The sequence below is a fragment of the Miniopterus natalensis genome, chromosome 7, assembly GCF_054644295.1.
Source record: "Miniopterus natalensis isolate mMinNat1 chromosome 7, mMinNat1.hap1, whole genome shotgun sequence".
Lineage (NCBI taxonomy): Eukaryota > Metazoa > Chordata > Mammalia > Chiroptera > Miniopteridae > Miniopterus > Miniopterus natalensis.
Window position 1 is genome coordinate 18,094,012 of NC_142087.1, and position 138,660 is coordinate 18,232,671.

The window sequence follows — 138,660 nt, forward strand, 5'->3', positions numbered from 1 at the left end:
ATAGCAGACTATACTTTGTAACTTGCTTTTTTCACTTTACGACATAACATCAGCATTCCTACAGCTGGGAAGATGCAGGTCTACCTTCTAATATTTTATGCACCAAGATATAATTTATCATAAACAAGATCTGACACACAAGATTTCTTTTTAGTGCATTCTTGTTTCCATATTTTCTGTTTGCTTGCTTCTCACTTTCACTTACCTTTCTCTCTGCCCATCCTCCTGCACTGTTCTACTAACCCATGTTAGCTACCTGCTCTGTCATTCATGCATTTCTCTGTACTCCTATAACCATGTAGATACCTATCACCCGTCATCTCTCTGAGCATTCCAAGGAGCTCTCTGAAGGTCATTCTTCCTACTCAAACTCCTTCCCACAATTTCCCCAAGGCCACAACAGATCACTTACTGCCCCAAACAAATCAATGGTACATGGGTGCATGTGTAAAAACACACACACACACACACGGCCCTCTGACATCTTCGAGTCTCCAAATACAGTTGCTTCGTAGGTGATATGGATTGGGATTTTGAGGCTCACCGTCTCCACAGTTTGGAAGATTGGGGCTCTAAGAAGAGTTGTCCCCTTTGCCCAGGCATATGTCTGGATGGCTGCCTTGGCATGCCTGTGTGGGAGGCGGGGGGTGGTGCAGGGGTGGTCACTATAGACTTCTGGGCACAGCTCAGGAGCAGGTGCCCAAATCTCTCCACCTGAGAGTCACTCCCTACTGTGTTCCCCCAGCCCCCAAGCCCAGGATAGAATGTTTTGGAAAATTTCACCCACTAAGCTATGTCATTTATTAGGCAAAACCTTCCTATACAGGACAAAAGGCAGCAAACCCATGTGTGGTAGTTTTAGCACTTTCATAGTCTTGCTGAGATATATTTGGCTACAACTGTTATTTTAAGGTCAAGCATAATTTGAGGAAGTACAATGCTTTATTTTAGTATTAAAGAAGACCAGGGGCTTTCTTATTTCTTAAACTGTACTACTATGGAAAATTTCTGATACAATTTTCAGCTTTGAAAAAACATTTATGTAAGTAATTTGTATTTAAAGTAGTTAGAAAATACAGAAAAGTAAAAAGATAGAAAAAAATAAATGTAATCTATAACCCCACTCCCCAAAGGTAATAATCAAAGGTTGTGGAGGACATTTCCATTACTTCCTTTTAAGCACACATTCATATAACTACAAAGGCATTTGTAATACAATTGAATTGTCAGAAGAATATCTCTGATGAGTTATTGCTGAATAAACGAGAGTCCGGTAAATGGATGCAGACGGAACCAAACTGAGGAGAGTCCAAGAAGAGGCCAACTCAAAGGCCTACAGGATTTTCTTCAACTCGTGAGCTTTGCGGGGAAAGTGCTCACTCAAATCCACAGGAAATCCTATTAGTGAACCAACACAGACCTTCTTTAGTATAAGCAGTTTTAAAAAATCACCAAATATGCGAAAAGATTCAATAGTCCAAAAGAAGGGTTTATTCTGAGGAACTGGAAAAAACACTCCCCCATGAAACAAAAATATGAAATGGGAGAAAACTTTTAATCAACGTCCCTGAGATATATTTTCAGCGGGACTTGAGAGGTATTGCATCTTTGAAAAGATCTCATTGTGGGAGATTACGATTTGAAACACAGTTACCAAGACAAATTTTACAAAGCAATGTCCCCAATAAACTACTAGATCTGGGAATTCAGCATCCCTGGCTGTAAGCAGCCCAGCAGAGCGCGTGAGCATGTGCTATGTGCTGCCTGACAGAGGGACACGCAGCCGCAGCCACTTACAGGAGTGCTTCCCCACCCCGGATTCGGGCAAAGATACGGCGTCTCCGAATACTGTCGAAATTTTAAGATATGATAATTTTTTTTTACAGATATATTTTAGTGGTAACTATTGAAATATTTATAGATGAAGCAAGATGCCAGGGATTTGATCAAAAACAATGGGGGAGGGAAAGTTGAGGGGTGAAGATAAAACAAGATTGGCCAGGAGTCGATACCTGTGAGGCTGGGTGATGGGCACCTGGGGGGCTATCACACTATTCTACTTTTGTGTGTGTTTGAAAATGACCAAAATAAATTTTTTAAAATTGCACTAGATGACATGAGCAAGAGGTTGGATATTCTAGAAAACCAGTCGGTGAGTTAAGATTATTGCTCAAGGAATTCTCCCAGACCTTAGAGGAAGTGGGAAAAGACAGTATGAGTGAAACTGTATGAGACTTAGACTAAGACAGGAGACGCAGCGTGAGCGTAAAATCAGAATTCCAGGAGGCGTGAGCAAAGCAACAGGATAAGCAAAAGTCCCCCCTAAAGAACATTTCCATTCTGGTTTCTTTTCTTCAACTGAGTCGTTCAGCAATAGTTTATACATCCGAATATGCCGAGATTTTTTAATTTTTTATTATTAACTTCCAACTTAATTGTGTATAGCTAGGGAACATGTTCCGTATGGTACCAATTTTCGAAAACTTTTGAGGCTTGCTCTACGGCTTACACCAGGAACAGCTTTTAGGAGCTTTCCAAGGCTTGTGAAGGATGTGTCCTAATTGCTGGATGCAGAATTCCGAACGTGCCCTCGCTCCCTTCTAAACCTTGCTTAGTTTCTGCCTGCCTGACACCAAAAGGGGGGTGTCAGAACCTCCCACTGGCAGGGGTTCTATCCATTTATACGGTATGAATTTCGAGGCCGTCTAATGGGGTACATGGATTTAAAAACTGACTCCTCTTTGAAAATTGAACCTTTCTAGCACTACATCATGAACCTCCTGATCCCTAACAATGCCTTTTGTCTTAGGATATATTTTGTCTGAAAATGTGATAGAATTTGCCCCATGTGATTTCCCCCCACCCTTTTCACTTTGTTTGACCTATCCTTACGTGAGCAGCGCTTCTAAACACACCTGTGGTGAAGGGTGAATTGTTTTTGCTTTTTCCAATCCATTATAGGCTCTAAGACTTCTATAAAATATTTTTTTAAATAATAAAATTATGGAATTTTATTTTGCTAAAATTAAAGTACAAGCCAGATAGTTTAGTATTTAGATTCAATATATATAATTGTCAAATTGCTTAGAAAATTTCATAAACTTTTATAACATTTCTAAGACACGATCACCAACTTCATAGGTGTTACAGCTTTCAACAATCACAGCCACACTTTTGAACACCAGTGTTGTAAACACCACATACCAGGATTTTGTTCTGCCACCTGCTCTAACAATCTATCTTTCACTTGGCACACTTGGTCCTGCTCTCATCTCTGTAAATCTCCTCTCCTTCCCCATCACCAAGGTGATATGGCCTCGGATTGTAATTTGAGATTATGGATTTTTAAAAAATCTTTTATTGTTGAAAATATTACAGATGTCCCCTTTTTTTCCCCATTGGCCCCTCCCATCCCGCACCCACTCCCCGTGGACTTTCTTCTTTCCTTTGGCCCTCCCTTCTTTATGACCAGGTGCTACTGACCGTCCCCCAGGATTCATATGTTGAAACCTAATTGCTAATGTGATGGAATCTGCACGTAGAGACTTTGGGAGGTGACTCTGTCATAAGGTCAGAGCCCTCATTAATGGGTCTAGTCCTCATGAGAGGCCGCAAAGAGATGGGCCCTTGACCCCTTCCACCATGTGAAGACACTTCAAGATGGCCATCTATGAGCCAGGAAGCAGGTCCTCACCAGACACCGAATCTGCCGGTGCCTGGGCTTCCAGCCTCAGGAACTGAGAAATGTTTGTTGATTCTAAGCCACCCAGTCTATGGTTTTCTGTGATTGCAACAGAACAGACCAAGAACCAGGGTTACCGAGGTATTTCTTGCTCACCTTTCCCTCAGTATCTCCTACAACACTTCCCAGGTTTGTTTCTCCTATTTAAGTACTTCATCCAAAGTATGTAAATAGGGGCTTTTGAGTGGCTGGACATAAAATTCTAATTCAGAGTTCTGTCCCTTCAGTCCTCAAACATGTAGCTCCACAGACAGGGCTGCTGCTGGAAACCCTGCTGTCCATTGCGTCCTCTCTCCGGGAGCTTTCGGAGTGATCTTCATCTTTGTTAACCTCAAATTTCACTACCCAGCAGTGAAGCTGGATGAACTACATCTAGGTGTGTAGCAACATGAACCTCACAAGTGAGTGGAACGTGACCACACATACACTGTATCGTGCCTTTTCCATAACGTTCAAAAACATGCAAAACCAAAATGAAACAGTAAATTGTTTAGGGATATGTATATGGCACAACTGTGAAGCGAGGAAAAGATGGACCAAAATCCAGGTAGTGGCTCTTTGTGCGGGATGGGATGCAACAGGAGAGGCCCATGGGATGGGATGGGGGGTGTCTGAGGTATTGGTGATGTGCCGTTGTCCCAGGTGGAGGTGGGAACATGGGTCTTCTTATTCTAAAAATACTTTAAAATAAACATTTCACCTTGTGATTGGTTGTCTAGCAATGGCTCACAGGTAGGGATATTGGGAACACGGGAGTATCTGTGGTGGTCACTCATGGCCCAAACTGCCAGAGACGAATCAGGGATGGAGATGGGAATGGGGAGCTCGAAGTCTCCTCTAAATTAAGGACACCGAAGCTCCTCTGGACTCACCTCCATACCCCACCCATACCTCACACCGGCTGCTCTTAGGCTCAGCTCTCGGCATTTCCCACCCACCTAAACACTCAGTGCGCCTGGTGTGGCCCAGGCTGCTCTCAGAGCCTTTGATTCCACTGTGCGGACAGATAGCCTTTCTGATCACCAGTCCCTGAAAGATCCCCAATCTCCAGATGTTGCTGCCTTAATGAGAGATTCGTAAGTCCAGCATCCTCTGCGGTCTCAGTGTCCCTCAGGCATCCTCCCAAGGAGCCTGCTGTGGTTTTCTCCAAGCATCTCCCAGGCACCCAACAACACCGTCTGTGAACCTGATAAACTGCATTTTTTATCAGTCGATTTCCCTCCCCTAGGTGATGACCTGTTTTAAAGACAAGTTTCTTAAAGAACAGCCAAAGAAGGAGGCGAGTGAACAGCAGAGCTGCGTCCAGGAGAGCTTTTATTTGTACGGAACAGTTTTAAAAATACAGAATAAAATAGCTTTATCTCTACTATTATTCACAACATCTGGTCCAAATATTACATATTTTTAAAATACTTAAACGTTTAATGAGGCCATGTTAGAAAAACAATATGAAAATTCTTTTTAAAAACTCCGTAAAAGAATTACACATCTCAAAAACAACCCCACCCTAAATACCCTCGGTATGCAAAATAAAAAAACAAACAAAATCCCGAAAAGGTACATAGCCAAAGTCAGTCACAAAAACTCAAGGAAAATATAGGCATCCCCACCGTGTTAAGAACAGTCAGAAATTTATTAACGAGTCAACAAAGGTTGTTACAAACAAAGGAAAAAGGGTAAGATTGGACTGTCAGTAAGATGGCCACGCCGGTGAGGGTGTCCTAAATGCCAGAAAACACGCACGGCAATTCTAAGGACGCTGGGAGTTACTTATGCAGAGTGATGACGAGGCCCGGTCAGGAATAACCTGGGAGGCCAGGAATGTGTGAGGCTGCTGAAAGGAATCCCCAGCCCGAATGTGCTTTCTGGGTCCATGGGCGGAACCTGAACGCTGGCAAAACTAGGCAGTCTTCTTGCACTGCTCGGGTTGTGGCCGCAGGTAGGGTAGAGGGGGGAGGTGTCCTGTTCTGTGTCCAGGTCATAGGGGGACAGAGCACAACACATGCAGTAGGTGAAAATCCAGGCTCTTCTCCAAAGCCAAGGGGTGGCTCCCTGGAGAAATGGGCCTGCCAATGCTCAGGCACATTTGCACAGCCACAGTGTCCAGGAGGCGTGGCTGGGTGCACATACCGGGCAGCCAGTGACAGCCATGCCAGGCCTGGTGTCTGCAGCCCGGTGCACACCCCAAGCACAGCGGCCTGCAGGATGCTGCCTCTCCTCGGGCCAGACAGGTTCTGGAATGAGGTTTCCACCACAGCTCCTTTCTCACCTTCTGTCTGTCCTGGCCGTTCTTGGTGGCATCAATATTAAGGAAGATTACAGTCGCCAACTTCAAGTCTAAATTGCTAGTACCAGTATTTCAGCAGGGACATGAATTAAAGTAATAACAACTTAGCTCGTGGTCATAAAATATACGCATGGGTAAATAAAGTATACACACATACTAGAGATTCATCAATGGAGAAATTCTATCATCACATGACATTGTCATGAAAAGTATATCATTCCCTCCCTGGAAAACTGAGACTATTATCCTGGGCAGAAATGTTATTTTACTATATGGAAATACTGCAATATTCATGCATAAACCAAGTTCTCATCATGAAAGTCAGTATTCTACAGTATAAAGCAAATCCTGTGTGTGAATTTGTTACCATGAAAATGGGAAACCATCAGGACCCATGATGCTTCATTCCAGCTGACCTGATTAAGCCACTTCTCTTGCTTTGATAAATCACAACAAACTCACTGAAAGTTAACATTTGACACCCTCCTAAGAAAGATTTGATACCAATGAGTTGGAGTTTAATTCCCAAATGAGAATGAAAATTGCTTACAAAGACTAAAGCTACTTCTCATTATTCTGTGTTAGATACTTTACCAGACCAGTGGTAGGGTCCCCGTTACCCACCCCCACTGGGATACGGCAGCATCTACTGTCCTTATAAATACTTTCTACTTACTTTCCACATCAGAATGGCTCACGTACATGTGAAGATGGTGGGTAGGTGTTCACTATGGAAATTGGAGACTGAATGCCCTGCCCAAGGACACTTACATATAAAATATTTTAAAACATTCTATTGGCCAAACAAAGCCTGGTGGGTGTGCACCCCAGCAATGCAAGCCAACAGTGTAAGTGGGAAATTCACAGGGACAGTCATGCATGGCCACTGCACGCCCCCCAAACTTTCCCTGCAGTTGATGCTCAAACCCAAGCAGCAGATGAATACATTTTTTTCAATTAGACTCATTCTGTCACACATCTGCTAGCAGGATCACTTCCTAAAATGGTTGGTGTGCACTGCATGTGCAAAATTAGTCATCCTAAGGTTCCAATCACTCAGGCAAAGGTGAATTTCACAGGCTGTGCAGACTCACTGGGGCCTCTGGTCAGGCTGACCTCCTTCCTCCCCACCTGCTGTCCCTACTCTCCACTCCCTCCCTTGGACAGAGACTCCAAGTTGGCCCCAGTGGAACAAGAAGGGTAAAACCCCTCTTTCCAACAGGTGGTGTGTGGGTATAGGGCTTCCCTCCACATATGAATGCTTGCAGATTTGAAACCTCCCAGTAAAAGCTGACCCAAAGAGGGGTTTCATAAGGGAGTGAGTGGGTTTCTGGACATGCCTGGTCAAGATAAGTTAAAGGGAACTTTTTGTTTCTGAATTACTGATGGTTCAGATGCTTTTATTTGGGTATTTGGTCCTGCTTACCTACAGAGCTAGAATACTGCAAATCTTTGGGAGGTGTAATGGTTTTGCCCATTTTTCAAAGCTAAGAAATTTAGATGTTGAGCTAAAATACAACTAGAAGGAACTGAGAGTGACTCAGTGTCAGAGGGCTGCCAGCCTCGAGAGCTTACCAAGTCAAAGGGATGGAAATGGCTAACGGGGGTGCTTCAAAAGAAACTAAGCATCAAATACACGTCAAAAGAAAGGAACATACAAAATTAAACGTAATTTACAATCTAAGTTCTTTACTTAATCTGCAATAAGGTCTTGGCAAAACAATGAAGTGGCTCTGAAGAGTTCTTGCCAGAACAAGCCTTGAAACCCCCCACCTTCCCAGTAGTCAAGGAGGCTGTCATGACACAATAATGCCAAAGACAACCCAGTTTGGTTTTCTTGGGGGCAGGAAATGCACCCTGTGGACACAAGGCTGCTGGGGACCAGACCACGTCCTGCTGTTGCAGACAGCAGCACCCACTGCCATCTTGAGTCTCAACCAGGTCAATGAACACTTAGGAAGAGAAGCATCACCTCATGAAGTGAGCTCACTACTTTGTCTCAGACTTTTCTGGCTGAAAAATTTCAAACCAAATTCAACAGAAGTCTCCCCCTCCCTCTCCCCCTCCCCAAAAGAACTTAGTGTTATTTATTTAGAACTCAACAGGGGGGACCTGCCAGCTGCCTTTCTCACCATCACCTTCTGCAGTAACTTAAGAACGGCAGCATCTGGCCAGGGGATCTTATCTTCTTCTTTGCCAAACCAACACCCAGTGGACAGGCAACATGGCAACCCACAGAAAGTCCCCTCAAGCCTTAACTGCCAGAAAGACTTGCAACAGGACCCTGCAATACGGCAGCTGTTCATCACCTGCCCTGGCTTCCCTTCTTCACAAAACAAATTCACGTACAACATAACCATGGTTTCTGAGCTCTGATCCAGTAGTTTTGATAAATAGATTAGGTATTACAGTATTTACACTTTCATGGTATCAAGCAATACAAAACACAACCACAATAATGGTTACTGGCCTTGACAAGCCATGCCAACAGCTTTCCCTGATGGTGTCCACAGCTTTACAAATGCTGGTTCTTTCTTTAATGGGAGGGGGTGGGTGAGGCACAATAAGGATGCAAGGTAAGGGGGTCACGTGGAAAAACATTGATTTCAAGAATCTGCTATAGTCAATAACATTAAATAGAAATAAAATCTTGTATTTATAGACACGTGACAATAACTGACATCCACATGACAGCAGAGCCAAGACTCCCATAAACATCTGGTTGGTGCCCCTTTGTGGCACTCTCTAACTGTCATGCCACCAGGAGTGAGAAACGTCAGAGAGTGTGTCTTGGCTACTAGTGCAGAGAGGCCAGTGTGAAATGCGCTGGCCCAGCCTGGGCCCGGGTGGCACCGAGAGAGCCACTAAAAATCAGATACTGACTTCACGGTACTTTCCTTTCCCCTCATTTCCATCCTAATACTATGTGTGCAGACCTTACCTGAGCACAGATCAGGGCGTAGGGTAACCATGTCACTGTTTTCAACCAGGTCACCAGCCTCCTCCTACAGGAGTATCAGGGAACACAGAATCACAATTGACCAGTTGTGACAATGCGAGGATACTGGTGCCCCTTGACCACAGGGGGTCTCCTGTGGTTCAGGCCGAGGTCAAAAAAACAAAACAAAACAAAACCCAAACCAAGCAGGTCCAGGGGCTCCCAGGACAGAAAGCCCCTGCACCCCGAGGCGGCCTGTAAGAAAGCTAGCATGGGGTGGAGGGAGGGGGACTGAACACCAGGAGTCGCGTGGATTTCAAACATCTCCCACAGGAGGGCAGGAACTTCAAGTTCAGCGACCACAGCCAGCAGTGGACGTTCTCAAGGGCAAGGGGTCGGGACTTAAATAAGGAGAAAGGCAAGACACCATATTAGACACGATCACCACTCACAACAAGAAACACTACTTGCAATCTGTCTTAGCTCTGGGGTGCAGCATGTAAATGCAGATATACAAACATGTATGTTACTGCTTGGTACTCAGCAAGAAACTACAGGTCATGCCTCACTGCGGCTGGGCCACAGGGCAAGCTACAGCTATACTGTGGCCTGCGAGTCCGCATCCGAGCTCCGGCTGTTCGAGCTCTTCCCGAGGCCTTTCCACGTGTAGCCCACGAAGGTCGGGCTGATGGGTAAGTAGCTGAAGCATCGGTACTTTTTAATAACGTTCATGCCAAATGGCAAGTCATAGGATTCCATGCCATCAAGCGACTTGCTCCCTTTGCCTATGCCCTTCTTCCACTTCCGGATTCCTCTTTCCTCTGGGGTACCTACGGGGCACACACATCGAGACAAAGCAACGGAGTGTTTAGTTTAACAGCTCTGCCAACAACTGAGAGTCCAACCTGCTGTCCCATGGCTCGAACCTGCTGGATGACAGCAAAGCACACTTGATGGCACTCAGCTACCCAGGTGCCCGAACCGGAAGTCTAAGAGTCGCTAATCCATCCATGTTCCTCTAGCTCTACCTTCAAATGACCTCCCAATGCCTTTGCCTCCCACACCCCGTCCTTCCATGTGATGCATATGCTTACTGCAATTTTTACTGCTGAGGTCTGGCTTGGGCCATGCCATTGCTTTCCAGGGTCATTTTATCCAGTCTTCCATCTCACCACCCTCTCCCCCAAATCTGTTCTCAAACACTGTGCAAAAAGCAACAAAACCTCTCTCTAAAATGCCAATCTGATCTTGCAAAATGGGACCCAGAGTTATTTGCTATGCCACATACAACGTCTTCATCAACAGGTTGTGTCAACCCCCCAAATCATACATGCCGAGTTTTATACCGCTCTACTCTATTTTAGTGTGTATGTGTGTGCGCACGCACGCACACATGCGCACTGCACTCTTCTACTCCCCACTTGTACTCCTGCGAGGATGAATTTGCACTGGTTAACACTCTGGGCCACTCTGTACCCTGACAGGTGACCAAGGGAAGAAAGATCTCTCAGCAAGTCCTGCACTTTTTTCACAGATGTTTCCAGCGCCTGCCCACAGCTACAATAGGATATATAACAATATACCCTGTGCCCAAGCCTGGGTGATAAGCTCGCGTTTATGGTGCAGTATTTAGGACCCTCATTTTCTTACACTAAGCTACGGCTCCATCCCTTTGGTGTTTCAGTAACAAAGCTGACTTTAACTTCCATCTCTCTGACTCCTATGCCTCTCCCTCAATTAGTTCTGACTTAGGAGAGAAAGAGCGTGTTATTGAACCTCATAAATGTAACACCCTCCAACTATTCATATATGTGATTCCTCCTGCCAGAGTGTTCATCCCCATTTCCCCAGCAAGCGCTTTGTTGAGGCTTTTAAGAGGAGAAAAGCTCAGTCAGACCCTTAAGCTCAAGATTAAGCATCACCCATCCTGGATGGCAGGTGAACCTACCGGTGTGTCTGTGGCATTCTGCGACAGTACACAGCAGCCCGCTGTAGGAAGGTGAGAAGGCCATAAGGCGAGGCCCACGTCACATTCTAGTCCATCACCCAACACTTGGCATCAACCAGCTGATATACATGGCTTATGCGTGTTGAAGGAATGCTGCCTCCCTACCTGTGCCATCGCTGATCCTGGCAGCAGCCTGTGCCCACTGTACTTGCTGACATTTGGTCTTAGTTGGCTGGCGCCTGCCTTAGGAAGGACTCATTTAAAGGACAGGCTCCCTAAGCAGGAGAAGTGCCAGAGGCTGTTACCAGCTGGCTCCAAGGGGGTGTGAACAAGTCAATGAAACCAAACTGCAGGGCGCTGGGCGAGGCTGCACAGGGAGGGCAGGCAGGCTGGAGTGTGCCCAAGGCAGCCCACTGCCATTTCACCACATGAACGGAATTTACCCACTTTCTCTGAAAAGTAGCTCAGCAAGTAGGAAAACAACACAATATTAAGTGTATTAGCAAAAAACTGATTCATAAAAGAAGGCTAGAAGTGTCATTTTAATCACTTTAGAAAAGAGTTTTGACCAGTGATGGCTTTGAACTGACTCACTCCTCCTGCTTCCTGTATTTATTTGGCAAAAAAGCAATTCACATAAGTAATAAGCACGTTTGATATATACCACATACCTGGGATGGTGTTATCCAAAATAAAAGCCACACAGCCGCCTACAAACATAGCAGTTGTGAGAAGAACGTTCAGCACTTGATCAACTCCTGCTATCCCTAGAAACAGAGCACAGCGATGGGGTCAGTGCGGCTGGGACACGCCCGCGCTTGCCTCGGAAAGGAGCACTGGTGGGCACTAGCGGCCAGTGAGCGCGGTGCACGGAAGTGGGCACGCCTGTTGTTCATGTGTGACAATGTTCCAAACTACTCTGAATACCTTCAACAATAATCAAAGGGAAATTCTTAGCATCTAATAGTGTAATGTCACCCTATAATGAAATACGAAGCCATTGGAGATGCTGCTTGCAGATTTAAAAAAAAAAAAAATCGATATAAAAGAGGCTGTGTAATGCTGGAAAATTACAGTGAATAAAAAAGGCAATGGAACTATTTGTGGTTTTCACAATTCTGAGTCACTAATCTGTGCTTAGCTTTTAAATAGAAACAACTGGATTTATAAAAATGTCCTCATGTAGCTGTGATATATAAAAATGTCAAAAGCAGCAACACTTTCCTTGAGATGAGAAGTTCACATACTTTCCCCATTTAAAACATATGAACTCATGTGTGTATACCCAAATAATTGAAAACAGTTACTCAAACCAACACAGTAAATCCTCATTACTGCCAAGTTCTGTATCTGTAAATTTGCCTACAGACTAAGATTTATACCTGTGATGCACTCAGTCATCACAGACACACACAGGGCAGTGAAAACCCCCCATTGCCCAACACGCATGTTCTGGGCTGAGGTCAAACAAGGTGGCACTCTGCCTTCTGCTTCAGCTCATGCTATAAGCACATGTCCTGTTAGAAGTCTATGCAGTACCACTTTTCTCACGTTTCTGTGTTTTTGTTGGTGATTTTGCTGGTTAAAATGGCCCCCGAGCGTTGTGCTGAAGTGCTGCCTAGCATTCCTAACTGCAAGGAGGCCGTGATGTGTCTCATGGAGAAAGTACATGTCAGATGTACTCTATTCAGACACCATTTATGGTGCTGTTGGTGTCCTTCCCCTAGGAACAATGGGTCAGGATTTGCTAAGTCCGTGCTCAGGGAACATAACCACCAAGAATGAGAACTGACTGTATGGAACATAAACTGTAATTGAAAAATAAAATAAAGACTATACTGCATACCAACTTTCATAATAGCACTAGTCACAACAGTCAAAAGGTGGAAACAGCCCATATGTCCTTCATTGAATAAATGGATAAACAAATTATGGTATAAACATACAATGGGGTTATTATTTAGCCATAAGAAGGAATGAAATACTTATACATGCTATAACATAATCAATCTCGAAAACATTATGCTGAGCGAGAACAGACAGACACAAGAAGTCACACATCACATGATTCCATTTATACAAAATATACAGAATAGGAAAATCACAGAAACAGAAAGCAGGTTGCTGGCTGCGGGGGCTGGAAGAAGAGAGGCAACAGGGATAACTTCTTAATGGTCAAGGACTTTTATTTTTGGGTGATGAGATTGTTTTAAAAACTTGATGTGAAGTGGTGGCTATATAACATAGTGAACGTACTAAAATGAAAGTAAACTGTTCACACTAAAATGGTCGATTTTATGTTACATGAATTTCACTTCAAAAAACACATATATATATACATACATATAAAATAGTCCCCAATTCTATAAAATGCTGGCAGCAATAGCTTTTTAAGATGGCTCCCCTTTACTCCTCTTCATGACATTGAGGAATTAAATTGAAAAGAAAGGGCCTAAAAGGGTAATCTTGAATTCAAAGTAGCTATAATCCCTGTAGAAAAACAAGTATTTCAAAGTCTGTAGAGTTCAAGAAATTATACACTTTAATAGAGCCTTAGTCTGAGAAATCAAAAGGTTTTACATAGAGGCATTCTCCCAAAGGAGTGGGTCCTGGTGGGAAAAGGGAGTGGGGAAGGGGGACATACATGTTAGTTACATGCACAGCCAGCTCCTGTGGGAAGTGCAAGGGCTTCCAGATAAACTGCAGCAAAGTGCGATTCAAATGAAACACACAGATGAGCATTCACCAAGACAATCCTGAAGTTCCAAAGTCCTCTCTGACTGGTGGTGAGCTGTTTGTAAACCGGAGGCTCTGGTTCCCACTCCCCCCCGAGATTCAAGGCCCATTTTCCCTACCTGTGACCAGAGGGTTCTGTCTGAGGTAACTTGGAAGAACGAGCCCAAAGAAGATTGAAAATCCAAGCACAAAGAGGTTCCGGGAAGAGTTTAAATCGATGAACTGCAGGTTAGAGAGTCCAACGGCTGTGATCATTCCTGGAGAGAAAACATCAGACAGCAAGCTCCAGTAACTCACATGGATGACAGATGACTCACAGCTGTCGCGGGGGGGGGGGCGGAGCTCAGATTGTGACCACCTGGTTGCTGGGCTTATTCAGGGGCGTAAGTATCACAGTTGTAAGGCCGTAGGCTGTAAGGCTTTCTTTAGACCAAGAAGAAAACTAAGGACATTGGTTTCCCCTTGAAACCTTTATGCAAACATTCCTATTAAATTGAGAAGTCCACCCAAATATCTGGTTCTTGATTACAACAACTAATTGGCACAGACACCAAACAGAGATCCATTATAAAAATGGTCTGTTTTAAACAGCCCATTCAGAGGGTAAGAGAGGTTGAGTTAAATCACCAATTAAACAAAAATTAAAGAGATTATGTCATCTTATGTTTCCTGGACCAAATATGCTACCTCTGGTTGTACCTTCAACATAAATTCAACTCAAAGAGTGATGTAGGTTTTTATGTTTTAAGGGTCTCTCCTTTTGTATTATAAAATAGAAATTTATTGTTACCTCCAATCTTACTGAGGAGATTTAACATAATTCCTATGAAACCATAATTCCTATGAAAAGGTAGCAAATAGGAAGAAAGGAAAGGCGCATGAGAGGGGAAGCCCGCCTCGAGGAAATGGAATTTTACCGAAGAGAGTACAGAAGAGGGCGCCAAGCACAGGGTCTGGAAGGGAGGCGAAGAGGGCGCTGAACTTCCCGATCATGCCCAAGGCGAGCATGAGGGCGGCCCCGTATTGTATCACCCGGCGACTGCCGACCTGCAGGACACAGAGGCAGAGACAGGTGTTCAGTTCAATGTGAATTCCCTGGGCCCCTTGGAGTAAATATGACAAAGCTCTCATTCAAAATCTAGATTACTTTTTAAATATTTAGTTAAGAGAAATGAGTCTCATTTCATAATAACTGATCTCAGTGTACAATCACTATAAATTACTATAAACCACCTAGAGTAAAAAGATTCCCAACACCTTCCCTCATTCCCATTGGACCCCTTCTCCTTCCCTTGCCTGGGGGGGAAGAGGGGCAAGCACTTAGTTTTTGCTTCTCTGGCCCTGGATGCTGTCCCCTTAGCGTGGACCTGCTCCTGCACTCAGGTCCTGGGGGTCTAATGCCTGCCGTCACTGGCTGAGACGAGCTCTGTGTCTCAAACGCAAAATGTAAGAGCTACCTTTTGCTTCTGCTGCTCTTTTGGGTTCTTCACTCGCCAAGCTAACCCACCCCAAAGCACTTCAGCCTCAACAACCCTATCCTCCCTGTACCCTGAGTCAGACAAAACCCCCAAGTGTTTCTGGAACCTCCTCCCCTCACGGTGTCTTTCCCATTAGAGGTGGCACAGCCTAAAGGGCAAAGTGCAGAATTCTCGAGCCCGCTGCCTGGCTGTCACGCGACTCCACCTGCAGCCATGCGACCCGGGCAAGCTACTTCACCTCTCTGGGTGGCAGAATCCTCATCTCTCTAAACCTGTGGTCTTGCTTTAAGGATTAAATGAGATAACATGTAAAATAGTTTGAATAGCACCTGGCATGCATCAGGCTATTTGACAGCCTCCCACCTGGGCCTGCTGCCTCTGGCCTTTCCTCCGTCCTCTGTCCGGAGGTAGAGGGATCTTTCTAACACACTGATTTGGGAGGTCAGTCCTCTGCGTAAGTCCTCTAGTGTTCATGAATTAAAACACACTTCTCAGGCTCTTCCCAAGGGAGTCAAGCCCACCAGCAAGCTCCCTGTCCTGTCCCTCCAGCCAGGTCCAGGCCCCAGTCATGCTGGGGGCTTACTGCCTGCCCCTCAGTGTACCAGGCAGACCCAGGCCTGTTTCTCTGGAACACCCTTCCCCACATCCCCCTGCTGGCTAGTTCCCAGACACATCCTTTAAAACACTACCGGAGTGTGACCTCTTCTGTAAAGCCTTCCTTGATTCCAAGGCTTGGATCCCCCCTCCCCCTGCCACACTCTGGGCTTCTGCAGCACCACTTCTTATCATTTCAATGTGGTCTCACCTTTATCTGTTAAATCTGATCTCTGCCTTCTAAAAGCTTCCATCTAGCCCACTGCACCCAGGTAGCAGAGGTGGAGCTGGCACTGGGTCCAAGAATCCTGCGTTCTGGCTCCTATCCTGTGCTGCCTCTCCCAAGAAAACACCCTGACACATAAGAGGTTCCAGAATATCTGGGGGAATGTTCATTGGCTTTAAGTATGACTTACAGTGAGGAGAAGATGGCTATTTACACTTAAGTTAATTAAAGTGAAATGAAACTTAAGATCCAGTCCCTCAGTTGCACTCATCACATTTCAAGTGCTCCGCAGGCACCTGTGACTGGTGGCCCCACCTGGGACCGCACAGGTGCAGAACACTGGCCCCACTGCTGGACAGTACTGGGCTAGAGCATCCAACAGCTTCTCCAGGGACCCAAGGATCAATTGATTAAGAGTCAGAGTCGAATCTCACTATGCAGATTGCTGTCCAGCTAGGATCAGTCACGGCTGAGACTAGAGCCCAGCCTCCACTGTTTCAATCTATGGCTCCTCCCACACAGCACCAAGGGCAGGGGAGCAGAGAAAAAGGCCAAGAAACTGGTGAATCCAGTAAAAATGACCTATGCTTAGCTGTACTACATGATAAAGAACCCTTTCATTTATAAATGGCTCATTTTTCAGCAAACATTTTAAGGGCCTACTATGTGACTAGCACTTGTTAGACCGGGGGGTGGGGGACAGATACAAAGATGAGTAAGTCACAGGCTTATGATGAAAGTCTTATACTGCTGCGACTGTTACTCTGTGTGGGAGCCCAGTGGAAAGAAAAATGGAAGAGTTGGAAAAGGGTCTCTGGAGATGGTCTTGAGGGATGAGTAAGAGTTCACTGGAGGAAGAGCATTCAGGCAGAAGAAACCACCTGTGCAAAGACCACCTCCCAGCAGGATCAGGCAGCCCTGCAGGTGTGCAGGGGAAGGGCCAGGCTGGCCCCAGGGATGCCTGAAACAATAAATCCTACATGAAAACCATGCATGGAAGGCTGATCTGCCTTAGATGCTGACAAAAAAAAAAATCAAACAAGAACAAAAAACAAAGAGGCAATGGAGCCATTCTTTTGTTCAGTGCATATTAACTGAGTGCCTATTGTATACTAATGTTCCAAACACACCTCTAAAATCCCTGCCTGGCCCTGGCTGGTGTGACTCAGTTGGTTGGGTGTCATGCCCTACACGGAAAGGGTGCAGGTTGCTGGTTGATTCCTGGTCAGGGTTGTGGGCTCAATCCCCAGTAGGAGGCAGCCAATCGATGCTTCGCTTTCACATCAATGTTTCTCTCCCTCTCTCCCTCTCTCTCTAAAATTCAATTAAAAAAATCTTAAAATAAAATAAAATCCCTGCTTCCCAATGCTGACACAGAGCCTTTTTTCCCTCCTGACCTCCTTCCTGAACTTCAGCTCTGCCTATGGGGCCACTATTTCTGACTTTTCAAAGGCTTTCCACAGTGTGGAATGCAGCAAAGGAGACATGACCTTCCTCTGGACACCACCAAGAATACTGTAGCTGGGGACATGGGGGGTTACTCTGTTTCCAGAAATAAACTTTAAGCTAAATACTGAGGAACAGAATGAAGAAATAATACACAGTCGCTACAGCTGAGCTACCAAATTACTAATATCAAGTTGGTTGAGGCATTGAGGAAATGAGTCTATTCTTATTCTAATTAGCCTGGGAGCTTAAACTTTTGAACTTTCCAGTCTTGCATCAATGCCTGGATGTGCATCTGGACATATACCAGACCTCCAGATATCCCTCTGATGACCCCCTGAAGGACTCTTGTATCCAGACCACCTGACATCCATTATCCTGACCATCAGGTGTAACCATACCTCCTGGGATCATTCTGGACCAATCCTAGAGCTAAGAGTGCAGGACTGATAATTCTCAAGAATACAGTTTTTACTGTAAGAACTCTTAACTGTTCTTTCTTTTTCAGAACACTTCTGGGTTTCTGCTTAGCTGCGTCCCCTATCTACAAACTCTGAGACCCTTGAATAAATCCTTACCATTTATTTCTAGCCAAAGCCTCCAGCTCTTTTTGAGTTCACTTGACAATATCATATAAAGGCGAGATCTATAGCTTACTGTGTACCCACCACATGCGGGACTCAGTGCTTCACATCAAGTTATTAATTCTGGTGCCTTGCATGCTATCTTGGTGACACGGGCATGGAGACTCAGAGAGATGATGTAACATTGGGAGAAAGTGATGGAGCCAGGGCTGGAACCCAAAGCAGCCACCTCCTGCCATGTCTGCCCCTCTCTGTGGGACAGACATTGGCACAGAGTCAGCAGAGGAGTGTGCATTCTGACCCCTCAGGACTTCAGAACACAACGGGGGAAGCAGCCTCAACTCCTGATCAAGCAGGTTAGTGTCCATGGACATGGAATTCCATAACTGGATAAATAGCTACTATAAGAGTTGCCAGGAAATGGAGGCAGACTCTTTGGAAGAGCCATGGATCACCCTCTTTCTGTATGGAATTCTGATACAGGGGCCCAGACCAGAGCCATTAGACAGAACTTTCTGCACTGATGGGAATATTCAGTATCTATGCTTTCCTATGGCAGCCACTATGCACAAATGACCACTGAGCCCCTGAAATGTGGCTAGTGTGGCCAAGGAACTAAATTTTAACTAATTTAAACTTAAAATAGCCACACGTGGCTACTGACTACTACACTGGAGAGTACAGATCTGGCTCTAGAATTGTTGGGTTTCAGACCTCAGTTCTACTCAAGAAAATGACCGTCCCAAGTTCTTCAGCTGGACAAGAGTCAGAACACAGCCCAGAACTTGGGCCTCCTTTCTTCTGGACAGGATCTCCCATCAGCTGCATGGCTCAGGCCACAGAGAAATTTCTGCTGCAAGTCCCACTTCCCCACTTCCCCAGCTGTGCAGATGGCTGGACTGTACCATCTACACAAGGCAATGCAAACCGACTCCAGGGCTGACGATGCCCTTGGATGGGTGTAGCCTTTGCCTGAGGAAAGTGGTTCAAAGGGATTCAGGAGGATAATAAACTTAGGTCACTGAAAAGAGCCGGCAGGTCGCCTTTCAGAATAAGCTGGCTCCATTCAAACTGTAATAAAGATAATTACTCTACAGACCACCTCAGTCCTGTTTTAGGAGGGGACTTCAGTGAGCGGCACCACTTACTCCCTACAGTGACCCTGCTCCTGGGGTCTTTCAGAGGGGTTCAGAAAGGGAGCTCGCTTACTATGCTGTCTTCCCCTAAGAGTCCCTCCATCTACAACAATTTTGCATTGATGTTATTTCAGATTAGTTCTATGTCTACAGGTTCATGCAGCATACTAGCTAAAGGGCGAGTGGTTTATGCCCATTCTGTGTCCATGTGAGACATTCTGTGTGCGTAGTATCCAGTTCTCACCCCTGGCAGCAGCAGGACTCAGGGGTGGCACTGGAGGAAGTTCCCATCAGGCAGCCCTCACATGCCCTGCACCAGGAGCACCAGGCAGCAGGTGGAGCCATCTGCACACATGAGACTGAGTTCTGTGATGGATCTGTCAACTTACAGGAAAACCAACTAATGTGTTGGGCATACACTGTGAATCCCCTGCTCCCTCTCACCTGAATTTACAGTCAAGATTAACCAAACTCAGTATCTGGCTTCCTTTTATTTGGCTATAGAATCTTGGAGAGCTGGGGGGGAAGATTTCTAATTTCACAGAGGTAAAAAAGTTCTACAAGGCCCCAGCCTTTTTTTTTTATGGTCAAATTGGCAAAAATATATATTTTTGGTGTGACACAGAATTTTAGTAACTAGTTATGTGTGCCATGAGATGAAAAGGTTGAAAATCGCTGCCCTAGACAATTGGGTATAAAGTTCATTTGCTAGTAATAAATTTGAAAGGCCTAGGAGCAAGCGCCTTCTTACAGAAGCTGGACTGTGAGTGGGGCAGCCCCAGGGACACATGACTATGTTTGAAGTTGGGTGGGGAGGAGAGGCGAGTGGGGAGGGGTCAAGACCCTGTTCAACCTGAGTGACCTGTGTGGCTTGTCTCATCCACTCACTCCACAACCAATTTCATCTAAAAGAGGAGGGTTCTGCTGCTATGGTTTGAAACCATGTTAATTCTTTACTGGAAGATCAATTTTTTTCTGTAATGAGTGGTATCATCTCTCATCTAGAACTCATGCCATCTCCTAACTGGTCTCCCGTTTTCACCTCCTCCCCCCGCCTTCTATGGTCTAGTCTCATCAGAGCAGCCAAAATGATCCTTAAAAACCAAAACCAAAACCAGATCGAATGAATGGTCTCTTCCTTGGGCGCCCCGTCCACTGGGTCTCTGGCAGCCGACAGAGCTGGTCACCTGGCCCTCAGTTACCTAGAGGACTTTATCTGCTCTCATCTGCCTCTGTCCCCTCCTGCCCTCCTGCCTGAATGTCTACCCCCCAGGGACCTGCACAGCTCCCTCTCTCCCTTGCCTACCTTAGGCCTTGGCTCTAGGCCATCTTCTCAGTGAGGCTTAGCCCCCTTTAACCACCCCCTTTAACACTCACCCTCACTGCTCATCCCCTCCCCCTGCCCCATGTTTCTGTCATACTTAGTATGCCTACTGCTTATTATTTGCTCTCCCCTGCTAGAATGTAAACTCCACAACGAGGGGATGCGTTTCTTTTTTATTCACTGATGTAGCCCAAGTGCCTGAAACAGCAGCCTGGCACAGGGTCTGGGTGCTTAATAAAAATTTGTAGAATGCATGAAGGAATGATAGCACCTGAGTGCCTGCCGACCGAGGCCAGCCAAGGGAGGAGAGACCTCCACCAGCATTCCAAAAACCCATCAACAACAACAAAAGGAAACGTGGGGAGAAGATCTCAGAATTGGAGGTCTTCCTTGTGTAACTCAGGTGGTCAGACCAATCAATGAAATGGATCAACGCTTAGCGGCCCAACCATTTAATTAGAAAAATGTTTGTACCTTAGTAATTCCCAAAACTCCAATGTTGGGACTGGATGAAGTAGAGCCATTCCCAGTACCAAACATGCCATCGAGAACACAGGAGAGACCCTCCACGAAAATCCCCCTAAAATGTAAAGGAATGGGGCAAAAAGAAACATTCATTCAATGGGGGAACACTCTAAATGGCTGTGACCCAAAGGCCCAGTCCACAGACATGCAGCCTCCATACACCCTGGGAGGCATGAACAAGACAGAGTCTCAGGCCCCACTCCAGATCTCCATGCTCATTCCACCTTGAGAAGCACCTCTGTGAACCATATATTAGACATAGGTGTTTAAACAGTATTCCAAATTAAAAGATTTTAGCCAGAAAACAGCCGTTTGTTGGGATCTAAGACAAACATGGGCCATCCATTGATTTGACTGCTTTGCTATTAATATATAGTTTCATCAGGAAGGACACGCTTTATAATTCTGTAAACATTAACACTTTTTAAAAGAATCAACATACAAGTAATTTAACCATATGCAACAAACAGCTCAACGGGAGAAAGGCATAAAACCAGGACTTTAACCCCTCACAGAACCAACGCAAGAAATGCTAAGACACCAGCCCATTGGATCTCATCATATGCAATCCCTCTTGGAGGGCAGCAGGTGGGTGGGAATCGGGTGGTGGGGTGATCTGGGCAATTTTATCTTCTCTGCAGCCTCCATAGGGTCCAATTCACTCCTGGCATCCAGAAACTAAAGACCAGGTGTGCTGAGAACCTAAACCCCACAGTTCATAAACCTCTAGATTCTGCAGACTTCATTTATTCCTGCTCCTATCTATCTACACAAATTGTAAATATGAACAGATGACACAGCATCTACCCCTTAGAAAAGCTGGGGAAACAAGAATAAGGGGCACATACACCCATGACCCCAAACCCAGCAAAACAATGGTGGTGGCTGGCCCGTTTGGTGAATTTAAGGTCTTGAGTGGCCTTAGAGAATGTCTTATGCAATTGTCACTGTGAGGAAGAAAGGGTGACAATTCTGCTTGGTATCACAAATGAGGAAAATGAGGGGAAAATGAGGGCAGTGACTTATCCAAAGATAAACAGCCAACGGAGAGGCCTGATCTTGCTGCCTCCACACTGAAACTCCTGGGTTCTTCTCCAAGATTGTCCACACCAAAGTAAAGAGACGAGGTGGTGGGCCCAATGAACTACTCCTTTTCTCAGGAACGTACCTGTTTATTGCATGGATGGGAGGTGGTGGGGCACAGGACAGCCTTGCGCAGGCGTAGTAGTCCCCGATAGACTCAATAATACTGGCGACAACAGCACTGAGCATGCCAATGACACCAGCCGCAGAGATGGTGGGCAGTCCCCACTGAACTGTGGAGGGAAGACAAATGCAAAATCCTCACTTTCTTAGAGGGGTGGGCAAAAGTTATCACACCGAGTCATTCAGAATGTCCAAGGACCAGATCCGCTCAGATTCTCGAGGAAACTTTTTTAACTGACATTACCAGTGGCTAGATGTCTGGGAAGTTCCTGAGTCAGACAAAGATGACTAACAAAATTGGTCTGCTCTACGTCCGTATGAAAAGTCACTGTTTGGCAGAAAGAGGTAGATGCTTCTCTTCCTGATTGAAAGCCAGTTTCTAAATTACAATTTAAACAGCCTGCTGTGTTGGGATAAAAATTTCTGTGAGGGTTTTTTTTAAATATATTTTTATTGATTTCAGAGAGTGGAAAAGAGAGAAAAACATCAACGATGAGAGAGTCATTGATCAGCTGCCTCCTGCACACCCCTGACTGGGGATCGAGCCCGCAACCCGGGCATGTGCCCTGACCAGGAATCAAACCTCCATCTCCTGGATCCTAGGTCGATGCTCAACCGCTAACCCAAGCCTCGCCAGGCTGTATGAGGATTTTTAACCCTGCTGTGCAAACTGTGGTACAAACTAATGGTACTCTTGCTCTGGGGATGGCATCAAATGAATGAAAATCAGCAAAAAGTCACCAGCTAAATTTAAATCCCAACAACAAAGGATGACACAGATACAGATAACCCTTCTCTAGCGTTATAGCAACATTTTTATATTTTTTATTTAGTAAACCATGTTATGGAAAATTAAATAGTTTCCTTTAGGAGAAGTCCCCAGGTAGCTTCAATTTGAGTATCTGGATTTAATTAATTCTTCATTAGATGTACCTTAAAAGGAAAATAAATCTCTTCAGACTTTCAAAGCCATAGATCTCATTTAATAAAAATAGCATGAGGACCTTTCACCGGTAGAGTGAACAGGTTTCTTTGAAAAAGTACCTAGGCCTTCTTCCCTTGAACTATTAGTTATAATACAATCAGCAAGAAAACAGCAATGAGAAGAGATGGACAGATAAAATGGTCTCCTGGGCAGGGACCACCAAGGTAGTTTGGGGAACAGACACTACATGATCTAGATACAATGGGTAGATATCAAAAGAAGGCAACCCAAACTGGGTCACAACGAGTGGAAGTTAGGAAGTCAGGAAGGGGACAGTCCCTGTCCAGGGAGGGTCTGGAGAGCAAGAGATGAGTGGAGAGGGGTTCTAGGCAGGCAGGGGCCTGAGCGTCAGCAGGTGGGCAAAGCAGGCGCACAGGAACGGGCTGGTGCTCAGCAGAGGGCGCCTGTGGCATGGGACAGGCAGGTTTAGGAAGGGCTCCACACGCCACCTAGAGGCGCTTGGCCTCTGTCTCATAGGTAATGGGGAGCAACCTGGGGTTTGGGAAGAAAAAAATGACACATGAAGTAAGATGTGCAGGATATGCCTGGAGTGTGGACGAGGGCAGAACTGCTCCCACCTGGGCTACTTTAATCCATGGGAGCAGACAGAGGACGCAGAGGCCCATGGTCAGGGTGTCAAGATGCGCGCCCACCGGCAACCGCTCAGCATGTTCTATGTCCACCCGCAACGGGCTTGGTCAACATCTCCGGGAGGGTTTGGAATAAAATTTTATCATGCAGATAATTTCTTTATCAAGCAACATTCTGTATTTTTAAAATAATCTTTTATATGGTTACCTTGTTGCTGATGTCATGTTGTGGTTTCATTTTAGTGTCTTGATTTAGGGGAGAAATTTTTACTTCATTTTGCCATTTACTATTTTTTCAGAAATTGCCTTTTACTTTCTTAGACTCTACTCTTACTGTTTTCTAATTTTTCCCGCCATGTGCTTGAAGTCCTTCATTTTGATTTATAAAATCCTTATTCCATCTACTTCAACATTTTAAATTTGTTAGCTTCTAAATTTTAGACCCCTTTTTTTTCAGATTATATATGTTTAAAACCTTGTTGGCTTCCAGCCTTCTATATTTACTGTTATTTTATCTCGCCTTTTAACTAGAATCTTTAATTTATGTTGTTACTTTACAGCAGAGTTTCTCAGCCTCAGCACTTGATATTTTGGGCCCCAAATCTGTATTTTTTTTAAAAAAAAACATATCTTTATTGATTTCAGAGAGAGGAAAGGAGAGGGAAAGAGAGAGATAGAAACATCAATGATGAGAGAGTCATTGATCGGCTGCCTCCTGCATGCCCCCGACTGAGGATCGAGCCCGCAACCTGGGCATGTGCCCTGACCGGGAATCGAACCCCAATCATCTGGATCCTAGGTCGATGCTCAACCGCTGGGCCATGCCCGGCCGGGCCCAAGTCTATATTTTAATAGCCAGTTTAGGTAATTCTTAGCATGCTAAGACAGAAAACATAAAGACAGACATATTTGAAAACCAGACTCCAAATTAAGCAAAATCATCAGAGAGTACTTAAGACTACATGCTTCTGGCTTTCTGGGGTAGCTTTTCCCAGAAGAACTTTGGCAGCAGAGCAGCTCCAGCAATCAGGGGATGGCGTGACCAGGAGCCAGACAGCTGTCTCTCAGCACATGCATAGCCGCTTCTCCGGAGGAGCCCACCTGCACCTGTTCGTGTTCATCTCAGGAGCCGCCTGCACAGGCGGGGACCACCCAGCATGTGCTGTGGGGGCCTCCTCCCACCTGCCCTCCCAGGCCTCCTCCTGACTGCCTCAACAACTGGCTTTTAATCTCACTTTATCTCAGGTTATATGTTTATGAACTCTGTTTAAAAAAAGAGAGAGATATACATACATACTTAGACCATATGAGCTGAGTGCTATTTTAGAAAGACTACACTTTTTCAAGTGTGTGTAAATGTGTCAAGAACAGAAAGGACAACTGCCAATGTCGCCATCATTTAACATGCTTACAACAGTTGTCTCTGACCCAATCCTAATATTCTTGGCCTTTCCTGCTTTCTCTCCTTGTCATTATAAAATATGAAAATGTGACTGCTATGAACAGGGGAATAAATTAGCACAACCTGACTAAGCTCAGGCTTCTCTAATTAAACCCCAAATGTAAGAACGCAGTCTTCACGACAGAACAAACCAGCATTAATAACTACTGGGAGGGGTCTTTCTGGTACACCTGAATCCAAATGATACCTCATCTGGGGACTGCCCTCCCCCACACCTTGCCAAGAGTTACCCAACTTAAATCTTAACTTGAGATCCATCTTCCACCCATTTGTGATTATCAGTTTACCTCTGAACAGCTGTGCCCAAATTTAAAACTATTACGGCTCCCCATTAAAAGATTATACAAATTCCATCATGCTTGAGCAGTTTGCTTGCTGATCTTCAGGCCCTCCCACTCAAGTCTGCTCCCTTCAGATGCTTGGGTCCTATGTGCGTAGCTCTATACTTGTGTTTCTAAGAGCTGCTCTTAAATCCTAGCCACCAGACCTCAGACCTGGCAAGAGACCTCTGGTCTAGGATTTCACCCTCGTGGAACCAAAAGAACCAACTGTTTAACCTGAGAAGGGAGCTGGTTAGTCTCTGTGTATTAATATGGCCCTCAAGGGAAAGGGCCTCCTTTCTTTTGGGATTGAATCCTCTAGTGACCAGAATGGTAAGACTTTCAGGACAAGAAGGCTTTCCCCACTGCAGAGCCTTCTGCCAACTTCCAATGCCTCTAAGTTGCCTTCATGAGCTCCTGACGCCCCTGACCACCAGAATACTTACATGGGTATGGGACCTTAAACCACGGGGCTACGAGAAGAACCCCCTGCCTGGCATCCGTTCGAGCATAGAAGCCATACTTAGTACTGTCAGGAGGGAAGACATCTGTCACTGTGAAGATGAAGCAGAGCAGCCAGGACACAAGGATGGCCAGGATGATCTGAGAGGGTCAAAAAAAAAAAGGCTCTGTCAGGCCATGGAGGTGGTGGCTGCTGGCAAAACACATGCCTTCCTACAGTCTAAGTGTCACACCCCAGAACCCACCATTGTCAGTATTCCCCTCAAAAACCCATAACAGACCTGCTGAAAGCCTATTCCTTGAATGGAATCACATTTAGAGAGAACAGTTTTAAGCAGGACAAGTTACTTTAACCCAGAGTCTGGCTAATAAAATAAGGGTGACGGACAATGTCCCTGCAGAGGCAATGCGGAACCAGACCTCCCTCAGCCCCAGGAAGAGCCAATGTCCTCCTAAGGGATTTCAGAATCGGAAGCTTCTACCACTTTCAAACCTGAAATCCATGACAATTTGGATGGTCATCAGTACCCCAATGTCACCACACAGACACAGTGCCCCCAAGCAGACCTGCTTAAAACCCTCCTTTCACATACACATTTTACATAATGAACCAAGGGTGACACTGTCAAGAGGGGGAAGAAAGGTAATTACTTACAGGGAACATTTTGAAAAGCTGTAACTTGTACGCAGTCCATCCTTTCTTGGATTTGTAAATTGGGAGAGGAAATTTAACATTTCTGGCATATTGAGAGAACAGTAATACTAGGAAAATTGTCCTGAGGAGAGAAAAAAATAAACTAGTTTAAAAGCTGTATGTCTGTGTTTTAAAATATTATTCAAAGCTTCAACGGCAATGTGATCGCATGTTCAACTCATTTCTCTAGAAAACGGCTAGTCCTCTTACCTGTTACTTGGGAAATCATATCTTTTGTAAATGCCAGTTTTGAACAGATGTAAGAACTCTTTTTGTTAGCATTTCTTGATGCAGAATGAAAGTTATCATGTAAATGCTTTGGCTAAATTTCCCTTAACAGAATAAGAAAGCCCAAAGAATGTACACACTAATGGAAATGCTTATGCCGTGTAAGAGAAAAAGACAGGTTGACAGATACGACATAGAGCAAAGTGTAAATACAACCACAAATTAACTAACAAATAAGCAACTACCGCATGAGCGTGCATGTACACACACGCGCGCACATACATGCAAACAGTGAAGATGGGGTCCAAAATGCTCATAGGAATTGGCTTCAGGTGGCAATATGATATGCAACTTTTTTCTACTTTTCTGTATTTTCTGACTTACTTATAAAGAGCATAATTTACTTTTAAAAAGCAAAAAGCTTCAATATTTAAGAAAGCTATATACAGTAGATTGCAACAGTAGTAATAATATTCCTGAGAGGTCTGTATCAGACATTATGAGAAGGTCTTCCCACGTGTCATCTCAGCCTTCTGCAGTGACTTCTGTGATGCTCCACTTTAGAGAGACAAAGCCAAAAGCCTGAGATCATGTCGCTAGAGTTTTCAGGGTGGGTGGGGGCCAGGAGTCTAGCTCTACAGCCTGGACTCTGAACCACTTCGCAACATGAATCATATGGGCTGCCTGGGCTGGCTCAGAAGTCCCTTTGCCCTGAGCCCCAAGCTCCTGACCCAGCTGTACTGAGGCCTACAGGAGGCAACGGTGTCAGGTGACTTTTGCAACAGGGCCCGACACATCCTCATCAGTCCAGTGCCCGAGCGTGGCAGGTGTGGGATGGATTCCCATCACTGAAACAATAAAGGCTCACGATGATGTGTTTCATCACCCATCGGGACTCGCTCTTTCACTTATAATCTGAGGTAGAGTTGGCAGAACAGTGGGAACAAAGCTGCTTAAATGTTCCCGGGCACAGTTCCAATCGTTGGAATTATCAGCTCCATTGACAGCTAGTCAAGTGCAGTTTCACTGTAACAGTCCTAATGAAGTGTGGACTGCAGCCGGCTGGAGCACAGGCCTGTGCTGCTCCACTGTCTCCCTGCCTACACTGGTGCCTCCCTGGCTCAGTGATGGGGGTCTCTGCCCTAACACAGGTCACCAGGCCAGTACAAGTTTAAGGCTAAAAACATGCATAGTGCTCAAGTTATTCCAGTTTCTCTGGGGTGGTGAAGTTTAACAACAACAAAAACAGTATAGCAATGACACTAAAACTGGTTTATTTTAAACTCAGATCAATATGAAATTTTCAAGTTTTAAAAAATGCTACTGATTTATTTCACAGTGAACACTCTGAGATCCAAAAAGGTCCCACATCTGCTATTATTATCACTATTGCAGGTGACAACCCACCCGACAATTACACCTGCACTGTGATGTTCACTTTTCAAAGCACATTTTAAAAAGGGTGAGGAACATACAGAATTCAGGGAAGGACACCCAGATCTCAGCCAAAACCTGGCAGCGCAAAGTGAGTGGACTGGCAGGTGTGTGCTCGCTCCATTTTCTTCCCACCCTAAAACCCAGCTGCTTCTAACTTATGTTCATCCTCAAATACACCCATGGGGCAGGTGGGGCAGGCGGTCCCTCAGCAGAGGCAGGAGGTGCGGGATGTGCCCATGTTCACACACCTTGGCTGAGCAGAAAAGAGACAAGGATCTGAGCCCCAGGTCCTCAGGCCAGGGTTCTGTCCACAACAGCCAGCTCTTTGCACTTCACTTTTACACTCAGTTTGCTTGCTCACTTTTCTTTTACCTTATAAATATCATTCAAGAAATGCACACTAAAATGCAGGGAAATTATACAAGGCAGATAAGCAAAAAGGAAGACAAAATCTTTAAGATCATGCCACCACTGATGACAACCACGTAGCATTCTGTTCTATTAACTGTGAATGGCTTCCATTTCCAGGGTATTTATGGGTAATCCTGGGGTTAGAGAGGGAGATAGGGCTGCCTGTAGTCATCCTCACCCTCGAAGCACAAACAGGTCATCATCTGACCCAAAGTGGAATCACCCTTTACATGCCACTTCCCAACCAGTTTGTAGCCCTATTAATGCCATGGCCTCGACAGAGATCTGCACCAGCACCTTAGTGGCTGCTCAGCATCCCATCTCACAGATGCAGCACATCTCGTATAACAGTTGCCATACAATGTGACAATGGGAGCAATAGAAACTGTGACAGATTGCCTGTCCCTGGCACCTGCCTGAGTACCTCCTAATGACAAGTTCCTAGGGCTAGAATGGATCTTCCCAATAGTAAATAACTTATTTAAAAGCTTCTGATACAAACTGCTGAACATGTACAGAAAGGATGGGTGGATATAGAGTGCCACCCAGGGACCAAGAACATGCATTTGCTACTCTTTGCAACACAGGGTCTTATCATACTTTAAAATCTCTACCAATTTCATCAATTTAAAAAAACTTATCAGCATTCATTTTAACATTCATTCTTTATATATGAATTATTTAGTTCAGCATTGTTTGCAACAGCAAATACGTTACACAACATTCATGAGTATCAACTGGGGAATGGGTTAATAAATTACAGGCTCTTTCATACTATTTAACACTGTGCAGTTCTACAAAGAATGAAATAGATCTAAACAGTCTTAGAAAGGTGGGTCCAACAAAAAATGCTGGGGTGAAAATCAAATTATAAAATGATATAATGGCAAACTGTGTAAGTACATATGCTTGTGTTTATGCATAAACAACAAAAATATGAAAGGATAAATATTAACTTTTTACTAGTTAATCATGAACAAATTTTTTTGAGGATGGGAATTACCTTGCCTTAGGTTTCCTTGTTTAATTACTGTTAAATTTCAAATGGCTAGAATTTAAATGTTTGGGGGGACACAGATGAGACTTCTCTTGAGTATTTGGTGATGGTACAGGAGGGCTTGTTACACTATTCTCTACTTTTTAATAGGTTTGAAATTATCCCTAACAAAAGTAAACAAAAAGTTTTCTCAAGAACAAAACAGTTGCCATCAAGGACCTACGCATGGAGTTAGAAATGTCACGATATTTATCCTCCCCTATGAAATGTGTGTCTAAATGCTACTTCTATTGCAGTGACTAAGGGATCCACATTGTACAACCTGATCCACCACAACTACCCCCACTGCCTACGGAATCCCTGTGAATAGGCACTTTGATAAGAGCGTAGGGAGGGCAACCCTTTTAAAACACTAATGAGCTATTTGTATTTCCTCTTATTGTTAAATGGCTGCTCATACATCTTTCATCCATTGCTCCACTGGGGCTCTAATTAGTGAAATACTATGAATTGGAGACATTAGCCTTTCTTGTATAATTTGTTGTAAATCTTTTCCCAGATTCATTTATAATTCAATTTCAATGGTGGTTTGATATGAGTTTTAAATGCATCAGAAGTAAAACCCATCAATCGTTCTCTTTTCAATATCTGCTTAAAGATCTTCCCTATCTTTCCTGATTAAATGTTTATGTAGGTTTTCTCCTAGTACTTTTATAGTTTTATTTTCTCTACTTAAGTCTTAATTTAGCTGGAATATGATTTGATATAAACTAAGAATCTAATTTTCTTCCAAATAATTATCTAACTTTTCTATACAATTCTTCCATTTCCCACTGGTTTAAAATATGACTGTATCATATACTATATGTGAATTTTTTCTTGGTTCTATTTCTATGCCCCCCGTTCTGCTCTACCAGCGTTACAGGTGTTTGCTGACGCCATGGACCAGATGATCTAGGGGGAAAGCACCTGGAGAGGAGGCGGCCCAGGACCAAGTCTGAGGAGCCCCAACGGTTAGGAGGAGTCAATTTTGGTTATGGATGCTTCTCTGGAAAACCACCCATTTCACTTTAATAGGGGCAGGAAGCATAGATTGAACTCATCCCCCGGATCTGCGGTCTTACCCCTTTATCTGTGTGCACATGGCCTTCTCATTCGATTAGTCTTGCCAGGGGGTCGGTCTCTATACTCTCCAGAGAGCACCTTTTAGATTTATCACTTCTATTTCCCTCATATTCCTTGTATCCTATTAATTCTTTCCCCCTGCCTCCACTGGCTCGTTTTTTTATCCTGTTTTTCTAGTTTCCAGAGATAGCTCTTCATGTACTTGGCCTTTAAGGTTATGCATTTTCTCAAGAACAACTCTGACTACTCTGCCAAGTGTGATCAGTGCTGTTCCCATTGGCATTTTCTAAATTATAAGCAATTCTGGAGTTTCAATAAATAAGTTATAAATAACTGACTAGAAGTTATTGAAAACTCTCGTTTTCTGTTTTTTGGATTCTGAGCCAGTTGGGGGTTTTGTTCACCCTTCTGTTACTGATTTCTAAATTAACTGTATGATGGTAAATACAATTTCTTCTTTTGGGAACTTACTGTACTTCACTGGATGAACATTCTTACATGCCTTCTACACACCACACCTGGTGTGTGCATTGCCCAACCTTCAGCCAAATTAGAAAATTAAGAACAATCCTGGATATTTTCACATAACTTAATTTTGTAATGATATATGGGTTATGATTATGCCAGGATCCACTTCATTGGTACATCATGTTCAACACAAAGAGGCAGGATTAAGTTCTCCTCAGGCTATTTGGGTTTTGAAAACCATCCCAGCCACTTATGAGCTGTGTGGTCCTGGGCAGCTAACTTTGCATCTTTGTGCCTCGGCTTCATTAGTGGGGACAACACTGATACCTACCTTGATTTATAATATGTGCAAGTGTTATGTATGGCACTGATGCATAGGCTCAATAAGTGCTGCCTGTTATAAAATAATTACAGAATATTTCACAAAGCAACACAAAAACAATTGGAAATCCTCTTGTGTTATTAATTTTGTTAGAAATTTTACTGGTTGGTAAAATTCCAGTCTAGGAATCATTTCCCTATTATATGATCAACTCTTATATATGCTCTACAGACACACAAGAGAAAGTGAGTTCTATTTGAGGTACAATTTGGTGGTTCTAATTAATAATCAATCTTACACTATTATCAAAGTCTTGGATGTCTTTACTGACATTATTTAAAGGGGTAAGTGACATCTTTAATGGGCTTGAAGCTCTGTGCAAAAGCACCGGCAATTGACTAGCAGGACTCTGGCCTCCCTACTGGTGTGCAGACCTCTGCTTGGCCTGGGAGCCATGTCTCCTTCAATGCCAACAGACCTTCCTGCTCCATCTGTCTCCTGCTACTCTGGACATATTTTTGAGTCTCATCTAAAGGATTCAGCTTCTGGGTATTTCAATTCATTCACAGGAGACTTGGCATGACTTCAAAAGTCAAAAGCTAATGGCACCATCCGAAGTTTGAAGTCTTACAACCCCTCCTCTACACATCACTGCCAACTCTGTCTTTGGTGTACCTTGACACAAGGCACTTCCCAACCCAGCTCTAAACACCCATCAGTAATTCCCTGGCACAAAGTGAATGAAGTTTAAACTGTCAGAATATTCTGACTTAAAACAAAACAGAACTTATGTCCTAAAGTCAGAATGTTCCAAGAGGCTGGCCCTTGGTGGTAGGAAGAGCGGAGATTTTTACCGGGGGCCACTGAGTGATCTCAGAACACTTACAGCATGGCGATGCCCCAGTGCTTCCCCGCTCTCTCTCCTGCCGCCTGGAAACCGGAGAGGCCAATGAGGGCCACCGTGGGAGTAATGGTCAGGGGCCCGATGTATTTCAGCAGAGCACCGGGCAGGCCTAGGAAGCCAATGACCACTTCTATCAGTGAGGACATGATGATGGCCCCCTGGATCTGAAATAAGAGAGGGCACAGATAAAAGAGTAAGCTGCTTATACACCACATACTCCAATGCCACAACCACAAGCAATAATTCTGCGCGACATCATTATTATATAACTGGCATAACATGGCTGGAAAATTCCTGGGTATGACTAGGGCCTAGCAAATGCAAGTATGACCTGATGTAAGAATAGTATTATAGGAACAGGCACCTGATGAAAAGAGGAACTGCCTTTTCCACTGACAAATGAAACAGATGTAATTTATAATTCCCAAGGAATAGTGCAGTATAAAGCTTCTTGACTTTAAAGAGGTGAGTCCCTGCAGGACACTTAAAAGTCAGTGTTATTGACAAAAGTTCTAAAGGAATGTTTCTATTGTACAGAATGGTTGGGCTGATTCTGAACTAATGGTGAATGATCTTATGGGTTTTAAAAGATCTGGATAAACTGTCAGCCATTCTTCATGTCTAAGGATTCCCACGACCTGTTCTGTTCAAGTGCACTGTATAGACAATTATCTTTAATTCTTTCCACAAATACAGGCAAACACTGAGGCTGGAATGAATAGCTCTGCTGCCTGCTGACAAGCTTCTGTAGCACCTTCCAAAGGAGCCACATCCCTCAGCTGGTTCTGCTGGGGGTGCAAGTGGGCAGGTTTGTGGGTGCACCAGAGGAGAGGAGGAGGGAAATGAAGGGTGATAAACAATATCATCTGGTTGCACAAAGCATTTCTGCATGCTTTATTTTATGGTGATGTCATCTAAATTTAATGGCATATTTAAGGACAGAAATAACCATGTCAGTAGCTGAAAAGGGGGGCGTAGTGCAAGCAACTGTAATTTCTTGGGCTCAACCAACACTGAAGCTGAGGAGAAACACAAAGCAGCCATAAGCAAACAACGCCCCTCTTACCTCGCGGATGCGGGGATACCAGATGTGCTCTGTGTGTAGCAGTTCTGTTGTTCCGTTGGCAATTGAAACATCTTAAAAACAAAAACAAAGACAAAATTTTTCTTGGAGTGACACTGATGTTTCACAGGACATTCATTTCACTCTTTTTAAGAATTTCTTCCCTGTTTTTAAGTACATGTGTATAAATACCCATCCCTAAAATTCAATAGTACGGCTTACCATACTGAAAGGTGGATTCCCCAGCACTAACTTAACCAAATTTAATCACTGATTGAGAGCTCCCAGCCTGTCAGAAGCTGACTGCACATGGCTAGTGCCAGCCTCACACGAAGACCAGCCCTTGCAGCAGCTAACTGAAATGCCCAATAGCAAGGTTGCCTAAGGTTTTAAAAACCTAGATAAAACAGAGGGCTTTCTCCAGTTCCCAAATAAAATCAGTGGTCACAAAGTAACTCCTAGGAGCAAGGAAGGAAATGAAAGCTGGAAAACTTTGCTCCTAGAACCTAAAAATGGAACAGTATTTTGAGAGTACCACAGGTCTGGTTTTCTCAAATCCCCTATCTTATCTTTTCCTGACTTTATCGGGTTACTTAAGGATCTTTGCAATCACTAAGGGGAGCAGGGGGGATGAAAGTCATTTGCAGAAAACCAAAGCAGCCAGATCCTTAAAAGCAGAGATGTTTCAGAGAAGGGATGCTGATGCAGCAAAGACAGTGATTACTGGTGGTTCATAAAATCCACTGAAAGAAAGAGGCAGAAAAATAGCACAAATACATTTCTCTTCATTCCCAAACTTATCGATTTCATTAGCATAGAGAAGTGAGGTCCCTTCTGGTCCTCACTTGCTCTGGGGTTAGGGATGAATGAGTGGATAGAGAGAGAGACAGAAACACGATCCATAGATTGGAGCATTCTAAGCTGTTTGTTGGTTTGTGTGTTCTGTGCCTGATTCCAGAAAGGATTTAATGCTGCCAAGGGCAGCATGTCCAGGCCTCCCTTTATCACCTGCATTAAAGGACCCCAATGACATATGTGGAAATAACTGCAATTACCTGTGGTGTTACATTTCCATTTATCTAAAGACAGGATGGCTCGAGCAGGGGCCAGAAATGCAAAAGCACTGGCCTGAAACAGGGGTAACCTAAAAGAAACGAGACCAAAACCATGATCACGGCATCAGGAACTACCGAGGTAGTTCACTATTTGACAGCTTAACAGTCTTTTCCATACACAAACAGCACATGAGTAAATGCAGGCACACCTGGAAGAAAGAACCCCGGTCTGCAAAGATCGCCTCTGCCATGCAGCCAGGGCCACTGGCTTCTCCTTCGCTGCCCTTCCCTCAGACAGCCTCAAGATGGGCCCCGGGGAGCCCTGTACCCCAACATGGGCCTGCCATTGCCACCTATCCCCTTGGGGGTGGGGACGTTGCACATTTGGGTGTCTCCCTTTCCTGCTGAGCTTGTGAGGTCCTCATTAAACATGAGTACATGTCTTCTGTTTCACCACTCTCTTCCTCCCCTTCAAGTTCTTATCGGGCATCATAGAAAAAAAAATTATCTTCCTCTGCTGTTCCACTTTATAAGTCAAATCTGCCCTAAATCATAAAGGATAAACATTAAAATCATGTTGGTGATTTAGATCTACTGAGGAAAAGCAAAGCTGTTACAAATCAACAGTAGGTATAATATTCTGCTCAATCATAAAGACTCAAATATTCTAAACCTTATTTTTAAAGGACCCAGAAAATTTGCAGACTCTCTGTAAAATCTCCTGCCCATATCCTAAATGCAGAGATACTCAGATGTCATCATTCAGTTATATTTTAGATTCTTCACATTAACCTTATGAACACTTGAGCTACTCAAATTCAAAAGATGTTGCCATGTTTTACTGGAAATCTATAGTATTTCAGCTACAGTTCGACTAAGGTGGCTTTACGGGCTAACATGAAGCCTTGATCACTACTTTTAACATACTTTCAGGATAAAATACACAACTGGCTCCTGTTCGCAGAGCAGGGAACTCCAACATGCCCAGATCCTTTTTAAATACCTCGAAGCAGCCTTGTATGAGTGTCCTGGCCAGCGGGACGGGAACCCAGCATGCCCTCCCTGAGCCGACAGCATGTCCTGCCATGACTGAAACAGGAACTGGACTGAGAAACAGAGTGGCTCTGGCTGGAGGACAAGCAGTTGCCTTACAAGGGCAGAGTCGGCACACACCATTCTGAGCCAGATAAGGGTCAAGATTCTCTAGTTTTCCTGGCAGTTTCAATCATGCAATGAAGTCAATTGGGATCAGGCAGGCTGATGGCTTTAAGACACAGTGGCAGGCTGCACCGCACAGTATAGACCAGATGCGCTGCTGGCAGCCAGTCACACGGGCATGCCCTCCACCAACCATCTGTTTGTAATTACCTGTCCGGAGAGGCCCAGAGTATAGTACCATCAAAAGTGGAAGTGGCCCTGGTGGGTGTGGCTAGGTTGGGCATCGTACCATGCACTGAAAGGCTGTGGGTTCGATTCCCAGTCAGGGCACATGCCTGGGTTGTGGGCTCGATCCCCAGTGAGTGTCATGCAGGAGGCAGCTGGTGAATGTTTCTCTCTCAAGTCAATGTTTTTCTCTCTCCCTCTCTCCCTCTCTCTCTCTCCCCCTTCTCTCTAAATAAAAATCAATAAAACATCTTAAAAAAAAAGTGAAAGTGAAGGTCACCTGATGTGGGAACATAGTATATCAAAGGGGAAAACACTGTTTGATTTAGACAAATTCCTTAAGCACAATTTTTCAGAAATGTAAAGAAAGGATAAGGGAGGTCAGCATCTAGTTGGAAATGGATGCAATCTCAAATGGTCCTAACAGCATGTGTTTTGCTGTGGTTTCAGATTTCAAGCAATGAATCCTAGGACAATGTAATGTGGGTTGCACTTAGAAAGCTCATCCTTAGGAACACTGCAATCGACACTGCTTGGGTGACAATAGTAATGTGGGACAGTTAAGACTGGGTGTGGGTTCCACTCCTAGGGACATGAACTATACCTCAGTCTGCACTTGACCACTGATTGGGTACCTTTCAGGGGAAGCATCTTATGGTTTCACCCCAACCAGAGGCCCTGAGAACTCACCCACTTTCAAACAACCAGGATGCTGGATCCCTTTGAAAGTGGGTAATAGAAAATTTCCACCTGTGCCGCCCCAGACAAAGCCTCCTGTGGTGATGTGGAAAAGGCTGCACACGCCGGCTTATGCACAGAAAAGACGTGCTTCCTGTTCTGCCACACACACTGCCTGGCACCAACAGGACTGTCTCAAAGACAAGTGGCCGCTTTACAGGAAGCAGCATTCGGTACCCCAGCAGTGGCCTCCATAACTGGCAGCATAACTCAGTGGCTTGACTGAATTATTCTTAGGGAAAGTTGCAATAGGGGCATGTGACTCCATTAAACAAGAGCTTCCCTAAATCACAAGCAATAAAGCCAATTTTCCAACAGAAAGACTGAACGTGCTCAAGCACTTGCTGGTTTCATCTGCAGCGTAATGCTGGTCAACCCTAGGGGCTCTCCTCTCTGCACCTCACTCACACAAGCATCCAAAACTCCCCAGGTAGCCAAGACTGCCTGCTCTTTTATTTTGCACTGATGACTGGAAAGGAAACAAATTAAACCATGCCCTTCTTTACACCCAGGGCTGGCAAACGGGCCCAAGAGCCAAATCTGGCAAATTACCTGTTTTTATGAGTCAAGTTTTACTGGGACACAGCCACCCTCATCTATTTCCGAGGTGTTGACAGCTGCTTTAGAGCTTCAATGAGAGAGTCAGGCAGTCACAACAGAGACCGTAAGGGCCTAAAATATTTACTGCTTGTCTCTTTACAGAAAAAACTGGCCTACTCTGTCTACAGGAAAGTATATCTTAAATATGTGAAGTGGTGGATTTTTGCAGACGGAAGTTTTAAAGTTAACAGTGTCACTAGATGTTAGTAGGAAAAATTCTGAGCAGACAGGCACCTTTGTCTGTCGTGATACATCCCCATAGCGGGCTCTAGCCCCAGGACAGCAAAGGAACCTAGCCAGCCAGACAATCCTTACTTTGTTCAAAACCCTGCTGGAGGTCCCCCATTTCCTCCTCAGTACCCAGGTGACCCCAGCATGTCCCCTGGCCTCGCCTCTCACCAGCCCCTTCACACACCTGCACTCCAGGCAAACTGGCCCAGGTTCTTGCCTCTGAGCTTTTGCTCATCCCTTCTCTTTGTCATAACTCATTTGTAATGTTCCATTTCTACTCATCATTCAAGGCACAGGTTCCAGGATCTCCTTCTTGGGATTTGTGATGTCCTTGGGACTCTCGGGCCAGGATTTCTACAAGTCACCCCTCACCCCCAAGTCACCATGAAGCTGCTTCCTGATTCCCTGGGGATCACTGGTTAAAAATGGATATTTCTGATCTTACCATTTGCAACAACACAGATGCACCTAGAGGGTATTATGCTAAGTGAAAGAAGCCGGACAAAGACAAATACCATATGAGTTCACTTATATGTGGAATCTAAAATACAAAACAAACAAAACAGAAACAAGCTCATAGAGCTAACTGTTGGCTGACAGATGGAAGGGGGTTGGGGGAATGGGGGAAAAAGGTGAAGGGATTAACAAGTACACATTGGTAGTTACAAAATAGTGACGGGGATGTAAAGTGCAGCACAGGGAACAGATTCAATAATATTTTAATAACTATGTGTGGTGCTAGGTGGATACTAGACTTATTGGGACATCATAAGTTATATAAATGTCGTCACTATGCTGTATACACAAAACTAATATAATACTGTCAACTGCAATTTTTAAATTTTTAAAATGGAGATTTCTGAATTCCACTTAGTCCCAGTTAACAGGAGTCACAGGAGGGTCCTCACATCTGGATTTTGAACAATGACTTCTGGGTGAGGCTGAGGCACTGAAAGAGAGACAATCCCTATGTCAAATGAATGGATTTATTCTGGTCACTTGAGAACCATTTCTTGGGTGTCTGCTTAACACAGGCATACTTATAAGCAGGCACAATGATAGAAAACACTACCCTTGGGCCCTTAAGGAGAGGAGTTTCTGTAGTGTGGAGGAGATACTAATTGTGGCCACACGTGAAGGGCAGTGATGTGGTGAGGCATGGTGTGTGGGAGTCTGTGGAAGAATCACTGAGGCATAAGGACAAGAAGGAGGTCATCACACGTGCAGGGGGTTATGAGCAGTCCAGGCAGAGAGGGGCAGGTACAAAACAAAAGGCACACACAGACCCTGAATCCTGGAGAACTGCAGAGGCCTTACTATGGGTGGGAGCGCAGGGATTGGTGTGGTGATGGTCAGAGGGGACCAGGTGGCAAAAGCCCTGCTTTCCTCTTGTGGGCCAGGGGGAAACTACTGAAGGCCCCTGCTCTGAAAGGTCCACTTTGGGAGAACTGGGAAAGCTAATCTTTCACCCCAACACTGCTCTCAGAAGGCATTCCAACAGGCTGTGGCTGGCACTATTTGTGATCTTTGTTTTGCAGACTCATCCTATGATGTCGTCTCAGATGACCTGCCAGCCCCCAGCCCAGGACAGGTCTCTACATGCACCTTGGCCTCTATCCGCTCCCTTCACAACACTAAAGCAATCTGCTTTGACAAGCTCCCTGTGTGCTACTGCCCAGCTCCCTGTGGGCTGGAATCACAGGAACTGGGACTGTTTCAGCCATCGCTATATCCCCAGCACCAACTATCGCTTAATAAATAATAAATTGAAGGTGTTATTTACAAATATTATTGTTTGAAAGGAATTTTATTAGACTAAAAACAAGAGGCTAAATCTTTCTGCATGTTGATTTTAACTGCAAATTTGGGAGAGAACTTTTAGATTAAAAGCACTAAGCAGAGAGAGAGTAAAATGAGCATAAATTTTCAAGAGAAAAGCAGGTAACTACCCCAGTCCTCTGAAGACTGCAATTGTAAAACAATCTCTAATAAACATAAAGAGGTTTGGCTCTGAGGAGCTGTAGTTTCATTTGTTAATCTGCCATCAGGAGTGTGTCCTAAGTGCCTTTAAAGAAAAGCAAAACACAACTTGTCAAAGAACACTCTTCTCTTGATTGACAACATTTTCCTATCATTTACTGTAAGTATATACCAATCTGTCAGCAGAACTGTTGGAAAGTAGCTTGCAGACATGGTGCACTTCACCCAAATCCTTTAGCTGGCATCCCCTAAGAATAGGTGTGTTCTCCTACATCACTGCCTCCCTCCCATCACCCCCCAAAAATGTGAAACTAATTTAATAATGAAATCTAATATCCAGACCATCAATTTTTCTGATTGTTTATAGAAATACTTATATCTGCCCCACTCCCTCAATCTAATCAGAGTCCCTATACTGTGTTTGGTGTCAAGTGTCATGTTTAGAGCCAGGCTAAGCAATTTTGGCAAGGAGGCTGCTGGAGTGCTGTGCACGCCTCATAGCCTCACGTCAGGAGGCCTGTCACATCAGGTTGTTTCCACCAAGTGGAATGCTTGGTTAGGGTAGTCACTGCTAGAACTCTCCATTTTAAAAGTACGTTTTCCATTTTGCAATTAATAATCTGCAGAGTCATTCTTAGTCTGTGAAATTATTATATCCCCACTAGTTTATTAACACTCTTACATAGTGGGCCTAAAAATTATGAGTTTCCAATTTTATCATTTCATACATATTTATTAGTGTCCTTTTGAAAAAACAGCTTTTCTTTTTGTCCAATTTTATCGCCTTTTTTTTTTTATCATTGTAGATAAATGGATTCCTTTTTTATATTCAGTTCTATAACTCACTTCCATGACTATTCTTTTCCATAATTAAATTGTTCTGAACCTGCCCAAAGCAGCCTATTCAAGCAAGTTCCCATTCTTTTTGACATAACACCCCCCATACTCCTCACTTTTTGAGCAGTTCCTTGCTTTCAGGCAAGGATGTTCCAGGTTCAGCTTGTACTTTTCTCAGCCCTGGCGTCAAGCACCTCTCCAAGGAGCCCAGGTTAATTTTAGTGGAAAATGCTATTTCGAAACCAAGATCTGATCACTAGATGGCTCACTGTTATTAGGTATCATTTAGTGAACAGAGATACATATTTTTTAAATCATGGAGTAAAAATGATACCTCCACTTCAATACAGTTGAAAGATTACCTTCTTTTCATATATATCTCTCCTTCTACACTGAGCATCCTGATTGCCAACACGATCAATGTACTTATTCATTTGTTCCATCCTATAACATCATATAGCACAGTTTCAGAACTATACCAACATCACTAGTAACAAGACTACTAAGTATAAAATTTCCCCTTTTTTGTCCTTAGAAAATATCCCATTCAGGGTGTGTAAAGTACTGTTCTAAAGTCTGTGAGTTAAGTCTTTTCTCCTGTGTGGTTAGCAATATGACATATAGTTAAGTTCACTTGTTTCTGTTCAATTCAATTTCAGAGTTTGCTTTTCTTCATCCTTCTAGATTTCTTTTTTTGAATATGTTGAACATTTATACAGTTTAAAAATCAAACCACATAAAGAGATATACCAGGAAACACTCTCTCCCATCCCTAGCCCCTCCAAACCATTCTTACGACAATTAAGCATTTTTGTCTATTCCTCACTTATCATTGCTATTTCTTCTTTCTTACCAAATATATAAATACAAACACATTTTTGCAACTTGCTTTTTCAACATACCCTGAAACAGTTCGGAGATATTTTCTCATTTTTCTTAGGGCTGCACAGGACTCCACTGTGTGCTATACCATAGCAGCCAGTCTCTTGCAGATGAATATTTAGGCTGTTAAATATTTTGCCATTACAAATTACACAGCAATAAATAACTTTTTGTATATTTTGCATATGTGGGCATGTATTTTCAGAGTAAATTTCTAGAAGTGGGGTTATTAGATCAAATGGTAAATGCATATGCAGTCTAGAGACTGTAAAATTCCTCTCCATTGGGGCTGAACTATTTTCGCTCCTGACAGCAATGTGTAAGAAAGCCTACTGCCCCACAGCCTTGGCGAAAGAGCAGCTTGTCATGGTTTTTATTTTTTGCCTATCTGACAAAGGTGAGAAATGGTGTCTTACGTTAGCTTTCACCTGTGTTTCTCTTATCAGTCAATTTGGTGAGGATCCTGTCATAGGGTGAAGAAGGGCCACTGCGTAATGGTTTTTGTGAACTGTCCATGTCTTTTTGCTCTTCTTTCTATATGACTTTTGGTATTTTTAAACACTGATTTTTAAAAGTTCTTTCTATAGTAAAGAGACCTTATCTGTGATATGATACAAATACTTTCTCCAGTTTATCTTTTTTTTTTTATGGTGTATTTTACAATGCAAAATTTTAAGAAATGTTTTTATATATAATGGCATAAAATTTACCATCCTTTTATTGTTCCTGGAGTTTGAATCCTAGTTTAAAAGTTTAAAACCATGTCCTGGCCGGTGTGTCTCAGTGGTTAGAGAGTCAGCCTGAGCACCAAAGGGTCTCGGGTTGCAGGTTCGTTCGCGCCCCAATTGGGGCCAATCAATATGTCTCTCTCACATCGATGTGTCTCTCTCTCTCTCTCTCTCTCCCCGCATCCCTCCCTTCCACGCTATCTAAAAGCAATGGGAAAATATCCTCAGGTGCGGATTAACAACAACAAAAAGTTTAAAACTTCACTTCTAGATTAAAAAGGGAATTCACTCTGATTTCATTCTAGTACTTACATAGTTTTCATGATTCTTGCATCTGATCTCTAATTCATTTTGAGCTGATTCAAAGAAAACAACTAAAAGCAAGTAAAACCATTATCTTCAAGTTCATGTTATTCTGGTTTTACAGGTAAGTACTACACTATTCTGGTGAGCACTGTCAATTAGAAAGGCTCCTAAAGAGCCTCGGTGGGAAGGAAGCTGCTGACCAGCGCCTGTCCCCCTGGAGCCACAGCTCACAGCAGCGGGCTCTGTTCAGATGGTGCATGGGAACTCTGGAGGGCTAGCTGGGTATGATTCTGATAACCTCCTTTTCAAACATGATAGTATCACCTAGTTCAGGTCAAGGACTGGCAGGCTAAAATACTTTTATTACTTAAAGATCTAATCAGTCACAGAGAGGCACGAGAGAATTCCTTGGGGTGTGGCAATGTTCTGCTGGTTGTGGTTTATGACTGTACACGTGAGTAAAACCTCATATAACTGTACATGTAAAAAAAGGTTAAATGTTACTGTATGTCAATTACCCCTCAATAGATATGATTTAAATGATGTCTATAAAGTAAGTGTCTTTCTGGGGATGGGAATGGGAGGAAGATGACAACACAGTCCTTAAATGCTAGAGTTATGCTAAATAGTTAACAAAAAAACGCGGTATTTTAAGAAGACATGAGCTTCTCCCTGATGCTTGCTGAGAAGCTCTGTCCTCTAGGCCTATGTAGTGCTGCTCTATCCCTGCACAGCTTTTGCCATGACAGTCACCTGGCTGAAAGGAAGGCTAAGGGGGGAGGGGGCAGTGGGCCATGAGGGGAAGGAGCCACTCAGAGCATGTGGGAATGTGCAGGGCGACAGTGGGATGTGACAGTCAAGGGGGAAAAAAAAGGCTGTGGGGAACTAAATATACTCACCCCACATACACTCAGGGGACCCAGTCAGTCTCCCAGTCCCCAGGACCATTAGAAATATTAACAGAGAAAGAGTGTGTTAGGAAAAGCGGGAAGACCACCCGAGAAAGCTTGAGTTGAAGGAGCAAAGCCGATGGTGTGTGGCCATGGAGCTCACCCAACTGCCCTGTACGCTCATCAAAGACATGCTGCTACCAAGGGTCCAGGTCCCAGCCCACAGCTACCCCTCTGCCCCACCCGTGCCTCTCTGCTTCCTCCCCTTGCATAAGGCCCACTAAAATAATGAGTGCCCACAGGCGATGTGGACAGGTGCCCAGGATCAACCAAAAGGAGGCTTTGAGACCAGGCTGCTTGCCCAGGGTCACATGAAAATGGTGGAACAAGAGCGATGCCACCTCTAATGTTAACTCCCGCCCCCACCTCCGCCACAGCAGGTTAGGGGGGTGAGGGAAAGCTCCCTCCTCCAAGGTCATTACCTCCAGGTTGACAGGCCTCCATTTCTTTAATATACAGGGTGAGGCAAAAGTAGATTTAAGTTGTTCATATGGAAAATATAGTAATTAATAAATAATATAAGAATAAACTGTTTCATGTACTCACAACTATAAACTTGCTTTTGCCCCACACTGTCCTAGCTAAAAACTTTAGTTAAATGGATATAACAGTAATTTTTTTAATTTGGTGGGGAAAACCCAATGTGAAGTCACCTATGGAGGAATTTTTGCAAAATTTTCACCCTTAATCAACCATGCCTCTAGCCCCATCTCCCATTTGGAACAAATAAGGGGTATTGTGGAACAAATCAAATACTACCACGAGGACACAATCAGACAAATTCAGACCAGAGAACACTTCACAGACAACAGGCCTGAACTCTTTAAAAGGGGGTGATACGGAGGGAAAAGGTGGGGACTGTTTATTATTGAGACCAGAGAGATACAACAAACAAATGCACCATATGAACTTGACTGTACCCTGGTTCAAGGAGGTAGAGGGACTAGCCATAAAAGATATTTTAGGGAAAACTTCGGGAATTAAATATGACTAAATATTAGGTGATATGGCAAAATGACTGTTACACAGGAGACCCTGTGAGTGGTTTACCTAGGAGACCCTCATCCCTAGGAGATACTGAGGGTGAACTGGAATGCTGTCTGCAAGTTTACTTTCAAGTAGTTAAAAAAAATGCACATGCACCCCACACAGTCTCCCTACCTCAATCTAAGCACTGTACCCCTCGATTCTTCTAAGTTCTATCAACAGTTAAGGGTTCAAAGCCCTGGACTTGAGACCTTGAAGTATCCTGGAGTCATCCTTATACTCGGTGAGCACACAACATACACCGGCCCCCAGACTCAAGGAGATGGAAGAGAGGGAGGCTGCCTCCTCAGAGCAGACAACAGCACTGGGTACAAGGACAAGGAGAGGCTCCTCTGGGAGGGGCCACCCCACCTACCGTCTTTACTTTTGCTGGAGAGCTCAGAGTGATGCCTCCAAGAGGTGCCTGAGGCAAAAGGCTGCAAGTGAGTCCCAAACACAGAGCCTGCCACACCTCAGGGAAGGCTAGGGAAGATCAGTGTGGCAGGCAACGGGGCAGGGTGATGAAAGAGCCCTCTTTCACCCTCAGCTCTGCACTGACACGTAGGATGGGGGGGGGGGGGGGTGATGCAGCAAGACTGCTGCAAGCTGGCTCACAGCCCTGCCCTGATCTCTTGGGATTTTAAAGGCTTTGTACTAATTCCTGGAACAAGTGCAAGGGGTGGCTGGGATTGACATCACAAATTAAACAAAACCAGAATGTTGAAACCTCACTCAAGGAAACTCAATGAAGACCTAGTTGAAAGCAAAGTGCAGGAGATCAAGGTCAAAGGGGAGGGGAAGGAGGAAAACGTGGGAACAGAAGGTAAAAGAAGCAGGCATGGCACAGACAGTCCAGTCCCCACAGGCAGAAGCTCTGGGAAGCACTAAAGTCACAGAAGTCACACACCTGGGCTGGGACCCATGCCAGGGGAGATATGCAGTGAAGGAAGGAAGGTCTGCGGCCCACGCTGTACCACACACACTGTGTGACCTCAGCCCAGCCCATGGGAAACACGCATCCTAAGGAGTGATTGTGGCATGGTGACATCTTCCAGCTGCAGTCTGAGCTCAGGCTCAGGTTTGCAGAGGCATACATCTGTGTCCCTTCACCACTTCCCTGTCAATTTTGAGTATTTTTATGGAATGAAACAGATGTCTGGGAACAGGGTGTCCCCTCTTCACCAGGGTGCCCGTGTGAAATGAGGAGGGGATGGCCTGGCCACCGCCCACAGGTTGGGATGCTCACACTTTCTTCCTCTGAGCGAGACCTGCAATAGTCTTAGCTTCCTCAAAATAAAGGGCCCCAACCTCACAAGCACAGACCATGGTCTTTAGGTCCTAGGCACTGGCTGCATCCAGGACAACAGAGTATCCAGTACTCAGCAGGTGGTCAGCAAATAGGCAAAGAAGTGTACAGAACTCACACACAATACTATAGACCACCCTGAGTCGGGATAGTCTGAAAATCCATCTTAGAAATCATGAGAGCTGAACATGAAAAACTTTTTCTTCTGCTCTAAGCCTAAGTGCTGAACTGCCCCTTCCCCCCACAAAATAACCCCATAAAACAAACAAATGTACAGGCCACCTGCAATCCTATGGCTGGATACTGGGAACAAACCCCACTCCTGGCTACGTCAGCACTTCCCTCCTGCACTGTCCCACCCTAACAATCCCTCCACCCCAACTGCTTTATCTGTTTATTTGATCCTGTTGTAACCAGGAAGTAAATACATAAGTCTGTTAAAATGATCGATCATTCATAGCCTATGATAAGTGTCTATGTTAGTTTAGCATTTAGCAAAACTAAAAGACTTTTTATATTATTCATGCACCATAACTTCCCGAACATATTTTAGGAAGTTTATAATAATCCATGAATGCACAATGGATCCATTAAAATAATGGCAAAATGTCATCCACAGGATACCTAAGGAAGAGCCTCCTCTCGTTTTCACACAAGGAAACAGAGCTGGAGAAGTCGCCTGTCCAGGTCTCTCTAACTTCTCAGGCTTGCGTGTTCCACTCCCCCGGTGCGAAGGAGAAGAAACCATCATTTGCCACATTTTGTAAGCTATCGCTTTACACTGGGAACTGTAGGCTCTGGCTGCCCATGGGATTACAGTTTAGCACTAAAATACCCAACAATGTGACCTAACCAGCACTGGCAATGTGGCTGGCTACGCTGACCTTGGCATGCGACCAGGGCACAGTTGTACACAGTGCATATTATACCGCAATAAAGATCTTCATTCCCTCTTCATATCAACCAATAATTCTCAACTACAGGCACTGCCTGAATGTACAGAGAGTTTGTGCTACAAGTTCCTTGATGAGTCAGTGAGTTGTTTAGGAAAAACACTTCCCTGGAGAACCAGTGCCCTATGTGCAAGGTAAGGCTCCTGAGTCAGCCAACAAAAGCTTTTTAGTCCATTCTGGACTTGAAATATGGAAACATAAACGCTGTATCAAAAGAATGAAAGATGCTTCCAGCCAAACTTACCTACCTACCTGGAGCTAAGGAAACGGATCAAGTCCTCCCTGGAATGCCCAGAACACATCTCCTTCCCTGCAAGTCAATGGCACCCCTGGCCCTACCCTCAGGGGTTCTGTAAGGAGACCCTCCCTTCTGAGGTAAGGGATCTGCTCAGCTTGGTGGCCACAGGCAGTCCTGCAGGGGACTCCAAGAGTTGGCCAGCCCCACAGCCTTCAGTCCACATGGCTTCCTTCCATCAGCAGCTCTGCCAAGGGAGCCGCCATTTCCCTTCCCAGGGCACTGCCTGTGCCGCCAACCAGGATGCCCTAACACTGTTCCTGGATCTCCCCACACTCTCCTACAAGGGCAGTCCCCTCGAGGCCCGAGGCTCCTGCCTCATTGGTATACAGTCCCTTCCTCCCCAGCTGCCTCTGTACGATCTCCCTCTCCTTCCCCCAGCAGGCAAGGCAAAGCCCTTCCACTGGGCATCTCATGGAGCAGGACAGAACTAGGACTCTTAAGCTTACTCCGTGCCTTTCCCCTGAGGACAGCCCAGTCCCTTCAGGCTCCACCGCGTGAGCAGAGCCGCAGAGCAGAGGAAGAGGCTGCAGTGTGAAGAGCGCGGAAGTGGGGACAGGAGAAAACTAAGCAAGCCTGCAGGAGGGAGCAGGAAGAGGGGCGCCCCTCCCTCCTCTGCCAGCTCCTCACCAGTTGAAGCCGGGAACAGGGATGCAAAGGCGAACAAGTCAGAGCCCTGGCGTCAAGGAGGGGAGCACAATCCAGTGGGAAAAGGCAAAAACAAAAAAGGACACCGTGGAATAAGCCACATTAGAAGAACATACACAAGATGCATATGTGGGAATTCAGAGAGAACAAAGGAGGCGTAAAGGAGTCAGGGATGCTTCAGCGAGGAGGGACCAGCCAGACCAGAAGGATGAGCAGGGTGGACGGGGTTGCGGGGAGCACACGCACAGCAGGGAGAAACAGCAGGGCAGCTCGGGGAGGAGCTCACCCCAGGGTGAGCGCAGAGAAGGGGACAGCAGGCTTCGGAGGCATGGCTGGAAGGGCGGTGGGACAGAAAGCAAGGGAGAAGCCTAAAAAGTGGGCACATCCTGGTTTTACAGAGGGAGCGGGGCTGCAGCCCGGCAGCTCCAAGGAAGATGCCAATGTTGGAAAGACAGCACAGGGGGCAGGTGCACAGAGTGGGGCAAGGAGAGTGGCTCTGGAGGCAAGGAAACCAAGCAGGAACCTAGTAGAACAGTCCAGGTCTGAACTAAAGGAATATGGGTAGGAGGGGTACCGGAGAGAGAGCCTGCCCTGCAACGGGTGGAATGGAAGGAGCTGCGTGAGTCAGACTGTCCAACTTGTACATCTGAGTGGGAGGTGTTGCCATCCACCAAGAGAAGACACATGGTGGGGGCTGGGGGAGGGGGGAAGGCTCACTAGAACAACCCGTCCCCCCACCCCAGTCAGTTCTTTTAAGCCATCCTAGGTAGACAGTATTGTTCGATGCCTTCCTTAGAGGGGCTTCAGGATCCCAATTTAGTATCCCAATCTCACCTGCATCCAAACGTTGTCTGCAGCAGAGTTGTGATTCCCACACAGAAGAAAATGGTCCCGATGAGCTGGCTGGTGGCCCACTGGTCGTACCCCACACACATGGCATCGGCCAGCAGAAAGGGCACTGCGATAGTGCCGCTGAAGCAAGTCAGGTAGTGCTGTGGGTGATGGGAGACAGGGAAAAGAGTAAACCTTTCCTCGTTTTCATCCTAACTCACCCCTCCAATGTTTTTTAAAAATAGCCCCCATGAAAAACTGGGGTGTTTTTTTTTTGAGTACACACATATATCATATACCAAATCATACTTCTTTTTCAGCATGTCTCCTTTCCATTACATTTCCTTGTCTTACTGCTCACTTGTATCATTACGGATTATTCACATGAATCCAGGCCAGTATAAAGGAAGTGCTTAAGATAATCACTGGTGATGCTTTACTTCTACAATTCCTACTGAGGTTGTCTGCTTTTTTCAAATGCTTTTCAGTGTCGCTTGCTAGATTTATAGGTCTTTCTCCTCTGATAGGTTCACATGAATTATTTTGTACTGAACCATCCTTGAAACAAACTCCAGTTAGTTTTGCTGTATCTTTCTTCTGCGAGTTAAGTGTTGGCCAATATTCTATGTAGAATTTTACGTCTATACTCTTGAAATAGTCAACTTTTAAAAAAATTCTCTGGGGGTTAAAGTTACACAAGCTTCACTGCACAGGACTTTCTATCTTTTTCTATGGTGTGGCACTGTTTGACAACAGTCATACAGGAGCTGTGGGAATGCTCCACAAAGACCCCAGCCCACTCTTCCTTTGGGGGCCCTACCTCAACTCCTAGTAGGATAGGATATTCCCAGAAGCTACTGCTCACTTCCCTTCCTCCCAGAGGCCTGCTTGTTTTCAGTGCCTACTTATATAGTAAACCAATTTTCTTCCCAATAGTTCCCCATCTCTGCTCCTACTTACCAAAATATGTTGCCTGCAGCCCATAAAGCCTAACTTTTATAACTCTAATAGGTATGTTTCATGCAAGAAACAGAACATTACCATCCAGGACTTGTCAGCTGCTCACAAGCTTAAGAACATTGTGCACCATCAAGAAGGGCATGATGCATGCAGGGTTCCCCAATCCCATTTGACCAGGAAAGACTTCTTCTAGAAACATCTATAATATAAACATTTCAAAAGCAAGTCTCCTGAATCTGTTTTGGGATGCTCAACCCAAGGAAAATTATTAACATGAGTACTCAGGTCCTTTGGTCATGACTTCTTTATTAGACACCTTTCAGCCCCAGTTACTAAGTCCTGTGATACCTAAAGGAGGGGGCTGGTGAGGGGGGCCTGGAAACCTGAGTGAAAGCATCAGCTGCTGGAGCGGTTACAGACCCACCTCCAAGTGAATAAACCTGGCTGGGCAATGAGACTGACTTTCTCAGCATCTGAAATATCCCCGATTGAACTGATCATTCAGACTTAAGAAATAATAGAAAGTCAGACCTGAGAACAGAGTCTGGGCTAAAACAACCAAGGCAAAGACAGGCCAAGGGTGGGAGTCCTGGAAAAGAGTTTCCTGTCTCATCTCCTTCCTCTGAAGCCCCACTACAATTTGAAAGTGGGAAAAGGGTGCTGAGAGATGGGAAAAAGTACCAAAGATATAGGAGCCCTGCAGAAGCTTGTCACCTTGTGTCACTTCCTGCCCTGTCCCCCAGCCCAGCCCCACCCTCCGCCCCTGGCAGCTTCCCTGCTCTGCTCCCACTGGAAGCTGCAGCAAACAAAGTAGCTGCTACTATGGCCACATGTGCCTTCCTTTAAAAACAGGACTGAAACCTGCCATTTACGTCCTGGCCAACATGACATTTCTCAGTGTCACCCGTGTTTATGAGAGTTGACCATGGCTGTGGGTTGGTTAACTGAGCCAGGAATGAGAGATGAAAACTGGTCCTTCCTCTCTCCTCTTCTACTTTTCCCATCCCTCTGTTCCTCCTCCTTCCTATAGCTCTATGATCTTCTGTCCTTCCTTCCACGCCAATTCTGTTGCTCATTCCCTGAACGCTTTCCTTCCTTCATTCCCTGTCTAACCTACTCCTCCTGTTCTTTTCCTTTCAGTACCATGAAACTGATGCTGACAATTTCCATTCTTCACTCTTAAAAGAGTAACTTATAACAAAGTCATCAATAAATAAAAATTAAAATTGAATTTAAAAAACATCCAGATAGAGAACTTGAGCATTTGCTGGTGGTTACATCCTAAACGAGCCATCTTACCTGCAGCCCCAGAAATATGCACAGGTACCAGGGAGGAACGTCTTCTATGGTGTAAATCATGTCCGATCTCTGGGGGTCTAGACTGCCAGTGCTATCCAACGTCTCAGCCAGAGAGCTCTGTGAGCGACAGGAACAAAGGAGAAGTTTAATAAAAACAAGGACTCAAGTCAGCTCAGCTCAGTACAGGCCCATTACTGAAAAGCAGCTTTGTAAAGTGGCTGCCTCTCTCCAGTAAAATTAAGCCTTGGCTACCTTTGACGCAATACTCAAGCACACTGGCTCATTGGGACACCTAGTCTTCAGAGTTTGGGGGTTCAGTATCCGTTGCCACTGACTCATCCCCAAGAGCACCCACTTTGCTCAGAACTTCTCCCCAAGCCTGGGGACCACCTGTGTGGAGATGATGCTCCCAGGATGAGACCACAAAGTAATACCTTGAGACATGAGCAGTCCTTGGGTGGTGCCCAGAATGAAGAAACAATATAAAATGCTAACCACTTCCAGAGAGCACTAATCTGCCATTCCTATCCCACCCCATCCCTGCAAAGGAGAAAGATCTTTGTGCCTAAAAATAAAGTCCTACACCCTTGTACCTAAACACTGCTGCTCAGACACAACACTGAATGAAAAAAGCAAAACTGAAAAGTATGACTTGAATATGACCTTTCTGAGAACTTTTTCTTCCATTCAAACAACAGGTAATGGGAGAGTTCATTGTTGAGGGTTACAATGGATTATGTATGTCTTTTAAACATTCACTGGTAGAGTACATGTGTGTGAAGAATTTAATATGTAGTAATATGTAGTCAATAAGTAACTCAGCAGGTCTGGAATGTCCAAACCCTGCACATTTCAGGGAAAGGCTTGGCCCTTACCTGGTACCTGGAAGATAATAGCTGAGCTCTTGGAACCTCCTGCCTCTTAAAAGTATATTTGCTTATCTGAAATCTTGGACTGCCCTAAGCAGTTTATGCTAACAATGTGATCTATGGTGAGGGCCTTGGTCTTCATGGTATCATTTTGACCTCTGAAGGGGCTGGAAATTAAGGTCAGCCATGCAGTCATCTGCCATACCTACATGGCTGATCCCCAATAAAACCCTGGACACCAGGGTTCCAGTGAGCTTCCCTTGTTGGCAGCACTCCTTGAGCACCGTCACACATTGTTTCTGGGAAAATTAGGCAGTGGTCACACAACTCCACTGGAAGAGAACAACTGAAAGCTCATGCTGGTGTCCCCTGGACCATTCCCTATGCGCCTTTTTCCCTTAATTTTAATCGATATCCTTTCTCTGAAATAAGCTGTAACCATGAGTGTAACAGCTTCTCTGAATTGAGTCCTAGCAAATCACTGAACCTGATTGGGGAACCCCCAACTTGGGAATCTCTAAACTCAGTTGACTGTTTTGCTGACATGATGCAACTATGAATACTGGACTTGCTATACAAAGGACAATTCAACACCACCACATAATCTGCAGTCTCCAAGTGGGGAGTGTTATTTCTCACAGAATAACAAAGAGAAATTATCTGAAAGTACGATAATACTTAAAATGTCTCTCAGTACAACCTGTTACAATACTGTAAGCAATATTATTCTGATGATTCCAAAATAACTGGTTTTAACTACTATTGATGAACAGGCCTGGCAGGCTAAGATTAAGAAGTGTATGTACAATAATACATACCCACACACACACACACTAGATTTTTCTTAGTAATGAGGGTGGTTCTACAACACAGAAATGTCACTAATATAAATGTCCACAAATAGTATTGAGCCCAGGTTGGGGCGCATTCTGGAGGCAACCAATAGATGTGTCTCTCACACGTCCATGTTCCTCTGTCTCTCTCCCCCTCCCTCCTTTCCACTCTGAAAAGCAATGGAAAAGTATCCTCCAGTGAGGGTTAACAAAAAAAATAATGAAAAGGAGCATAACGAAACCTATTCTACTCAGTTCTATGTAAATTGCATTGAAAATCAGAAGGAAAGAATCAATTTTTTTAGAAAAAAATACTTCACCAAAACTGAATTAACAGCAGATGCCCCGGGCGGCTCTCTCTATGGAGCAAGCCCTAGCCTTTCCCCCACCCCTGCCCCAGGCCGATTCCCTTGCCTGCCTCTTTCTCCTAAGTTCCAAGGGCCCTTCTTCTATAGCACACTTCTACCTGTGCGACTTTCTAAATAAACTTTCTCTTGAGTCTTGGCTCTGAATTCTTTCTTAAGCAGAACTCAAGAACTAAGGTTACTGAATCAAGGTCTGGCCTGACTCCGCGGTCTAACACCTGGTGCCATTCTGCTGCCAGCACTTGCATTTCCTTTTCTTCTTACTGCCTCTTACCTTTCTCTCTTTTGCTTGGTATTTATTCCTAGTAGTTTCAATAGAAAATAATACTATGCCATAATTTGAACATGTACCTTGTTTTCGTGTGTACATATATTATCTGTGATCTTGACAATAACTATGCAAAGTAGGTGGCACCATTTCACAGAATTATGAAATATATACTGTTGTTTTGAATTTCAAAACACAATTACCCGTGTAACTAATGAACCCAGAAGTCCTTCAAAAGGAAAAAGTGGAAACTGACCCAGTGAATGCCAGACTCAAGGATGTATCCAACTGCAGTTCTTAGCGGGAAATGGGGCATAAATGGAGCTGTTTTCGCTCCTATGAAAATATGAAAGTTGCAAAGGCATGTCTGAGTATGTTTGCTGCAGTCTTTTTTTAAGAGCAAAAAAGTGTCCATATTGCTGATGTCCAGTAACTAGGGGGTTATTTAAATAAGTGGAACACTCGGCAACAGCTAAAAAGAATGGCTTAGATATTTACATACTGACCTAGGATAATGCTGACAATATATCTGTACCGTTTTTTTCAGTTTGTTTTGTTTTGTTTCTTTAAAACTGCCTCTTTATTTAGATGCTTCTTTCTCAGTATCTCTCTTTTTTAAAATATAGTCCTGTTTTTATTTTTATATGAACATCTTTTGTTTTAATGTTGACATTATTGCAGGTTATCTGTACATTTAAAAAGTTGCAAAATGATATTTAGAATATAATCTATGTTAAAAAAAAAAAAAGGCAAAAGCAAAGAAAATATCTGTATGATGGAAACACCTAGAAAGAAGAACATCAATCTATTATTAGTGGTTACTGTATCCACTGTCCATAGTACAAAACAGTGGTTCTAGAATATGCCTGATTTTTTAAGTTGTAACTGTCACCATAAAATTAAAAAATCTATGTTTAAAATTTACTTAGAGTGTCGTCCTGATACCCCAAGGTTGCGGGTTCGATCCCCAGCCAGGGCACATACAAGAATTAACCAATGAGTGCATAAATAAGCGGAACAACAAACTGATGTTTCTCTTTCTCTCTCCTCTTTCTTGTCTCTCTAAAATCAATCAATACATCTAAAAAGTCTATCAAATAAAACCCAAATGAAATTGAGAAGTCTTAGGGCTGCAATGCAATCTGAAAATGCCACATTATTAAACTTTTCCCATGTGTTAGGCACAGTGGTAGATACAAAGGAAAAAGAAATCCAGGTATCTGGACCTTCTTTGGGCAGCTCTCTCCTGGTTTCTAAGAAAATGGTCACACAGACTGACCTATCAAAAAGATAGGGTGAGGCAAAAGAAGATTCTCCCACTTTAGTGTGTGATTTCCACTGCTTTAGTCAGAGCTTCATTAAAGGCATTTTCATAGTCTACATAACCTATCTACCGGTTTCTCATTCTCTTAGTCACTGCACATGTAGTACATATGTACCAGACACAATGCTAATAACTTTACATATATTATTTCATTTAATCCACACAGCCACCCTAAGACAAATGCTGATGTGTTTACTTTTATTTTAGAGATGAAACAACTGATGCCCAGAGAGTTTAAGTAATTATCAGGGTCTGAGTCGCATTAGCACCTGTCTAGACCCAAACTCTCAACCACTTCCCTCTGGTACGCTGGCCGAGGCTTTTAAAAATAGAGAGAGAAGGGCCTCTATACGGGATTCAGCCTAACTGCCATTAAGACGATTAAAAATTAGTAACTTCTTTGGATCCCTGGTTGGTGGGGCACACACGAGAGGCAGCCGATCGATGTTTCTGTGTCTCTCTATCCCTCAATCTCTCTCTTAAAAAAAAAATCAACAAACATATCCTCGGGTGAGGAAAAGAAGAAAAATTAGTAACTTCTCTTCATCACTTCTATTTCCACTATAAAGAAAACACCAGCTCAGGAGTGTAGAGACAAACCCTAAATGAAGGACATTCGTCCTGTATAGAAACTGAGACAGCAGCGGCGGACGGAGGGTGAGGGTGAGGGTGAGGGTGAGGGTGAGGGTGAGGGTGAGGGTGAGGGTGAGGGTGAGGGTGAGGGTGAGGGTGGGGGTGGGGGTGGGGGTGAGGGTGGGGGTGGGGGTGGGGGTGAGGGTGAGGGCGGCTGAAGTGGTACCTTTTCTGCGATGCCGTTCTCTGTTGTGTAGATCGCCATGAGCTCTGTGTCTTCATAGTCCTGCTCGCCGCTGGACGTGGCACCTCCATTTATCACCACCTGAAGAGAAACATTCCGCTCAGAGGCTGTTTCACGGTACCTCTCTCTGCAGTGTGGAAACATTTCCTCCCAAAGTCTTTTATAATTCTCTTAAGAGACAAAAACTGTGCATTTTTTACCTACCAAATTAGCCAAGTTTTGGGGGTTCTTACGTGAAACTCCCAACAAGTGTGTGCTGCATCAGTGCCTGTGTGTGTTTTGATAGGAGAAACATACCACGTGTCCCACAGAGGGGGGCTGCGTGAACAGAAGGGTCAGCTGAAGGAGACTGGAAACAGAACATCCAAAGAAACTATAAGGAGTGGGACCCCCAGCAATTGGCTGAGGGGAAAGAGCTGCTGTTTCTGAGAGGCATCCTGAGGTGCCTTGGTTGGGACCCCTTCCCAAGTAAAGATGATGACTTTCAACGTGCCATCCCTACAGGAGGAAATGTGCTAGGCAGCACTCATGCACTGTGTTCTTCTAACTTAGTAACAACCCCCTTTCATGCTTGCCCTGGTAAGGCACAACACAGCCGCCTTAGGTCCTGGCTACCTGTCTTGAAAATTACTGAAAATAACTGTACGTATGAGTAACAGCACAACTACATTTTTAAAACACAGAGCAAAAAAAGACAAAGTATAAAAATATTTACATTCTGGTATGGTAAACTACAACAAAGAGAAGTGCAACATTAGTGATGGCCTAAGAGAAAATACGGTGCAACACCAAACAAAGGAGCAACATCAAAATTTCATAAAAAACACCTGCAAATCCATAATACAAACAATCCAAAAGAAATGGGCTCAGGGTAGGAGCATGCAAATTCACAGAAAAAAATTAAATTACTCAACAAAGCACACAGAAAGCTATTCAACCTCATTTAAAATTATGGAAATGACAAAGTAAACTTTCATTTTTTTAACATAAATTAGGGGGAGATTTTTAAAGGGGAATCTGGTGTTGAGCAGGGTATAGAGAAAAGCTACTCTAAGTTGTTGGGAGATTATGTTCTTGGTGGAAGGGCCTTTGTGAAGGGTAACTCAGCACTGGGATTTAAAACAAGCATTTTCTAGGACCAGCAATTATACTCATAGAAACCTATCCCTCAAACATATCCATGCAAGTGGTATGTATGTTCAAGGTTGCTGGTTGCAGCATTACTTAAAATGCTGAATGCTTGAAAACAACCATGTACATCAAAAAGATAGGCATTGTTAAATTATGCTATATCCATTTCAAGAATAATATTCAGCCATTAAAAATAAAACTGATGTACTGACAAAAACTCCAAGAAATACTGTTTAAAAAAGTCACAAAACAGTAAGCCTACAATTATCCCAATTGTGCTAAGAAAATAAAATAAAATAAAAATTTAATAACCTCCCTGTCTAAATGCTTTGTGAAGGACCCAGAAAAGTCACTAACCAATCTGAAGGCTGCCCCAGGGGCAAGGAACAAGGATGGGCACCTTTTCTTGTTCACTCCCAACTATTCTTTTTAGGATCTGGGTCTTTCATAATCAGTATGTATTCATGTTATTTGCACATTGATTTTTTAAAACAAATAATAAAAAATATGTACATCAAAATACTAACAGTTGTTGTCTTTAATCAGTGGGGCCATTTTTCCCTTCTTGTCCCTTTATAGACATTGGTAATTTCTATAATGAGGACAATTAATTTTTATAACAGGAAGAAATGAAAAAGACTAAAGATCCTATATAGCTTAGATTGAAGCAGTCCAGAGAGCTTTAATCCACCTATTTTTGTAGTTGAAGAAATCGGACCAAAGAAAAATTTAATTTGTTATTCAAGGTCACAGAGATTACAACCCAAGCCTAAAACTAGTTTTAACTGTGCCAAACATCTTGATTAACTGGTACGTAACTCTTACAGGGCAAATTTTCTTATATCATTTCAAATAAAGAGTTGCTTTTTTTTTTTTAATGATTGATTTGAGGGGGGGGAGGGGAATGGGAGGGAGGGAGAGAGGGAAAGGGAAAGAGAAAGAGAGAGAAACATCGATTTGTTGTTCCACTCATTGGCTGATTCTTGTATGTGACCTGACCGGAGATCGAACCCGAAACCTTGGCGTATCAGGACAATGTTCTGAGCAACTGAGCTACCTGGCCAAGGCCAAGAGTTGCTTTTAAAACTATCTCTAAGATATCCTATAGCTTTTTACACAAGCCAACTGGGTTTGTGGAGTTTGCTTGCCTGTAAAACTAGCTGCCAGCAGGATACATGTTCCCAGCCAAGTTTAAGTCCACAACATGAAACTAACTTACTATCCATGCTCCAAGTCCTAACACAGCAGCACTCAACCCACTGAGAAGCCACGAGGTATATACACTCAGGATGAACTGTCTTAAAACAACAATGTTTAGTTACTAAATCATCAGAGAAGCCCAGATGTGATTTAACGGTCCCATCCTAGCTAAAACTAACATTCACCCACATTCATCCCCAGTGGCTGCAGGGAGCCTCATGAGAAAAGGGTCTCCTTTTGGAGTGATGAAAATGTTTTGTAACTAGAGAGGGGTGATGGCTACATAACATTCTGAGTGAGTTCAATGTCCCTGAATTGCTCACTTTTAAATTTCAACTTTGTGTGAATTTCACCTCAAAAAAAAATTTTTTTAATCTGTTTATGTGGCATCAAAGAGGAGACTTCTCCCCTGACTTATTTCCATTCGCACACGCAATTGAATAAATAAGTGCTATAAAATGCAGATGCTCCCCAGGCTAGGAAAGGGCTCGTGTATTCATTCAGCAAACCCTGTCTGAGCACCTGCTGTGCCCAGGCAATGAGAATGCAGCCCTGCCATACAACCACCCGCCAGTGCCACCCGGGGTGGTGCCAGGTTAACGGCACCCGCTAAAACACTAGTTTGTTTTACTACTGTTTTTCCATTGGTTTGTTAAATTAGCTATTCTGATGGTCTATTTTTCAAAAGCATAAAATTTAATTTTAAAAATCTAGTGCTAAAATCAGTTCTTCAAGAAAGGTGCTGAGCTTTTTCTTTTTTTTTAAGACAAAAGGATAAAGAATGTTCCTGACACGATCAAACCTTGACATTTTCGAACCTGTAAACATTATTCCAACTGGAAATAAAACATGTCCTGGAAAACTTTCTAAACTTAATAAAAACAGATTTTTTTTCTGTTATTAATAGCAGCACAGATAAGAGGGAAACCTTGGCATCTTTCATCTCATCAAGGAAATTCATCAAGTTTTTATGAAAAATGTCTGCAGATTATTTAAAAATCTTGTGGGGATAACATGTCCGTCCTTTCGTCCCCAAAATTATCTGAAACCAAACTTGTGGCTTTAAATTTGCCCTCCTAAACTAATATTGTACAATCACTCAATCAGCTTGAAAGCAGGTTTTCTCTGCCTAAATGTTTCCGGTAAACTTTTTCTCCAATGTGCAGGGTTTTATTGCCTTTGGATACAGGAGTGTGTCTATTGCTCAATAAATATAATGCCTTTATTGCTTTATTTCTAAGCTAAGACAATAACGTCAAAAGTATGTGTTTCCGAACAGCAATCTTAAGTTGGTCAAATGTACAGGAAATAGGAGTGACAGCAATAGTGAAGGAGTGTCATGCTGAATGTCAGCATCACAGCAATGCCCACTGAAACTGACAGTAAAATAAGCCTGTGTCACTCAACCAAAAATTAATCAGCAGCTGCAGATACCTGGAAGTGAAGGGTACAAGTAAGTACCTGGGAACCCCGAGCCTCTGATCAGAGGGTTCAGGACTCAATTATCATCTATTTGGGATCTGGTATAATTCACCCACCACTGTCATATGTCTGGTAGCTAAGTGAACCATTTTATACTAATCCTCTTCAGAATAGTTATAAAGTTCCTCAAACTGACTGCTTTCTATTCTTTAAAAAAGGTAACACACTCTTCTTACCCTCCCTACACAAACACACGATCTACAATTAAAATGTATTTTAAATAAAGATTAAAGATATCAAGATTAGTGTTTCCCAGCCTTTAACCCAATCTTTTAAATGAACATAAAAATCTCCCACCTGCCTTCAATATTACCGAAAATTTCAAAATTAACTACCATGAAAAATAAATCCAAGTGAGTATAATACAGCATATGTTAAACCTACGGAGCTTGTCAACCATAGATGATACCCCAAAAATGTAGCTGACAGATCTAACATTACACTAGTAATCCTAACGTTGGTGGGGGCACTGGCAAGGGACGGTCCTATCTCACAGAGCTGCTGGGAATATAAACCACTGCAATGAGGTTACATACACTAGGTTATCGTTTATTATATCAATGAATTAGAAATAACCCAAGGTCCCAATGAAACTTGTGGACAAAAAGGGGTTCTATAGAAAGTAATATCACAGGGTGATGGGATCATGAATTCCTAACCAGGCAGGTCATGGTAGGCATATAACTTCTTTAGTAAAAGGTTTGTTTTTGCCTTAAGTAAGCCTGTCCACTGTTTCTGAGCCTCTAGGTTGATGCACCTCTGAAATGTCTCTTCTCAGAACCCTCCAAAGCTAGCCCAATCTTGTTGGCTGTCCTATAATCTAATCCCTACCTTACTTTTCCTCACTGTCATGTAATCCTCCTTAATTCCAAATGCATAAAGGAAGCTGCAAATGCATAAAGGAAGCTGCAAAAAATAAAAATTCTCCGATTTGGACCTTTATGTCGACAACGTAGAAAAATTAGATTCATGATTTGCTATTATGTCAATGACAAGGTATGTTTTTCAATGGCATTGACATGCCATGATATACTATGAAGTTAAAGGGCTTTATAAAGCAGGCTGTGTGCTATATTTTTTAAAACATCAAATATTTGTTTCATCTCTGGAAAGAAATATACCAGAGATGAAACAATATAAGAATGAAAAAATATAAGAATGTTGTTTTTCTGGCTGACAGGATTTTAAATGATCTGGCTTTTCCAAACCTCATTATAGCATTCTATGTTTTCTAGATTTTCTGCAGTGAATGTATTTCTTTTGTAAATAAAGTTATACAATAAAACAATGACAGGGAAGAAATATATGCAAACTATTAAAAAGATAAAGAACACATAAATTTCCTTGCTATTTCCATTTCACTCTGACAACACGTGTACCATGAAGTCTGGGGAGAAATATGGGTGCTTTAAAACATGTAAAATTAAAGGAGGTGGGAGAAACCACCAGGTAATTACCATGCAACCTCCCATAGCCTATCTTCCCCCTAGACCATTTTATCAAATCCCAACAGGAAATTAGCTTTTTCTCCAACAGATTATGCTTTGATTAGCTGAAATATCTTTCTTCTAATCATTAAAGGTCAGGAGCCTGCCTACCTAGCTCAGGTGAACACAGGTTAGGCGTGAATGGAGAACCTAGAGGTAAGGGGTTCAGCAGGTAGCTGCTCACCTCCCACCTAACAGCACACCCATTGGGCTGCTGACCCTGGGGTCTCAGGTCTCTTCCAGGAGGGCAGTTTACCCCTTCTTTTTAAAGCTTTTGGCCACCCCCTCCTCTGTCTTGACTCCTCCTGAACCTCTCTCTCCTAGGTTAGCATTTTCTTCATATATTTTCTTATGCTTGGACCAGGCCTCTTTCTGTCATTATCAACTTTTTTTTCTTTATAAGACTTTCTCACAATTCATCACCACCTTCTATTAACTACTTAACATCTAAACTTTCCTTCCTTTACTTATAATCTGAAAGACAAGGGCAACATCTTTACTAATGACAATAAAATCCCCCAAATGTTAATGATGAACAGGAAAAGCCCTCCATTTCTCTGGCTTGCTGGATTATAGAATTAGTCTGATCTGGCATTAAGTTTAATGTGTAAATTTACACGAAGAGAAAACTTCACTTATAGTAACTACAGAAGGTGGGAGGGTGGGGACCCAACTGTAGTCTTCTCATCAATTCCATAACCACCTAATTCAAGTATAATGTTTATCTTTTAAATGCTTTATTGTATTTGCCAAATTTCCTAATAGGAGCATGTATTGCTTTTATAATCAGAGAAGGGGTTTTTTTGTGTGTTTAAGTCTAATCATGTAAGATTTTTCAAAAAGTTCCTCTAAAAAATGTTTTCAGCTGTTTCATATGCTTAAGTTTGATTATAATTACAGTAACCATGTAACTTGTCATCCAAACCAGGATCCTTGTGAGCATAAAGAGGAACTGTATGAACAAATACGCAGGACTGCCCCAGGAAACTCAAATGTTATCATGTCTGCATATATCCGTTCTACAAACCTCTTCCTAACTAGTGAATTAGAAAACTATTTTCTGTGCTAGGAGGTGCCAATGTAGAGTGTTCCGTGCTGACTTCAGCTGGTCACTCTCAGCAATAAAGCAGGAAACCTGCTCCCTGGCTGAGAGGAGACAACAGGGAAAAGGCTCACTCCTCAGGGGCAAGGGAATCAGGGCTTTCCTGACTAGAAATGGACATAAAGTATCGCCACAGAGCAGAATCTTTAATTCTATATTCTATCAATTCATTACTTCCCCACACCAACTTAAAACAAACAAGAAAAGCACCCTGTGTTTTGTTTGTGCATTTATTTCATCATCGGGTACCACCAGGCACCCAGGTACCCAATTCCAAGCCCTCCTTGACTTCTGTTGTACCTCGCCACCCACATCCAACCCAACACCAAATTGGGTCGATCTACCCCTTTACCACCTCTCGAAGCTTCCTATTCTTCATCATCTGTCTTTCCTCCTGGATAACCCCAAAGATCCCAGCAGGCCTGCCAAACCCTTGACCCAAATGCCATTTCCATCAGCTTCAATTCCCTCCTTATCCCACCCAGGGTCCATGCAGCATCACTACAATCACTCTCACACAAATCTCAACTGCTGTCCTCCGGTAGTCACCTGGCAAAGACCCAGTCCTGGCTAAATGCAACAGTTCATCCTTATGCCTCACCCAGCTCACTTTCACAATGCCTTAGTCACTGGCTGCCTGGAGGGAGCGTCCTTGCTTCCCCTCCTACCTCAGCAACCACTCCCTACCCACCCCCCTTTGCTGGCCCATCCTTGCCTCCACACCTCACGGAATGTTAGAAACAAGTCAATACCCAGGCATGAAATGCTCCTGTTCACTTTTCAAAGGTGATCTAATATAAACTTGAACAACTTACTTGCCTCTCCCTCTAGAAAATCTGTGTTGACCTTAAGCCTTCAATATGACAGAAAATCCAGTTTCAAAACTGACTTTACATGAAGGAAGAAAACAGTAATGTCAGTTGTAAAAACAGTAGAACATCTCTCTGGGAATTAATAGGGTAAAAATCAAAATGTAAATGCAAGTCAGGTCGGCCAGCGTACTTAAAGATGCCAGGTTCATATCTTCCTTCCTTCCTTCCTTCCTTCCTAATGTCGCAGTGACACGGATCCCAGGGCCACGTGTAAAGGAATCCTAGAATGGTGCTTGTGCCATTAACCTCATTCCAACATTAACAAAAAAACATCTGGAGGCAAGTTCTCTGAAGAGCGGTGTTCTTTTTTAAACCAACACTTTAGGTAACTTTCTACACATCGAGTCATAATTCTACATCTGAAAAATACTAGAACTGAATATAATGACTGTGTGTCATCAGCCTAGGCTGACTGATATCACTTGTACAGTAAAACTGCCTCTATCCTGGATGCTGCTGCCATAATGCAAAAATCACGGACATCTGGCTTCCAAACAGTAAGTCATTCATTCAATCTCCCTCCTTACAATAATACAAGTCCTGATGTCAGGTTACAGGTTATTCCAAAAGAACACATCTTTGGAGATAAACTTAAGCCTTCAACATCCTCCACTGTAGAGTAAGCACTGGGCAGCCAACTTTTCAGCATTGACGGCAATACATGCTTCCTTCCTGGAGTTAATCTCACTGCTTGACTCCAGGCCAAGAGCAGGGCCAAAACCACAGTTGGCCAAAGGGGTGCCTGAAGACTGACTCACATGAAAAGCATTTGGCTTTCAGGTGCCTTAACCTTCATGGAAAACGTGAGTACTAAAGCTAATCCTATGTTGATTTAATACAGAAATGACTTTAGAGTGATGGAGAAGGGAGGGGGGAGCGCTGTTACCGGAAGGGTGAAGAAAGCGGGGTGCTTGGCTTCATCTTCATATTTGCCTTCAGTTGAACTCCCGGCCTCCATGGATTTGGATGTAGTGTTCTTACCAATACCCATCATTAAGAAAAAGTGGGTGGTTTGGTCGTTGGGCTGGAAGAGTTGGCTTTTCCGGAACCTGGGGCACCTGATTCTCAGGCAGAGATGAGTCCCACAAGCACCATCTCTTAGCACCTAGAAGAGAGAAAGCAGCCAAATCACCGCAAGCACACAAACAACAAAGGACACATGGTCCTGGCGCATTTTCTGCGTGGAAAAGTCAGAATACAAGTTACACCAAAACATCCAAAAACATATTACTTAGTTACACTTTTCAAGTCCCTACCCCTCTGCATTTACAGTCATTCACTGATTCTAAATATCCCCTGAAAAGGAGGACCATACCTCATCAAAAATATCAGAATACTAGGGATTAAAAAATTTCTTATGGGATGAAGGAAAATGGGACCTTGGAAACTCAGGGATTTAATTCCATGCAAATAAAAATCACTCGTTTTCCTGGGGGCAGGGAATGTCTTACAGCCCCCAGCACTATCCAACAGAACTTTACGCCATGATGGAAATGTACATCTGCCTTGTCCAACCTGTCACTAGCCACAAGGCTACTGAGCACCTGAGATGTGGCTAGGGCAAGAGAGAAACTGAATTTTTAATTGCATCTAATTTTAATTTCAATTCAAAGAGCCACTTGTGGCTAATGGCAACCATACTTCAAGTTATAGCCAATTTATTATGACTGGCTGGATATTAAAGTTCTAAATTCCCTACAGGTGCGCAATTAAAGGCATGAGAAGGCACCCAAAGCATAAAAAAAGAGGAGATAAAACTAATCTAGGATTCAGTGGCTACACAGAATTCCAGGTAGGTGGCAAGATGAGCTTTAAATGGGCTAGCAAAAGTCAAAAATAGGAAATTACTGAAAGAATCCTATGCAGCCAAGTTTTGATGAAGAAATAAATTAAAACCTCAATGCCGTACAAAAAAAGAGAACCGAAACATTCAATAGCAATCAAATAACAACATAAACATAAAGAAAAAAATCCAACTGTCTCCCCCAAATGGAGGGGAGGTAAAATAATGAGAAATTAGGGAATAGTGAAGGAGATCAACAGTAGACCAAGATGGACCTGATATGCTCAGAGCATCTGATATTATTTAACAAGGAAAAGTGCAATGCTCCAGGCTAGGAGGAAACCTAAGCAAAAGTCAAAAATAGGAAATTACTGAAAGAATCCAGTGCAGCCAAATTTTGAAGAAGAAAAAAATTAAAACCTCAATTTCAAACAACAAAAGTATGACTTGGACAGTAAGAGAGATCCACCCAATGATTAACAAGCATTTGGAGAATTTGGCTTCAAAAAATAAAAGGCACAAAAGATCCCTACGATGGTAGGCACATGTACAAGAAAACGTGCCTAGGTATGCCTCAATTTTAATGGGAGGAAAAAAACAGTACAAGCAGGTAGGGGTGAGAAAGAACAGAGAACATTCACTGGCAGTCTGAGAATGATGTCAGATCTTAGCATCAATTAATTTCCCACTGAGAATGAATGAACCCGGCCCAGCTATCCAGCAAATGTGAAGACGCACCTATAAGAAGTTTAGAAATACAAGTAGGAGACCTCCTGTTGAAGGAATTCTGGTAAGGGCACTTTTCATTCAACAGAAACTTTGGGTGAGGCAGGATATTCTGAATATAAACAAAAAAGAGAAAGAATTACTCAAAGTTCAAGAGTTCAATAATTAGAGGGCAAAATAAAAAATAAAACAGATGCCAGAGCTTTTAAGTTCTGCCTCAGTGCAGCAGAGGAGTGGGATGCACACATTTATTTTTTCAGAGGTGGTTCTTTTGGTTTAAATGTTCATATACATTTATATTCTTGTTCATATCATATCCATGTTCTGTCTAAAGCAGTGGCTCTCAATCAGAAGTGATTTCCCCCTCCATGGGACATTTGGTGACGTCTGGAGACATTTTTGGTCATCACGCCTGGGGGAGAAAGACTTGTATCTAACAGGTAGTAGCCAGGGGTGTTGCTAAACATCCTGTAGTGCACAGGACACAGTGAAGAATTATCTGCCCACAATAAAGAATTATCTGGCTCAAAATACGACCAGTGCCAAAACTGAGAATCCCTGGCTTAAAGGTATTTCCCTCCTGGCCAGTCCTGTAGTGGCTGCTTCCTGGAAGGCGCGTCTTATGGAACCTCTTAGCCTCAGCATTCAGAGCTCCAGGAAGGAAGGATTTCAAGCCAGGCAGAATTATACATATATTGTTTCTTTGAAACCTTCAGTGCTCAAGATCCAGCCACCTCAAGGTCCCAACATCATGACCTCAGTTTCTATAAACTGTTCTTAGTCCTCGATTCACTGCTTTTTGTGCTGCCTCTGTTGAAGCAGCAGAAGCCAGAAACACAACAGCTCACTTGTTAGTTCTGGTTGTCAGCATCACAGGCATGTGTGCTTGTTTGGAGGTGAGGTACAAGCAGAAAAGAGAAATGGAGAGGTGTGACCCTGAAGGGCCCTGAACCTTGCCCTGAAAACATTTGTGCTATTGAGGTTAAAAACTGAGTTTTGGAGCCCGGCCAGGCGTGGCTCAGCAGTTGAGCGTCGACCTAGGATCCAGGTGATCGGGGTTCAATTCCCAGTCAGGGCACATGCCCGGGCTGCGGGCTCGATCCCCAGGCGGGGGCATGTAGGAGGCAGCCAATCAATGACTCTCATCATTGATGTTTCTATCTCTCTCTCTCCCTCTCCTTTCCTCTCTCTAAAATCAATAAAGATATATTTTAAAAAACAACAACTGAGCTTTGGTGTCTGAAAGCTCCCAAGAAACAGTAAACTGGGTAATTTTACATTCTTAGTTGTATCACTACAAATGGGAATAAACTGATGTGTGTTAAATGGAAAAAATTTTTTTCACAACAGATAATGCACTGAATATGCAGAATATAATTTGCATTTGCTAGTTAGAAAGAAGGTCAAAGAAGTAAGTTGGCTAGAATTTGCATAAATAATATTTCATAGTATCAAAATCTGCAAAGCACATAAAATTGGAAGGAGACTCTCACCCAGAACCCTAGGAGGTCACCACTGCTCAGCTGGAATCACCGCCTTCTGCATCACTGAGGAGTCTTTTTTCCATCTTTTTATTAGATTTTTGTTTTGTTATCCCCCAAGTTAATATTGTACTTAGATATCAAATACAGCCAGTCAAAACTTAAAATTTTTATTTCTTCAGGGGGAAAAGGGTTTTAAAAAATGTATTTGATGTACCTAATACTGAAATGGAGAAGAGAGTTAACGTAAAAAAATACTTTGTGTTGACACTGAAATGGAGAAGAGGTTTAATGTTTTTAAAAGCCATATTAACTGAGTAACACTCCCATGGAGAGAAATACTATACTAAATATAAACCCATTATGTTGTATATATTAAAAAAAGATATTTCCCTCCTCCCCCAAATGGCATCCCAAATGTGCCATATGGGTACTTCGCACAAGATCACATCCCCCAAAGGAACCATGTGCCAGTTTGAGAAGCAGGGACATGCGTATCACCAAATAGAGCAAAGCCCATAAAGGCAGACCTTTACCTTGACAGCCAGGAGCTTGTTTTCCAAAAGGTGTGACAGGCAAAGATGGTGAAATACTGCTAGATTTTCACAAGACCACATGCCATACAGTCATATTCAGAGACACCAGCAAGCTCTTTGCTCCACATCCAGCCCCATCGCCTTCAGCATGCCAGCAGAGCTTTCCAACCCACACTGACCCATGTTAACTTCAGGGGAAATGATGAGCTTTTTTAAAAATTGATTTGAGAGAGAGAGGAAGGGAAAGAGAGAGAGAAACACCAACCTGTTGTTCCACTTATTTATGCACTCATTGGTTGATTCTTGTATGTGCCCTGGCTGGGGATCGAAACCCCAACTGTAGTGTATCGGAACAACATTCTAACCAACTAAGCTACTCGGCCACTGCAAAATGATAGACTTTTTAATGTAGAATACACTTAACTCTCCCAGGATGATTTTATCTTCCTGTTTGTTTCAGACATGGCCATCCACTGCAGCAGGAGCCAGCCCTCTGCACTGTCCCCATCACCAGGCACAAAGGGGGACAAGTTTCATCCTGACAAGACCACTTTCCATCAGGTAGTCAGTACACTTTCCTCTGCCAGGTATTTAACTGACCCGCACAAGCTCTACTGCGGGGACCCACCCACTCCCTTTGCCAGTCTCTGACACCTCAGCACCCTTTAGAGTGTCCTGAAAACCCAAATGAACACAAGAGGGGAGGGGGCCCAAGAAAATACAGGGCAGGATGTTCTGAGAAGGGCTCGGGCAGAGGGCTGCAAAGCCTGGGAAAGGTGGGCACCCTTGTCGGGTACGACAAATGGAGGGAAGAAGGGGAGAAGACAGTGAACACTGAACAAAGAAACACATCCCTGGAAGTTCCAAAATGACAGAGCACTCCACAACCAAGTACTCGGGAGTGATGAAGACAGCCTTAGGGGAAAACCGCCCACAAACCAGAGATCACAGTGAGCTTCTGTGTGGAGAAATGCTAAGGCTCAGAGGCAAGCACAGCAAAAGATAAGAAAGGGGGAGAGTGGACTTTAGGGTATGTGTTAGAATTTTTGTCAAAACAAAAGGTGAAATCCCCCAGGGAATCTGACACAGGGAGCAAGTCACTCACAGTCCTCCCTTCTTCTTACTCCTTGCGAAAGAAAAACAAGCAAGGCCACTGCTATCTTGGCCCTTAACCTCAAGGCAAAGGGGCAAGGATGGGCTAAGGGATGAAAGGTCAGGTTCACCAACAATGAAAATGATGAGGACAACACAATGAGAGTAATGACAGTTCTCCAGTTAAGCACCTGTGTGTGCCAGGCACATCTCTTCCCTGTCATTATGCAAATAGTATTATTTCTCCCTAGTAAGCATACTATTACTTGATTTGCACACTAACTACAAAAGTAGAAACTGAGCTTCAGAGAAGTTAAGCAACTTGCCAAAGGATGCACAGCTAAAAGCAGTGGAAGAGTAAAACTTTAACCAGTAGTCCTTTCCTACCAATGTTTATACAAACAATACATAAAACTATGCTCACTTTACAGCCAACCTTCCTAGAGGAAGACAGCCCGGGCCAGCTGACCTGTAGGCACTCTCTGGCTGACCTGCTGTGTGGTTCCTGCCCTCCCTGTGATTTGAGGGAGCTCTGAGGGACAGGGAATGCTGAAGCCCACCCTCCTCAGACCAAGAGTCCCAAACCTGCGTAGTCTGGTCACTCCACAGCACAAGACATCCTTTCATCAGCAGTACACACACAACAGCCTCTTGTCATTTTCTTATCCCATCTTGATGGATCTACCACTCGTCCATACTACAGGCAACACGACCATGCTACAGAAACTACCATGCCCTCTGATGGTGTCCTAGTAGACACCCAAATTCCTTAGCAAGGCTAAAGGTCACTGTGTGAAGCTTGGCCCCCAATATGCTGTCATTTCTGTCTTTCAAGTCCTGAAGGTAATGGGTCCTCTTCTAGCCCTCAGGCTCTTGCACACACAGTCCCTCCAAAATAAGCACCCTTCCCCGTGGGGTAGCTCCCATCAGTGCTTCCTCTGATCACACCTCACTGCACGTCTGGGAACCATGAAGATGGTTCTAATACAGCGAGACAATGTCTGTGGGCCCAGCCAGACAGCTGCAGAACAAGAGGCAGTATCCACAGCCTACAGCCCCCGCTCCTAATGCTGAACTTGGCACTTATATTAAAGGCTTCCCATATTTTTGTGGAATAAATGATGCTTAAAAAATAAAAGTACCTGTTATCTGTGATAAATAGACACATTAATGCCAAGAACAAGGCAGGTTGCAAACATTGCGTCTATCATTCAACTTACAGATGAAGGAAGTATTTGAAGGGAAAAGACCAAATTATAACCATATCAAGAGATAAGAAAATCTGAAAGAATCTATACATAAATGGTGAGGTAAAAAACATGAGCAAACCTCCTTCAATGCTGACTGAAACATTACCCAGATGCCAACAATACGCATCTAGATCAGAAGATGGCAAACTCCGCAGCCGGTTTGGCTCAGTGGTTAGAGCGTCGGCCTGCGGACTGAAGGGCCCCGGGTTCAATTACAGCCAAGAGCATGTACTTTGGTTGCAGGCTTGGTCCCCATGATGGGGACTGTGTGTGGTAGGCAACCAATCGATGTCTCTCTCTCTCCCTTCCACTCTCTTTCTAAAAAGCAATGGAAAAAATATCCTCAGGTGAGGATTTAAAAAAACCCCACAAAAACATCCCCCACTGTCTGATTCCAAGGGTCTTCGCTGGAGCCCAGGAACCTACCTTGTTAAAAAATGCACAGATGTTCTGATGCTAATGGTCCTCAGATCACCCACACCTTTGGATGGGTACCCTGGGGTGGGATACAGCTATTTCCTCTGCTCGAATAAAACTATCGAGACAGGTGACAGTATGACTAAGAAAGAAGACTTTGGGGTAAAAAAACCTCAAAATCTCTGCTTGCCTAGTGGTAGTTTGGTCTTTACCAAGACACAAACAAGAGCTTTCAGAGTTGGCCAGGTTGAATGATAAAGCACATTTTAAAAGCCAACTAATGGCTCTCTGCTCAAATCCCATCATTAGAGGATTATAGTTGAACTGTGGCTGCTCCACTGAATTCTGTTTAATGCTGTCATCTGACCTGACTTAACTGCTTTCAACCCAAGCCAAAAAGAGATTATTGGAACAAATAGCCTCAATTTGTATATGACCAACTCCCTTTAAATGTACTTACTTAAATGGTTGCCTAATACCTAGGGTCCTGTTTCAGGGAGGTGACACTTGTGACACTGATCCTAGATATCATTATTCTACTTAAGTGGCAATGAATGAACTTGTAAGCCGTGGTTATTGTTTGCTCCTGTGATGGTGGTTACGCAAACAGGGTGTAACTGGAAAAAAAAAGTCATTCTACAGCCTTTTCCAAAACACTCCAAGAACTCTTGCTCTTGTTTTTCAAACTGCAAGTCATTATCCACTAGTGGGCCATGAAATCAACTTACTGGGTCTCAACCAACATTTTTAAATGATTAAATTTAACAGAAAAAACTTCAGAGCACATCTCACAAGGGTAAGTAACCCAGTTTCAAGGTAAAATGCTTTGTATTGTGTGGGGTCAGTCAAATACAGCATAAAAGTCACCAATGTAACTGAAGTTCTGCCCAGTGACATAAAAGGCATATTCCAAGTACCCAATTTAAATAGGTTATTTGCTGGCTTCAACTAATATTTCCATAAAGATAATCTACCAGCCTGGCAGGGCATGGCTCAGCGGTTGAGCGTCGACCTAGGATCCAGGCGATTGGGATTCGATTTCCGGTCAGGGCACATGCCCGGATTGCGGGCTCGATGTTTCTATCTCTCTCTCTCCCTCTCTCTTCCTCTCTCTGAAATCAATAAAGATATATTAAAAAAAAAAAAAAAAAAAAAAGATAATCTGCCAAAGTGATAAAAGGTGCTTGACTCTAATAACAAAATATTATACTATACCCTCTCCATGTCAATGGAGTGCCCAAAATCATGGCCTCAGAGTGGCTTTCTTTAAAATCTATCAAGCCCCAAACTAAACCACTTCAATGACTGTAATCAAGAAAACATCCATGTACCCCTGAAACTTTTACAATTTTATTAACCAGTCACCCCACTAAAGTCAATAATAAATAAGTAAAAGGAAGGAGGAAGGGAGGGAGGGAAAGAGGGAAGGAAATAAGGAGAGGAGGAAGGAAGGAAATCTCTTGTTGTACCCTATGAGCTGTGCAGCCTCCTGTCACTGTCTTGGTTTATGGACTTATTCTCTTAAGAGGGAGAAAATTAAAAATAAACCAGATAGCCCTGGCCAGGTAGTTCAGCTCATCAGAGCATCAACCAGATACGCCAAGGTTGCAGGTTCAATCCCTGGTCAGGGTACATATAAGAATCAACCAAGGAATGTATAAATCAGTGGAACAACAAATCAATGTCTGTCTGTCCCCCTCTCTGAAAACAAAGCAAAAAAAAAAAAAAAAAAAAGCCAGATAAAACCTAGACTTCTGAAGGGGAACCCAGGGTTGAGGGTCAGATTCCATCTCAGAAACCACCCACTGAGAACCCAGAACAGACCTTTAGATGCCACATCCCCAGGGCCCACTTGACTTGGAAGTGTAATGGGCTTATTTAAAGAGGAATTAAGGGCTGAGCTGCTCCCAAAATTAAGATAACTTGCCCTCCCATCATCAGCACCTAGTAGCTGCTAGTCCAAAGCTCTCAACAGTTGAGTGAATTATTCACGAAGAGTTCTCCCAAAGGGTGGAGTCCCCCTCTGTACAATTTATCTTTATATTCCTAGCTCTTAGCACAGAATACTCAGTAAATGTTAATGAGATACACATTTACCCCAAATAGATGGCACTGAATGACTACTACATCGGAAACATTAATGCAAATGACACAATAAAAATCTGTGGTAAGACTCACTTGCCCCACAGCAACAACCCTGCTCTAAGGTGGAAGAAAGGGGCCCCCTGGGCAAATAGCACTAGGTTACTTAACAATCACCTAAAAATGGAGTCTGGGACCTCAACCAAGGGCAGGAGAGGACACAAAGTTGCTGGATAGACATGGAAATATTCCTGGACCATCCATGGGGTGAAGTGGGAAGGATGATTCCTAATCGAAAGCGACTACTTTATGGTGCATAAGTAAAATGCACAACTGATAGAACAAATGTTAAAGGATACACCCTCCCTTCAGAAAAACCCTTGTCTCTTCTAGAGACTTGGTCCTAAAAGCCCTTGGTACAGAATAAGCTCTAGTCCCAAAATAAACTCTAAGTCCTAAAAAAGCACTTAAACCCAGCTTGATGTGGCTGTTTGCTGATGTTGCTTTACACAGGCTGAGTCATGAAAAGCAATGCCAACCTATATAGAAGAGAAGATATCACTGACTACATCTTCAGTGATATAGGAGCAAGAGAGTACAGTAAAAGGTCAAAGTTGCGGACACCTTATTGGTTTGGGGCTTTAAAATACAAAGTCACTAGTGATCTTTGTTTTTCTGACCTAATGTTGTAGGTATGAGATGCTGTGGCTGGTATCGTCCACCAGAAATCTCTTCCCCAAACTTTATTTAAATAAAATTATGACAAGTCCTTAAGACTCATCATCCTCATCATGCCTCTCTTGGCCCAGGTGCCAGCCACTAGGACCACACTGACCTGTGTCAGGTCTTAGCTTAGCTCAAATTCCCAGGTCTAAGCTCATAAAGCCTCCTTCTCCAAGAAGCATTCCTGCTTTAGCTGCCCTTCTTCCCTGTTCCCATGGCACATGGCTTCTTTGTCCAGCTCCCTGACCAGGCAGGGATAGGGGGAGTGTCCATCACAGAAAAGGCACTCAAATATCTGGAGAAGACCTAAACATTTTCCACGGGCCAGTTAGTTATATAGTGGAAACAAAACCTAATCCCTGCCCTCCAGATTTATTCAAGGAAATCATGTGGCTGGGACAAGAGAAGGGAGAGGGAGAAGTAGGGAAGCAGAAGGTATAGCCTGTGGGCCAGAATTAAAATATAAATGTATATTTGAGAAAAGTCAAGCAGAATCAAGATGAGTTCTACTGCATTTGTTACTACTATGTGTGACTTAATGCATCACTTTTTGTGCAAATGATGGATTTTTTTTATATAAACACTATTTTTAATGTATTACAGGGGCCACTGAAAAGCTAATTTTATACAGAATTTTAATTACAACATAACAAGTGCAAAACTGACTGCCTATCATATCCAAAATACAAACATGATTTCACATAATACCTATTTTTCAAAATTCTGGAAGGGTGGTTATTGTTTCCACAGTTTAGAAAACAGGCACAGAAAGGCTAATTTTCCCTTGGACAAAAGCCAAAGACAAGTGGCAAACGCAGCAATCATTTTGGGAGCACGAAAGCTGTTCCTGTTCCCTTACAGACCAGCAGAACAAGGCTCTGAAAATGAGCAGCCAGAGGTCACGTCTGAAGGTCATTCTGGAGGAAGCTAAGGAAAGCCCAGTTACACTCAGGGAATGGAAAGAAAGAAGCTCTCTCCTCTTCCACATCTCCAAATGTCATTTGATGCTCCCTCTCCCCCACATTCCAGTACAAAGACAACCTTGGGTGCCAAGGTAACTACCAGGGGTGGCTCTGCCCTGCTAACCCTGAACCCACTCTATTGCTCCAGCTCCCGGCTCCACCCTCCCTTTCCAGTGCAGCTGATGGCTCCTCTGTCACCTCCAGCTACTGTTGCCTGTGTGCTGGGAGAAACATTTCAAATAAGTGTTCATTCCACACTTCAGGTTCAATGCACTTACCAGCCCTTTCCCTGAATTACTCCTCAGACCATACCATTCCTCTTTGGCATGATCTCATGCTTTCCTCTGTCCCAAGTGCCAAAGCTGAATTTCCTTCTATCACCTGCAGAGAGAGGGCGAGCTCCACCTTCCCCTTACTCCCTGACTACCCATTACACCTGCTCAGTTTTGCTGAACTCTGGTGCATTTACTTAGCTCTTCAACCACCTGCTGTCTTCCTATCGTCTGGAAGAAATTCCATTTGCAAATCTCTTCTACAATACACTTTTCTCCCCACCCCAACCTCACTGCCCTCTAATCCAGTCTACCAAGAGTCCCATCTCCTCCTTGCAGACTGTCCCAAGAGAAGGAAAGGGGCATGCTGAAATTTCACCTGCCCTGCTGGGTCACCTGACAGCTGAAGAGTGAGTCTGCTAAACTGCACTGCAATTACCTGAGGCTGGGATACTGTAATATTTTCCAGGTTAACAGCAAATACACAGCCATCAAAATAACCTTTTCCCTAACTTCAATAAACATCCCACACCTGTATGCTATACGTATTCTTTTCTGCAAAGTGTGTTCCTCTTAATAAAAAAATACCCATTCTATATAGAGACTGCGATAACCTAGTCCTGTGCACAGATGTTTTCCTTTTTTTGGTGTCTGTACCTGACATTTTTATAACCCCAAGACCTAAAGGGATTAAAAATAAATGTATTCAGCTATAAGAGACTCCAGGCTCTTCATCCAGTTTGTTTAATCTATGTGCCTTTAGCTTGTGTACTTTTCCTCCAACCCTTAAAATTCTGCATAAAACAAAACATAATAGAGTACACCGAGTCTTGGAAGTCCCAGGACTGGACCTCACTCAGAGAATAAGGTAAATGAGCACCTGAAAAACACTGAATCTGACAGTCTTAATTGTTGTAGATCAGCTGTTTATCATCACTTTCTCCCATATTTAATGAAAGGCACTGCCTTCTAAGAGTTGCATAAATGTTAATGTTCAGTTATTAATATTTAAATAATGCCTGACAGCACTGAGAAAGACTTTGGAGATTTTCTGGTAACCTAGCTGGGCAAAGTTGGGTCACAGGCTTCTTACCCACCTCGCATACATACACACAGTCATATATTTGCAGAAAACCAGACACAGTGTCACAGATGCACACACACAAACAGATACCCCCGGACCCAGATGCACACACAGGCACAGGCATATACAGACACCACAAGACACTAATTCCCCAAAGCAAAGCTAATGTACCAAGAAATGGTCTTACCTGCAGAGAGAAATCATACCTGCCAATTCTGTGCTGGCGTCTTCGAGGCTGGGATTATTCTAATGCTCAGCATGAGACACTTCAGGTGCCCAAGGAATTTCAGCTTTTATAACCCACAGACTTGACAAAATTGTATAACCACACCACCTAGCCAGAAATGCTATCTATTTCTGTTACACAACAGCCACCGCCTGGTTACAAACGGTTACTGCATGCCTCTAGCATGGCCTGCTTACAGTATCCACGTCTCTCTATATATACAGGGCCCACTGGATATTCTATTGTGGAAACCAAGCAGCTGCTGGGATTACATTTCTCAAACCCACACAAATAAGGGAAATTAAAACCTATCTTTCCAAATCCTTCCATTCAGACAAACAAATCCACCCACACTGCTTTCAGTTTCAGTGAAAAGGGGGATTAATTTTACTCACTGGTAATTTTTCATTTCCTCATTTGGGGGCCCAAAGACAAGTGTATTCAAAACTCAAGGACTTCCAGAGATTAAAAATAGATCTCAAGGTAGGATCTCTTCATTAAATGATAGGCAAAGCCAACAAAGCACTGTAATCTTGAGCACTAACTGATGGAGCCCACTTGGAAATGGCATCTGGTGTGCAGATGCCAGTGCCAGAGGCCCCAATGAACAGTGAAAAGTGCCCATGAAGACACAAAAAAGGCAAACACACACTGACAATCTAGTACCAGTAAGAGGGAAGAAACGTCACCTATAGTCAGCCTTTCTAGTCCTGACTCTAGGCCAGAGTCTGCCAGAAACCTAGGAGTGGGCACCTATGCCCCTTGGGATAGGCTGTGAGGACAAATCCCTGCCTCCATCTCCCCAACACCTGACTGCACTTCTCAAATCCGGACAGGGACCACAAGGCTCAAATGAGAAACAGCCAGCAGAGGGGGAATCTACCAGCAGCAAAGCACATCTTGGAAGACGGGGTCTCTGGGATAAAGGCAGAAGAGGAACCAGGACAATTCCTGGAGGAAAGGAGCTCTAAGTGTTACTTATTTGTGAATAAACATAAGGAAATCAGCAATGAGCATAAAAGGAAGATACCACTTGACTGGAGGAGAAGCCACAGTAGAAACTAGAGAGAAGGCTAAGAGCTTTAACTGTGCAGGGGCAGGAGATGCCCCACACGTGCTCAGAACACAGGTCACACGTGACACACCCAACCCATTGGGTGAACACACCCAGGTAGACCAGAACACCCCTTGCTCCTACGTGAGCCAAGAGAAAAAACCAGCATGTAGCCTACTAAAAAATACTCTTGAGTTTCTGTATCCTGAACACAAGCACTGTCCTCAAGCTACTGTGTGAAGTCGCTAACCTCGGAGAGATCCTCCTGCAGAAAGTAAAAGTTCAATTTGAACAAAGGAGAAAAGAATAAAAACAAACAAAACAGTTGCTGCTTTTTTAAAAAGGGAAACAAGATCAGACAATTAGGTAAAGAAATGGACTGAAACCAAGAGACAACAAGCTGAGGTGGGGAAGGATTGCAAGGAAACTAAAAGCACAAAATTAATTTAGAAGCAATAAAGTGAAACTGGAGAAGACTGAAAGGTGGAGGACAAGCTGGTATTGCCAGAGTTATGGCCAGAAAGGCAACACCAGTTCAGAGGTGAGGTCCACGAGGGGGAAAAGCAAAGAGCACAGCCAAGGCACGAACGATCAGCGTCTCTTAACTGGACTGAAAGACAAAAAGAACAAAGAAGCCAGTCATGTCGTATGAGTCCATTTCTATAACATGTCCAGAAGAGGCAAATCTACAGGGACAGAAAACAGCTTAGTGGTTGCCTGGGGCTGGGTGGAAATGGGGGACAGGAATGGGGAGAGACTTAATGGGTTTGGGATTTCTTTATGGGATGAAGAAACTACTCTAAAATTTGATTGTGGTGATGTCTGCACAAGTCTGATTTACTAGAAGCCACTGAGCTGTACGCTTTAAATGCAAGAACTTTATGGTATGTGAATTATATCTCAATAAAACTTTGTTATAAAGAACAAATGGAACACACTTAAATATAAAAGTATAGAATAAAAAAAAAAAACTATTCTGAGGTAAAGAAAAATCTGAGTATAGAGATACAGGGACACACCAGATTCACAAGAAATCAGAGAGAAGAAACCTATACTTGGACATGCCCTGGTAAAATAATTTAACTACAAGATGGAAAAGTCATAGACATATTCAGGAGGAAGGAGATGTTTGGTTTACTTAAATAGCAGCAATAATTAAGATGACCCAGGATTTTCCAAGGCAGCATTAAATGCCAGAGGTTAATAGAAAATGCAGATCTATAGAGAACTGAGGAAAAGGTTTTCACAAAGAATTTTATACCCAGAGAAGCTGGCCTTCATGTGGGAAAACCAAACACTGCAATGTCAGGAAGGCATGGGCTGAGAAAGGAAAAGAAAAAATAGAAAAAGCTTGAGGCCTTACCTCAACCACATAAGAGGCAAGATTCAGAGAGGTTACTAATATACAAGGCTGCTAACAATGCCAACTAAAACCACCAAGATCAGGACAAAATTAAATAAGGAACATAAAGCCAGTTATAAAACTAATGCATGTGTCAAGTTATTCTGTAGGTATATGTTATGCAATGTAAAATACGTAATTATGACGATAAAGCAGATCAAACAAGAGTACACTAATAAAGACAGGAAATAAGATGCTATCCTTTCTCCCAGATAGACAGGAATGGAAATTACCATTAGATCTTAGCTCTGACAACTGGACAAACAGGTTTTGAAAAAATGTTTTTTACTCAAAATAAAGGAGGTAAAAAAAAATAAAAGAAACAAAAAAAGTTCTTTACTTAAAGAAAACTACTATTAGAATTTGAAACAAACTACAGAATAAAACAACTAAACTTATAAATTAAATTCATTTTATTAAAAATATTCTCAGATGTGTCAAAATATAAATGCCCAAAACATATCTTTCGCAAAGTAAAATAAAGAAAACCAACATTCATGCTGCCTTACTATTATTTTTTGTGTCCAAGTGAATTCCTGCCAGAAAGTATTAGATGGGGAAAAGATGATCATTTTATATTACCAAAGTATAAAATTCACAATTAAAATATTATGTCACTTTTTATGTTCTGAATACTTCATTGAAAGGTGGCCCATAATGGTCAGCAATATAGAAGAAATGAATGACGTTTCATAAACATACCTGTCTCCAAGGAGATGAGGCGCAAGAGGGGTATGAGCACACCCTCCACCTCCTTGTCAATTTCATTTTGTATCGATTAGAGACTCTGACCAATATAACGGATAATGCTAACATAATAGGTATCAAACTTGGCACCCCACAGAAAATAGAGCTCGATTTTTCAATAGCTAAAGAGCATTTGTGAAAACTGGTATGAAAATTTCAGCCCCAACCAAAAAAGGGGACATTTATGCTTCTCATTGCCTGACTGTGATGCCAAAGAGAGAGAAAAAATAATTATCAACCAAGAAAGCCTAACAACTTCACAAGTTTCACCCTTTCTCCCAAATAGCTGCTGGGCCAGAGTCTGAATTGAAACTGTAAAAACACCCTTACAATTGAAAAACAAAGAATAAGCAACAAGATACCCTAAAGGAAGTAAAAAGACATTAAAGGGACAGAGAAATTAGCTAGGAAATAAGGAACGGATGTGGTAAATTTGGTAAGTACACCCAAGGGGGCTCTTACACAAACTTCCCAAGGCCACAGGGGAATAGAGACCTTCCATTCAAGCCACACAGGGCCCTGCCTGCTTCCCAGGCAAACATCTCTGAGCCTTAAGGAAGTTGGTTCCTATCCTGTTGGACAGCTCCGCTGCTGGGAAAGGATGCAGAGCCGTTCGTCCCTGCAGGATTCTAGAATACTGCTCCCCAACTGGACGACACACAAGAGGGAAGAGCTACTGTGCACTACAGCTCACATCAACAGGCAGAGGAAAGAAAAAAATGTAGAATCAGTGAAAACCAAAAAGGCATACGATAAAGCTCAATATCGATTTTTTAATAGAACCCTTAGGAAATTCTGCCATAGGAGAAAAATGTCCTCAAAAAGAATCCCTATCTTGCCCTGGCCGGTGTGGCTTAGTTGGTTGAGCATGGTCCTGTGCACCAAAGGGTCACTGGTTCAATTCCCTGTCAGGGCACATACCCAGGTTGTGGGTCTCATCCCCAGTCAGGGTGTGTGCAGGAGGCAGCCCAATTGATGTTTATCTCTCTTCTCCCCATCTCCTTTCCCCTCTTCTCTGGAATCAATAAAAATAATATAAAAAGGGGGGGGGGAGTTACTTAAACATTGAAAAATCCAGAGGGGACCCATTTTAAGCCAGAAACAGAAGGGAGTCTGAGAACCTCCATTATAGAACACTGTTCTGTAAGTTCTAATTAATACAATAAGAAAAATATTTTAAAGTTTAAATAATGGAAAAGGGTAGACAAAATAATTATTTACAGGTAATGAGTCCATCTACCCAGAAATGAGGGTGGTGTGTTTTTTAACTGATTTTGAGTAAGAGAGAGAGAGAAAGAGAAAGAGAAACATCAATTTGATGTTCCACTTATTTATGCATTCCTTGGTTGATTCTTGTATGTGCCCTAACCGGGGATCGAACCTACAACCTTGGCATATGGGGATGACACTTTAAACAACTGAGCAACCCAGCCAGGGCAAAAATGAGGGGTTTTGTTGTTGTTTTTTTAAAAAGCACTGGAATAAGATACTTCAGAAAAGTAGCCAGTTACAAAATGAACGTAGAAAAAACATCCTGTACAGTAGCATTAACTCAGATGGTGTCTGTCTTTTTAAAGCATAGTAGTATACATACATGTGCAATGTGCTCAGAAAGCAGACGGTGTTGTACCAAGCAGTTTACAGTGGAATTCTCTGTAAAATGGAATTATAATTGTTTTCTCTTTCTGTTCTTCTGGTTTTCCAAGTTTTAGTTATGCCCCTCTTATTGTATGAGAAAGCAAAATTAGCAGTAACAATTTTTAGCATCTATATAAGGTAGTAAAAATTTAAGACAAAAAAAATAAGACAAAACAACTAAAAGATTAAATTTGGCCAAATATGGAGGAAAAGTTTGATTCTTCAGAAATAATTATGCACTTGAAAATATCAGATTTGGCCCGGCCAGGCGTGACTCAGCCGTTGAACATCGACCTAAGATCCAGAAGATAGCAGTTTGATTCCTGGTCAGGGCACATACCCGGGTTGCGGGCTCGATCCCCAGTCAGGGGCGTGCAGGAGGCAGCCGATCAACAACAACTCTCTCATCACTGATGTTTCTAGCTCTATCTCCTTCTCCCTTCCTCTCTCTGAAATCAATAAAGATATATTTAAAAAGAAAAAAAGAAAATACCAAATTTGGCCCTGGCTGCATAGCTCAGTTGATTAGAGCATTGTCCCACTATGCCAAGGTTGTGGGTTCAATCCCTGGTCAGGGCACATAAAGAATCAACCGATGAATGCATAAATAAGTGGAACAACAAATCAATGTTCTCTCTCTCCCTTCCTCTCTAAAAAAAACCCCAAATATTGAATGTGATTAATGTAATCTCTGATCTATGTTTTCGCTTTAAGGACAAAATCTAAACTGTATTTAAACCAAACAAACCCATATACATTTGGTGATTATCTATTTTTGCCTTTCCAAATAAATGTTACATAGTGACATTTTAGTTTCCTAACAGTAGGGGCACTGAGCAAATCAACAAGGATATTTAGGATTATCATATGAACAAAAACTACTTTGTAATAAACCAACCTGGGGGGAATAAAATTCTACACACACTAAAAGTAAATGTATTGACTAACAGCACCCTCTAGTGTAACAATATTAAAAGGATAATTTATAAAACAAAATTGTTTTTAAAAAATTATTTTGGAAATTTTCAAACTTATAGAAAAGTAGATTTAGAATACATTTTCATTTCATATCCAACTTATTTCTGGCTATGCATTGTTTTGATTCACATGGCAACTTCTCTATTTCATTAGCAAAAGTGTAGGAGACTACCAGGTGTCTCTAAGAGTCCTCTCTCATTCAATTAAGAACTAACATAATAGCCCTGGCCGAATGGCTCAGGTTGGAATGTGGTTCTGTACACCAAAAGGTTGCAGGTTTGATTCCTGGTCAGGGCACATACCTGGGTTTCAGGTTCAATCCCTGGATGGGGCACGTGCTAGAGGCAACCAGTCGATATTTCTCTCTCTCTGTCTAAGATCAGTGGAAGCATTATCCTCAGGTAAGGATTAAAATATAAATAAATAAAATAGAGTCCTGTATTTTAAAAAAAGAATTAACATAATAAAAACCCTTGATTTTAATCTGGCACACACCAACTAAATTCAGGCAACGTTTCCCAGCCCTCCCTTGCAGCTAGACGTGGCTGTGTGACTAAGTTTTGGCCAATGGGATGTTGGGTAGAAATAAACACACCTTCTCCTTTCCCTCTTCCCACTGGAATGGTGAAACAATAGGAAAAAAGGAGAGAAAATCCGGTAAGACAACCTATTTAGAAAAACCCCCATTACTAAATTTTCAAAAGGAAATGGATCAGTACGAATTTTAAACCAGCTGGGTGTTATTTACCTTCAAATGAAAGAATCATAACAAAGGGTAAACATCTGGGTAAGATGAATAAATTCACTGTGCACCTTGACTATCGAAGACTCATTAAATTGGCTTCCCTGGCAGATACTTAAAGGAAGCCCACTCATTCATAATCTCAAAGCACAATGAGGAATGTATGCTGACAGCACCTGCCAGGATTCAGCAACGAAAGTACAAAAAGCGTATCCAACTCTGAAAGTAAATCCTCTGGAAAGATAGCATCCTTCAAACTTAAGATACACATCACAGGGTGTCCTGGTCAGCACCGCGCAGAAAAATACAAGGGACAGCAGAAAAACAGCACCGCACTGGGAATCCGGAAGCCCACGCTGTAGACTGTGCCTGGTGGCGTCAGTGCAGGAAAGTCATTACCCAGTGGGCCTCAAATATCTCGCACTGTCAGTTAACAGTGTTGGCCTATGTCTGTGGTTTTGTACTTCTGTTTTTAGTAATGGAACAAGCATCCTCAAATTAAATCTTATTGAAAGACTGGAGAGGGGGTAATAATTACACAAATAGGTGGATGATGTCATTAAAATGTGGACTCAATGTTCTTTTGCTATAAAGTTTAAATACATATTTTCCAGAAATAAAACCGAAAAAAATCCAACCAGTAAATCAAAGATTCCATAGCTTAATGAACTTTGATGATAGTAAGAAAAATACATTTACCTAATTTTCTAGCAGCAGCCTGCATATGCTATGCTGCAGAATACCGCCTCTTTATCATTATTTGGTTACCCTAACACAACACTCTGATTTTGAATTAAAGGGGGTAAAAAGATCATTTAACCAAAGAAGGTAAAAATCAATTACTTCAGATCATTTTAATATAGAATTTTTAATTTTAATTCTTTGGGTTAAAAGAATATGTGACATACCTATTAGAATGACTGTACAAGAAAAACTGCTAAGACAATATACCAAGTGTGATAAGGACAGGGCACCATACACTCCTGATAGTTATATAAAATGGTATGACGACTTTGGAAAAACAGTTGATCATTTCATGTAAAGACCCAGCAATAGCCCAGCCGGGCGTGGCTCAGCGGTTGAGCATCGACCTGGTTTCCAGGCGACTGGGGTTCGATTCCCGGTCAGGGCACATGCCCAGGTTGCGGGCTCGATCCCCAGTCGGGGGCGTGCAGGAGGCAGCTGATCAATGACTCATCATTGATGTTTCTCTCTCTCTCCCTCTCCTTTCCTCTCTCTGAAATCAATAAAGATATATTTTTAAAAAAAAAAAAGACCCAGCAATATTACTCCAGGGTACCTACCCAGAGAAATGAAAACTATGTTCAAACAAAAGTCTGTACATAAATATTTACCATGGCTTTATTTACAATAGCTAAAACCTGGAAACAACATTCACCTTTAACTAGTGAATGGGTAAACAAACTGTGGCATATCCCTACCCCCTTTTTTAAAAAAGATATCATCTCACACCCATTAGAAATGGCCAGAATAAAACAGTTGAATAATACCAAGTGTTAGCAAGGCTGTGGATAAACAGGAATTTTCCCACTGTTGTTAGAAATGTAAATAGGCTCAAATACTTGGGAAAACTATTTGTTAACATCTAGTAGGTTCAAGATGTGTGTGCACTATGGTCCAGCATTACCATTTCTCAGCCTATTCCACCCTACTTTTATAGTCCACAACTAATACATGAACAGAATGTACAAATAAGGTTTGGTATGTTTAAACAGTGAAATAAAACAGCACTTAAACAAAGGAACTCTAGCCACTTGGGTCAACGTGGCTTGAAAATATATTCCTGAATGAGCAAGTATACCGCAGAACACATACCACATGAGATCTTTTATTTAAGGTTTTAAATCATGCAGTCAATACTGTATATGAGTTTATGGATATATAAACATGTCATAATACAAAAGTAAAAATATGGACTAAAAAATTACCTCTAGGAGAGGGAGGGAAATGAGATTAGCAAAGAGGGTACCTAAAATGTTTTTTCTTTCTTTCTACTTCTTTTTTAATCCTAAAGCAAAGACAACATGGTAGGATTTATTAGGCCTGCTCATCTGGCATATTAGTATTTATTCTTTTATTTCCTTACATTTGAATTTTCACAATTAAAAACTTAAAGACGATCTCTAGAAGGATATACAAAAGAAACACAAAAACTGGTAGAAGTGGCTGCCTCCAGAGAGGGGACTAGCATGAGCTAGAGGGAGACTTAAACTCTCCATTTCTGTCCTCATGTACCTTTCAGGTTGTGTTCTATGTACATCCATTATCAACTTTCTTCTAACTACCAAAAAATCTACCTAAAGTATTTTTACTACTATTTAATACTTAAAGCAAGGCTACTAATGGAGATTCCAGTCCTGACTGTGCCATGAGGAGCAATGTCTTCTTGGGAGGTACTTTAACCTGCCCTTCTCCAAAGGTTATACCAATTCTAATACACAAAGCATCATCACAAACCAGAGATGAGAAGTTCTATCTATGCCACAGGGAGCGATCAGCAGTGCTCCTGTAACTCTGGTAGGAAAATGTTTATAATCTATCACAGCAGTTCCACATGACCATCTGTAGTGATTGCCTCATATCCTCTGTGGAATCAAGTGGGTAGATATGTACAGATAGTTACTATTTCTCAATGCTTGATGAGGTAAGAGGGCAGGAAGTTGAGGGAGCAGTTATCTGATGACTTATTTTCTTAATGAGCTAATAAATGGGAGTCATGGTGGAGAGGAAGGAGGCTGAGGATGAGACCGGGGAAAGACTGAGCAAAAAGAATGACATAAAGAGGAAAAAGAAGCCAAGGGTCTAGCTGAGCCCAGCACTTGTAAATATATAATAGAGAAAGTCACCTTGGTGTCTGGTTTCTCTCCAGCAGAGTACAAGTGGGGGGGGGGGGGGGGAAATGTAGAAAAATTAAATAGTAGGACTGTGCCACTGAGGACGGTCAGCAAGTTACAGGGCCAGCTGAGAGTGAGGAAGTCAAGATGCTGGTAAGATGACAGTCACATGACTCCCTAAGGCGTCCACAGCTATGGAAAGGGCCAAGGGGGGCAAAAGGAAGCCAGAGAGTAGCAGTGCCCAAGGAACAAGGACCACTGGAGGAGAAGAAATGAGAACCAGGCAGGACAGGATGTGTGCAGGCAGGAGACTCTCCAAGCTCAAGATCCCAAGTGTCACCTGGGAGATGACAAGGCTCAGGAGAGCTGACGTGAACTGGAAGTAAAACTCCCTAGAAAAGATCAAGTGAAGGGTTGGCAAGGTTTGGAGGCTGAAAGAGCCAACAACTTAGAGATGATGTTTAGCACTTTAATATTTAAACCTATGTCACTGCCTAAGGACAATACTGAAATAAATTTGCAGGCAAGACAAACAAGGAGACTACGTGGTGTTCAAAACCAGTGCTGAATAAGAACACCATGTTGATGCAGTCAGAGTTAGTGTGCTCCCCCAACACCAGCAGGGTGGTCAGAGTTTCCCTGTAACTAAACACTTAAGTCCCTTACTTCTGAGGGCTTGCTGCTGACAAGTAATAGGAAAACCAACCAAAAGTGTGGTCAGAACTAGCACTCTTAATGTTCTGCAAATTAACTGCTCAGGAATTTCTGATTTTCCTGTGTATCCTCATATCCTTTTATTCTCTTCAACTATTCCAAAAGCTGTTTTTATCTAACAATACTACTGTACTTCATGTTTTCCTAGGTCATCCATTCTTTATTTTAAAAGAAATGAGAAATATTTGTTGCACCCTAAATATTAACATAGACAGTTATAAGCTATAAAATATATTTGATTTTTGGGTAAAAGAGAAAATTACTTTAAAGAAAGAATTATAGCCTGGTTGATTGTCAACCCATGAACCAGGAGATCGTGGTTCGATTCCCAGTCAGGGCACATGCCCGGGCTGTGGGTTCGACCCCCAGTAGGGGGCTTGCAGGAGGCAGCCAATCAATGACTCATCCTTGATATTTCTATCTCTCTCCCTCTCCCTTCCTCTGTCTGAAATCAATAATATATATATATATACACATATATATATAAAGAATTACATATATATGTATATATTTTAAATGTTAAGAATAATTTTTTTTCTTCTCAAGCCAGGGGATAAATGAATTAACAGCTAGAAATACTGCCTATCAATCAATTTATTTGGTGAAGTGGTTCAGAAGCATTTCCAGACAATGGGAGACCTTTGACAGTAAAGGTCTTCCATTTTACAGGAAAGAAATGAGACGGGAAGCTGATAGACGTATCATTCAATTATGAGTATATATTATTAACAGTCCGTGAATGGAAGTGGCTTACATTAAATACCCAAACTCCAAAAGCTTACAAGCTGGGAACATATTACTCAGCAGTAGATAAAGCAATGTGGGCCTTGAGCTGTGCCACCAGCCCCATGTGACTGCTGAGTACCTGAAATGAGGTCAGTCCAATTGACATGTGCTGTAAGTATAAAATACACACCAGACTTCAGAGTTACTATAGGGGGGAAAGTTAAATATTTCATTAATAATTTTATATTGATTACTCGAAGTGATGTTTTACTAGGTTATTACATTTATTACTAAAAATTCATTTTATCTGCTTTTTACCATATTTAATATAGCTAGCTGCTAGAAAATTACATATGTGGAATAAACCATCGCAGCACAGGATGTCTGATCCAATACAGAGCAGCCCGAACAAGCAGTCTCTAGACAAACCGTCCAGCACACCCCACGCCTCCTGCCCTATTGCTAGAGCAGGCACAGGGACCAACGTATCATCCCTAGGTGTCCCAGGACAAGAAGTGGCTATGGAGGAAGTTGCTACAGAAGAATTTGTTATATGAGTGGCAAGGACAAAAAGGAAGAGAAGTGGTGAAATTAATGACAGTGGATCAAACGATGAAGCAAGCGACCTTGACACTGATTCAAAGACGTCCAGGAAGCAACTGGCGGAGATCGACGTTTTACAAGTAACGCTGGGTAACTTGGCCAAGCTTACTGATGTCAAATTGCAGCTACTGGAAGCAAAGGTAGACAAGCTACAGGCAAATGTTTCAGTCATGCATTCAAGAGGTATGCAAGGAACTCCTCCTGTTGGAATCTTCTATCCAAGTGTTGTTCCAGATAGAAGCAATCCTCCTGCATCCTCTGCTCCAACATCTGACACCGAGAGCAATTTCTATGCTATGTGGAAAGGCTGGTGATTACAGAAAGATCACAACAGCTCGGACATAAGAGAGGAGAAATACTACTGCACATTGTCCTTCTGTGAACCATATTGTAACATTAGTGAATGGAGCTGCCAGATGCTGCATCCTGTACCACATGCAGATTTCATATCCAACCTGAACAAACCACTGCTTCTTGCCCAGGACTGTCACATGGGTCTGCTGTCTAGCCTATGGTGGAGGATTTTAGTAATGACCAACAACAAGAACAAAAGAAAAAGAAAATTACATATGTGATTCCCATTACAATTGTATTGGACAGTGCTGGTCCAAAAATAGCGGCTATTGGGAAAAGAGAAAAGTAAATGCTACTTCAGTGTATACAACCATGGTAATCATGATCAGACTCCATCCAAAGAACATGTTCTGATACTGTGGCTTCACACACACACATAAAACACAGACATGGCCATATATCTTAATCCAAACATCAAAACAAACCCTACATTACTATCCCACACAAGCGGCTGTGCAGCCTGCACTCTGATGGAGGGGAGCAGGTGCCATAACCTGATTTCTCACATCACAGAACTGAGAGGAGGAGGGAGGGAGCCAGATCTGAGGAAGGCCAAAGTAAAACTCCACGTGCTAACAAACACACACTGAAAGGTCATAAAGGGAGTTGGAGCTCTTCTCTGGAAGCTCAAATCCAGCACAGAGAAAACTAAATAAAACAGAGTCCATCCAAGGGTAAACACTACTCAGATCCAGAGGGCCTTTATAACTACCAAATTGCAGGCTCTGGTTCTGTAGGCAAACCTAAAACAAAGTAGCACCTGTACATAAAAAGAATTATCATAGAAGCAATAGGATAAATTTATTGATGAGATTTTCCCATACCAAACAGAAAGTCAGCAAACAACTCAGACAATTTATAAACATCTGATCTTAATCTAACACTAACACACTGATTTTAAAACATATCAAAAAATAAAAATAAATAAAACATATCAAAAAATTAAAAAAATTTAAAAAACTTATCCAACTGAAAAGGCTGGAGTTGTTCTAATATGCTTGGAATGCTTTCACAGTAACCGTTACACAACGCTTCCTTTCCTACCTTCTTATATAAGCTCTGTAATCATGAGTGTTTACATAGGGTTTTGAAACCCAAGTTTTCCTGTAAATATTTAATTCTCTTGTTGCTACTGATCCAACTATAAACAGAGCATTTTATAACATGTTTAGTAATAAGAAAGTGGGGCACTGACATCACCAGCACACAGTCTACAAACCAAAAGCACCAGAATCACCAGACAGCCTCTCAGAAATCAGCTGCTAATAAAACAGAAATTTCTCCTCACTCCTCCAAGTTTTTTATCCAGTTTATATCTGAATTCCTCTGCATCTGTGGACCAACTTCTAAAATGAGCCTGAATCAGAACCAGGCACCCTGGTCTACAGGCTCCAGGCACTGGGCAGAGCTGGTATTCTCAGGTATGAACACGCAGGCAGTGAACTATCGTCTGTATGCCCTTGATAACAAAGATGAAAGGTACTAACTAGCAAGCCTTCTGTCTTCTGTTTAGTAAGAGCTTAATATGTTGGAACCTGTACCGATAGTGTCAAAGAAAATGGAATAAAGCAATCATTCGGCCAGTTTCCTGCACTACCGCAATAGTTAGAACAATGAGGTGGAAATGGCATATACGTGAAGCAATTTACCATCTAACTGGACAGACTGGGACAACTAGTGCATTACATGATCATTATCGAGCTGTGCACGAGGGCGCAGAGAAAATGCAACCCAACAGGGCTTGAAATGACTTTGGGGAAGTAAAGCCAAGGTCACGCTCAAAGGATGGAGAGTCCCAAGAGGGAGGCCACCATGGAGTCCAGAGGGAGGTGGGAGCACGGCCTGTCTTTAGGACATGAAAGCAACCTACTCACAGCAGACTGTGGGAGGTGGAGGAAGGAAAACCCCTTGCAGGGTCAAAAGACTCTCAAAATTCCAATGTAAATACAACACAACTTTAGGAAACCTGAGTTTCTGGGCAGATGAAGAGAACAGAAAGAGTCTACTGCTGGAAAACCTTAAAATGGAAGATCAAGAAGCTAGTATGTTAACCCAAGTACAAGAATCTTGGCAACTGGGATGATGGAGGCGACAAAGAAAAAGAGAGGGACAAAGGGAGCGATGTGAAAGAAAAAAACAAATCAAAAACTTGGTGTCAGCTCCGGCTGGTGTTGCTCAGTGGTTAGAGCATTGGCCTGCAGGCTAAAGGGCCCAGGTTGGATTCCGGCCAACGGCACGGACCCCCATTGCAGTCTCGATTCCCGGCTCTGGTTGGGGCGTGTGCAGGAGGCAACCAATTGCTGTGTCTCTCTCACACCAATGTTTCTCTCTCTCTCCCTCTCTCCCTTCTACTCTCTCTGAAAAGCAATGGAAAAAATATCCTCAGGTGAGGATTGGGGGAAAAAAATTGTAGAATGGCTGAGAAAGAGTCAGGGAACTGGTCTTAAATGTCTTTACACCCAGGGTTTGTACCTGTTACCCTGTCCAGGAGCACCAACAGCATAGGTACTCAAATGTTTGCTGACCAAAAAAAAAAACTCAAAAGCATGTAAAATGAAAATATTTACCTCCTACCTTGTAATTAGTGTAAGTGGCAAGACTGTGCCTGTTAATTTTCTAGTTTAATCTATGTGGAATGTGACCTAAAGAATCCATGACTTTATCATTAGCATTAACCTAACAATTATTCCCAGCACTGAGTTTAGACCATTGCTGACATGCAAAGGGCAAGGTTAAGCACAAATGAGCTCTAACACTTCAAGGCTACAAGCTGTCGGCACAACTCTATCGTGAAACACAGAACAAGAAGGATTGTATTTCAGACGCACCTAAATGCCAGGACGTGGACCTGTCCATATGCTTTCCATTACACACCGCTGAGCTCCATTTCCTTGTGCTGTTGAGGTCCAAGCTCGAAACCAGACAGGGAGTCCCGATTAGCGGAGTCAAGACCTAGCTGGAAAAAAACAAGTGGTAAATAAAAAGCAATAATAAACCTAGCAGGAGGCACATTGCATGAATGGCATCTACTTCTCACTCCTAGAACTCGTTCTGTTGCTTCCTCACTTCTAAGGAACATCTCCAAGTCCCAGTCCATCCCTGGGCAGGATCACAGACTGCACCTTTGGTCCCTTAAAAAAATCAACTCTCCATTTGCACAAAATATTTTGGAAAATGGTATTTCAGAACACCTGGTAAAAGCAATTTTGCACTCAGTTGAGCTTTCTTCCTTGACAATTTTTTTTCCCTTTAATCCTCACCTGCAGATATTTTCATTGATTTTTAGAGAGATAGGAAGGGAAAAAGGGAGAAAGAGAGAGAAACATAGATCAGTTGCCTCCTGCACATGCCTGGGCTGGGGGCAGAACTCGAAACCTAGGTATGTGCCCTGACCGGGAATCAAACGCAAAACCTTTCAGTGTACGGGATGGGACGATGCTCCTACCAACTGAGCCACATGGCCCAGGGCATCTTCCTTGACAATTTTTTAATTCCATATTCTCTAGCACAGGACCTTGATTTTAAAACAACAAACACTTTTTAAGGATTTCTTTCCACAACCCTTGGGAACCACTGGATTCACACTTTATAGGTAAGAAACCCAAGCAGGATAGGGCCTTCTGGTCAAGGTACTGGAGCTTGTAAGAGATGTAACAGTGCAGAGGTCAGAGCCCATCAGGACTATGACAGCAGAGCCCTTGCCTCTACTTTTAACTCTACATTGTCTCCAACGCCGCCACTAGAATGAACTAAAGGTACTGCATTTGAGGGAAAAGCAAAGATTTAATTATTCAAAAATCACCTTCTTTCTAAGCCTCTTAAAAATGTATTAATACAATGGGGCGTGCTTTCCATAAAAGCTGGGTCACATTCTACTTAAGCTGGGTTATCACTAGGTACACATGCTCATTTTATTGTTTATTAAATGAATGTATTTTATATACACTTTCACTTATGCATATATTTTACAATTAAAACAAAACAAAACCCAGAGCCCTGGCCAGGTGGCTCTGTTGCTTGGAGCATGGTCCTGTACACAAAAAGGTGGCAGGTTCAATTCCTGGCCAGGGCATATACCCAGGTTTCAGGTTTGATTCCTGGTAGGGGTCTGTGCAGAGGCAACAGATCCATGTTTCTCTCTCTCACTCTCAAATAAATAAAAAAATAAGAAAACTGCACGAGGTAATGACAGTTTAGCCAGATATCAATACATTTCTCATTAGAAAATACTTATGCTGTGAATCTTTCACCTCCACTGTTTGTTTTGGGCGAGTGAGCATCACCATTCAACGATGGCGCCGAGGTCAGTAAGCACATAAATGCCATCAGACTTGTAGCAGTTCAGCCTTCAATGAACCGGCAGTGATCCTGTATATTTTTTAATTTCAGACACTAAACATCGTTCTTTTGCTGTTCGGGACAAAAAATATTACTACTCATTTTGAGTGATTAGAATATGAATGGAGAAATTTTGTTTTTCTAAAACATACTTTTGCATTTGAGGCAAAAAAAAAAAGGTACTTTATCTCCCAAAATAAAATCTTCATAACCATCAATTTATTTTAAGCGATGTTTATTAAAACTTTAGAATCAGAAGGGAGGCACAAAGGCAACATCCGTTAGTGAGGATTAGGAATAATGGAAAGAACACGAAAAAAAGAACGCAAAGCTTTGAAAGAACAGCTTATTTTCCATTAAACTCTAATCATACACATTGTTCTTTCAGAAATATAAGTTGCACAACATGCATAGTATAATCCAACTTTTATTAAAAGTATAATTACATACTACATATTTGTGGACATAGAAAAGGGTTAGAAAGGATAAACATCCAACCGCCTTAAAATCTAGGGGGTATAAGAGGTGGTGTGACTTCTGAAATTTGCTTTATAGGATTCTGACAAGTTAGAATTATTTTCCAACATGTGTATGCTTCCTTTGTAAATCCTTTAAAGAGCTAATGAAATGTTAATTTTTTTAAAGGTTCCATGAGGGCAAAGCTGCAAATTAACCAAATTTCATTTTAGCTACAAATCACAGAAAAATTCTGAAAGGATAAAAGAAAGTCATGGACCCCCATGAAGATGTATTTTTGGAAAATACTTTTTAAAGCTGATCGGTAAGATGAGTATTTGGAAGAACTGGCTTTCTAACTCCACTGAACAACTATCATACACCAAAATACAGAATTGGGTCAGAAGTTCTAATATTGGAAAAACACAAATGTATTTTTGGGAAAAGAATTAAGCAGGAAGGGTCACTCAATAATAACAAGCCTGAGTTATCAGTGAGCATCCTTGAACTTTGGTCACAGCGCCACTGGAACACCCTTCCCCTTCATACATTCCAACACACTCAGGAAATGTGAAAACCTGCCCTTCGCACACAAGGCTACTGGGCTGAGATCAAAGCCCAGGCCCCGAGAGCAAGTAAGGGGAAACTTCACGTGGAGCACAATGATGCACCACCTGACTTTCCCCCAAGGTCACTCCAGAACTTATAAAAAACTGTTCACCGTGCTTCTGTTGTTTGTTAATTGGGGTTTTCAAAAGTACTATGTGCGGTGGTTCCAAAATTTTGATTTTATAAAGAAAAGAAAAAACATTAACTAAAAAATTTGGGTGAATTTTAGAATTAAAAAAAATTTTTAAATATATAGAATTGTTGTCTTTGTATTTTACCATTTCCTTAAAAAGGGACATTAACACTTCAGAAGGAGGAAGGATTTACTCCCAGGGCCAATACCATCCACAGGCCAGAAACTCTGAGCAGCCAAGTCATTATATCAACTCAGTAGATTCCAAAAAAGCTAACAACACCTACTCCTGATTTTTAAAACAAAAACCTTCCAATAAAAATTAAAATGATTCTTGCTGAGTATCACAAAGAACATCTGAAAACAAGGGCAAATACAACTGCTACATACTCAGCATGCTTTTACATTTAGTTTGCACTTTTGTCTTTTTTTCTTATTTTAGTTTGTACATTTTTAAAATGTATTTTTATTGACTTCAGAGAGAGGAAGGGAGAGGGAGAGAGACAGACAGAAACATCAAGGATGAGAGAGTCATAGATCGGCTGCCTCCTGCACACCCCCTACTGGGGATCAAGCCCGCAACCCGGGCATGTGCCCTGCCCAGGAATCGAACCATGACCTCCTGGTTCACAGGTCAACCCTCAACCACTGAGCCACACCGGCTGGGCTAGTTTGTAGTTTTAAAAGGACTTGCAAAAGAAGCACATGAATGTACCTGAAAATGTTGGTAAAATGGGCAATTTTTAAGGAAAACTATTCTTTGAAAACCTGAACAAACAACAACATACAAATAGACAAAATTATAAAAGCAAAGAACTATGCTCAAAAAAGGTACAGGCTCAGACAAACTCACAGTCCAAGTTATTCCCTAACCATTCCGGTAGAAAAGGGAAACAGGAAACCTTCCCTATTCCTCCTGGTAAAACTGACAAATTAACAAAGAAAGCCCAAGAGAAGAAAACTGTATGTTAACCTCACTTGCCATTTCTAGATTATTTTTTTTAACTTTTGTGAATTTGACATGTAAAGAATGATATTTGGTTTCAATCTTGATTTCTTTGATCCATATAACTATAGTTCTCATGAACTGTATGCACCTTTTCTCCATTTTTCAGTAGGTATGGTTTTTTCTTGTATGGTTTGTAAGAGCTCCTTGTAAATTAAAGACATTAACCTTGTGCGGTGCTACAAACATTTTCACCAGAAAAAGCAAATGCTTTTGCCATTCTGTTTATAAAGGATACTTTTTAAGAATCTCTCTGATGTTAAATCTAAAGTATCTTTTTGTAATTTCTTCTATCACTTTTGTGCTTTCAAAGCCCCTCCCTATTCCAAGATCAGAGAAATATTCACCATCATTTTCAGCTCGATGTATTTGGTCAAAATCATTTAAAAATTATTAGTAGCCATCCTTTTTAATATGCATATCCAATAAAATCTTTGCTTTAATAAAATAGATGAGTATAATTATATTCACCTTAGTTGTAGAACAAGTAAGTGTCCAATATTTGAGGACTAGCTAAATTATAACAGTAAAATACTTTATCATAAGATACTACAGCCCAGCCGGACGTGGCTCAGCAGCTGAGCATCGATCTAGGATCCAGGAGATCGCGGTTCAATTCCCGGTCAGGGTACATGCCAGGGTTGTGGGCTCGATCCCCCGTCGGGGGTGTGCAGGAGGCAGCCGATCAATGACGACTCTTTCATTGTTGATGTTTCAACTCTCTCCCTCTCCCTCTCTCTGCGATCAATAAAGATATATTGGAAACAAAAAATACTACAAAGCCATTCTATAGTACACTATCTGGTCACATGGAGAAAGTCATAATCTGTTACTAAGTGGGGAAAAAAAGCTAGAACATCTCCATTTATATAAAAACTACACTTATTTGGCCCAGACAAGCTAGACACCTAAAGATTAAGAGTAATACTGCCCTGGCCAGGTTGCTTGGTTGGTGGAGCATCGTCCCATGCACCAAAAATACTGTGGGTTCAAATCCCAATCAGGGCACATAGCTAGGATACAGGTTTGATCCCCAGTTGGGGCAAGTAAGGGAAGCAACCAACCAATGTTTCTCTCTCACATCAATGTTTCTCTTTCTCTAAAATCAATGAACATATCTTCGGGTGAGGGTTTAAAAAAACCAACAAAGTAATTCTCCCTAGGTGTCAGATTATAGGCGTCTTATTTCTTTCTGTTGTTCTGTTTTATATATTACTAATGAACATGTATTATATTTGTGATCAGAAAAAAAGTTTAGCCCTGGCTGGGTAGCTCAGTCGGTTAGAGCGTTGTCCCAATAGGACAAGGTTGCAGATTCAGTCCCCAATCAGGGCACATATAAGAATCAACCAATGGGGTGGGAAGAGATTAACCAAAGAACTTATATGCATGACCCATAGGCACAGACAAGTGTGGTGAAGGCCTGAGGGGGGATGGGGGTGCAGTAGAAGGGGTCAATGGGGAAAAAAAGATGACATCTGTAATACTTTAAACAATCAAGATAAATTTAATTTTTAAAAAAAGAATCAACCAATGAATGCATAAATAAGTAGAACAACAAATCAATGTTTTTCGCTCTGTTTCTCAAATCAAGTAAATAAAAAAAGAAAAAGTTTGAAATTCCTAAGTACATACATAATACAAGTCACTAAAAAGAATTTTGCCCATATGCTTAACTTGCAACTGTCTTTCAAAAAAAAATTAAATGCCTTTCCTTCACGTAACATATTTAATCCCATATTACAAATAGGATAATAAACATTTAATTCAAGAAAAGTGGGGGCTTCACCAATCTTCCTAATTACCTGAGGATCTAGGAGTAATACCTGATTATATTCCTGGCAAAATGACCAAGTTAAACATGCAACCCAATGACAATTATCCGTGGTAGTAAGCCAAACCCTGCTAACATAAACGGTTCCATTTCTCCCTTAATAAACTGTACCTTAGCATGTGAACAAACACTGTTGAGTACAACAAGGGTAAGAAGTCTATTTTAAATGTGCTCATCCCAAAACTTCCTAAAACCTTTCTAAAATGTCTAGGAATGATCACGACCGTACGATAATCAGATTAAAGTGACTGGATATCAGAACTTTGAACTCAAAACCAGGGAAGACCTGGAGATGGACATGCCAGAGCTCCAGGGAAGCTACTTCTCCCAGACTGTCCCCACTGTCTGACCCAGCACCCTGTCTGAGGACAGGGCTCTATAAAGATGGGTGGGAGAAAGAACACAAAGGGTTTAGAAATCTGGAAGCCCCACCCTCCAAGGGCAGTAGGGGACAAAGAGAGGAAGCAAAGATTCCACCCAGTTGAAGGTAGCTGGAGAACCAGAATCCAGACCCATCTAATTTATCTTTTTAATCCTCAAACAAGGACATGTCTTTATTAATTTTAGAGAGAGGGAGAGGGGGAGAGAGAGAGAGAAACATCATGTGAGAGAGAACCATAGATTGGCTGCTTCCCGCACACAATCCAACCGGGGATCAAACGCACAGCCCAGTTATGTGCCCTGATCAGGAATCAAACCTGTTACCCTTCGGTGCACTGGATGACAGCTCCAACCAACTCAGCCACACCGGACAGGGCCCATCTCATTTATTAGAAACTGTAGAGAGAAAAATGGTGCCAGGAAATGCACAGAAAGTATTAGTGCCTACTCCCTGTGGAGTGCTACACGAATTATTAAGTTTCCCACCCATAACCTAAAAGACTAATGAGCCCTAAAGTCTACTTAGGACAAGTATTTCCAGAAACTGGGAACACAAAGGAAAACCCCCTCCTTTTTTTTTTGCAAAAACCTAAAGGATATAATTAGAATGAGTCACTAAAAGCTATTTTCTGAGTTTGATGCAAATTTTATTTTTTAGTTCTACTGGAGGAAAAATAAGAAATTAAGGCACAAGAGTTCTCTATCAACCCAGAAGAGTTATCATATGTGCCCAAAGGGAAACACAGTAAACACCAAAAGTATCCAAGCCTAAAACTTGAGTGGAAAGCTTGTAAATGACACCTACCATCCCTTTCTGACTGTTTAGAATAGCACCCAGCTTCCATGCCATCCCACTTAAAGTTCCAGTTTATAGGGTTTATGATGTGAAAAATCTTCAAGTTCAAATGTTACTTTAAAATTCAAGTTCAAAGGTGGCAGCTGATTATTCCAAGCATATTTTAGTAGACAAACAGATCTGCAATCTAAAAAAAATTTAGCCCTTGCCTGGCTAACATGGCTCAGCGGTTGAGCATCGACCTAGGATCCAGGAGATCGCAGTTCGATTCCGGGTCAGGGCACATGCCCGGGGTTGCAGGCTCGATCCCCACCAGGGGGCGTGCAGGAGGCAGCTGATCAATGATTCTCATCATTGATGTTTCTATCTCTCTCTCCCTCTCCCTTTCTCTCTGAAATCAATAAAAACGTATTTTTTAAAAATTTTTACACAAACAAGTTGTAATAGATTTTTATTTGTCTCTTAGAAATATGTTTCCTTTGAAACTTTAAAGTTTGAAAAATGAGATATTTATTTTGAAAACTAAACTAACAGAAAATGACCTACAAATAAATCTTAGTTCTCGAATATATCATAAACTACAAGACAAAATGGGGAAAATATTTGTAATGTTTATTAAAGTACCAATATCCTTGATATACAAAATTGCCAGGAAAGAAATGAACACAAAAATAGAAAAACTGCTAAAGAAAATAAATATACCAAACAAAGTATAAATGGCCAAAATCTCATTTAAAATGTTCAACTCACTAGTTATCAAAGAAAAGCAAAATAAACACAATGATTCTATTCTTCCCCCAAGTGGGTAAAAAAAAATTTTTTTTAATATAGCATAATTGCCAGTGTGTTAACAAAGTAAACAAAACATAGAATCATCAATGAGTAAAATAAGTATATAAGTGCTTTCACCACAATTCTAATATTCCTTAATAGTCTAATACAGGATACCAGTCCCACTTCTAGATATTTTTCCATCCGGTAAGTTTAATCTTAATTGTAACCAATAGCTTCCGTGGTCTATTTTTTTGTAATTGATTGACTTCAAAGAAAGAGGAAGGGAGAGAAAGAGAAAAAACACAGATTTATTGTTCCACTTATTTATGCACTCATTGGTTGATTCTTGTACATGCCCTGACTGGGGGTTGAGCCCACAAGGTTGGGGTATCGGGACCATGCTCTAACCAACCTGGGCAGGGCCGCTTCAGCGTTCTTTATATGACAACCCCTAAAATAGCTGTGAATTTCCTGCATGTTCTTCTCAAATAACTCCATTTCCTAATAAGCGAAATAGCAGAAGATATAAAAATTCCTAAGAAATGGCAGACACTCTCTAGGGACTTCGCTTTATCCTTGCTCTCTCTGGAGACCAGGGACAGCTACACTCGCCCAGGAGAAAGTCAACAGCAAAATACTTTCTTTCCCTTGAGAATAATGTCAGTGATTGTATTACATGAAGAGGAAGTGCACTGAACTCTCTAATACAGTCTTCACCAAAGGTTTCACACGTGAGGATCAACAGCTAGCAGTATGCATGTTTCCATCCCACAGTATGTTCAGTCAACTATGCACAGGCTTTAAAAGCAGTATCTGCATTTTAGTTCATTTAATGCAATGGTTCTCAACCCTATCTGCAAACTGGAATCACCTGGGAGATTTTTAAAAACCCCAGTGCTTAGGCTGAATTCTGATCAACTATACCCAAGTCTCCAGGATGAGAGCACAGGACCACTGGCTTGAAGCATGATTTTCAAACAATAAATAATGACCCAGGAGAGTGAATAGAGAAATCAATTCAGTGGGCTGGGACTAGCAATATTTTAATTAATAAACAAATAAATGGGATGGAGCAGACTTGAGTAGGCTAGAAGAAAATATCAGAACGCATTGCTCCTAGTGTGAATACTGTCTCATGTAAATTCAGTTAAAAACATGTAATTCTTGGCAATACTACCCAGACTGAACTACAGATTCAATGCAATCGCTATCAAAATCCCATTTGCCTTTCTGGCAAAAATTGACAAACTGATCCTAAAATTCAAAAGGAAATGCAAAAATCCCAGAATAGCCAAAACCTTGAAAAAGAAGAAAATTGGGGGACTCACACTTTCCAATTTCAAAACTTAACACAAAGCTATAGTAATTAAGACAGTGTAGCCCTGGCCGGGTAGCTCAGTTGGTCAGAGTGTCATCCCAATATGACAAGGTTGTGGGTTCAATTTCTGGTAAAGGCACATACAGGAATCAACCAATGAATGCATAAATAAGTGGAACAAATCTCTCTCTTGCTCTCTCTCCCCCACCCTTCCTTCCCCTCCCTCCCTCATTCCTCTCTCTCTAAAATCAATAAATAAAAAAAGAAAAAAGACAGTGTACTTACTGGTATAAGAATAAACAAATAGATCAATGGAAAAGAACTGAGAATCCAAAAATAAACCTTAACATTTATGTCACATGATTAATATCAAGTGGTTTTTGACAGGGGTGAAGAACAGTCCTTTTCAACAAATGACACTGAGACCACTGGAAACCCACAGTACAGGAATTAAGTTGGGCCCCTACCTCACACTACACACAAAAATTAACTCAAAGTGCATCAAACCTAAATCTAAGAGATAAGACTATAAAACTCTTAGAAAAAAACATAGGAGTAAATCGTTGTGACCTTGGCTCAGGCAATGGTGTCTTAGCTAGGACATCAAAAGCACAAACAACAACAAAAGATATAGATAAATGGAACTGCGTCTAAATTTAAAATTTTTGTGTTTCAAAGGACATCAGAAAGTGAAAGACAACCCATAAAAGGGGAAAAATTACTTGCAAATTATATATCAGAGACTGGTATGTAAAATATATTAAGAAATCCTACAACTCAACAATAAAAAAATAATAACCCAATTTAAAAATGGGCAAAAGCTTTGTACAGACATTTCTCCAAAAACATACAAATGGCCAGTAAGATGAAAAGATGCTCCACCTCATTAGTCATTAGGGAAATGCAAATAAAACCACAAGGAGATCCCACTTCATATTTACTAAGATGGCTATACTAAAAAGACAGACAATGGCACCAGTTGGTAAGGATGCAGAGAAACTGGAACAATCATACTTTACTGATGCACCGCTTTGGAAAAATTTAGTAGCTCCTCAGAATGGTAAACACAGAATTTCCATATAACCTATGTAATTCCACTCCTTGATATTCACCCAAGAGAACTGAAAACATGATCACACAAAAACATATACACGAACATTTACAGCAGCATTATTCATAATAGCTAAAATGCAAAACCACCCAAGTGTCCACCAACCCAAGTGTGGCTAATCAGAATGTGGTACATACTACACGGGTAAATAGTAAACACATTATGCTCAGTAAAAAGCTAATCAAAGAAAGATCACATATACTGATCCTATTATATGAAATGTCCGGATAATGCAAATCCACAGAAATAGTATAGAGTCATGACTGCCAGAGGCTGAAGGGAGGGAAAATGAGGAACGACTGCTATTAGGCACGGGGTTTCTTCTGGGGGCGATAAAAACATTCTGAAATTAGATAATGTGATGATTACAGAACTCGGTGAATATACTAAAAACAACTGAAGTGTATCCTTTTAAAGGGTGGATTTTATGTTACGTGAATTATATCTCAATAAAGCTTTTTTCCTTTTAAGGTTATTTGTGTCAAGAGCCCCCTCCCCTGTCGTTCCCACAGAATGTCATGTGGCTGGTTCCTTTATCATAGGATAGATGAATAAATAATCTTTCCATCTCAAATGCTTTACCTCAGAGCCATGTAGTTCATGACCAGATTGCAAAATCAATTTAAGGTATCACACCTAATTTTTTTTTCATAAAATAGGAATAGAAAATACCCGAATACAGAGCTTATAAGGTTATGTGTGAATTTTGTAGAACTGTTTTTAAGACACACACACACTGATGTGTGTGTGTGTGTGTGTATACCAACGAAAAGTAAGTGAATTAAAACAAACCCTGGGAAGTACATTTTAGGAGTTGACCAACAACTATTAAAGAAACAAAACAATAAGTACAAGATTTCAGAGTTGAAAACAAATTGTAAGAACTGAAGCCACTTTGGAGCATCACCCTAAGCAATGAAATAAACACTAGAAAAAGCAATTGGACCCATGTCTGTTTTTATTGGTCAACTGAAACAATAAGATTCCAAACAACATGTACCTACCTCCCAGGGCATCTGAAACGTAAAGAGGAACCTCCTGCTCCCACCACATTCGACGCCCCTGCTGGGAGCATCTACAGCAGATCCAACTGGGAACCCAAAGAGACAGGGTACAAACACCACACTCTGCAGCCACCATTTAAAACGGGGGAAATGCAGGGCCTGAGCTCCCGCTGGGTGTCAGGAAGCAGGTGTGAAAAAGGAGAACTTGAACAGAAAGGGCGAAGTCCGCACCACTGCCCTGTTCAGTTTATCTTCACAGGGATGAGAGAATAAAGGAAGAGAAAGAACCCACACAACTCCTGGGGGCAAGAACACTGCCAGAGATTGTGGGTCAGAATCCCTGACACAAACAATGACAGCGGCTGCACAACACAACAGTGTGGCTAGAAAACAGAGCCCTTGGGATGAACCCAAAGGAAAGATATAACTCATGTAATTCCTCCTGGCAAGAAACTTGAGGTCATCCTAAAATCAACAGAGAAACTGGACTTACTTGGGAAAATTACCACAATAACAGGGACAGATGCTATCAAGAATTTCTGCAGTATACAAAATGCCAGGGTCAATGTCAAGGTGACAAAGTTTGTTCATTCAAAAACACCATATATAATACTGTAATTTAGCGAAAAAGATATTGAAAATAGGGCACTTCTTAAATATCATTAAAGATTATATACAATAAAAATTGGAACATTTAAAACTGTTCTGTATAATTATTTAAAAAATGATCATTTGCAGCTACTATGGTTACTAAGAAACTCAAGAGCATCAACTGAAAAGCAAGACTAATAGAGTTTAGTTAGGTAGCATAGCAGACAGTGTTATTTCACTTTCCTCATGGGCATACAAAATGACTCCGTTTCCCATCCCCCTCGCACCTAGGATGGGGCCAACAGACTGAGGAAAATACCACTACTTCTAAGCTTGGCCCATAAAAACATCTTCCCTGCACAAAATTCCATGGCAAACTTAGAGGCCACAGTCAGTTGTGTTTTAAGATGGAAGGAGCCTGGCTCCCCAACTCAACACTTAGTGGGGAGGAACCACCTAGAAAAATGTGAGCAAGAAATAAATTTTTATTTTGTTAGGACACAGATTTTGCTAGCTTAACTACTCTGAATAATACAGTTAGGAAATAGCGTATGTAACAGGAAGGGAGGAGCAAAGGGAAATAATCTCATTCTAAATAGCAAATATTTTTAAATGAAGAGCAATAAACAAGTAACCTGTAGACTATATACTAGAAAAAAATCTAGAAAAATGAGAGAGATAAAAAGACCTGCATAGCCCTGGCTGGTATGGCTCAGTTGATTGGAGCGCTGTCCCATGCACTGAAGGGTAATTGGTTCGATTCCTGATCAGGGCACATACCCAGGTTGCAGGTTCGATCCCCAGTCAGGGCAAAGTCAGGTTGCACACGGGAGGCAACCTATTAATGTTTCTCTCTCATATCTATATTTCTCTCTCTCTCTCCCCCTCTCCCTTCCTCTCTCTCTCTAAAATCAATAAAAACATATCCTCAGGTGAGGATTAAAAAAAACAAAAAACCCTGCATAAATCAAAAGATTTGTTTGTGACCCAACAATTCACAATTTACTTAATTTATTTAATTCAGATAGAGGAAGGGAGAGGGAAAGAATCATCGATTGGCTGCCTCCTGCCTCCTCCTACTGGGGATCAAGTCCACAACTGGGGCATGTGCCCTGACCAGGAATTGAACCGGGGACCTCTTGGTGCACATGTTGAGCAACACCACTGAGCAACACCAGCCGGGCCAAACAATTCAGTATTATAAAGATGATAAGTCTCCCCAAAATAACTTAAACATTTAATGAAATTACCCATTAAAAGTTATTTTGAAACCTTAAACTGAAAAATACTGGGTAGGGGGAATTGAGCATAGGCACTATCAGATAGATAGTAAAGCCTACTATAAAGTGATTATAATGATGAAAAGAGCAAGGTTATGGCAAAGAAATAGACAGATAAATGGAATAAAAGAGTAAGCCCATGACAGATCCAAAGATTCAGCACATGATTAAGGCGCTATTTTCAGTTAATAAAAGGATGACTTTAATGAATATATGGTGACGGGGTAAATGTAGAGGATAAGATCATCTTTACTTCACATACAAACAGATTGATTACATAGCTAATTTCTTTTTTTTTAACCAAGAAAAAGCCCAGCCAGAGTGGCTCAGTTGGTTGAGCATCATCCTGTGCACTGAAGGGTTGCCGGTTCGATTCCTGGTCAGGCCACATGCCCAGGTTGACGGTTTGATCCCCCGTCAGAGATTCTCTCTCTCTCTCTCTCTCTCTCTCTCTAAGCATGTCCTCAGGTGAGGATTAAAAAAAAAAAGAAAATACAGGCGAATATTTATAAAATCTTGGAGTAGAAAGGCATGGGGGAAAAGACTGACAGATCTGAATTCAAAGCACAGAACAAATATTTGCAACTTACGACCACAAATACAAAATCTTAAAAGCCTGCTTCTCAAACACAGTGAAAGCCGGATCAAATACAACATACCAATCGCATCGACTTTACTCAAAGATTAAGGAGGAAAAATGTTTCGTATGAAAACAAGCACTGATGTTTTTGGAACAGAATTTTAAAATTCACATTATTTTTAGGTGAAACAGAAGTGGCATGTTTATTACCCTCCCTAACACTTCAAACTATGCATATATCCCCCCATACCATACATTTGTGAAATAATTTGTGAAGCTATGTCTTAATATATAAAGGGTTCTTAATAATGAAATAGCACTGATCACATCTATTACCGTGAGGCAGGGGTAAGCAAACTTTTTCTATAAAAGGCTGGATAGCAAATATTTTAGGCTGCCAGGTCAAATGGTCTCTTGAATGGGCACGGCTGTGTTCCAATAAAACCTGATTTACAAAAACAGGTGCTGGGAGTTCTCTCACCAGCAGCACCCTCATCACCTGGGACAGGTTAGAAATGCAAATTACCAGGGCGCCCCCAAACCTTCTGAATAAGAAGCTCTCCGTTGAGATCTATCATGTTAGACAAGGAAGAGGCTGTACCCCCTGCCAGGTGATTTGTCTTTGGAGAGAGCAAAGGATTTGAGCCAGCACTGCAGAGCAGAAAAGAAAACCAAACCACATTTGAGGACGAAACCCCAACTACAGTGGAATGTATGAAAATCGAGTTTCCGGCAGTGCTTTCCATCAGAAATGGGGAGACCAGTCAAAGACTCAGAATGCCAAGACCTCTCCCTGTGAAGTGCTGGTCCAGAATGAAAAAGTTAAGGCAGGTAGAATTAAACAAAGCCGGTGGTGTGTGTGCTTGCTTGAACAAGGAAAAGCCACATCAAAGACAGAAAAAGGTGAATGTGTTGGGGAGGAAGGCTGTGGAAGGTTCTTACAGAACAAATGGAGGAACAAAGGACTCAAGGTGCAGAGAGGCAAACACAGTAGCCAGGAATGCACAACAGAAGGGATAATAGGAAGGCAGGAGAAAGAGAGACCAGTCCTGCTCTCCTTCAGCCCTCAGCCTCCTCCCAATCTACCCTCCAAGCTGCTCCGGAGAGTTTTCTACAACCCACATCCTAACAGGTTACACTTCCCTCAAGAAATCTTTCCGTGGCCTTCCAGACAAAATTCAAGCCCCACAATATAGTGTCAACAGAACTTTATGCTCTGTATACCCTTTCCATGCACCATACCCTCAACCTCCCTCCAAGCATCCTGACAGTCAACCCCTCTTACATTCCTCTCCACTTCTGGTCATGCTGTTCCTTCTACCTGGAATGCCACCTTCCCCAGCCCACCCCTACCTCCAGTCCCAAGTTCTTGAAAAGCATCCTGGAACATAAAGGCACAGACAGCATGATTAAAGTCTAATTTGGAGCTTGACAATCAGGCCAGCCTGGGGTCAAACTCTGACTCTGCCACTTGGCAGCACTATAACCTTGGGCAAGGTGTTGTCCTTCCACCAAACCTCACCACCCTCAGCTGTAAAATGGGAATAGTAATAACTGCTCCACAGAACTGCTGTGATTAAACAACTTCAGAGACACAGCAAGTGCCGGCAGAGCACCTAGCACGCACCTAATGCTGGCTTCTCTGCCCTCTTCTATACCAACAGGAACTTAAAAACCCAGACAAGACCTGGCAATAGTGTTCTATCATTGAGGGCCCCATGGATTACTGGAGCATAAAGAGCAGAATTCAAGACCCAGGCGTTAACTTAGAAGTTAACCAAGCTCTGTTCCCTTGCTGATAAAATGCAGACCAGAACCACCTTGCCTGCCAATTATTAGGACAAAAACAATGATGACCTCAAGTGCCCAGTATATAACTGATGCCCACTAGCACCATCATTATTGCATTGGCACTATCATATAGGGTTGTCTAGTCTTTCTTAGTCTAGTCCCTCTATTGCTTGAAGAGGCTCCTAGGGAGAAAAAGTGCATCTTTTAAACTGTTCTCATATTCAACTTAGAAGATGTAAGGATTCAACTCTGTAAGGCTCACATACATATGAAAGAGAGAGGTGACCTTCTGGTTGGATGAGCCTCTACTGCACTCATTGAGATGCCCCAGGACAACTGAAACAAGAAAGCCTGAGGATCAGCTGCTTTGGGAGACACTACGGAAAGAGCCCGTGAGTGAAGAAGGCTTTCCTGACCACTCATCAAAGAAAGCCATGGTTTGGGGTGGCCAGGCAAGCAGAGGTCCCTCCCCACTGAAGGAGAAAACTGAAGAACTCAAGACTGCAGAGAGAAACAATGAATAAGGAAAAATCTCAGTGAAAATGATGGCAAATAGGGAGAGGCTGTGAGCTACAATCTAAAGTTGCTGAAAAGTTCACAGCAGTGAGAACACTTGATATAAGTTATACACTGTTCACGACCACACCCACTACACTCGAATGCTTAGGTATTTCTTTACAGAGTACATATGTGAATCATGTCTACCACACTCCCTGGGATTCAGGAACTTGTAAAGGGTCATTTTTGATAAGTCCAGATTTTTGCTTTTTGTGCTATCTTTAGATTCTAGGCTGCATAACATTTAACACCACTAAATAGTACAAAAAATAGTTAATGAATAAATGAGTAGGTAGAACTCTCCATGAAGTAAATTTTTACAGAGGAACTTAGAGGCCACACTTAGCCCTAAGTCTGGGGGGCTTGCCTTAGGTCAGGGGCAAAAATTAAGACAAAGGACAATAAGACATTCCCAAGAAGACTTACATTTCCATGGAAAAGGACCTCCCCAACACATCTGTCCATCTTTTACTACTGTATTTGGGTATGTCAGGTTGGCATGACAACTTAACATGCCCTAAAATGGCTCCATGGCCCTGGCCAGGTAGTTGTTAGAGTGTCATCCTGATACGCCAAGGCTATGGGTTCGATCCACAGTCAGGGCACATATAAGAATCAACCAACGAATGCATAGGTGGTAGAACAGCAAACTGGTGGTGTTTCTCTCTCTCTCTCTCTCCCTCGAAAATAAATAAATAAATAAATAAATAAATAAATAAATAAATAAATAAATAAATAAATCTGCTCCATGAGCATCTCAGTTAATGGCTCTTTTGCTCTAAGTGCTCAGGTAAGAAACCTTGGCATTGCCCTCAACTCTTTCTCAACCCCTACATCTGGTCCATCAGCAATCTCCTCAGACCCATGTCAGAAGCGGATTACTTCTCCCCACCTCCCCAATTCCAAACCCCAATCTCCCTGGTCTGACTCACCGCCCTCAACCCTGTACTAGCAGGTAGTTCTGCTGCCCTACTCAGCCTTTCTGCCTTCAGTCTGTTCTCACATAGCAAGAACTGTTAAAAGCTAAGTCAGTCCACATGACTCCTCTACTCAAAACCCTCCAACGGCTCCCACCACCCTCTCAAAGTAAAATCTACAGGCCTTTACCATGTTCTACAGGCCTTACATGATCCAACTCCCACTGCTGTCTTCCTCCTGCCTCAGGGCCTTTGCATCTGCTGTCTCCCCCTTGAGTATGCTCTTCCCCCAACTATGACTCACTTCTCCCACATCTTCACTCAAGGATGACTCAGGCCTTCCCCAGCTACCCTTCCTAAAAGTTCAGCTCCCACCCCAACACTTAATACCTCCAATCCTGCCAGATTCTACTTCAGAGCACAAAGTCTGTCTGCCTCCCCACCAGTGTGTGAGCTCCATGTGGGCAGGGAATCTCCATGCAGCATCCAAAGTACCAAAAACACTGCCTGTCACACAGCAGTCTCTCAATAAATGCATTAAATGTGTGAAAGGCATATAAAAAGTATAAGCTGCAAGCAGGCCTCAATTACTGGAGAGCCAACAATCTAGAACCTGTGACAAAATAACAGGCTAGAAATAGCAAAGCCAGGGAGAAAATGAAGAGAGTGTCATAAAGCACACAAAGGGCCTGTATAAAACCCATGACAGTAATGCACAGCTTAACCTGGAGCAGGATCATTCCCTAGCAAAGGAATAAAAGAAAGTGGAGAGATGCGGCCCTCGGAGGAGAGAGAATACCTGGAAGAACAGCAGGGAGTGAAAATGAATTAATGAGGTTATCCGGCTTTGGGATTAGTGTGCTGGGAGTTTTACAGGCAAGCCTGGAAAAAGGTCATAGAAGAACTATAAAATGTTTAAAATTTAAAAGCCTAAGAGGATTAAATAAAAACACATTTTTAAAAAGCTTTCATTTACAAAGCACTATATAACTGCAAATTATAACTGCTGACTTTTAACTCCCTTAACCAAAATGAGAAAATTCCCTAAGGTACCAGTGGTGCCAGAAATTAGTCTCTCAGTGGATCTCAGGCTTGTCTGTAGAGACACTGAAGAAGGTGACAATAGCCAACTCAGGATTTCCAAACTCCAACAAACCAGACCTTAAGCTCCTTGAGGGCAAAAGATTAAGTTTTATCAACAATGATTTGATTAACAGCATCTGGCACCAAATTAGTGTATGGACTGATGGGAGGCTACACATGAGCTAACTCCTGGGCATCTAATTCATTTCTGCAATGCTGAGACAAGCAGAATAGGGAAACTGAGACAGAAAGTAAATGGGCCAAGCAGTTTACAGCCATCTAATAAATCACAAAATCCTATCTTCTGTAACCAAGGACACTTAAGAGTAAATGGTTTACAATTCTCCCCAACCAGAGCATAAATAGCTTAAATCACCCTAATCAGGAGATAGTAGAAATTGGTGCCATTTGCCAACCACACCCAAGGACAGAAGAAGTTAAGGGAAAAAATCTCGTTTTGCGTATCAGCATAAAACTGATAAATATTATATTTAGAGCCGCCCCTAAGACCAACCCTAAAGTCCCAGCCTTTATAAACCCTCAAAATGAAGGTCCCAAAGCTTGATCTGCCTCCCAAGAGCATGCCCAAGCCCTCCCCTTCCCCTCTTCTTGGCACCCCCAGACATGCATCTCCTAAACTCTAAGGGACCCCACCAACGCTGGCAACCAGGGAGCAATAGGCAGTGGCAGCTAGTCCTGCAGCTAGTCCAGGTCTAACCCCTGACCCAAGGTTCCCTTTTTTTGACATCTTAGCAAAAGCAGCCCAGCCTAGGCTCAATTCCCTGTCTACTTTCTCTCCTGTTGCTTCTATCATAGACCCTTCCTTGTTTCACTGTCCCAACTTTAAAAAACATCCTCTAAAAAATCACCTGGACTTGTGTTGTGAAATCTTTCCTGCAGGAAGTCAAGAACCCACAGGCTACTGGCGTTGGCACACCCAATCAGGGCCAGGTCCCCCTTCTGGTAGCAATGCTAAGTCCACTAACCTTTGCTACACAAACAGGATAGGGAGTGTAGCATGAATCCTGGAAAAATCCTCTCCAGTATCCCAGGCAAGGACTTTCATGAGCATTTTTGAAACTTAAAAGACATTAAACCTCAGCTTAATTACCTGTGTCACAGTCAGAAAATACAACTGCCACTGAACCATATGAAATAAAAAGAAACTGTCAATACAAAAAGTTATTGAAATATCTAGTTTCTTTAAAAAAAAAAAAAAAATCACTCCCCACTCCAAGCAGAAGAAACCAAAAGAAAGATGCCCTGGTATTCAAAGAAAGAAGCCATTTTGGAGAAGGAAATAGTCTAGAAAGCAGATAACTCATGCTAGAGCTGTCAGGTGAAACAGTTAGCAGGCTGGACAGACCCGCTTGCCTCCTTTTATCTAGCAGGTGTGCCATGAGGGTTTACACTGTGCATGCCCACTGCTGGCCTTTTACAAGGTCGGTGCCCAAAAGCTATTAAATTTTGGATGAGTGAAGAGACACCACTAGTAATAGGTTCACAAGTAATCCTGACTGAGTCTACCAACCATAACCCAGTACATAATTTTTTTAGCTGAAAGGCTCTTTATAAATCCCACCAGAATCAAACACCTTCAGGGGCCAGGCAGGCAAAGTCCAGGGAGGTGAAGGGCAGGGGTCAACTTCTGGAAAAGGTGAGGCCCCTGTCTAACAGCATTCAAATGCAAAAACATAATTTAAAATGCTCCAGAAGCCCAGGTTCTAGCCGGCGGCTTTAAAGAGGAAGAAACTGGCTGAGGGAGGTCACATGGCCAACTAATGACAGCTCAAAACAGACTGTCTCGGGACTCCCGGTCCCACGTCCTCGCACATCCCCGGCCTTCTCTGCACACGGATGACCCCAATGTCAGCGGGGACAGCATCTTCCCCCTCCCCTCTCCCAGCACTGCCGGAATAAAAGTAGCAGCTACTGCTAACGCCCCAGAACCCAGAAATCTCTTCTGAGTGACTTTCTTCCACCTGCAGTTGCCCTCATTTACCCTTTGCCCAGCTAATCAAGAATTCCCCATCAGTCATGCTTAAGCCCCCGGCCCGCAGGCCCAGTTCCTGTCAGCTACCCCTCCAAGGGGACAGATAAAGTCAAAGCAAGGAGAAAATGCTGCGCCCTTAAAGTAGTCACACTTAAATGTCAGTTTCTCTTTACAGCACCGTAGCAACAAGGGGAGCCCGCGACCCCCGGGGGCCAGGCCGAGGGAAAGGACCTGGGGTCGGAGCAGCTGCTTCCAAAATTACTGGCGCAGCCTTTGTAGGGGACAAGAAAGCAAAAATGGAAAAGGCGGCACCCCCCAGGCCCCGCTGCCCGCCGCCCCTCTGGCCGGCCCTGAACGCCGGGGGCGCCGAGGTGCCCGCACGCACCTCCTGCGGAGGAGCCAAGCAGAGCGACCCCAGGGCGCGCGGGCCGAGGGGCGGCGAGGCGGCGGCAGCGGCGGCCAGCCGCGTCCCGGAGGAACCCCCGCTGGACTCCCCGCGGCGCGGCCTGAGGGCCCGTGCGCGCCGCAGCTCCGGGGCGAGCAGCGGCGGGCGTCCGGGGAGGTCGCGGGGCATCCACCAGCCCCAAGGCGACCGGCCGGGGTGGGGGCGCGCAGGCCGCGCCGCGGGGCCGGTGACAGCGCGCGGGGGCCGTGCCAGGCCGGCCTCGTGGACGCAGCGGGCACCTCGCGGCCCGGCCCGACCGGGCCGCTCAGCCCCGCGGGCTGGGCGGGGGGCGCGGCGGCCCCGCTCTCACCTGCCTACGGCTCCCCGGGCTCCGGTCCCGCCGCCGCGCCTCCGCGCCGCAGTGCCCGCCGCCGCCGCTCCTGCCTCTGGTCCCCGCGACAGCCGCCTGCAAAATGGCGCCGCGGAGGGGCGGGCCGGGGGCGGGGAGCCGGGAAGCCACCCGCCCCCGCGCCGGCCTGGGGCCCACCTCCGCCCCGCCCACGACCCCCGCCCTGCGGCCGCCCCCCAAGAGAGAGGCTGCCCCTCACCCGGGAACGCGCTGCCAGACACCCCGGCGCCTCGTCCTCCCTCGACCCCCGCGGGCTCCTGCGCGCGCCCCCCACGTCCCTTTTCTCTACCCCCCTGCGCGGAGCCTGCCCCCCCGCCCCTCCCCGGCACACCTGCTCCTGGGGACCCACCTGAACGCGGAGCGCTCGCCCCGAGTCTCCCCCTCCTGGTGTCCCCTCGGTGCCCTGCCCGACACTGAGCCCCGTCAGCGCTCGGTGAGGACGCTCCGGCAGCTCGCGGGGCATTTGGACTTGGCGGCGGATGGTTCAAAGCAATTTCGCCTTCCCTCCAGCTAGGCCGTCAGGTTTGCAGCCTGCTGGCCAAGGGGTCTCGGTCGGTCACACGGCGATGGCGCTGTGCACCGAGGGGGCTCGGGCTCCGGTGCTCTGGGCATGGAGCGTCACTTCAGCGCGGCTCTGATTCCGCGGGTCGGGGCGCAGCCCGAGGCGCTGCGTTTCCCAACCGCGCAGGTGATGTCCCCGGGCGACGGCTGCCGCGGGGAAGGCGGCGGCCCCGGACCCTGAGCGCGTCGCGGCCGCACCTGGAGCGGCTCCCGGGATGCAGACGGCGCCCCCCCCCCCCCCCAAGGCTGCTGAGGCCGGAAGTCTGGAGCGAGGCTCCAAAATGTGCGTTTCTGACAAGTTCCCGGGGGACGCGGATGCTGCGGCTCTCAGGGGATCAAACTTGGGAGCCGCGGTTGAGCAGCAGCCGAGTGCAGAGCGCCCGCCCCCGCGAACCATTAGCGCGCTGCGCGCCTTCCATCTTGAAGCGGCCGCGGTGACTGACTGGTTCCCCAGCAGCTCGTGGGAGCTGAAGACCTGTGGACGGGGCTGACCTCACGGGGGGGCATCTTACCCCTGGTCTTCTGCCGTGTTACAGTCTGGGGGCTCCCTGCTATAGGTCACCCGTGTCAGTGGGGGGTGGGGGGATGGGGACTGCGGGAATTTTATGAAATAGGTGCGGTCTGTGTCTTTGAGAACCAATAACGTGTCATCTCCCTGTCGGCGCCAGAACAGCGCTGGGCGTCAGTCCGGTGGGGGTCCCACAGGACCTGGTTCAGCCACTTCCTACTTGGGTTCTGGCTAGGAAAGAATTCAGAGCCAAGACTCCCAGCTATAAGAGAACATTTATTTGGTCAAATTACAGAGGTGGAAGAAGTAATTTCTAGAAGAAATGGGCTTAGGAAACACCTTCTAGAGGCAAAGGAAGGGCCTTTGGGGCTTGAGAGTCAGGAAGCTAATGCTACCGTGCCTGGGGGGGGGGGGAGGATGGAGAGAAGGGAAAAGGAGAGGGAAAGGCACGGGCTGCTCCCAGGAGGGAGAACACGGGTCCTCCGTCCTACTGATTTTAAGGGAGATTTTAGGGGAGGTCCCAGGAGATCTCGTTGTAATATTCTGCAGCTTTCCAGGTGCGTCCTTTCAGGGTCTAGGTCTCCACTGATGGATTGGTGGGCACCAGGGTGGGGGTCATTATCCAATGCAGCTGGTCCTGAGGTCAGCTGTGGCTGGTTTTGTGGCTTCCCTGGGCCTGGAGCTGAAATACAACTGAGGCCCAGATATTATCTCTAGGGAGGAAAGCTCAGTGGGTCCAAACTACATGACCAGTGAGTGATGTGCTAGTGGAGGAAAGACAACCCTGGGGGTGAGGTCCCATCCTTCGCTAGGCACCTGGGGCTTTCCACCATGGTGACCTCCTGTACCTGGCCCATCGTCCTTACTCTGCTCAAGTCTAACTGCCTGTCACAATCTTATTTACCTCACTAATAGCATGTATTACTAAAATATGACAGTTGGCTTGAAAAATTCAATATACACTGGAAGGCCAGGTGTTTTGATCCCCACTGAAAATGGAAAGTATAAGAGATGAAGATTCTATGACTGGCAGCTAGAGAAAAATTCACACTGCCCTGTACAACAGCTAACGTCCCCACCATCCTGCTAGGGCAGTGAGAGCGTTTTCCAGCCAACCTCTCCCCTCCCCCCCCTTTATGGTAGGCAGTCAGATAGACAGGAGAGAGCAAGGACAATGGGCCGGTTTGCAGAAGGTCACCAGGGAGGAACCTCCCAGACACCTAGCAATGAAAAAAGAACTGGTAGAGCAGATATTGGAAATATGCGAGACCTCACCCCTGAGACCCCCTCTCTACCCTAGAATGGCACGTATTGGAGATAAGTATTGTTATTCAGGACCTCGCCCCTAAGACCCATTCTCCACCCTGGAATGCCTCCGGACTTACAGGTCAGATTCTCCTTTTTCCCCCCTGGCATGTGGTTAGTCATGTGATAGCCCCCCACCCTTACAGGAGAGCAAGGGGGCTGGAGGAAGCCCCATCTAACCTCCATACAAGGACGGAAAATGACCGGACAGGCCCTCATAGGTCAGTTTAAAGAAGAAAGCAGTTAACCCTCCTCCAAGGGGTTAAAGGGGGCCCTAGCCCACTCCCCAAAGCAGCTCTTTGAGCCGTCTGCTTGAAGTTTCTCTTTGAGTGTACTTTCTCTTGGCTTTGCCAGTAAATCTCTAGCCAGTTGGAGTCTTGGCTCTGGATTCTTTCTTAGAGCTCAAGTACAGAGATTGCTGCTAAACCTAGGTCTGGTCTGACTCCAGGTCAGACACCTGGTGCCACTCTTGCCGCCTACAAAACCTTCAGTCCTTGGGCAGATGCTCTAACCACTGAGCCAAACAGGCTAGGGCAGCCAACCTCTTTTTTTTTTTTTTTTTTGGAGTATTGTGTGTTGTTCTCTTCATAGACAGAGACTTTCTCTATCCTAAAAAAAAAAATTCCATTGCCCCAGCTCCCAGCCTTTGGCCTTCGTGCCTCTTTTCCTCCCCCCTCCTCTCCATTTCTCCCGGCTTTCTCAGACGTCAACAGTGACCTCTAACAGTCACCTTCTAATTGCCTGTTTAAGGTCCTTTTCTTCTTTGATGGCTCTGTAACATTCCATTGGCTTCTCCCTCCTTCTTGAAACTCTTTCCTGGTGATATCACTGGGTCTTGCTTAGTGTCCGGCACTTCCCCCCACTTTTCGCTCAGTGATGCATGAGTGGCCTACGCTCACCTCTAGAAATGTCCGTATCCCTTCTCTCTTCTTGCCACCTTTCCCCCTGCTCTCTCCTCAGACTCCCTCTGAAGGTCAGCATCTCCGCAGGGTTCCCGTATCTGTCTCTGAACTTCTAGACACACATTTCCAATTGTTCCCTAGACAAACTCCTCTGGATAGTCTCCAAGAAGTTTCAGTATGATCTCTCCACTACTCAACTCATTATTGTACTCCCACAAACTTGTTTCTTATCTCGGTTCTCTCATTTTGCCACCAGAAACTTCGAAGTCGACATTGACTGCTTATCCCTCAGCCCTCATGTCCAGTCTGTCACCTATGACCAACTGGAGCCGGGAAGTATGTCTGAAATTCTCTCCTCTGCATTCATGATCCCAGACGCTTACTCTGCTCTTCCTTGGATTATTGAAAAAGCTCTCTGGCCTCTTGGCCCCAAGAATTATCTCCCAAAGCCACTCTTGCTGTCTTCCCAAAACAGAACGGACCACCTCACACCCCTTCTCTAAAGCCTTCAGGGCCGTCTGGTCTATACAGTAACCTGGTAAAAAAGACAGAACACTGGGCTATTTTGCAGGACAGCATTTCCCTTCACCATCTAGCCTCCAGCTACTTCTTTTTTCTGGACAAAATATTACTTTTTACTGCTGGTGGACTGGAGTGGTGTCAGGTGATGACCCTGGCTGCAACCTTGCCTGCAAGGTCGTAAAGCTCAAATGAGATCCTTCATACAAAGTGCTTACTCAGGGCTCCAATGTGTAAGCGTTCAATCAACGTCCTTATTTTTATATAATGATTTTATCATCATCAATTCAAAAAATACATGACGATGTTCCTATTCATTTCCTCTTCCTTTTATACACAATTCATTCTCCTTTCCTATTACTGCTGATACAAATAGGGCTTTTTCTTCCTCCGTTAACTTCTCTAAACTAAGTCAGCAGAACACAGCGAGAGGGTTTCATGACCTGGATGATTTGATTGAATCATTTCCAGGCTGTGTCATTTTTGAGAAGTGATTGTAGCTTGGAACTAGTCCATCTTCATATAGTGCTTTTCTTTATAATATTTATTTCCAGTATCTCTCTGGAGTCTAGAGCCTGCGGAAACTTTTTATGTAAAGGGCCAGATAGTGAATATTTTAGGCTTTGTAGGCCAAGAAGCAAAATCGAGGACATTATATAGGTACTTATATAATTAGAGAAAACAAATCTCCACAACTTTTTATTGATGAATTTCAAAATATAATAATAATAATTGAGTATAATTTTTTTGTAATACAGGGTCGCTAAAAAATTGGGAGGGGGATACGTTTTTTGTTTTTTTAATTCTCCCTGAGGATATTTTTTTCATCACTTTTCAGAGAGAGTGGAAGGAAGGGAGAGGGAGAGAAACGTTGAAGTGAGAGAGATGCATGGATTGGTTGCCTCCCGCATATGCCCCAACCAGGGCTGGGGATTGAGCCTGCAACCCAGGTACATGCCCTTGACTGGAATCAAACCTGCAGCCCTTCAGTCCATAGGCCAATGCTCTAACCACTGAGCAACACTGGCCAGGGTGATACGAGTTTTTTATTGGAGTTCAAAGTTAGTGTCTCCCATCACCAAATTGGTTACAAATGTTCACCTGTAAAAAAACATCCTTAGCTGGTACCAAAACAGGCTGTGGGCCAGAGTTTGCTAACCTCAGATCTAAACCATAACTCCCTCACTTTGGGTTGTCTCTTCAGGGTAATATAGGACCAATATAATTTTTAAAAGATCTTTAATGATAGAAGAAAGCAAAATGATGTTCATCTTAAGGTCATTCTTCTGAGAAAGTGCTTAGAGCAGAGGGAAAGTGCTTCATCCATATGCCATCTTTTATGTTGGGGGAAATGCCACTTTCTAAGTAGAATGATACAACATCTGGTCATTTGTAATGGCTTCTTAGCATTACCTTTTCAAGATTCAACCATGTTGCAGCATGTATCTGTATTACATTCCTTTTTTTATATTGTGGTAAAATATACATAACATGAAATTTACCATTTTAACCATTTTTAAGTGTTCAATTCAGTGACATCTACTACCCCCCAACCTCAAATTCCCTATATATCCATTTCCCCCTCCTTGCTTTCTCTTCCTGGAGAGGTCATTCGTGAGGGGTGCATGCATGAGAGGTGCATGCATGAGTGGTGTATGCGTGAGTGGTGCATTCGCGAAAGGTACATGCATGAGCAGTGCATTTGCGAGGGGTGCATTCATGAGGGGTGCATTCGTGAGGTGTGCACTTGTGAGGGGTGCATTCCCTCCACACCACCAGCCTTTTCCACAGCTCCTCTGGTCTGAAGATCTCTCTGAGACTCCCTCCCTTTGCCTCCCTCCCTCCACTCTCCTCCTTCTCTGTCAGTGCTGTCACCTTTTTGAAAACTGTACCCCCCTCCCCCAGTTCTTGCACCTCCCTTCCCTTCTCAGCTCTGCTTCAGTCTGTCTCTTCCTGTCCCTCCTCTTTTTACCCCTTGGCCATCTGGTTTTTGTACCTGTTTTCCTCTGAAACCACCAGGTAAATTAGCCTTTTACATAATCCAAGGGGTCTTTTCTGTAGAATCTTACTGGTGGAACTTTCTGAAGGCATTTGGCACAGTTGACACTGCATTTTCTCAGAAAAGGCTCTCCCTTGGCTCTGTGGCTGGCTGCATTTCCTATTGGTTCTTCTACTTCTCTGACCCTGTTGTTTCTGTTTCCTTCCCACACTCCTCTTTCTCCTGTTGGGGGCAGGAGGAGTGTGGCTCTATCCGTTCCCCTCAAAAGCCCTTCACCTTAACCTTTCCTCTGGGTCATTCTCACTGATCCTTTAAGTCCCCCCTTGGCCTCTCCTGGAAACCTCCCCTGAGCCCCTAGGCTGGTAGGAGTGCATGCGGGTACTTCCTAGCATTTAGGATGCAAATATCTTGAAACTATTTGTTTCTCTGTCTCACTCCCCTGCCTCACTACTTGTCAGTTCCTCCAGGGCAGAGATCTTGATTGATGTGCTCTTCACATAGTGCCTGCCACTTAGTAGGTGCTCAGTTAGAATTCAGTGATTTCTGCTGTTGGACTGAACCGACATGGCCTGACCACGGGTGGAAGGTGAGATGAGAAGGAAAAGAAAGACTCAGAATGAACGCCCAAGTTCCTGGAAAATTGGAAGCCAAAGGGGAAGCATAGGTTAAAGGCAAAACACAAAATGCCTCAAATGTCACAGTAAAGAAATGGGGCTTTATTTAATAAAGGAGTCATTTGAATCTAGAACCTCAGGGACACACTTAGTCTTTGGGGAGGAAATGAAAAAAAAAAACAAAAACAAAAACAAAACCCTGCATTAGTAACTATATAAAGTAGAAAAGAAGCAAAACGAATCCCAGCTGTTAGAATCTGAGATGCTGTTACCCTGGGGAGGGGGGGAGATGACTAAGGAGAGGCCCATGGGGTCTTCTGAGGAGCTGGTCATGTTCTATGGTGCCAGGCACGTGGGCATATTCACTTTGTGAGATTTCATTAATCTGCACACTTATCATATGTGCATGTTTCTGTATGTATACTACAAAAAAATTTTTACCAGGTAAATGCAATCACTAGACTTAGAAAAAACTCCAGTGAACAAATTTATATTCCATAAATTGGGTGCTTCCTGTTTTAAATGACAAGCTCCATCTCCAAAAGTGGGATATAGCCCCTGTCTACAATGGACTCTGGGACGGGAGATCAAGCCCAGGGAGGTGAACCGATCCAAATTTTTGTCTCCAGGAATGTGCACTTTGGGAGACAGAGATGCATGTATATACTGCAGGATGTCAAGTTTTAATTTTTTGTTTTGTTAATACTCACAGGAGAACATATTTTTTTCTGTTGACTTTAGAGGGAGGGAGGGAGGGACATTGATTCGATCACATTGATTGGTTGCCTCCTGAACATGCCCCAGTAGGGGCAGGAGATTGAACTTGCAACCTAGGTACCTGCCCTTGATGGGTAATTGAACCCCAGACCCTTCAGTGGACGGCCGACACTCTAACCACTGAGCAACACAGGCCAGGGCAAAGGTTTAATTTTGAATATTCCTTTGGTCCTAGAACAAATGTATCATACAATTCATGCAGCCTTGGAGGAAAGGCGTAGAGTACCCTGACCCGTCTCTGCCTTGCTGGGTGACCTTGGAGAAATCATTTTACAGTCTGCAGGTAGGTTCCCTAATATGCAAACTCAAGATAATTCTGTCTGCCCCATCTACCACCTAGGTGAGTGTGAGGATTAAATGATATAATTACTGTGAACGTGCTTTCTGCAAATGTTTTTATAGGCTTTACAAATACAAAGTATTAATTAGTATAAGAGGCCCAATCTAGTTGTAGGACTGGGCCCACAATTTGTTTTAAGTTGTACTATCACATACTCAGTCTTGCCTAGACTATGTTTGTACTCTATCTATATTAGATTTCATTCTGTTTGTTTTTGATAAGATCTCCAGTTATATAAGGTCATTTGGAATTCAGATCTCTTGAGCCCAGATTGTTGGCTGCACCACTCCACAGACACTCTTCGCTGGTCACATGCTACCTGGCAGGCACAGGACTAAACACCAATGGCAAAATGATGGATAAAAAACTCACCTCACCTGCCCCTGTTGGGCTAGCATACGGATAAGTAGGGGACAACAGAAGAGATATCATTGTATCCCCAGTATCTGACTGGGCTCAGCGGACCTGTGTTATAAGACATGAAATGACATCTAGTAAATAAGCAAGTAAAAAATAATTATGTTTGTGGTGTAGGGGAGAACAAACTTTCCTCTCTCCTCAAGGTTTATCTGGCTGGTCTAATAATCAAATAGACATGAGACATATTAGAAAGTAACCATGTTTAATACGTACATACAAATGGGAAGCCCGCATGCAGGAGCGGTTCGGAGACAGAAAGGGAATATGGGTATGTAGACATCCTGAGCTAGCATAAGGTGAGGTACCTTTGAAGAATCATTGCAGAACGATAGGAAGAGCAGATGCTTAGTAAGCAAAAGTTTATTCTGTCCTATAGACGGGTCAAAAGACATTATCTCTGGTAATCTCTTATTACGGGCAAGGTCTCTAATTCAAGTTCTAGGTAGTTAAGGGAGGGATAGGGGAGTCTCTTGGGCCCTCAGCTAAAGTTGCCTTTAGCTCAAAACAATCTGCATACTATAGAGGCTTATCTTGAGGTGACATGTGTGGAATTCCCACAGTTGTAAGTGCTAAAAAGGAGTTGACAGATCTAGGTTAGGAGCCCATCGTAGGTAAAGTGGTAAAGATGGACTAAAGAGGGGGCATTATTGCTGGGACTTGAAGAATCCAGTTATACGAAGAGCTGGGAAAAGATCATTCCAGAGAGAGGAGACAGCAGATACAAAGGTCCTGAGGCAGGAAAAAATAGGTCACATTTGAGAAGCTGAAAAACAGTTGGATGTCATTGGAAAGTGGAAAAATAATATGAGATGAGATTGAAGAAAAGGTCATGAGAGGACCAGATAGAGCAGTCTTTCTAATTGTGACAGGAAGTCATTAGAGAATCACTCCACTGCCCTGTGAAGAATGGACTGGAGGGGCCAAGGGTAAAGCAAACAGCACAGGGAAGAGTTTCATAATTCCACCTGAATTGGGAAGAGTTTCATAATTCCACCTGAATTGGGAAGAGTTTCATAATTCCACCTGAATTATGAAACTCTTCATAGAGTTGGCCCAGGGTGAGAGCAGTGGAAACTGAAACAAGGGGCAGAGTCAAATTATCCTGTGAGGATAAACCTGAAGGGCTTGCTAATGGGCTATAGAGGGGATAAAGGAAGGGGAGGAACCCAGGCTGGAGCTTGGGCAGCCAGGTATGTGAGGGGCTGCTCCACAGACAGGGAGTGGGTGGAGGAGGGCTTCAGGGCAGCGACAGTCTAGGAGGCTTCAACCTGTGATGTCCCCAGGGGAAACAATTGGACTGCTGAGGCCAGATTCATTTATATGGGCTCAGGGAAGAGGCCTGGGCTGGAGCTATGTTCACTGTGTGATGCTAAAAGCCAGTGGGTTCAACAGGATTACCTGGGAGAAAGTATAGATAGAGAAGAGCAAAGGCTCAGGGATGAGCCCCAGGGGCCTCCTCCAGCACAGGAGACTCATTTAAGCCGGACAACAGTGGGCGAAGGGGACATAGGACATCATCTCTGTAGTTGATGGGGACACTCCAGCACTAACACACCCCTTAAAAATTTGTGCTCAGCAGGCCCTGGCCAGGTAACTCAGTTGGTTAGAGTGCTGTCTGATACACCAAGGTTGTGGGTTCGATCTCTGGTCCGGACACATACAAGAAGCAACCAATGAATACATAAATAAGTGGAACAACAAATCCATCTCTCTCTGTCTTTCTCTCTCTCTCCCCCCCTCCCTTACTCTCTCTCGAAAATTAAAAAAAGATTTGTATTGAGCCCAGATGGAGGCACTAAAGAGGAAAATCATGGTAATTCTATTTTTAATTTTATTTTATTGATTTTTAGAGAGAGATTAAGATTTGTTGTTCCACTTATTGACTTATTTTTAAAATATGTTTTTATTGATTTTAGAGAGAGGGGAAGGAAGAAGGAGAGAGAAATATCCATGTGAGAACATCGATTGGCTGCCTCCCACATGCCCCCTACCGGGGATAGAGCTAGCAACTTGGGCATGTGCCCTGACTGGGAATCGAACTGGTAACCTTTTGGTGCATGGGACAACACTCAACTATCTGAGCCATACCTGAGCATATCAGGAAGAAGCTCTAACCAAATGAAATACCTGGCCAGAGCCGGTAACCCTGTTTTTAATTTTCTGATGAATACTAGTTTCCATATTGGCTGCACATTCTGACTTTTTCTTAAAGGGCCAGGTAGTAAACATTTTAAGCTTTGTGGGATGTATGGTTTCTGTCACAACTATTTATATCTGCATTATAGTGTGAAAGCAGCCACAGGCCACATGTAAACAAATGGGTGTGCCTGTGTTCCAATAAAACTTTATTTATATAAAAATTGGTAGCAACCCTGCTGGCCATAGTTCAAGCACCCCTAGCATAGATTGTGTTTCTTCAGCCCTACCAATGATTCTATGATTACTGTAGGTAACTTTCTGCTGGATTAGATTATGTTGTCTGCTGAGAATCCTGAAAATAAAACCTGAGTGAATTGGTGCTCTGTTAACAAGAAAGAAAGAGGAAATGACAGTTGGATGAGCAACCAGTGTTATTTCCTACAAAGGACAGTGTGTACAATAAAAGAAATAGTAGATGAGAGAGAAGATTGGAAGGGGACTGTCATAGCCAACCTCCAAAATGGCCCCCAATGATCCTTACTGCCTATTATTCACACTCTTGTGAATGGTTTACAGGTAGGTCAATTGTTTGTAGGGTGGTTCCCTTCCACAATGAGTAGGGCTGACCTGTGTAATCAAAGAATATTGCAGAAATGAAAGAGTGTGACTTCCAAGGCTAAGTTATAAAATACATTGTGTCTTGCATCTTGTTCTCTCTTGGATCACTGGCTTTGGGGGAAGCTAGCAGCCATGTTTTGAGGATGCTCAAGCAGCCCTATGGAGAGGCTAGTGTGGGAAGAAACTGAGGCCTCCTGCCAACAGATGATGTGAGCATGTCATCTTGGAAAAGGATCTTTCAGTCCCAGTCAGACCTTCAGCTGACTGCAGGCTCCTGAGACCCTGAGCCTGAACCACCCAGCTGAGATGCTCTGGAATTCCTGACCCACCAGAACTAAGTGAGTTAATAAATGTTTGTTGTTGTTTTGGGCCTCTACTTTTTGAGATCATTTGTTGTACAGCAATATGTAACTAACAGGAATGTAATAAAATATCAGTATCTATAGTAATTACCTATGGATGGTAAGATTACAAGTGACTTATTACCTTTGTTGGATTTGAAATTCTGATGTTTCTGCAAAGAACTTGTGCTTAAATCTCTACATTACCCTTCTCTCTTTGGTTGATTCTTCCCACTTGCTTTTCCACAGCACTCAGGTTAGTCCCCTCTACCATTCCTATGGGTTTCTTGGCTGCTCTATATTGTGATGTCTCATTTGGCAGTCAAATTTTCTCTTCTCCAGGCAATCCACAAGACTAATATATGCATAGTTCATTCACAGATATCAAGCACCATGAAACCAAAGGAAAGGTCAGACCAAACTCCTGAGAGCCTTGTGTATCATTCTTAAGACCCAATGTCTTTGATCAGATTTCCCAGACCTCAGGTAAGCTTGTTTGCAAGTGACTTATGAAGGAAAGGCTCCCAGGAGAAATTGGTAAGGCAGTGGGGGAAAACAGAGTAAGAAAGGAGCAGGATCTAAGACGGGTGATTTTAGGCCTCAGCCCGATCCCATATGGGGGTTCTGGAGCATAAATTACATCTCCAAGTTGGTTCCTACTCAAGACAAGGGAGCTGGGTGCTCCTACTCCAGCACCTGTCAGCCAAGACATAAACTCCTGATGTAGGACAGTCCTCCAAAGAAAGTATAGATGTAGGCCACTGTGCAAAAGCACAGAGAAGCCAGGTGAGTGATGTGCAGAAATGATCAATGGTAGTGGGAGAAGCTTCAAGTCCTTCAGGTAAAATAGTCACATGAAAACAAAACAAAACTATATATATTTTCAGTTATTTTGCCATATTGCTTTTTTCCAAGAAAACTACTAAATTAAATTTTTTAAAATGGTCAATGAGACCCTGGGGCATCTGGGGGTGGGGAGCACTGAGAGTGTCCATAACTGCCATGTGGGCATTAAGATGTTTCTCATGAAGCTCACTGTCACTAAGTGTGGAGGGTAGAGAGGTGGGCAAAGAGATGCATGGAAAGAAGACTACTTAGAAGGTGATGAACAAGTCTGGATGAGAGTGATAAATTTATGCTGTGGCACTGGGGGCAGACATGAATAAAACAGCATTCTACCATCACTCCAGACTGGAAAAACACAGCTGTCTGAGCTTGGAAGAGTTCCGTCTACTATTTAACAGCAGTTCCTTCTCCTATATTTAATTTTTCAACCACAAAATCCTCCCTGTGGGCATCAGATACCTACCTGTGAAATGGGTCAATTATAATAATAGTGAAAAAATAATAGTAGTAGTAACATTTATTGAGCACTTTACTCTGATGAAGGTACTGACTGTTCCAAAGATTTTACAATTGTTACTCTTAGTTTACTATCACAATAAACCTACTATCTAGGCACAATTAGTATCCCTATATGACAGGTAAGACACTGAAGCTCAGGAAGGGTAAGTAACTTGCCTGAGGTCCATAACTAGTACCTTTCTCAAGAATGTCCAAAAGATTAAATGTCTGCATCCCTTGGACCTTATCTTTTCAGTGTATTACTACACTCACCTGCCAGCCAGGTGTGGTTCTGTGCCTGAGGGCTTTGGAAGCACTAGCAGCAGGCCCTGCAGGTGTAATTATTGCCACCCAGGAGCAGGCCCCATCCAAAGCTCTCAGGAGTTGGTATCTTAACATCTCAACTCCTCTCCCATCCTTCTGGTGGGATAACTCAGGGGTGCGAGTTCTGTGCTGGTTCCCAGAGCTTCTCAGCAGCCCACAGTAGTAATTGTTTGGATGATCCACCCATTCCTGGCTGTCTTCCTTTCCCTCTCTCACTTCCTAGCATTTCCCAAGCTCACTTCCCAAACAAACCACTTGCACCTAAATCCTTCTTTCAGAATTTAGCACAATTTAAAAAACTGGTTGTCAATTTCCAGACCTGGTGAAGCAGGAGGCGCCGTCATGGGGAATCCACATCCACCACAACAAAGACCAAAAGGTCCAGTGTAAGGAGCCCAAGAGCCAGGACATCTACCTAAGGCTGTTGATCAAATTGTACAGGTTTCTAGCCAAACCAACACCACCTTCAACTAAGTGGTGCTGAAGAGGTTGTTCATGAGTTGCACCAACCAGCTACCTCTGTCCCTTTCCCAGATGATCTGGAAGGTGAAGCTTCCTGGCCGGAGGCAAAACTGCTGTGGTTGTAAGGACTATAACCAACAACAAGGCATGCAGGTGCCCAAACTGAAGGTGTGTGCACGTCCTTTGAGGAGCCCCATTCTCAAGGCAGGTGTGTAGGGGGCTGGGGGTTGGGGGGCAAGATCCTCATCTGGCACCAGCTGGCCCTGGACTCCACCAAGGACTGTGGCATGGTCCTGCCTTCTGGTCCTCACAAAGGCTGAGAGGTGTACAGAGGTGTCCCCGTAGGGGACACGCAAGAGGCAGCCAATCAATGATTCACTCTCATCATTGATGTTTCTCTCTCCCTCTATCTTCCTCTCTCTGAAATCAATAAAAGATACATTTTTTTAAAAAAGCCATTGGTTGCTGACTATCCATGGCAGTTCCTTTTTACTATTTAATTTTTTCACCTACAGAATCTTTTGGCTTCCCCAAAACAATGCCATTGCTGGGATCCCCAGTGCACAGCATATAAGTAAGATAGATTAGGGTTGCTACTGAGGTTGAAGAGGGGGCCTTGGGAAATATGACCCTAAATCTTCCCCCATCCAGCTGATCCCCAGAGCCCTTGACCAAGCCATAGGAATTTAAAACTACATAGAAATTGAAAATCGGAGGCCACATTCTGGTATTCCAAGACTTTGGGAGTTAAGTAACTTGCCTGAGGTCACACAGTTGTAAAGGCCTGGATTTCCCAAGCCCCCTGGGTAGCCTTGTTCAAGGGCACATTCACACCACTCACACCCTTTCCTTCCAACACCCAAGCCAAAGTCTCCCTTCACTTAACTGCAGGCTTTCTGTGCCCTGGTCATACCTGAGACAGCTCCTCTGGGGACACTGCCCCTACTGCCTCTCCCTGTCCTCGTCTCACCTCTGCCCCCAAGCAATCTTTTAAACTGAGGGCTTAGGCCCTGGCCAGTTTCCTCAGTGGTTAGAGCATTGGCCCGAGGACTGAAGGATCCTGGGTTCGATTCCGGCCAAGGGCACATACCTCAGTTGCAGGCTCCATACCTGGGCTCATGCAGGAGACAACCAATGGATGTGTCTCTCTCAAATAGATGTTTCTCTTTCTTTCTCTCCCTCTCTCTCTCTCTCTCTCTCTCTCTCTCTCACTTCCACTCTCTCTGAAAAGCAATAGAACAAACAAACAAACAAACAAACTGGGGCTTAAAAGTAGTGAGAAGAGGGAGAGAACAGACTAGGCTCTGCCTGTCAGGCCTGTCCCAACTAAACTCCGCCTGTAGTAAAGGAATCTCCTCCTGGGGGAAAAAAGTAGCAAGAAAATGTCTGTGTCTCATCTTCCTCTCCTGCTCTGTATGTAGTTCTCTCCAAAATGATGCATTTGGCCAAAGGTGGAAGACCAGCTAACTCCAGTATAAAATTCTACCTCCTCAACCTGGCCTCCAGGTCTCTATCACATGGCCACAGCCTCTGTGCCAGGTAGTGCCAGGTGAGCACCCTGCCTCATCTCTGAGCCCAGCCAGGAAAACCTCCTCTCCGCCCACTTGGTATTACCTTTACCTGCAATCACCCTTGGTGCTCCTACCTGGACTGAGGTCCTTTATTCACCTATTCACAGATTATTTAATGAGATTTTTAAAAGTTACAATGATGCATCTTTAATGAGTGTAACTAGGAGTATTTGAGAAATGAATGGCTCTTTTCCCATGTCTTTTTGAGGTTGGGGCTCATCAGAGACAAATAAAAGTGCGGTGGACATACATGAGCAGAGCAAGGTTGATGGGCCAGGTACTGAAGGTCACCATGGTGGAAAGCCCCAGGTGCCTTGTAGGGTGGGATTTCTCCCCCAGGGTGGCCTTTCCTCCCCTAGCATATCGTTAGTCATGTGTTTTGGACCCCCTGACCTTTCCTCCTTAGAGATAACATCTAGGCCTCAGCTGTATTGCAGCTCCAGGCCCAGAAAAGCAATAAAACCACCCACAGCTGACCTCAGGATCAGCTGCATTGATAGTGACACCCTGCCCTGGTGTGGACCAATCAATCAGTGGAGACCTAGATTCTGAAAGGACACACCCTGGTCTGATCCCACCGTGCCATTCCCTATATCAAAAGCATCTTTTTGCCTGGCTAGGCGTGGCTTAGCTGTTGAGCATCCACCTAGGATCCAAGAGATCAAGGTTCGATTCCCAGTCAGGGCACATACCCGGGTTGCGGGCTCCATCCCCAGTCAGGGGCATGCAGGAGGCAGCTGATCAATGATGATTCTCATCACTGATGTTTCTCTCTCTCCCTTCCTCTCTCTGAAATCTATAAAGATATATATATATATATATATATATATATATATATATATATATATATACATTTAAAAAGCACATCTTTTTTCTTTGCACCTATCCAGGTCTGCCCAAGCCTGACATGGGAGGACAGTCAAGCAGCTCTCCTAAAGCTTTGAACTCTGTATGTTAAACTGTATGTTTGAAAAATAAAGTAGACAGTTACCTGGAAAAACATCAATTACCAAAACTTTTTCATGAAATAGAAAACCCAAATAGACTTATTATACATTAAAGAAACTGAATTCAAATTAGAAATTTTAGCCACAGATTACTTCACCAAATCCAGATGTCCTCATGTGCACTTTTATCACCTTCAAGGAATAGAAAACCTCTATCTTACCCAAACTAAGAAACAACATGCAACAATTTGTAAGAGGCTAGACACTAGCTACTGCTGGTATAACCCTGACCCCAAACCAGAAAGGGCAGTAAAAGAAGAAAACTGATAGCTCAGTTTCACTTATATAGATGTAATGATTATTAATAAACCATTAGCTAATCAATTGCAGCAATGTTATTGAAATAACATTGAAAACAAATATAACTAAGGAGTGTTTATCCTAGGAAGACAAAGATGTCATTCATTTGACCATTAGAAAACAGCAATATAATTTACTTAGCTGCAGATTAAAGAAGCAAACACCATATGGTCATCTTATTGGGGGCAGAGATATTGATCATGCTGTTGATGGTGATTGTTAGCTATAGTTATAAGAAATATTAATCATGTTCTGTTAACTGTGATTGTTCTGTTCTAATAAGAAAAGCATTTTCTAACCTGGTTGGGAGTTGTACACCCAGGGACATGTGACTTGACCTTGGAGTGCAATCCATTCTCCTTTAAAGGGGTCCTGGAGGTGCCCCACCCTTTTGCAAACCCCCAGCCTGAATTTCCTGTAACCTGTAAACCATTATAACCATTCTTATTCCTTTTGGCCACTTCCCCCTGTAATCTTTGTCCTTCTACCCAATACAAGCAGCTGGCTTCTGGGGGGATGGGGGGGTCAGATAGAGCAGATTTTATGTGGACAGATCCTGCTGCTCTCCCATGTTGCCGGCATTATTGGAATAAATGCTCATATATGATTCAATCTTGTCTCTGCTTAATTGGCAAAGTACTGACAGGCAGCCAGGACCATTGTGTCTATTTTCAATCTCAGTAGATTCAGAAAAAAAAACCACAAGTGATAAATTCAAATTCAGCAACCATTTCATAAACCACTTAGACTTCTTGTTTAGGTTCCCTTAGAAACAGATTCACAATTATCTGACAAGAAGGGTGAGGGAGCTGGGGGATTTATACTCCAGTTGCCTAGAGAAAACCATAACTTAAAAACTGATCCTGGAGCTATGATTCTAGTACATCCAGCCCTCCCTTCACTGGGGCAAAGCAGCCTTCCTAGGTTTTGAAAGGATCTGGGGAGGCCTCAGGCCCAGAGAGACAGAGCAGACATTTGAATGTGGGCCCAGTCACCCTGAATGGTCTAAGATATGGGTAGGGCACATGCTACATACTGGAAACAGGAGAGAATTACTTTAAACTATCTTATATTGTTAAGAGTTTTACCAAAAACAAAACAAACCCTCATCCTTAGTAGTAATATTTAGAAGCATTCCCTTTAGAGATGAACAAGGATGGCCTCTATCAGCACTTTTGTTCACAACAAAGAACGATTTAAAGAAAAAGAAGGAAAGTGAGGCTTGGAGACTAAACGAAAACCTGTTATTATCTGCAGATATTGTGCTTGTCTTCTGGGAAAACCCTGGAGAATTTTATAATAGGAATGGGGATGTGTACCAGTCAGGTAATACTGTATAACAAGTTATTCCAAACTTTAGCAGCTTAAAAACAACAAACATTTATTATCTCACACACTCTCTGAGGATTAGGAGTTGAGTAGCAGAGTGGCTCTGGCTCAGGGTCATGAGGTTGTAGGCGTTGTTGGCCAGGATTGCAGTAACATAAAAGGAGGAAGATCCACTTTTAAACTCACGTCCCTGGTCATTGGCAAGAGTCTTCAGTTTTTCACCATATGGGACTCTCCATAGATGGGGCTGCTCACACAATAGGGCAGCTGGTTTCCCCTAACTGAGTGATATGGAAAGTGAGAGAGAGAAAACCCAAGATGGAAGCCACAATCTTTTCTACTAATCTTATCTCAAAAGTGACATAACCCCTACTACTACCAGTTTCTATTCATTCAAAGTGAGTCACTATGTCTAGCTCATATTCAAGGGGAAAGGGCTATACAATAACCTGAACACCAGGAGGCAAGATTATTGGGGGTCCTTTTTATTTAAAATATGTTTTTATAGATTTTTAGAGAGAGGGGGAGAGAGAGAGATAGAAACATTGACATCAACTTTGATCAGCTGCCCCCTGTACACCCCTCCTAAGTTCCAAATGCATTAAAAAAACTGCACCGCCAGGCTGGGCATGGCTCAGTGGTTGAGCATTGACCTAGGATCTAGGAGACTGCACATGCCAGGTTTCGGGCCGATCCCCAGTAGGGGGCGTGCAGGAGGCAGCCTCTCAATGATGACTTTCTCATCGTTGATGTTTCTATTTCTCCCTTCCTCTCTGAAATCAATAAAGATATATTTAAAAAGCAAAAAACAAAACAAAAACAAAAACAAACTGCACCTTGTCACCTCTTGAAAGCATTTGAGATCCTGCTTCCTGGCAATTGTAGTCAGTTTGGCTCAAATAAACTCAAAAATTCTCTACCAATTTGGATATTCTATATCTGTACTAGAAGTAAGCCAGACAGAAAGGGTTAAATGGGTATTTGGCTAGCCAGCCCACAGTGTCTAAAACACCTATACAATCTTGGCCGGTGTGGCTCTGTTTGGTGCATTGTCCTGTGCACCAAAAGGTTGCCGGTTCAATTCCTGATCAGGTAGAGGCAACCAATCAATGTTTCTCTCTCTTCCTCCCTCTCCCTTCTCTCTCTAAAAAAATCAATAAAAACATATTTTAAAAAAATAAAACACTGATACAATCAAGTGTGGATAAGGATTTGAAATAGAAGAAAGCCAGCACGTGGTTGGCAGGAGTAAATTGGCTCAACCATTGTGGAAAGCAACTGAAAATATCCAGTAAGGATCTAAATATGGGGCAACCCAGTATCTGCAGTTCTGGAACTCTCACACATGTGCACAGAGACCTGAAATGTCCATTTCAGCTTTATTTTTTTGTTGTAATAGCAAAAAAATTGGGAACGGCCTAAATGTTACTCAATTGGAGAACTGATACATTCCACAAAATGCAACCAAAGGAATTCTGCACAGCTATGAAAATGAGGGAACTCAGCCCATGTACATCAACATGAATAAACCTTTAAGACTCAATGCTGAGTTAGAGTCGAGTTGTGGAGAGATCCATAGGGTATGATACTATTTATGTAAAATGAAATGACACAAAACAACTCTGTGTTTATGGATTCTATCATTTGTAATAAAGTTGCAAAAAAAGTACAGGGGATGAGACATACCAACTTCACAGCAGCAGCTATCGCCAGGGAAGGGGAGAGAACAGGGGGCAGGAGGGTGGGATATGGGAAGAAACTACACCTCTAATGTTTATTAAGGGAAAAAAGAAGATCCGAAGCAAATCTGTCCAAATGCTAACACTTGCAATGCCCACGCTGCAGGTTCCAAAGCACTTGCTGCATTGTTCTTATGTATCTTTGGATACTTACTGTATGTCATAAATGAAAAATCAAAGAAAGAGATGTGCTATTTCTTGTAAAGCAGCACTTCTCCAACATTCATGTGCACCCGTATCCCCTGGGATCTTGTTAGAACGCAGATGCTGAACCAGCCAGTGGGCCCGAGGTGAGGCCTGACACTCTGCATTCTAACAGGCTTCAGAGGTAGATGTTGCTGGTTCAAGGCCCCCCTGTGAGAAGCAGTGTTCTAGAAAACTCTGTCCCAGGCCTCCTGAGGTGGAATAGAGGCAGATGAAGAGGGTTCCCGAAGCTTCCCTGCCTGTTTTAGGACAGGCTAGGAGCTTGAAGTGTCCTAAAGACCCTCTTTCAGGCCCTCAGCGGCCTCGAGCACGCCTTTCCTGCCCTGTGTCTGTCCCTGTTGACCCCCTCACTGAGCATCCTTCGCGCAGGGGTTTGGGTTCTGTTCTTGCCTCTCTCGGTAACTAACCGCTTTTCCCACTGTGCTAGCGCCCTGCGCGGCCCCCTGGATCTTTTTAAAACTCTTGACTTGACTTTGCAGAATTTAAAGCTATAATCTTATCCTGCTTTTTTGTCTTTCCTTCTATGGCTTCCCTTTTACCTACTTCTTTTGTTTTCTTATGGCTTCCGTTTGAAACCCTCGGCATCTCGTTGGTCTACTCCAGTCCTTTATCTTCACTTGCTCTCTCTCTTCCGCGCCCATCTTTATTTTGTTATTTCCTGCTCGGAAAGCCTTTCCCTTATCTTCTTCCTAACTCCCAATTTAATCTTTGTTTCAATGCCCCACGGAGGCGGGGGGTATATCCTGGTTGACAGCTGGGCTTGGGCACCAGGCCACCCGAGTTCAATCTCTGCCTCCATCCCTACTAGCTGTAGGCCAGCAGCTGAACTTCTCTGTGCCTCAGTTTCCTCATGTGTGAAATAAGAAAAAGAGCAACAAATACCTGCTAGGGCTATAGGGAGAGTGAAATGTACGTATTAATATGTCAGGACAGTGCCCTGCTCAAAATAAGCGCCACAGACATGTTAGGTCATATTTTTGTTTCCGTAGTATTGTTATTGGTGGAAGTGGGGTATCCCTTTCCCCACTGGGTGCTGGGGTGGCGTCCTTACGATATTAGGAGAAAAATACTTTTCTGAGACTTGCACGGGAGGATGGGTGATTTTTATTTGCGTGGAATTACATCCCTGGGTTTCTAAAGTCCCACTTTCCTTAACGCAGTCCTGGAAGCCGTGCAGCAGGGGATGCAGTAGAGCTAAAGCAAAGCCAGAGTCCAGAGTCTGTGTTCCATGTTGGCATTGGGTCCAGCACAGCATTGGGCTAGTTGTCATCTGTTAGTCCATTGTGTGTGGGGTCCACGTGGGCGTGGGCCAGGTGGGCAAACGCAGGGGAGCCCAGAGAGTGCCAAGAGGAACCCAGGGCAAACCAAGAGCGCCAGGAGCCGAGAGGGAATTCCTTCATTTACGGGATTAAACATCTCATATCTCCCCGCGCTTACAGGGGCCACACCTACTCAGGCCAAAGACCTGTTTCCTAGTGTGACTGACAGGCAAGTACCTTTTCTATGTCACCCAGACCTCACTAGGCAAGGGTCTATCCGCCCTGTTCAGTCCCCTCCCCCAAGGATCTTCGGGGAACAGACGAGAAGCTCCCTGGGGAGTGTTAAACGGCAGCTTCCCGGGAAAGCTGCACAAATGCCATGCCTATAATACTTGCCCTTCTCTTTGCTCCTCTCCTGTTATTAATAACTAGGTTAATTACAATGGGATCAGTGCGGTACTCAGTCTCCAAAACAGTCCCCAATGAACCCTGCCTCCCGGTATTCCAGCTCCAGTGCCTGCCCCTCCCACATTGATGGGGTTTGGGGAGTGACCTGTGTAATGAATGAAATAATGATGGCCCTGGCCCGGTGGCTCAGTTGATTAGAGCATCATCCTCTGCACCAAAAGGTTGTGGGTTTAATTCCCAGTCAGGGCACACACTGAGGTTGCGGTCAGGGGTGTATAGCAGGCAACTGATCTGTTTCTCTCTCACATCAATGTTTCTCTCTCTCTCCCCTCCCCCTTCCTCTCTCTCTAAAAAATCAATAAAAACATATCCTCAGGTGAAAATTTTTTTAAAAAGGCTGTTTCTGGTCATATGTTCAAAAAGAAATGATGAGGGATGGCCTCTGCGGCTTGCTTGTGTCATCTGATTACTCACTCTGGAGGATGCCAGCTGTCACACCCTGAGGAACCGAGGCCTCCTTGTGATTCTAGAAAGTGGATCCAGCCCTGTCAAGACTTCAGATGACTGCAGCCCCACCCCCAACTTCATCTTTTTAAAAATTTTTTCTTTATTATATCTTTATTGATTTCAGAGAGAGGAAAGGAGAGGGAGAGATAGAAACATCAATGATGAGAGGATCATTGATCGGCTGCCTCCTGCACACCCGACTGGGGATAGAGCCCACAACCCGGGCATGTGCCTTGACCGGGAATCGAGCCGATATCTCCTGTATCCTAGGTCGATGCTCAACCGCTGAGCCAAGCCTGGCTGAGCTGATTTTTCTTCTTTACTGCTTTTTGAATACTAGGCTCAAAGTAGATTCCAGGAATTTGTAGTTTTAATACTTATCTGGGTAATTCTTGCCATCTGATAAGTTTGAAAAATACGGAGGTGGGAGATCTTTAGGTCTGTGAGCCACACAGAGAGACAGCCTTTTGGATACGAGAAAGGCAATGCAGAGGAACTAGGCAAGAAAAAAACCCCTTCATGACTAAGTAGGTCTATTTGTATCCTTTGCCCCTCTCCTAATCTTCACTCTCTTCCTCCCCACAAGCAGACATGCTACTCACCTAAAAGTCCACCTACGGGAAAATGTGTCAGTCCTTTCTTCAGATGACCATCAATTTGGATTTTCTTTAAATTTCAGAGGAATCTGACTTTCATTTTTTGCATACCTAAAAACCCACCATGGTCACTTATGGTCATTTATCTTTCCCTAGAGGAAATAGGTTAAAAAGTCATGAAAGGGAAAATAAACCTGGAGCTCAAGCCCTCACAAAACTGTGGGCTTGGAAAAACAAGGGCTCTGTTTTAGTCAGTATAGGTTAGGTAATGTTGCAATAACAAATAATGCCAAAACTGAAGTGGCTCAAAACTATATGTTTATTTTTCACTCACATTACATGTATATTGAAATTCAGGACCCCACGTTAACAGGGGCTTCCCCATCTGTCACACCATCAGTCACCACCACAGAGGGAAAGGAAGACAGAGAGTACACACTGACTGTTAACTGCTTCTCCCCGGAGGTGACACATATCACCTCTATTCATAGCCCATTAGCAAGATCAAGTCACATGGTTATGCCTAACTTCAATGAAAAGTGGAGTCCTTCCCTACACCAAGATATGAGGGGAACTGGATGAAATAATGTCTGTTACTTATTCTATGTATAAGTAGAATGATACTATTTTTTAATTTGTGGAGCTGGGAGACAAGTAGGCAATGGGAGGTATTAGTTTTCAATGAACTCTTTTTGAATAGAAAGAGCTAGTAAAGCCATTCAACTGAACTAAAGAAATAAAATGAAAAGTAAACCTGTCATCTGGATACTTCAACCCTCAGTTCTCCTTTATAAGATATTCATAATTACCAGTTTCCTGTGTCTCCTTCCAAAAAAAAATTCTCTACAACAATCACACATAGTTATACACGAGTTTGTTGTATATAGGTTGTATTGTATACCGCATATAGAAAAATTTTAAAAACTCTTGCATGTGGAGTTTAATAAAAAACTAACCAACACCTAGATAAAGAATAGAAGTGAGAATTTCCCTTCCCGAAGTTCCCTGTGTGCCCCTCCCTGGTCTCCCTGTGTGGCCTTCTCTGGTCATAACTGTCTCATTCTTTTAGGTGCCCATAATTCTTACTCTTCTGATAGTTATTTCCTTGCCTTAAAGAGAGAGAGAGGAAAAAAAAGCTTTAGCACCTGCATTTCTATCCCTAAGTGATATAACTTAGCTTTCCCTGTTTTGAATACATAGAGTAGAATCTTACATGTACTCTCTTTTGTCTCTTGCTTCTTTTGGTCAACACTTAGTTTGTGATACTCAACCGCCTAGAGCTGGAGCTTTGTAATGTCCTTTATCGTGTAGTATTTCATTAGGAACTTACTACAATTCATCCATTTTCCTCTTGAGGGACATCAGAGTCATTTTCCATTTGGGGCTATTACATAAAAATGCTGCTGTGAATATTCTTGTCCATGGGTATTAGTGGAGAGATGCATGAGTTTCTCACATGTGTATACCCAGAGAGAATCACTGGGTTATAGAGTGTAATGTCTTCAATTTTAATAATAATGTCAGTTTTCCAAAGTGATTATACCTGTTTACACTGTCACCAGCAGTGTAAGAATGTTCCCATTTTCTACAGCTTTATCAACTCTTGGTATTGTCAGAGCGCATATGACTTGATTATTTCACATAAATGGGAGAGTGTGTATAGTTTATTCTCCAGCCTTGCCTTTTAAGTAATATAACATTATATCTTGGAATTTATGCCATCTAGAACATATAGACCCATTTTCATGCTTGCATAAGATTCTACAGTGTAACATATTTTCTCTACTGTCTTGAATAACTTTCAGCACAGAGACTTGTAGGGCGAAGATGGCATGTATTCGCAGCTCGCTCCGCTCCCGTGGCGGACATTACTAATGAGTCGTGGCCCACTTTCCCCCGAGCAGAAATTTGCCTCAGATTCCTTCTCAACACAGCGCTCTAACTCCTTGTGCTCAAAACACAGTCCTAAGACTGGCAGCATCAGCATCACCTGGGGGCTTGTTGTAAATGTGGAATCTAAGGCCACACTCCAAACTCTGAATCAGACTATGCATTTTAGCAATATTCCCAGATGATTCACTTGTACAAGGAGGTCTGACAAGTGCTGGTTCAAGCAGCTTCTACTAATCAAAGTCATTCCTTGGATGAAATGTGTTTTCCTGTTCCAGAGGCACACTGCAAGGCTCTGTCCTTGGTCCTGTCCTTTCCAAGTGCTTATCCCTGCATCGCAAGGCAGTACAGTAGCAGGCTGATCCCATCTGCGATAGTAACAATACCAGAGCAGCGTGGCATGCAGTGTCTGTTTTGGGGACATTAACCTTGTGTCCCACAGAAGGGCTGTATCCCATATTAGTTTGAGAAACACAACCAGCTGTCGGGAGCAATGAGGCTGGCACTTTTGGGGGACTAGAACAAAGAATTCTCTACTTTTTTGATGTCCATGACCCACCTCCCTTAGGCATTTGTTGTTTTTACCAATGGCCCTTGTTGTTATGGGCAGCAAAGTTGCTCTGATGATCTGTTAGAGACGAGGGGGCAGAGGAGGGTCAGTGGGTATGGCCTGTTTGCCTGGGCCTGGAGGAGGCCAAGAGGTCAGGGGTCAGAGCAGAGGTCCCTTAACCCCAGCAGCATCCAGGGTCCTTGAACACACATGGAGTTGCTTCTGGAATAACTGAGTTCAAGTCAGGGCCATTTAATGACTGGGCTCTGGGGCAGGGCTCCAGCATGGAGAGAATGTGACCAGCCCACAGACTGGACCACATAGAATGTGACTCACCAGTTGTGTGGAGTTCAGGCCACAGCCCTTCCATGCCAGATACCACAACTGTAGGTCAGCTCTAAGCTGCAGTGGAAATGGGCAGTGCCACAATGGCGGGTGGGCTGCATTGGAAACCTGTCCCTGTGAGGACCAGAGAAGTAGGGGCTGACCTGAGCAAGAGTGGAGAGGGACTACCATGTAGTGAAAGAGCCCACAGTCTCCCAGCATTGGCATTCTGTTCAGGCTCTGCCCTCACCCCTAGTTCCATTCTGCCTACACACCCACATTGGCCCAGACTCTGAAACCTTACAGCCTTGCCCAGGAATGGTCAGGCCAGTCATGGGCAGTAAACCAAGTAGGCGACACATCATTGCCACATTGGCAGGCCTCCTTCTGACTGGGCTGGGACTGGCCTTAGGCCATCCCAGCAGCCAGTCAGGGTGGAGTCGCTCTTCTTGGAAGTTACTGCCTTCCCTAATGAAGGATGTGAAATGCTTCTTTGTCCCCTTAGAGTCCTGGAGCATCCCAGAAAAGGCAAGACCAGGAAGCACATAAAAGATCATTTCTTTAAAAACAAAAACGTCACCCCTGGCTGAGGCTGGTTAGAGCGTCATCCTGATATGCCAAGGTTGCAGGTTCGGCCCCCAGTCAGGGCACATACAAGAATCAACCAATGAGTGCATAAATAAGCAAAACAATAAATTGATGTTTCTCTCTCTCTAAAAATCAATAAATAAATTTTTAAAACACATATGTCAAAAACCCAAACATACCCAAAGAACTTCCTTCCTGTGTTACTCACACCTCTGATTCATTTGGTTTATAAACTGAATGTTTCTGGGAAGATAGAACAAACTGACCTAGGTCAGCACTCATCACCCCTTGTGTTCCCAGCTGCAAACAAGACAATTGGAGCCCGTTTAAAGTTTCTAGGGGCGCCGATTGACTTGTAGCTGGTCTTAATCTGAGTTCCTACAAAAGTAGATTCTGGGTGTGGATAGTTTGTTTGGAAGTGATTCCAGGAGAGAGTGGGGAAGTGATACAGGGAAGGAAGAGAACCTAAAGAAGTTATCTTGACGTGAGAGCACAGCCCCGCTCACCTACCCTGACATATTCCTGTTCTAGGTGAGCTAAGGGCTGTGGCAGGTGACAGGTGGCACTTTTCCACCACAGTGGTTCCACTCATCCAGGTGGAAAGTAGTATTTAATTAGTGAGTGGGAGAAGACTCAACAAATATCTGCATGAAGTATTTGTCCATCCTGGGCAAAAAAACCTGGCGGGTTTTGTTGACTGTTACTCTTGTTGGTTGCTCTGCAGCAAGTATGGCAGAGGAAGAGAAGATGCCTTCTCAGAAGATGCACGGGACTTTCGGCTTGTTTCTCCTTTTTGGCTAGGATCTGACAATGCTCCATTTTCAGGAGACTGGGACGAAGTGGCTGTCAGGAGGTACTCAAAGTCAGATGATCACATCCTTAGAAGCCTCAGAAGTGACGGTAAAACATGGAAGTGGGAATGTATTTGACTCCAGTCATTAGTGACGGTCTCGGCCCAGGAAGTATGTGTCAATAGGCTATATGTGCTCACTGTAGGGCAGAGGCAAGTTAAGAGCACACAAATACACAGACAGATGCAGACACAGGAGCAGGTAAGTGGAGACAGGGAGATGGAGAAACACAGGGGCCTGAACACATGCATAAGGATATATAGGCTTATTCAGTGATATATATTGCAAGATGGATATAGACACCAAGATGCTCATTTAGAGAAAGAGATATGTAGAAAAATTTAAAGAGGTGTTTAATATGTATATGAAAGTTTATTTACTTATGCATGGCGAGGTTGCAGGTAGATGTTTTTCCTTTTTGCTTATCTAATATATTCTACTTTTCCTGAAATGAAGTTACATCATTTGTCCAAGAAGAAAGTTATTTTCTTAAGAAAAAACTAAAGTTATAGGAAAAGTATAAAATAGTTTGTAGGCAAGGCTTTAGGCTGGCAAATAGATTCAGTTATCGCCCACCTAGTTAAGGTGTTGAGGCAAATGGAGGGCTTCTAGCATTGGGAAAAAGGGGGCAAAGCTATGTCCATGGTCCCAAACAGCTAATAATGTACCTAGTTATGTTTTAGTTCTATGAGTTCTAAGAGGCCTTTAGCAGTTGTCTATTGCTGTGTAAAAACTACCATAAACTCAGCAGCTAAGAAGAGTGCCTCTTTGTCATCTGCAGAGCAGGCTCTGGGTGGGCTGGGCCGGGCCTTCTGCTTAGGGTCTCCCAAGGTTGAAATCCAGGTGTGGGCAGGGCTACAATCCTCTCTAGGGGTTCTATTGGCCTCTTCCAAGTGTCGGCAGAATTCAGCTCCTAACTGTTGTAGGACTGAGGGCTCGTTCCTTACTGGCTGTCGACCAGGGGCCACTCTCTCAGTTCCTTAATGCTGCCCACATTCCTTCTCACGTGGCCCAGTCTTCACACCAGGAATGGCCTGTCAAGTCCTTCTCATGCTATGAGTCTCTCTTTTTCTTCTGCCTTCTGCTGCTGCTTTGTAACGCGTGCATGTGAGCAGATCATGTCTACTCAGATAACCACCATATTTTAAATGTTTTTATTTATTTTTTTGAGAGAGGAAGGGAGAGGTATGCACCCAACCAGGGATTGAACCCACAGCATGGGCATGTGCCCTGACTAGGAGTCAAACTTCGACCTTTTGGTGCCTGGGACCATGATCAACCAACTGAGCCACACCGGCCAGGGCAAATCTCCGTTCATGCCTATGGACTGGGAACTTTAATTATAATTCCAAGATCCTTTCACAGCAGTACCTAGGTTAGCATCCGATTGACTAACTGGGGGTGAGAATCCGGGGTGGAGGGAATCTGTCCCTAGAATTCTGGCTACCACAGGCATGGAATATGCAGCTCAAGGTGAATCAAATGCCCCACTGGAAAAATAACTCAAAGTGCCTCGCCAGCATGGCTCAGTGCTTGAGCATTGACCTAGGATCCAGGAGATCGAGGTTCGATTCCCAGTCAGGGCACATGCTCGGGTTGCGGGCTTAATCCCCAGTAGGAGGCGTGCAGGAGGCAGCCGATCAATGACTCTTTCTCATTGATGTTTCTATCTCTAAAATCAATAAAAATATATTTTTAAAAAACCTCAGTGTTTTGTTCAGCACACAGAGAAATTGTTAAAATAATGTTAACTAATTTTAAAATTTTAAGTAATTACACTAATTTTAAACAATATATTTGTCTGCTGTTAGTTTCAATTATACCCTAGGGTTACCCTGCTTCCAAGCAAGAGAACCAGACTTTCCTAAGGGCTGCCTGGGGAATGTAAAATCCAGTGTTTACAGAACAGCTCTAGGAACTCCAGGGCAGTCCTCCCAGGAAAGTCACAGGCACGGGAAAGAATGGGAAGCACCCAGAGTTGGGCGCACGTACTCAGTAAGAGGTTCTGGATACAGTGCTGACAGCAATTACTGTGCAGAGGCAGAGCCCTGGATGGAGCCAGCCTGGAGGCCTTCTTCTTCCTTCCTTGGGCCTTGGCTTTGGTGGCTCAGACCACAGGCCCCAGGGTGTTGTCAGGGTGCTGCTGTAGGGACAGAGCTGGAGCCAGTTTAGGC

At 43.4% G+C, this 138,660-nt stretch overlaps 1 protein-coding gene across 3 annotated transcripts; it reads right to left on the bottom strand.

Moving 5' to 3' along the window:
* Positions 1 to 5,039: 5,039 nt before the first annotated feature.
* SLC23A2 (solute carrier family 23 member 2) lies at positions 5,040 to 110,189 on the bottom strand. Of its 3 annotated transcripts, XM_087818856.1 has the most exons (18): positions 110,152 to 110,189; positions 89,672 to 89,799; positions 64,918 to 65,017; positions 63,283 to 63,501; positions 55,105 to 55,203; positions 50,647 to 50,763; positions 48,391 to 48,548; positions 34,694 to 34,782; positions 33,642 to 33,712; positions 32,558 to 32,739; positions 26,645 to 26,765; positions 25,974 to 26,130; positions 22,133 to 22,280; positions 20,914 to 21,019; positions 14,569 to 14,698; positions 13,771 to 13,908; positions 11,587 to 11,682; positions 5,040 to 9,797 (listed from the first exon to the last, which is right to left on the bottom strand). In XM_087818856.1, exons 4-18 carry the CDS (start codon positions 63,388 to 63,390, stop codon positions 9,565 to 9,567), a joined length of 1,953 nt encoding a protein of 650 aa, XP_087674982.1. In that variant the 5' UTR covers positions 63,391 to 63,501; positions 64,918 to 65,017; positions 89,672 to 89,799; positions 110,152 to 110,189; the 3' UTR covers positions 5,040 to 9,564. The 3 variants fall into 3 exon arrangements, with proteins under 3 accessions (XP_087674982.1, XP_087674981.1, XP_016067542.2); XM_087818855.1 differs by lacking the exon at positions 64,918 to 65,017; XM_016212056.2 differs by lacking the exons at positions 89,672 to 89,799; positions 110,152 to 110,189 and having other exon boundaries at positions 64,918 to 65,216.
* Between the last annotated feature and the right edge of the window lie 28,471 nt (positions 110,190 to 138,660).

Excerpts from the sequence above, each read along its gene's own strand:
- SLC23A2 (XM_087818855.1), bottom strand. The coding sequence starts at position 63,390 with ATGATGGGTATTGGTAAGAACACTACATCCAAATCCATGGAGGCCGGG. Across the intron at positions 48,549-50,646 it reads GCATATTTCTGGGGCTGCAG|CACTACCTGACTTGCTTCAG; the intron begins GTAAGATGGCTC and ends CATCACCCACAG. Across the intron at positions 14,699-20,913 it reads GAGTTTTGGGAATTACTAAG|GTCGGCAGTCGCCGGGTGAT; the intron begins GTACAAACATTT and ends TGTGTCCTGCAG.